Source organism: Amblyomma mixtum, chromosome 5 (assembly GCF_055824585.1).
Source record: "Amblyomma mixtum isolate Tamu chromosome 5, ASM5582458v1, whole genome shotgun sequence".
Lineage (NCBI taxonomy): Eukaryota > Metazoa > Arthropoda > Arachnida > Ixodida > Ixodidae > Amblyomma > Amblyomma mixtum.
The window spans coordinates 51,050,268-51,151,478 of NC_143016.1; the positions used below are offsets into that span (position 1 = coordinate 51,050,268).

General features: G+C 45.9%; 1 protein-coding gene across 1 annotated transcript; it reads left to right on the forward strand.

Moving 5' to 3' along the window:
* The first annotated feature begins 27,775 nt into the window (after positions 1 to 27,775).
* Positions 27,776 to 99,363, forward strand: LOC149342110 (uncharacterized). Its single transcript, XM_089546751.1, has 4 exons — positions 27,776 to 27,803; positions 94,640 to 94,821; positions 97,006 to 97,521; positions 97,936 to 99,363. Exons 1-4 carry the CDS (start codon positions 27,776 to 27,778, stop codon positions 98,635 to 98,637), a joined length of 1,428 nt encoding a protein of 475 aa, XP_089402877.1. The 3' UTR covers positions 98,638 to 99,363.
* Positions 99,364 to 101,211: the final 1,848 nt, after the last annotated feature.

Here is a 101,211-nt window from a genome sequence, read left to right on the forward strand (position 1 = left end):
TTTTTGCCAGTAGGTTTCCAATATTGGCCCAATTAACCGGGCTGCTTGGGATACTTTGTACTTCATTTTGGGCAGCCCGTTGGACGTTCCTTCCTGCATATGTAATGTCCCTTTTCCTATTTCAAGCGCCATAGAGCTCACCAGCCCTTCAGAGGCCTTCCATAACGTCCGCAATTAGCGGAGCAAGTCGAACGCATGAAACAGGAAGACGACAGCATAGAGCAAACCGCACGAGAGCCTACCAAGTAGAACACGCAGCGCGAGAGGCTGCGATGGCGGCCGAGCGGTCTGAGGCATCAGGAAATGGGATGGATGGAAAACTTTATTATGCAAGCGGGTTTGGACCGTGCAAGGTCTCAGAGCCACCGCACAGCCGTCACATTACGGCTTCTCTGGTTCAGTGCTGGTGGGATTCCTGTTCATGCTAGGTTGAACTGTTTTCCTGCTAAATACCATTCGCATAGAAAGTTTCAAAATATTTCAGATGAGTTCGGCCCCACGTTCGCCGTCAGGTTCGCCCTCATGTTCGGCTTCAAGTTCGCACCTTAATTCATTTGTACCCTGCTTGGTCGGTTTCACAGCACGATACCGCTCGTTAGAAACGCTTTAGTGCATGGCCTGCATGCTTTGCGCTCGTGCCTCGAGTTTGCCTGGGCGCAGGGTGCGATAAGAGATGAAGGCCGCCATGTATATGCGATACAGCAAACTTTGATTTAACGCCTTGCCGCTACCGTCATTTAATGGTTGTGAATGGCAACTCGGGAAGGCAAATCTAAGTTTTACTACAGGCGTTGTTCCATGCTGCGGTGGTAGAGGATGACATAGCTGAGTGTCAGGCCGTTGTGCACGTGGCACTGTTGTGCATATTCACTTTGATTTACCGAGGTGCATCCAGCTCCACAGAGTGAGTCGAAGCAGCGCGGACTCCCCGTTATTCTTTCCGACAAACATCGTTCTAATATGGGTTCCTGTCGCATGCAGTACAGCAGCGACGTATTGCAGATATTCGCCTCTGCTTAAAGCCCGTGAGTCCTCAGATTTTCAAACGAAGGAAGACCATTTCTCCACCGCTGAAAACAATGCCAGGAATCTGAGTTCCCAGAAATTACTGCATCACTTATATTGATAACTAGTGCCTGCAGGTCTAGATTAGTTCACATATCGCAAACAATAAAAGAAAACAATTCCAATACTACCTTAGACATTTTGAATTCAGGCAAGCTTAGCTCGCTTAAGTTTAGACCGAAGGGACAGGGCGCAGCGCCGATTTCAGGACGTCCAATGCTCTGCGTTTTCTCGCCGGCCTATTAGCAGCGGTTTATCACCACAACCGGATTTGGTAGTTCTCAAAGGGCGAAACGGAAAGTTGTCCTCATCCGCCACAAGCTTGTAGTTCTGGAATTTTATTGGCATTCTCACTGCATGTTGTGGTAGCTGAGTAAAAGACAGAAAAATCAGTTCTATCCTCAAAGGATGCGAGATTGGCCGGTCGAAGGTGTTTCTGGCCTCCTGTTCTCCAATTAGAAAGTAGCAGCTGGGAGGAAGAGGGGAGAGTGGCTAACCTATTCGCATTCCGGAAGGTGTTCCCTTGTAAGTTGGTGAAAATGACGGTTGGTAGACCTTCGTACATGATCATTTCTACCCTTACCCATTTTACTAATTTAGACAAAGGTAGATTTGAGAAGGAATGAGCTCAAAGGGCGACTACGTGCCTTCTCGTTCTGTCTTAATATGCACCCAAAATAATCTGGGCCTCCACTTTATGCCGAAACACGGCGCCTGGCAAAGCGTTAATTACAGACTACACTACCCCTGTACTGAGAAGGGTCAACATCATCATTGCCCATTCTCCCTTCCTACCCGTTCCGCCACAACACGAACCCTTCTTCGTGCGAAAGAAGCCCAATAAAGTTCGCGTTCGCAGCGCGCTCGCCCGGGTGCTCGCTTCGTTTCGCGGCAGGCTTTTACACCGCTTCGCCTCTGCGACCAACTGCGCACGTCACGTTTCCCCGCAGCTTCATTAGGCCTTCTGGTGGAGTGAATGATTTGTTCTCCGAAGCACGTGCGAAAAGGCCATTAAAGATAGAGGTTTCGGTCGCCCGAAACGCCGGGCGCCTTCGTTGCACAAGTCATGCAATGTCTGCACCCGTGCAAACAAGTTAGTCGTACGTGAGCGGTTTCGAAACATGCTCTGACGAATAGGCTCCAGAAGCCCGCACCGCGTGTTGACTCGAGGCTGCCGAGAAATCCGCAGTTCTCATATGCATTGCAGGAGCTCCTCCTCGGCGCCTGGCGTGAAAATTTTAAATTTCGGTAGTCGCCTGCCATTGACCTGACTGCGCCGGGTAGAAGAGACATTTGTTAGAGATTCCAGAGTAGTTATAAAGTAAGTGGTCGGGGCAAAACTTCGGCGAATGCCACCGTTTTCCAGAATGCATGCTGAGGAGTATTGGATCGGCATTTGTCGCGGCATCCTAGACGTGAACTGCAAGAAAAAAAAATTGTTGAGACGTCCAGTTCGAGACCTGGATGTTGGTTCGTTTCACGTCCTTGTTCTCAAGCAAAAAATCCTGTTCAGTGCGGTTTCAGCTGTAAAATTTGCTGAATGAACAAAGAAAACGAAGTAAAGAAGTACTACTAAAAGCTGCTTGGTTTTAGGGGGAAAATGATGGACATCCTTTAGACACCGCCGTTGTTACACGTATCACGTATATGCAATAAGCATTGGTCAGGGCATTGATTAACGCAGTGGCGTTGGCGATGCAGGCCAGTCTTACGCATTAAGGCGTCGGTGAATACTATTTAAAAGGAAATTTTAAAAGCAGGATAAAAGCAAAGTATGTGCGGAAGCAGAAAGCAAATGATAAAAACATATATATCCTGCTAATTAGTCCCCTGTTAATAAGAATCTAAAGCCAATACCTGAAATACAGAAAAAGTTCATATTTCTCACCTTCCCTACCCCAACTTCTTTACTGGCCACACTTGTCCCCATCTGTTCTCAAGACGAATGGCGTAAATTCTCTTTCTAGACGTTACCAGGTTTGAACAGAAAAGAGGTGACAAGGGTCCAAATGGCGACAGCGAGTGACGATCAAACTGTGCACATGATCGCTGCCTAAACGTACTGGAGGATAAATATTCGGAATCCACATACGCTCTAAATCGGAGAACATAACAATGGCTTTCATGATGGTTCGCAGTTCAGTACGATGGACCTTTGCTCTAACACATACAAATGTTTCCTCTTTCTTAAAACAGTAAGTTTAACTCATAAAAAACAGTGCAAAAAGAGTGCAAGCCATTCCATTCCAGACATGAGGTATGTTTGGTCTTGGCACAGTCAGAAATAATTACCTCATTTGAACTTGTAATGGACCTGCTACTGAAGTATTAATATGAAGCGCGTCTTCCTTTCCCACTTTTCTCAAACTTAACCACCTCGATCATCTCCTTTGTTATTTTTCTTCTCACTAAGACATGAATGTCCTCATGCCTCCCGTTGTATTTAGTTTACTTCGGAATTCTTGTTATCATCTCGAAAGTGTTCGTTAGCGCTCGCGGGCGGTAAGTAAAGTGCACGCCCTGTAAAATACACCGGCCATAAGCATGTGCCGGTTTTCCATATGCTGCGGAGAGTTCAATGAGAACTAGAGGCAATTTTCTTTCGCAAGCTGCTTATTTACTTTAAGCCTCACCACCGGCCGCACGCGCATATGGACACTAATACCTTATTTAACGCATAAATATTGTTTTCCATTAACGCCGGACATGACAAAACGCTCACAGGCCTCTCTTTCATCCGCAGCTCTCTTTCTTCCACCTTCAACTCGCCTTCATGCGTAGGCACTTGGGCTCGAGGCGTTTTAGAAAAAGCTCGCGAGAGCAGCTCTTACTCAGCTCTAGAAATTTTCGACTGCTCTCTTTCACTTTCTTTTTTTTTTGCACTTAACCTTGGCATGCGCCGATAAAGGCCGCACAGCCTCCGGCGAACTCATATCTGTTTCTGCCTGCTTGCTTGCTGCCTTCAGCGAAACTTTAGTTCTTGCCTGCGTATGTTTATATGTGTGCATTTCTCGGCTTCTGTTCCAAAAAGGATTTCTTCAGTTTTGTGGGTTTGAACAAAAGAGGCTAACAACAAAAAGGTAAAGAAGGACATGCGGATATTGCGCAAATATTCAAGAGGTGAGCGGCTATAGAAGACCGAGTTAAGCCCAAGGATCGATCATTGCATTCCCTCTCCCTCTGCCCCTGAAGCTCCTTCCTTTCCACTTTCCGCCAACCCTTTCTCCCTCCTCTAACTCGCGTGCTTCCTTTATACCTCGCGTTTCGGCAGTTTCTCTGCTTTGAAACTCGCAGCGCTCTTAGCTTTGCGAAAAGCCGAGCGTCCGTCCATGCCAAACCATTATCCATTATGCCCTGGACTGCTTCAGAAGAAGTAATGACCAAAAAAGAACGAAAGCCCATTAAACGGATGTGAAATGGGGGACAAAGGGACGGACCTTGTTTATGGTCGCGACACTGTTCCGTGTCCGGTAATGAAGAGTTATGAGACGTATGAGATAGCCTGAGCGTGCTAAAGAGATTGTCTTCTTTGCGCATCGCACTGCTTAGCCATGCGAGAAAAAGTGCGTGCAAAGCCCTATGCAAAGAATAGCTGTAGCAGAAAAGAAACAGCCAATGAATGCTCAGTAGCGAGCAAGGCAGCTGGAAGGCTGCTCATTCGGGTCACACGACAGGCGCTCGCATTTGTCAGAAGATTCAGATGAATGTTAGATGAAGCCTATAGCTAGATGAATGCGCCCGAAAACTTGCACGCATGCTTGACAGCTCCCTTTTGTCGGAACGCACCTCCTTCGAGGTGTACTCTTTTTTTTTTTGAAGCCCAGCTGCTGAGCGCCCGGGTCGAGTGATGGTGTTGAGAGCCGTTGTTAATGCAGGGTAGTTATTGCTGGTTACGGTGGAAGCAAGAGGCTATGGCACGCTTCGGTCGACGTGTATGGTGTGAATGGCCAGCCACCCAACGAATGACAACGGGCGTGCGGTGCGTGAGCTCTCTCCTGTCGAGCTCAGCGTTGCGGCTCGAACTGCAGCTGCTTTAACAAAAGTAGACTCGGCCTGTTCTTTCTGCACAATGAGCGGTGCAGGCAGAAGAAGGGCTTCGTCTGCCGCGGCTGCTAAACGTGAAGGCAGAATATAGGCTAAGCACCGTCGACGCCGGGATCCGTTCGTCCTGTCTCTCCCTCTTCTGCTTCTTCCCATGGCTGTAACGACTACCCGAAGCACATGCATAGAACTCATTTTCTAGAACCAGGCCTTGATCAAACACCTAAAACGCATCTGTTCCCGCCTCTCAGAACACGAGGCTTCTTTCCTCACTGTCGAGGGCTGGGCAAGAACTGCTAGTTGTACAGTGGGTAAGCCTGGAAAATAAACAAAAGACGTCTACAGCTGTGTGTCTAGACGTGTGTCTCTAGAGCTTAGATGTCTCTCTCAACTCTCTTACTTTAGTTTAGCGGGCAATGAAAACATTACAAAAGCTTAACTTCTCATTAATGTTTACTGGAATGTTTAATAGTTCACTGAGCTTTTTCGTTCAGGGAAACTTCACAGAGGAAGAAACTCGCCAAAGAAATATTAAAGTCAAGTAATCTGTGTGTTCTGTTGGATGCGCATAAACGTCTAAGGCTGTCATGCGGGAGTCCGGTAATCTTGAATAACATGTTAGCACGTAGCCATCTCAATATTTACGGTACTGTTGACCAAGTGTAAGAGCAACACTGTAGAAATGGTACTTGAGCAAACCTAGGCCTGGATTTGTGCAGAAGGGTCTAAAAATTATTGCTGGGTGCTCATCAGTGACAGCCGATCCGTTATCATGTTATAGTATTGTCATTTCAGTGCCTGGACTGCGACGTTTATGGCCAGTATTTAAAATAGGAAGAGGCACAGAACCATCTGTACGCTTAAACGCAAGAAACAAACTTGCACGCTTGAATAACGCCACAGGACTGCAGCGGAGACTTGCACAGCATTCCTTAGGCTTAATTCCACAGCAAAAGCGCAATTAGCCTGACCATCTGAGAGTGTGGACATACACAGCCTGCTATTCCCGGCGTCAATTCTTCTTCACGGTGAGATAAAATGCATAAATTACTTCATTTTATTGTGATGCACTCTATGCCAGTTCACAGCTGTTACCACGGTAGACTATACAAAAACGTAATTCGCTGTTACCTCGGCTCAAGACAGGACTCTGTTAGCAACTCGTGCTAATCATAGTGTTGTGGCGGAAATTATAGCTAATTAATTATGTTGATTTGTTTTGCGCAGCCAGAATATCTTCATACAGGGTGAAATAATCAGGTCCGAAAAATATAATGTTTTCGTAAAAAAGAAACACATCATATTCATCAGCCTGACTTCACCCACTGAGGGACAAAAGCCCCTCCCAAATCTCTTCAATTAAACCCGGTCTTGTGCCAGCCGCGGCCACCTTTTACCCGCAACCTTCTTAATTTCACCCAGTGAGCTTAATTTCTGCCGTCCCCTGCTACGCTTGGCTGCTCTTGCTGTCCAGTCCGTTACCCTTAACGAGAATCGGTTACCTCGTTTTCGCATTACATGCCCTGCCCAAGCCCATTTCTGCCTCTCGATTTCGACTAAGCTGTCCTTAAAGGGATGCTGAAAGGTTTCCCAGAAAAATTGAGTCAAGAGATGCACTCTACAGTTTTCTACCCTCGGAATTCGAATTTCTCGTCGAAATTACGCAAAAGAAAGCGCAAACCTATTTTATTTTGGCGAAAAGTGCAGCCTCGGGCGAGCTCGCGCGTCTCGTTGCCGCCTGTGATTGGTTGTGCGCCTCGTGACGTAAACACTGGCGTTGGCTCGGTGAGCCCGGCTCGGTCGCTGCCGATGTAGTACATGAAGCGCGGCGCGCGGTGGTTCGGGGCTGTTGGTTTGATGCTTATATCACGATGGAACACATCGAAAATTACCAGGAGGATCTTGGCGTCATCCCTTACATGTTCGAGCCGACTGAAAAGAGCAAACCTCTCCAAAAAAGAAACGACGCTGGCGCAAGCCGTGATTTTGACTCGAACTAAAGCGAAGTGTCAGCATCTCCACGTGTTGGAAATCACTTTGATGTGTATACTTTTCTTGCCAAACTACATTCAGAGATACAATGGATGAATTTTGAGGCGAGAAAATGCAGTATAGCACTGCTCCACGTAATTTTCCTGATACAATGTAAGCGGGATGCGATCGTCGGCATTTTTGTCTTGCCGCTTCTCGGTTCTGCCGCAAATCTGCTTGTAATCCACACAGATCATTGGCATGCGCAAGAAGTTATCAGGCTCTTTTTGCACGCAAATTTTATGCTTGCACCACTTCACGGTCAATGAATGCCGGCTCGGTTCATAACACACGCGTAAAACAAGTTCGCAGCGCTTTCCGACAGAACTCGTCTAGGTGACAAACGTGCGTCTTCCGTTCTGCGGGCCAAGATGGCAGCTAGCAGTAAATTAAAATCCCTGTTTAGGCGAGTTGGTTCATGCTACAAGTCCTTGTAAGAATATTTTCATCCGTTTGCGGCAGCCCCTATCGTGTTTGTTTTCAGATCTAGCGGCAAGTGATTTTTTCACTAACTAGACGGACTCGTGCTGCAACCGAGCAGGACGAATCGTAAGGCTGGCTGCAGCACACTTGGCGCACAATTATATAATATTATTATTAATGCATGAAGCCATGCGGCAGTCGGCAATTTTTTACGACTACATGCGTTATTAGAAATGTATTTCTGGCAGTTGAGTGATGTCATATAAACACTGTACTTCCAAAATAGGTGTTCCTGTGTCCGCTGCATTCCAGTGGAGGATGAAAAAGACTGCTGGTGCTGCCAAGAAATAATGAAATTATCAGAAAACAGACAGACGGTATTGCGCCGGGTTTCAGTCGAGCTGACTGTTGACAGGCCCAATGAACGCATTGTCGACAGGCTCTGGTGATAGTCTTCATCACGAAAGTGGTCAGAGCATAGCGGTCTTGTCTTTAACGGCATGAAACCCCTTCGCTTCACAGCAGCGACTCACTTCTCTGAGAACTTATTTTGCCGGACATAATGAAAGACCACATAGTCGCGGCCGCTGGAGTTCGAGCAGCCGAAGGCTGCGCAGAACGCCGGCATGATGGGTCCACCGCTTCATTCAGTGCTGCACACGTTTCTGTACCTCACCACAAACATAAAAACGCACAAATACAGGAACACACGGCAGCTTGAGGCGGCGTATGATGGCACGCACGCAGAAACAAGCACGGTCGCGGAGGCTGCGAAGCGACGGACACCGGTGTTTACGTCACCACTCCGCGGTTTCCGGTTTCGGCTCGCATCGTCAGGGTCATCAGCAGCGCTCGGCGGACGGCGGGGGGCGGAGCTACCGCGCAATTTTAAACGGCGATTACGTCGCTCCTAAGCTATGAATCTATAAAAAAAATTCACCTGCATGATTTATAAGGTTTCCACTTCCACACGTGAGTATTTTAATGAATTCGAAAAACTCTTCAGCTTCCCTTTAACCCACGTTTGTTCTCTGACCAACTGTGCCTTCTTCCTGATCCTTAATGTTAAACTTATCATTTTCCTTTTCATGGCTCTCTGGGGTGTTCTCAATTTAAACTGAACCCTTTTCGTTAGCCTTCACGTTTCTGCTCCGTAGGCGAGTAGCTGCAAGTTACAGCTTTTATATGCTTTTCTCTTGAAGGGTACCGGTAAATTGCCATTCATGATCGGACAAAACCTGCCAAATGTGCTGCACTCGAATATTATTTGTCAAGTTACTTCTCTCTAGTGATGCGGATGCGCGGTCGCTACCTAACCTAAGTAGATGTATTCCCTTATCACTTCTAGCAGCTCTTTACCAATCTTGAACTACCAATCTTAAAACGTTATTCCCTTCCCAGACTGTTGAACACTACTTTTCGTTTTTTTCATATTAAGTTTTTAGGCCCACCGTTCTAATCTGGCTGTCTATGTAATTGATCATGCTTTGCAATTCTTCCCCTAAGTGATTGATGAAGGCACTGTCAACTGCCAATCGCATATTGATAAGGTATCCTCAATTAACTGTTCCGAGCCCAAGCATCTCAATACCTCCTGTAAAACGGCGGTGAATAGCATTTGCGAGGTCATATCTCCTTACCAATGCTAATCACTGCCACAGAGTTTCTCAAACTTATATGCTCCAGCGTTACATGGAGATCCAGTTTTGCGCCCAACAGACTAGTTCTTCCTATACTGCTGAGTGTTTATTGCTTATGCTGCGATTTTTTCTGCGCTTAAATTCCCACACCACACGATGTCAGTGCACGTAAAATATCCCAACAGAACCGAACACCTTAGCTACTGCGTCAAAGCCATGGGGAAAACTCTGACGCTTGAAGAAAAAAATTTACAATTATAGAGCACGCTTCCTCTCAACACAAGCAACGAATCCGAACCCAGCTTTTCGTCAAGGCTTGATCTGTATCAAGCGGCGTGGCTCAAAAACAGTGCGGCACACGGCTAATTTGTTCTTCGATTTTACCGTCTTATCTTGATCCTAGCAAAATCACATTTGATGCCTGATATTTCTTTCCCTTGCTTATGTCCATGGAAGTTCTTCGGGGATTTTCCCGACATATATCCTTTACAGCAGTTTTCTTTGTAAGATACACGAAAGGAGGAGGAGGTGGAAAGCGTTATTTGAGGAAGGGAAAGGATATGGGGAGGGGACGAGCAGGTTGGTCGGTTCCCTTAGTCCAGGGCGCCGCTGGCTTTGGCTGCCTAGCGGACCTATGAGGACGACCCGTTATTGGTCGTCCAAAGCCTCGTTGGACAGCGCCACCTCCCACTGCTTGTATATGTGTCCTGTGTGTGGCTGTACACCTCCATGACATGTGGAAAAGGGGTGGGAGGAACCATGCCATGAGCACTTACAGCTATAGTTAGTTGGGTGTATGCTGCTCCCAGCGTAAATAGTGGGGTAAGGAGACGCTGATCTAGGGCTTCTGCCGTAATGAGGTTTTCGTGTGGCAGGATATTTACGCCTTTTTAGCCTAGCATGTTCAAGTCGATCCCCGTAGGTGTGGAGTAAGGGGACGGAGTAGAAGTGGGGCATTGATTAAAAATATTCCATCCTATACTCCCACAGAAAAATGTTGCGCGAGATCGGAAGGGCACCACTCATGCCGTAGGGGGACGCACTGATATCAAAATCAAGAAAAGAAAAGGTCGATGACTCTGGACGGGGGAGAAGACGCGCAACGTAGGTATATTCGTGTTTGCCGAAATCTACAAGGCTCCACTGAACAACGGCACACGGCAGAAGGAGCGCGATAGAATTCCTGTCGGCAAACACGACTGCGAAAGCGGCATTCTCTTCTGCATTGCTTTGCCTCCACAGAAGATCGGTCCGGCTGAATCGCCTCGGCGGTGGCACAGCGTCGCAGAGAACCACGCCGGCATAAGCCCCGACGATGTTTCCCAAGCTGCGCCCGACCTTGGCTGTGTTGCGAAAATAAAACCGTCCCGCGCGACCGGCGACTGTGACGTCGATCTGAAGCTGCTGCAGCGCCGTCCATCGGCGCGAGAAGCCCATACTCGGTGACAGGACGGTCAATATTTACACGGCCCGGCGGGCGATCTGTTTACTTTTAATCCCCACCATGTCTCGGCTCGTGCTTGTTGGAGCGAGCCGCGCGCATGTGTGTGGCACGGACCAGGCGAACAGAAATCGAAACACAGTCGCGTGACTGAATCCCACGCCTTGCCTCCTCTCAGGCAACGCTTTGAATCATCGCTCGTTTCCGAGCCTTTGTTTTCCTTCCATATGCATACGTAAGGTGAAGGAACAAAGAAGGTCGGGCTCTTATACAGAGAAGGCAAGCCTACGGGAGCCGCCTTTTGTTTTGTCGTGAAAACATGACGGAAGGCTTGACTACTTGTACTGATCAGAAACCAACGGCTGCGGAGCAGGTGAGCCAATTGAAAATCAATCTCGAATTTTTCTTCGAAGTCCCATAGGAATTCTATGGTTCAAAGACACTTCAGACAAGCAAAAAAAAAAACAAAAAAAACTCTAGTAACGCTGCAGCATCAAACGATGAACTGGTCAAAGTCCACCTGTAGCATTATGATGAAAGGGTATCTCACTGGAAAACCGAGGGACATAAATGAGATACAAAATTTACTTACTTTTAAACACAACGTCGCTGTTAAGATTACAATGCGTAGATCTGTGTGAGACCAGATTTTCAATCATCGGGCTGAACCTCAAGGAAAACAAGGTTATTGCGACATTCGTACCTCTATGATGCACATTTGTTGTCTGATATAAAGCGGGCATCAGCCTCTGCTAACAGTGACGCGGAATCTGATCGGTTTTGCTCGAAAAATACAACCATAATATAATTTGTTCTCCGCCGTCTGTTTGGAAACCGAATTGAATTACGTTTAAAGCAACACTCCGGCAGATAGCCGACGGCCCATCACGGCTTATTGGAGGAGTCCATGGCTGGCTTTTGGCTCGACTATACTTCATAGAGTAGTGAGCATGCTGAATTTAGCTCAGCCGTGGACTCTTCGTCAGAGCCAAATACAGCGAAACAAGCTTTTACTGCCCGGAGGCACTCCAGAAGAAGCTGCATCAGTACCATACACAGAAATAAATTTCAATCGTCTAGACTCCCTGCGTCGTACTATGTCACGTCTGGCGGGAACCCCTCGGTTCCCACTCCGCACCCCACGGAACCTCATCTGGGTTATAATAGACTTTGAAACAACAGTGAACAGTGATATGCTGCCGTTTGGTCTTTTCGAGCAGCTAGAAAAATGCTGGCGGCCGTTCATGTTGTTGCGAACGTCATCTCAGTGCTGCGGCGTCTAGTGACATCCACTTTTTGTTTATCGCCTCCCGCTGTAAACAGTTGAAAGGAGTGATGGTGCCCGCTTAGGAGGGCCCCACCAAGTAATGTTACAGCCGCCTTTTTCTTCTTGATCTTGTTGTCATTAGAATCCCAATATCATACCTGTGCTGTCGCCGCGTAAAGGAAAATTTTCTGGACAAGATAGAGAGCGTAGCTGTTGCAACGTGTTGAATTAAAATCTCCACTGCCCTGCCACGAATCTGCGCGATGAACCTCCATGTTCCGAAATGCCGTCACCTCGAGCAAAATATTGCCTCTTTTGACGTGAAACCATTGCGCGTTAGTTTTGTAAGGAACAACGACCATTATTCTTGTTCATAATCCGCCTTATACAGCTCACCAAAGAAGGCTGCGTGGCTTGCGGGATGGCGGAAAAAGAGAATATATGTACACCCTACTGCGAGTGTTGCAGCCATGAAAGCAGACTTCTTTTGACGAAATGAATCTGCAGAGTGTTGTGTGCTAATTATGGGAGCAAAATATGAAGAAAATTGAGAATTCGAAAAGTCACTTCTCTCGGCAGAATGTTTTACGTGTGCAACTAATAACCACAGCGCTGATCGGCATCTTCAGTGTGGATCCCGAATCCCGAATTTATTATGCCAGAATCGAGCTTATCGGGCTGGAAGGTTTCAGGCGTGCTGCAGTATTGTCAGTGGTAGCGAGTAATAGCCGTCTGAACGTAAGCAAGTGTTACGGGAAACGTTAACGCTGAATAACGACTCAGTGCTGTTTGGTATTGCGCCAAGGCCCGTGCATTAAGCACTTAAATGTCAGTGACTTCGCAATTTTTTGTTCGTGATGCTAAGCAACCACAAAGCTGTGAATTTCCTTTCGTTTCTGGGCTATTCCGAAGAAATTCAGGTAAATATACGGGCTTCTTACTGCACTGTAGTAAACTGTTACGGGGAAATAACCAATGGGTCACGGTGTCACAGTCAAAACGAAGATGATTGCTACTTGTCTAATGGCAGCATTGAGCACGCTTTCATCCTCCTCGTCCCTATACACGTTCGACACTTCGCACATGTCAGAAACGGGCATTTCTTTTGGACGAGTAAAATACTTGTAATACAGATTTACACTGTAATTGCTGCAACAGAATACTGCTTGGATAGGAACGTTAGAGTTCTCTGTTGAACAGGCAGCACTAAAAAGAAATATATCGAATTCAGTTCTGCAGCAAGGAGCCTTGAATTCTGCCTCTAATCGAAAACTATAGCGAAAGATAGGCGGCATCACTGAACACTCATTTCGTATGTGCGTGTGCTGTTTTGGTAGCTGAGCACTCGCGACGTTGTCGCCGAGCTGCCATGAAAACTAAGGCTGCATGCTGACTTGGCATTTTAGCGCATATTTTGCACTGTGTATTTTTTCACTGACAGAAGTTACAGCGACGGATATGTACTGACCTCATCAGCGAGCTGTATATTCTGGAATACAGAGTTGGAGCAACAGTAATGGATTAGCCAGCACAGAGCCTTTAACCACGATACTGTTTATGAACATATGCGGGCAAACAACATGTAGTATATGCATTGCAATATCTCTTATTATTGTATTTATAATTAGCTACCAGCCGTCCTACTCTACAGGCGGCATTTCTGTGCGCTGAGAGGCGGTCTTTCAGTAAGCGCACTTTGAACTGCAGACAGAGAAAGAAAACAGGAGACATCGTTTATAAAAAGGCCTAGTTGAGATCCTGCTGCTAACAGTCGTCGTAGAGCATGAGTGTACACTATTGACGGGTAAGCGTGCATTCGAAGCAGAACATTGAACGAAGGCCAACTCTGATGATGAAAATACTGAATGCACATCACGCCCAGGCAGCACACTGGTACTCCGGTCAATGACTTCTGCTCCGTGTACATTCGCTCTAGGTGCAGCGATTCGGTATGATGAAATGCCTTAGAGCGAACACGTCTATAGCTGTGAGAGGCCCAATAGGTTGCGCAAATGTGAACTGATCTATGAGTCTATTGCTGCATCCAAACACCTGTGGTTAACGGTAGGCCTCTTTGTAGAAAATTTGTTTTTTTATTTGCGGAATGGGCCTCTAGCGCAATGAGCGGGGTCGACCAACACCGACGTTGGCACGAACCCGTCATCTCAAGTGGTTGTCGCAGGCGGAGGTAGTTGAGGTACTCTCAGATGACATGCCCCTTGTCACTGACCAGCCTTGAGTTGAGCCAAATCACTTGCTCGAGTGCGCTGTGACTGGATCTTCCTTTCTTTGGAACTGGCGTGGGCAGACACGCTCTCCGCTTTCGAAGCGCAGTTGTGTAATAGCATAGACCATCCTGAGGTGTCTGTCGTAGGTACTTCAGAAGAGCGGCAGAAAATTGGTTGGCTGTATTCGATTACGAACTCGAGCTCACAGGTTCCATTCCGACCACATTTTCACGACGGCAGGGTGAGAAAACTCATCTACACGAAGGTTTCAGCTTACGTTGCAGAATTCCACTTGCTCGGCATCGTTTCCAAGCTCTTCACGATGGAAGGCCTCAGAAACTGCAGGGTTGCTTTGCTGTGTAAAGGGATATTAATTAACGCACTAAAATGTCTTGGTCCTTTTGTTGTCCGTTGCTTGGGTATTGAGCAGAGTCACACTGGCGTGGGCTCCTGGCCACGCTGAGATTTCAGACAGTGAGTGCTTTTGCGTGCATCACCTCACGGGCGCAATTTAACGCTGGACGCCTCAGATGCTCTATCTTTATCCGCTAATGTGGGATGAAACTATCGGTTATAAACACATTATAAATATTGACACCCAAATGTCAGGGAACCTTTTTTTTAGCGTCAATGTACCTTGCAAATCCCTCACCACCTGAAGGCTAAGCGTTTTTCGCTTCATCAACCTAAATACGCTTCTTATCCCTGTTCGTTTTTTCTCGACTGTCTCCCACCTTTTTGTGCTTGTCTAAATTGCTCCGAACCCTATTCTCACCCCATTGCCCTGACAAGGCGCGAGTGGCTAGCGTCGGACAAGCTGACAGACCACCCGTCTTGGGTAACTAGCTACTGATATCCTCGACGCGCAGTGCAGTGCGAATACTTTTTTTCTCACTCTCTAGCTGGGCGTTAAACAAAAATGCCAGCAATTTGCTTCTTCGCTCAGGAGTTTGATGCTCGGCCGAAAGCTAAATGTATAATAAACGTCTGTAAAGGAGTGCTGGCAAAACAAAAATGTACTGGCGCAATGACGAAGCAGATCAGTTTCGTTCTTCATCTCATGTTTTTGGTCTCGTTCGAAACGCAGAATACGGCGCCTGCCTTTCGCAAGTGCGAAGAAAGTGCTAATTGTAATGAGTGCAGGCGAAATCAAACTACATCTGTTCAATAGCAGTACACTCACTTGATTTATGAACGACGACTGCACTGATGTCAAGGAAGTATTCCGGAGGAGATTTCAGAGCATTGCAAAGGTCTACTATAGATATATGAAACGTGGGGTTCAGAGATGACAACTGTTACGACCAATATTCATATCACTGCATGGATGTTTCAGCTAGGTTACAATACTTGGAGTGGTCGTATTATTAATTGCCTTTGCGAAGCCGCTTCCCACATCATATCCTGTGTGCCGCTTTTAAAAGATAGTATTTTTCATTCTATTTTGTCATTATTTGTTTAAAGCAAAGCTGTTTTCCCAAGTTTACGTTTGCTTCTCAGAACACAGCTTTCCGTCCTTCCAGCACCCGAGGTAAAATCTACCTTCTCTGCTTATGGAGCACCTCCGCAAGGGATACCGCCGGATGGTTCCCCTGAAGAGAAAAACCTGCCATTCACTTTTCATTTAGAACTTTCCTCCTAGTTTCAATGGCGAGAGTAGTAATCAGCGTGATACGGAAGAAAGGTACAGCGTTCGCTGTCTTCTAGAGACTGTACTCTGTGGTTGCAAAATGGGAACTGACCTTCTGTGTTCTCTCTTTACTACCTGCATACATTTCTTTTCTTTGTGAAGCGTCGACCCGCCTGCGGAATTGTAGGCATTGATCACATGTCAACGTTTGTATGTGGAGGGGGGGGGGGGGGGATCCATCAGACGCTGTTACGCATCTAGCTCCCCCTCCTCTTCCTATAGATATGTTGTAAGAAATACTCCAATGCAGTTGCATAAATCATTCGCTTCCATGAGCATACAACGCCTTGCTGTTGTAAGCGAAAGTGCCTGTGTATTTCGAAATGTCCCTGGAACTTATCGCAACTGCGTCGAAGCTGCTGTACAGTCTAGAGAGGTTGTACTGAAAACCGTGACTGGGCTGCAGGTGATAAAATAAAACGCACCTTCACCCTGCACCGAAACGAAATTGGATCCGTCGGGAATGAAGTGAGACGCATCAGCGAAGAGGAAAGGCTATCTGCGCGCTATTGTGAGAAACTTGAGTTCGACTGGAGAAACTGTATGCAGCCAGATTCAGTAGTGTGTTTGGTAAGTACGTGTATAGCCACTCGTGAATTATTCCGGACACTGTGAAACAGAACTATGACCTTTATTTCTTGTTCAGGTGTTTGTTCTCACCTGCGGCTGTGGCTGGTCTTTGAACGTTCTTAGCAGAATTCACGCCGTTAAGGCAGATGCCTCAATCAGTACCACCGCCATGAGACAAGCAAAACTTATCAAGTAAAAATGAACTGATGCGTAGCTCGAATGACCTGCTAAGTGTCGTGGTTTGACAGAAATATTGTCACAGGCCAGACGGAGAACAGTCGTAGACGTAGAGGGGGACCGCAGAACGGCCGAGGGTTTTAATCGCCCAGAACAGAGCCAGCTCGAGCGCGCCTCACGCGAACGCGACCACTTCGTCCTCGTCAGGGCTTAGCGCGCAGGTAGCTCGAGCCAGGTCCGTGGCATTAGTCCCCCGAAAAAGAAGAGCATCGTCCCGATGCGAGGGTATGTACAAAGCAGAAAACGAACAGGAAAAGCAGGAAGACAATGTTAAAAAAAAAACGAACAAAAAGAAATAAATTAAAACGCAGAACCCGAACACAGTTTAAAGTGGAGCGTCATCGCTCTCACGCGAGAAGTATGGCTTAAGTCGCATTACATGCACAATGTCAGTCCGTGGTTGCCGACGACCGGTAGACACAGTTCCACGTGGAACAACCTCATAATCCACGTTTCCAACACGACGGAGCACCTCATAAGGTCCGAAATATCGGTGCAGCAGTTTTTCGGACAATCCCTTTTGGCGGACAGGGGTCCACACCCACACACGGTCACCGATGTTGTAGGTAACCTCCCTGTGGCGCCGGTTGTAACGTCTGGAGTCCGTGTCTTGTTGAGCTGTGATGTGCAAACGAGCAAGCTGGCGAGCTTGCTCGGCTTGTTCGACAAAGGAGCCCGCATCTGGTGTCAAGTCATCATCCACGCACGGGAGCATGGCGTCCAGCATCATCCGCACTTCTCTGCCGTAGACTAGACGCGGAATGGTGTAAAGCGGGTTGTTTCTTGAGTCGCAGTGTTGTACGCGAATGTGATGTACGGGAGTATTTGGTCCCAGGTTCTGTGCTCCACATCCACGTACATGGAAATCATGTCGGCCAGTGTTTTATTCAGGCGTTCTGTGAGCCCATTTGTTTGGGGATGGTATGCTGTCGTTGTTCGATGGCTGGTGTGACTCAGCTCAAAGATGTCGTGGACAAGCTGAGCTGTGAATGCCTTCCCTCGGTCTGTGATGACGACGGACGGAGCGCCGTGTCGAAGCACTATTGCACGCATAAAGAAGTGCGCAACTTCGAACGCTGTGCCTTGAGGGAGAGCCTGCGTTTCGGCGTAACGCGTCAGGTAATCGGTTGCAACAGCTATCCATCTGTTTCCTCCCGACGACAAGGGAAATGGTCCGAGGAGGTCCATGCCGACTTGTTCAAAGGGTGTGTTAGGAGGCATGATAGGCTGCAACATGCCAGGCGGTTTCAGAGGCGGCGTCTTCCTACGCTGGCACTCACGGCAGGTCCGAATGTATCGCTTCACACCTGAGGCAAGGTTGGGCCAATAGTAGTTCTGCCGCACTCTGGCAAGTGTTCGCGTGAATCCAAGGTGCCCAGAGGTCGGCTCGTCGTGGCAGGCGAGGAGGATCTCGTGACGGAGGGCGGCTGGTATAACCAGAAGGTAACTCTTACCACTGGAGGCGGAGTTTTTCTTATACAGCACTCCGCCTCGAAGACATAGGGATGGCAGCCTGCGAGCCAGGTGGGAAGGTATCGAGGGATGGTGACCTTCTAGATGTCCTATGAGCAGCTTCAACTCGTCGTCCGCACGTTGTTGTGCGATGATGTCGGACGACGTGACTGCACCAAGGAATGCATCGTCTTCTGCGTTACCTTCGGAAGGTTGCACGGGTGAACGCGACAAGCTGTCAGCGTCGGTGTGCTTGCGACCAGACTTGTAGATGATGGTGAAGTCAAATTCCTGTAAGCGTAATGCCCAACGTGCTAGGCGGCCACATGGGTCCTTCAAGTTTGTCAACCAGCACAATGAGTGGTGGTCAGTAATAACCTGGAACTGCCTGCCATACAGATAGGGGCGGAACTTTGTGATGGCCCATACTACGGCCAAACATTCCTTCTCAGTTGTAGAGTAGTTACACTCTGCACGGGAAAGTGCACGGCTAACATAAGCGATCACTTTTTCGACACCGTTCGGACGCTGGACGAGAACCGCTCCAAGACCGACGTTGCTGGCGTCCGTGTGAATTTCAGTGGCGGCATCATCGTCAAAATGGGCTAGTACTGGTGGTGATTGTAGCCGACGTCGTAGATCGTCAAAAGCAGTTTGCTGCTCGGCACCCCACAAAAATGGCTCCTCATCTCGTGTCAAGCGCGTCAGAGGACTGGCCAGCTTAGCAAAGTTTTTTATGAAACGTCGGTAGTACGAACAAAGGCCTAGGAATCGTCGGACGGCTTTTTTATCAGTGGGAACCGGGAAGTCCGCGACGGCAGAAATTTTGTCAGGGTCTGGCCGGATGCCCTCGGAGCTGACGACATGCCCGAGAAACTTCAATTCAGTAAATCCAAAATGGCATTTTTGCGGCTTTAGAGAAAGATGAGCTGATCGGACGGCTTCTAACACCACTCTGAGCCGCTGCAAATGTTCCGAAAACGTTGTTGAAAAAATGATTACATTATCCAGGTATACTAGACATGTTTGCCATTTAAGGCCGGTGAGCACGGTATCCATCATTCGCTGGAACGTTGCTGGAGCACAGCAGAGTCCGAAGGGGAGCACACGAAATTCATAGAGGCCGTCCGGGGTGACAAAGGCGGTTTTCTCCCGGTCTCTCTCATCAACTTCTATTTGCCAATATCCGCTGCGCAGATCTACCGAAGAAAAGTATTTTGCTTGGCGCAGTCTGTCGAGGGAATCATCTATACGAGGTAGCGGATAGACATCTTTTTTTGTTACGCTGTTAAGTTTTCTGTAATCCACACAGAAGCGCAGCGTGCCATCCTTCTTTTTTACGAGAACGACAGGAGACGACCAGGGACTATTCGATGGCTGGATTATGCCGTCATTGAGCATCTCCTTCACTTGCGTTTGGATGGCCTCTCGCTCTCGGGGAGATACGCGATAAGGCTGTTGATGTATTGGGCGCGCGCCATCGTGCGTTACTATCCGATGCTTAGTGATGGGCGTCTGACGTACCTTAGACGACGAGGTAAAGCAGTCCTTAAACTGCAGCAACAATTCCTGCAATTGCTGCCTTTCTGCGGGCGGGAGGCCCTCGTTTATGTGAACGGCGCGTACTGCCTCTTCGTCAACTTCACCAGGCGTGTCTTCTAGGCATGCGAAACACTCAGCCACCTCTTGGACAGGGTCGACGTGGGCGATGGCTGTGCCACCAAATAAATGGCGGTGTTCATTACTGAAATTGGTCACGAGGACTTCAGTGCGACCGTCAGATAGAAAGGCGAGCCCTCTTGCTACGCAAACACCCATGGTGAGCAAAAGAGAGACATTTGGCTCAACAACACGTTGTCCGCAATGTGGCGCGTCGCAAGTGACCCTAGCCAGAATACTCGCCCGTGGAGGCACCGTTAAGGCATCGTCGGATATACGCAGTGCGGCTCTGCAATTCTCGGGGGCGGGTTTGGTGGCGGCGAGTTCAGTTGAAAATGTAACCAATCGATTTCGAAGGTCTATAGTCGCACCATTTTCTCGAAGAAAGTCGAGACCGAGAATGACGTCTCGTGAGCATTCAGGCAGAATGAGGAACGTTGCCACGAACGTGCATCCGCGCACCGTAATTCTGGCCGTACACATTCCGAGCGGCGTAACCACGTGGCAACCAGCCTACGTATCTGTGACCCTGCCCACGGCATCATAACTTTCTTCAGCATCTTAGCCATCCTACCGCTCATTATCGAGTAGTCCGCACCCGTATCCACTAGTGCGCTAACCTCCTTAGAGTCAATCAGCACGGGTATGTCAAGGGAGACCTTGGTCTTACCAGACCCAGTCGTCGGCGCCGTCTTCGTCGTTGTCGTCGTCGTCGTCATCGGTATCGTAGTCGTCAATTCGGGAAGGGTCAGTCGGCGCGTCGGTGGAAGCTTTTCGGCAATACGGCGTTCGGCGGCCTCGCCTCCAAAGGTCGCCTGTTCTAGTTTTCCCGGTGCGGGCTCGAGGACCCACGCTGTGCACCAGGTCCATAACCGGACTGATGAGGCGACGAATGGCGAGGTGAAGGCGATCGGGACGTTCGGCGCGGAGGAGGTGGTGAACCACGCCGGCGGGTGACGTATTCGTCAAACTCCTGAGGCTGTTCGGCATGCCGCGGACGGGGACTACCTGCAGACAAGCCTCGGAATCCCAGAGGCCGATATGGACACCGCCGGAAGATGTGACCGGCCTCGCCACAATGGTAACACAGGGGACGTCGGTCTGGCGCACGCCAAATATCGGTCTTTCTCGGCGCCTGTCCTCGAGCTTGCCAGTAGGGAACCGGCTGCTCGGCGTGTACTGCGACTACCGAAGGGGCATACGGTGGCGCGCAGGGAACCGGCGCAGGACGGCGCAGCACGTCCGCATACGTCGCTGGCGGCCAAGCAGCTGGCTGTGGTGGCGGCTCTACTGGAGCGACGGGTGGTCTGAGCGCCTGCTGAACTTCCTCCCGAATGGCGCTAGTCAGAGAGTCCACAGGAAAAATCCCCTGAAGTTTCTGCAGCTCCTCACGGACCACAGAACGCACGATGTCCCGAAGGGAGCTTGTATTGGCCCCCGAAGCAGCATCCAGGGGGTGTAGAGCCGAGATAGGGTTTAGCTGCCGGTCGTAGAAATTGTACCGTTGCTGGAGCGCCCTCTCCATGAGCACAGCCTCGGAGAGGAACTCGGCGACTGTTCTGGGCGGGCTTCGCACAAGACCGCAGAACAATTGCTCTTTCACGCCTCTCATCAGGTGTCTGAGCTTTTTCTCTTCCGTCATGGTCGGGTCCGCTCGGTTGCAGAGGCGCGTCACTTCCTCCACGTACATCGCTACGTTCTCATTTGGTAGCTGAATGCGAGCGGTCAATTCACGCTCGGCCCGTTCACGGCGATCGCTGCTGGTGTAAGTCTCCAACAGCTGGCGACGAAAGTCCTGCCACGTCGTTAGACTCGTCTCGCGGTTTTCGTACCAGATCCGAGCGGCGTCTTCTAAGCTGAAGTAGACGTTCCGGATCTTAGCACTGTCGTCCCAGCCGTTGAAACGCGCAACGCGCTCGAACTGATCAAGCCAGTCTTGGGCGTCCTCTGAGTATCCGCCGTGAAAGGGCTTCGGGATCCGGGGATTTTGCAGGCTCACAAAAGAAGCAGGTATGAAGGGGGCGCTGTCTGACCTTGCTGCCGTGGTCGTAGCCATGGGTGCGCTCTCTTGAGGCCGGAGTCCGAATTCTGGAGACAAGCCGCGGAGCCTGCGGCTGACACGATGGACGGGGGTTCGCACAAGAGGCACCGTGCTTGTGCTTCGGCTCTCCGAGGAAGGATGGAGCATCAGCCGAGAATACCCAGCACCTCCACCAGATGTCACAGGCCAGACGGAGAACAGTCGTAGACGTAGAGGGGGACCGCAGAACGGCCGAGGGTTTTAATCGCCCAGAACAGAGCCAGCTCGAGCGCGCCTCACGCGAACGCGACCACTTCGTCCTCGTCAGGGCTTAGCGCGCAGGTAGCTCGAGCCAGGTCCGTGGGAATATATCGCATTTTAAAGAAACGCTTTGAAAAAAAAAGCGCGTCTCTACAGAAACAGATTCCAGGTACCATAAACTGCTAAGTTAAAAAGAAAAAATAAAGATTACGGTTTTGAAATTATGGATCCTACCCTAGCTATTACATAGAATGGCGTTTACTTAGGGCAACTTTGCTAGGCTTGAAAACCGTAACCTCATTGCGCCTACTCTTTTTTTTTTGCAGGTCTCCGTATTAATTTTGCTCTCTTCACACGCCACGTTTTCGCTGGAAACACGACACCATGCTTAACTTACGTAAAGATCACCTAAAACCACCTCTTCCATACAAAAGAAAAGCCTTGTTTCCAAGAACGCTTGAAAACTTCGTAGAGACTCGTAGAAAGAAAAACAAATGCCTTACCCAAACTGGGGGAGAGAATAAAAAGACAAAACGTCTGAGCAAACTCCCGTCTTGGCTTTTGCGTTCGCAGCAGCTGCCGAGAGCAATGTACATACGCCGCAGCTTGCTCCTCAGAGACCCATGGTTCGAGGAGAATGACACGGAAGTTTTGATCGATACCCCGATGCCTTGTCATTTCTTGGAAGAGGCTTGCGACACGTGTAAGGCTTAGCGTCAGGGATTATCACCGCAATAACCGCGGCACGATCCAGTCGATGGGAGAACTGCTGTCAGCTAAGCATAGTTGCACATCATGGGATAGAAAAAAAGTTAGTCCTCAGACTACCTTCTCCTCTTCGCCTTTGATCATTAGTTTCCTTCTTATTATCGGTCGCCACGTTTCTACAGGAACTCATTTTTGCTCCATTCTGCTATGCCTGACATAGTTTTTTGCACTGGAACCCGAACACAAGAGTTGATGATAGTCTGCCAGTCTGGCTTGCAACAAAGTAGGTTGAATTAGTCAGTGGACTAAAAAATGAATGAATCAATGAATCAAACATTCAATGAGGAGAATACTTTTAAAACGGTAGCATTACCAGCCCCATAATGAGAAAATCTCGCGACGTGCATTAGTTCGTGTGCTCGCAGATGGCGCAGAAAATTCCGGCGATGGCAAGAAATATAGTTCGAAATCATCAAGCGGCCGTATGACGCACACAAAAGGTTGAGCACCGACATTTCAGAAAATCTTATACATGTCGTTCGTCTTTGTATGTCCCGCGTGGCAGATCTCATTGGGGCACCAGATTTACCGACAACATTTGTACCAAAATTCTGATGCAACCGTTTGTCGTACAGCGTTCCGGGTGTTGTCATCCGATTCCTCATTCCGTATAGCTTATAGGTAACACTAAATGACAGAGGGTAGCATTCAATATGGATTCGAACCAACTACATATGCACCTTCAATTGTATGCCATCCCAGACTACCTCTTATCTTACAGCCCGGGTCAGGTGTCCACCGAGATGCGAGACAGTTGCTACGCCATTTGTTTTTCTCAAAAACCGATTATCAAATAATAGTTGGGATCCAACCGTTAATTCTACAGCGTTCCGAGTGGTGTTGTACGCACGTGTGTGTTTTTGCGGAGGGTGAGGGCGCTCAATGCGCCTAGGGATAGGAATGCTTTCGCATTTCGTACACGTAAGCGGTCTTAAAGGTCTCTCCTGAATTTTTGAAAGGCACAAGGAAAAGTATCTGTTAAATGTCACTTGATGACAGGAGCCCTTTCCGTTCAATCATCTGAGAAAAACTTCTAACTTCAATTCTGGTTTTGTTTATTTGGTAACCAAACCAAACTGGTTTGGAGACCAAACCAAACCATCAATTCTGTCAACTCAAATCAGAAAGGACTTTCATGTGATAGCCAACTTGCGCTATTTCTTCACCGCTTGAGTACTAATGTCGACCTTAACATACCTGTTGACGCTCTCTTTATTGACTTCGAGAAGGCTTTTAACAAAGCTCCTCACAAACGCCTACTACTTAACTTTCACAACTAAATCTTAACCCGCTCGTCTTCAACTGGATACGGGATTTCCTCACTAATCGTCATCAGTTTCTTTGCAAACAACAACAAATAATCTTCACTCTCTAACATACTCTCTGGTGTCCGCAAGGCACAGTTCTTGGCCCTCTCATTTTCTTAATTTATATCAACGACTTACCTAATGATATTTCTTCAAATATCCGCTTATTCGGGAACGATTGTGTGATTTGCCGTTCTATTAATAGCGCTGGAGATAATAATGTTCTTCAATGTGATCTACAAAGTTTGGAGAAGCAGTGTCATAGATGGCTCATGGTTTTAAACGCCAACAAAACTGCGCATGTTTCCTTCGACAGACGATCAAATTACCCTGCTCCAAGTTATCTTCTTCGTGGTTCCAGTGTCTTATCGCACAATTTCATTAAGTATCTTGGGGTTGACATCTCGGTACCCTTAAGCGGTCTACCGACATAACGCATATAATTAACGATGTTGACAAAACTCTTATGTACCTTCGTCGTAATTTACGTCTAGCATTACCAGCAGTTAAATTACTAACCTATGAAACATTAATTCGGCTCAAGTTAGAGTACGCATCTGTCATCTCGGACCCCGCTCAGCTTAACCTAACCGAGTCTATTGAACTTGCTTAAAAACGGGCCGTTGGTTTCATCAACTCGAACTACTCATATTCCATCATCGTTACTTCCCTCAAAAATATTGCATGCCAACCTCACCTCCAGCAACGCCGTATTTGCAAGGCTATGTTTGTATCTTTAAATGTATCATAACTTACCTTATAACCGTCTTATTCAGGCTGCTCATCGTTCTTCAGCCCGCACAAGAAACCAAAAAGCCGTTTACCCACCTCCTACTCGCACCATGACCAATCTTCACCCCTTCTTCATCCAAACAGCGCATAACTGGAATAGTCTTACCACAAGTGCCATCCTTCAAACAAATCCGGACCATTTCAAGAAAGCCATCGAGGCGATGTTTTATTAACACCAGGTTGTTGGTCTACTCTTCATGAAAAGCCCTCAACCAAAGGCCCTTGAGGTACCTTAAATAAATGAAATAAAGTAAGCTTATTGCACTGGAAAAGCGTTTGAAAGGGAACCGACGTAAATAGAAATCTTTCTGATCAAATATATTTTATCAGGCGAAAGGCTGAACGATTCACTCTTTATATCTATCACTGAGTTTTTTATACATTCGTAACTCATTCGCAAATGTCTTTCAATGTCAAAAAGTTAATATACTGCTAGCGCAGTTGTAGTTAGGGTACAATTAAGTTTGTTAGGCTAAGAATGAAAACGCACGAAGCATACCAAACAGAATGTCGGTAGGATGATGGAAAGAAGAAAAAGTTCTAATGTCTGAGCTCCAGTTTTTTTTTTTTTTTGTCAGATTATGTCAAAGAGATGATGTACAATGCAGTCGCAATACTATTAGATAAAATTGCAGCAAGTGACATTAACCTAATGGAAAATAAGGGTAACGAAAAACATCGGACGGGAAACATTGCCGGGAATTTATCGCTGCAGCTACTGAACGCATGATTCGCTGAGTCATCATAAACATGTCCTCTATAGGGCACTTAGCACGCGCTTGTGACGGCACACCACTGATCTGCACAGGTAAATACAATATCATTAGCCCGATGCCGTCCATAGTAGAGGCAACCGTGCTGCTCAAATGCCTGCTTGTTTCGCACATTCCTGATCGTGATGCAGTGGAGATGATCGCGTGTTGTAACGCTGTCAATTACTGGTGTATTATCGTGGGCAGGGCTGCTGGCGTTCTCTGAGCCCCTACTTTCTTGATCAGGCATCAGTAAGTAAAAAGTGATAATCTTAAGGTTGCATGTCGTTTAGCAATGTCGATAAACTGAACTAGCCTCACACCAGGACTGTGTTAAAGACCGCGATTGTAACAGCAAGAAAAAGATCAACAGCTGAGGAAAGTATATAACACGTGCTGGTTTTTTAATTGAGAAAATCACGACTACATTTATTTTGCCTGTTCTCCATCGTGCCCGAGAGACACTCATTTGAAGGTGCGCCGACGTCACTGTTCTCGTAAGCTGCGTATATAAAAAATGATCCCTGCTTCTGTCAGCATCAGCGTTTAATATAAGTACAGAGTGCGGTACTTTAACGGAAAAAATGAAGCACCAATCTTCAATACAGACACCTCCTCATCCCCGTTCACTTTATATCATTGGCTCATTGATGCGCACATTCGTTTATTAACCCTCGGAGACATCCGCGTATAGTGCCACACTCTTCATTCCTGGACACACCAAGAAAAATCAAAATGAGAATGCACCCGCGCTGTAGTACGTAGTCTGCTAACCACCAGCCACGCCTAGCCCGCGGGTCACATCATTTTCAAACTATGTCCTGTCGCCGTGCTGCTTTTGTAAGGGTTAACCATGTTACGCTATTGCAATTTCTTCCCCTACCCTAGAAACAGGCCTCTAATAAAGGGCAGCCGTCAACCAGACGAAAATAATACAAAATTACTTTTTTTTTTCTGTTAAGGGACGGATTCGACGCTTGAGAAAACTCCACTGTGACGGTAACCGCGTTGAATGCCTAGTTGTCGTTCAGGAATTTTGGCTCATTTATAGTGGCGGCACTCTTGTTTCATTAATATAAACGGGAAGATAAAAGCGGAGATAAGCAGCGGGGGGGGGGGGCTTGAGGAGAAAACGCGATGTCTGGATGGTTTATATGTTGCGCAACGGTTCTCCGACCATAAAAGCCCGTTCGCAGACTCCTCGTATCAAGACCTCTGTAAATCTGGGCGTGCCACAATGTCGGCACTGTCTCAATAGCCGTCAGCTGTCGTTCCATCAACGTTTATCGCCCTGGGTTGTATGGGGAAGCAGCCAAATAGAAGGCCTGGGAAAAACTCGACGGGAAGTTTTTGGCGCTACGAGCAACTTAGCGCACGTCGTCGTTTATTTTGGATATTGATGCTATAGCAGGGTTTGCAAGAAGTTCACTGGCAGGTGCAGTCTTGTCTATGTAAACGTCGCCTTGCATTTAAAATAAAGCGGGCAGGCGCCGTCATTTTTGTCTTTTATAAAAAACTATTTTTCGCCCTTTCTCCGTGCGCTACCGATCAGAGATGACAGCTTCACATGTTGATGTCCACTGTGTGCCATTATAAAATGTCGCAAACCAAATCTTGCTTCCTACGGCTTGTCTTGGCTGAGAAGCAATAATGCTGTCAAGCATGAACTCTCCCTTTGTTGAGGCGCATAAAATATTCAGCCAGCAAAGTTGTTCCTCTTATTCTTCTTTGTTCGTCCTTCATATGTGTGCGCGCGTATCTGATAAAGTTTTCTAAGTGGTGTCAATGCTAAAGTGAGCTAGTCTATGTCCCACGTCTATAAAGATGACGTGGAAAAGGTCACGGTCGAGACACGACGTGGTCAAAAGATGACGTGTTGACATTTCCAACTATTTTTTTTTTCTCTCTTTCAGAACCGTGGTAGATCCGAAACTAGGTGACATTGTTTCGCTCGCTTGCATGCCATTGAATAGAAGTGCCAGAAAAGCCTTGCTACGAGCAGCCGTCCTGAAGACATGCGGTTGCGTCTTTATTCCCAAAGTCTGTGCCTTATTAATCGGTTATAGGTTGGTGGATTTATTTTTATTGGCTCCTGAAGCAAGTGTTCGATGGCACTAAAAAGGAGTTAGACATGCTAGTGGCAATCTTGCCTTCAACAGGTATGTGTGAATTTTTCCAGAACAGAGCGGAGGTCTCCACTGGGCACAATAACCCTCTTCGATATGATACACTCTCAATAAAATTTTCTCGACAAAAATGAATATTGACATGTACATCCCTTACCCCCTCCCTGGTTTTTCCTTTAAGGGGTCGACAAGTGAATTTAGAGCACCCAGTTCTTTACGGCTCCTCGCCAAACTTAATATATACAGTACAGGATTCCATAAACGATTTTGTTCGGAGCGCTGTCAATATAAAAGTACCGGTTGCGCTGCAGAAGAATTTTGCAGAGTATATTTTGGTCAAGTGGATGCGCCCGTTTTTACGTGCAGCAATGTTAGTGGCGATTGTAATACGGTGATTTTGAGATTGCAAGATGGTGATTGTACACTGGCAAAGGCGATGCATTGAAACTTTATTTAATATCACACCCGCAAGACACTAAATTTAGAGTTTTAGTAGAGAGTAGCATCCACCTCAGTTTCCACACTTAAAGATCGGTTTTCATGAGCTGTCGCTTCTTTTTTCTATTTTGTATGTTAGGCGCACATAAGTCACGAGAAATTTTGCGAATTATTGGGGGTTTTATTTGGGCAGAATCAGTTATCGTAATGAGTGTCTTGAGGTTCATTTTGCATAATAATCGTCATATAGTTCTTGTACAAAGAAAGAAATCTCCCTCTTGGCCTCCTCCCCTTCTTCCATCGAAAAAAACCGACGAATAAAGTTCTCTACACAACCGAAACGTGGTCCCCTCGTCACCACGAGCTTCATAAACTTCAATTACGATTTTATTCCTGGTAATCCTTTGCAGCGTTCGTTTATAAAATAAATACTCGTGACCTTCATTTATAAGTTTCGACTTTCAATCACTTTCCATCCCGTGCCATCTTCGTACAATTAGGAATGAAAGCAGGAGAGAGGCAACAGGAGTATATATTGCTACAGACACTCATCTCGCAAACGAATGTGAATAATGTAACTGGGAAGAAAGTCCAAAACCAGAAAGAAATCGACTCCGCAAGAAACCGAAAGAAAAGCTAAGTAAGGCCCGGTATAAAGAATTAGGCGGTGGATGTTCTATCATGCCCAAAGGCACTCATATGCTACTGCGGAGGCAATTATTTTTAAGCCGGGCAGCCTCTTTAAGTGAGCCTTAAAAAATTAATTGGTGTCATCCTATATATCTCTGAGCACACCCTTAACTTTCTAGCTCAGGGCTCAATGAAAGAGGGACCGGCTTGATGGGTGCATCTGCAGCCATCACCATAGTTTTTACTGCTGCTGAAACCCAGCATTTTTAGATGACGTGTCTGTGTGCGTCAGTACGCATCACGCACCTTGGCTGTCGCGTGGGCAAAATAGCCCTGGTAACTCGTAGCTGATATCTCATGTCGATCGGTGGAGCACTTTCCCTTCTTGCTGTGTGCCTTCACATTTAATTTGTTTCTGTTGAGCAGGTTGCAAGAAGTCCCAGACACCGCGAACTGTTCCTCCTCGGCTGTTTTAAAAAATAAGGTGCTGTGAATAATAATGACGGTAATAATATTATTATTAATACTTTACTGCCAGGTAAATATACATCGTTAAAAGCAGCCCACTTAAGCATTTTCATTTGTGAGCGTGTGGCACAGCACGCACAGCATTTGTGTGGCGGCACAGCATCTTTACAACAGTGCAGTGCCGTCGACAAATTATGCACTGAAATGGAAGTACACAGAATTAACAAGAAAACCATGGTTTTACCCGCCGCAGTGGTTCAGGGTACTCTACCAATTGGAATATTATACTAATAAGACAACGTCTATGTTGCGGCTACAAATGATGCATTGTAACTGCAGTAACAAAAAAAATTGTTAATTGATAACTGTTAATTAGCATATTTGGAATTATTCTCTCAGTTTATATGTTTTCCTGACCGGTCAGTCTTAATAAAAAAAACACATTTAGTGTACTGCTCATAATTAACGTTTTCATCATCACCATCAGCCTGACTACGCCCACTGCAGGGCAAAGGCCTCTCCAATGTCTCTCCAATTAACTCTGTACTTCGCCAGTTGCGGCCACCGTACACCCACAAATTTCTTAATCTCATCCACCCACCTAACTTTCTGCCTCCCCTTGCTACGCTTGAACGTTTTGTATGTCCTTAATTGCTAATTTCGAAGATCCTGTATACTGAGCATCGTTGCAATCGACGCAATGCCAGTCTAGGGGAAAAGAAGAAAAAAGAAAAAACAGATCGAATTTCTGCCGTGGATAGCGATGTTACGACACTCGCCAAAACGGTTACACATGACCCTGGACACAGCGAGACGACGCGTTATACTTATTTCGCTTTAACAATGTCACGTTGTTCAGAATATCGCGTTGCTCAGCCATGCGCGGTCCAGTGGCCGGAACATATGGGGCGTTTATTTCGGTCGACCATTCAAGCCGTAATGTGGCCGCGTATCGCGCAACGCCAGCGCGCCGCCCTTCGGCGGGCAGCGATGACACGTGGGTAAATGTTAAACGGCTCGGATCGGCGGCACGTTTAAATGGCAGATATCTCACTTCCAATTTTTTTTTTCTTATTTTGCAGTGCGCGCAACTTTTTCCAGCGTAGACGGATTCGATGACATCGTGCACTGGCATTTATGGGCCGTTTTAATGCTCTGACGGCGCGAATATTTTCCACGGAGGTTTCAGCATCTCCGAGCTCGAGGGAGAGTGCACGGCGGTTTTCTGCAGTGTGTTCGCAAAGTTCCCTTCCTCGCCATCTCCTCGTCTGTGCGCAGAGCTGCGTTGGCTCATCATTCCCAGAAGTGCTATATGCAAATTTAGTGTCACCCTTCTGCACTGCCTTCACGAAACTTTTTTCTTTTCTGCTTCATTAAATTTTTGCTTTTCTTTGCATTTCAGGCACATAACGGTATATGTTGCGTCGGCCGCGAGCATGATAAGACCCGCCGTTACGAAGGGCGCCCGATGAGCCACGGACGGTTACGACGTCATCTCTGCCTAAATGCGTTATTTTCCTGCGCTTAAGCCAAAGTTAACGAGCACAAATTTTTCACGTTTTTCTTCACTGCACAGCAACAAAAAAAAAAAGCAGCCTCTGTTAACGACTGCTGTTGGCTGCGCCCTGCAGCTAGCATGGTGGAGAGAACTGCTGACGTCGCGTATTCTGGCTGGATTACCGACTGTGTGCTGCTACGCTTCAAGGCAGATGCGCGAAGGTCTGGTGCGCAAAAGCTATGACCATTGGGCATGCAGCAGTAATTCTCATCAGCGCCACCAGCCCCTCCCCCGCCCGTCCTGGAATCTTGTTAAGAAGGTACTGCTCATTTCGAAAGATATAGCGAAAAAAGAAAAAGAACTCGGAAATGAAACTCTCACTGAAATGCCATGCCCAAAGAGAGGATGCTAGTGAGTTTGTCCGAGGCCCAATTAACGATGCGTAATAGCATGGGTATGTCACAAGAACGGTCTGTCTCGCTGCGCTAGCATGAGCGATATGTGCACGCGTTTGCAATTCTGTGCCACTGCTCTCGGTCCAGGCGTATGAACACGGTATGCTTATCCGCCAAAGAAAAGCAGTGGTGTTTGCTGACTGGAAAATTAGTTTGCTGAATCCGCAAATTGTCAGGTTCGTTCCTTGTTAACGTTCAGAGATAATGACAATCTGGTTAGTACAAATGGTGTCCCTTACTGCTCTGCTCACTTGTACCAGCGCACAGAGAAGAGAAGTAGTGCTATTCCCTTTGCTTTTTACTGTTTAACCATTGCGGTAATAATGCACGCCTACCATGCAAATGCATATAGAAATCTGATTATTTGTGCGGTTATAATAACTTTCAGGAGTGTAAACTTCTGTGATGACGACAGCTGCATCATCAACGCTACACCCCAGTTAACGCATTGTACCAAATAAAAAAAAAATTCCTAAGTCTTCAGCGTCGCGAAAACATCTGAGATGCCACCGCACTGCCCCAGACCCCAGGTTTTTAGTTGCGCCAGGACCCTCAGGCTGGAAGCGGCTTTCCCGCACTCGTTCTCCAAGCCTTCTTTAATTTGTGGCACCTCAACACCAGTTGAATTATTGTGCGGCTGCGACGCAACTTGCTTTCCAGAACCGAGCCCATTAGTGAGCTCCCGGATACTCCTGTGATTTAAGGCTGCATTTGATTGCTAGATCTCAATACGCCCAGCTGCTGCGTGTTTCTGGCCTTTGTGCACTATATTCTTCAAGGCATACCTATTTTACGAATGCACCGCTTTTAGGTCCCGTACACAGCAAATTAAAGCGATCATCATGCGGAAACTGCGGCGAACCTGATGCCGAACTTGAGGTTAACTTGAGGTGGAACACCATCGAAATATTCCCTCTGAACGGTATCGAAGAGATTAAAAGGTTAATTTTAATACGCCCCCTTAGCAGGATTCGAACCAGCGCAGGTACGGCGAATTGAAATGGGCCGCGAAGACAAAGCTCGAATCTGGTCTGGAACCTATTGTGAGCGACTGCAGCTGACGGCGGTGGAACTAAAGTTCTATTGTGAACTCAGTTGACAGTTATAATGAAATACATTATTCCTGCCTATATCTGTGGCGCACAACCTAAACATACAGTACTAGTTGCAGCTTTTTAAGAACAATTTTTTCACGTACAGTTCCTTGGAGATAATTAAAAACGCTTTCCTTCATAACAAAATGTTTTAGAGCGCACCTCTTAAGCCCCCGTTATTGATGATGATGATGATGTCCTCAGGCTTAATGGCACATACCCACGGCGGGGGAATGGCCAGGGTGCATAGCGAGCCCCCGTTAGTGAGCTCCGCGTCGTAGTTGTCGTCCTCGTCGTCGTCGGCGGCGGCTGCGTCGGCGTAGTCAGCGCAACACGCCACCTCACAACCGTGCCAAGTGGCGCGTCCAAGCGAAACGCCACCTGCCAGGGCGAGAGCGGAGGAATAGACAAACAGAAGGTGGCCAACGGTGGCATGTGACGTGTGAAGAGCTGCGCTCAAATTTCGCATTATCAGGTATCCTAACCGTTTGTTCATTTTTTTTTTCGCTACTGTCATCTCATAGCAGCGACAATTGACCTTGGCTGCGACGGTTATGCCACTAGCTGTCGGCCTTGGCGGCCTGTGTAGGTCTCGTCACTTTCGTGAATACGGTGTGTGTGGCTGTTAGCTTTCCAGTATAGTAGTAGCGGTAAAAAACTTGATTTATCTTCAAAATGGCGCGCTTAAGATGGCGGCGGCTGATCCGACCAGGGCCAGTTGATTCTCCGGTGCGGAGGACTCCAGCCAGGCACGCCCGGAGGTAGGGGGACTGTCAGGGCAAAAGAGGTGGTAGCAATACATGGCGACGAATGAAAGGAAAAGGCTAGTGTTCCCGGTTAGCATGAAAGAAGGTACAGTTGGGAGAAGACAGATCTGGTTCGACTGGGTAGAGGTAGAGACACTGCCGAATGGTGAAGACATTTGTGCGCACTTCAAGTAGGACGTGGGATTCGATAGCAGAGAGGAAGGAATGCGGCACCGGAATACAGGTGCGATCAGCCCGAAGTTCACCTGCCAGTAGTAGCGCCTCAAGTCATTTTTATATATTCGCTTCGTCACTCATCGGTGGGCTTACCCAGCGGATTGCCGGAGCACGGTTGTGGAGATCGCAGGACGCCTGGTGAACTAGATTATTACCAGCAGTTCCTGATTGATTAGGCATCCGCCAGAAAGTGTTCATGGAGGTGCGTACCGTTAAAAGGGCATCGCTGAGATAATCACGGAGGTCGAGGTGAGGATGGCGCGATTTGGGCCGAGAGCCTGCAAAAATGGAGTAGTTCTGTCTAACTTGTGTGAAGGTCTCTATGGCTTTGATGATAAGGGTGATCTCGACGGAGATGGTGTTCTAAGGGTTGGAAAAAAGCCCACGTGTCTCGCTTATTGGAATGGTCAGATACGGAGATAGATATCGAGCTACCTCAGAAAGGTAGCTATGCTGTGAGCGCAAAACGGCTCTCCATGGGCAGCAACAGAGTTCACTTTAGCGCTTCCAAACAATCAGTTGCCGCTAAATGCCGCAAATTAATTGCTTAGGAAATTATCGTTCCATGAGAAACCTCATTTCTCGGTCTTTTATTCACAACAATCACAATTGTAAGCTCTGAGTAAATAAATATGCCCATGAATCTATGAAGACGATTGAAGGCAATAATTACTCCTCAGATGTGCACAGCGTCTCGACTGAAAACTGGACACAGTAAACCGTAATCACATAGATGCTGTTCCTGAGAGTCGTCTAACAGCCTGGAAAACGTACTTGGCGCACTATCGGAAAATGCTCTAAAATACTGTAAGGGTGCCGTCGTACTGTCGTACTGTAAGCGTCTAATCGTACTGTAGCTACTTCCTTTTAGAAAACAAAAGTCACTAGGCCTTGGAATAAGCTGGATGACCTTATTGTGGATCATTTGTACGCAATGTTGCTCAACTTTCAGCACAAACGTTTGCTTGTATGTCTTTAACTGTCCTTTATTAGACTGAAAAGTATTTCAACCAGGGCACTTTTGACTTCTTACTCCTAAGGGTATCAAACTGAAGGATATTAACATCATTTCCGTCAGTCAGTGCGCCAGTATCCACATCAAGTGCGCGGACGTTTTGATAGATGTTGTAACTTCGGTCTTACACGCTTTTGGCGGGAGCACACTATATACATTGTTGGAATAATCTAGAAGCAGGCGTACAGTGATGTCTTGATTCACCCGAAAAAAAAAACGAGGAGCCTTGCTTGCACATGAAAAAATACTTACCTCGCTTTACTCTGAATTCTAGTTGACACGATTATTCATCCTGTGCTCACTTCGTAAATTTGACTATAATCTTCTGTGGTAGATTTTTTTTTTTCAGCCTTCGTAAACGCGCTGACTCTAGGCCACAACGCCAAAGCTTCGAAACTTTGTGGAGCCCGCACATGTCAGTGTGCACGAACAGCGATGCAAATAATTGCCTGGAGCACTCTCTGTTTCTCTGCCCATAAAATGATAGCAGAATACTATACTACCTGAATTCGCTTGTTTAATTTACTCCAATTCATGTGATGCGCGGAGACATTTCCAAGGTGTCATATTCGTTATCATATCCGTTCCTAAAAGAAATAGCAACCTCAATAACTTGCCATGCTTGGGCCAAGCTTTCGCTATGGGGAATAGATCCTGTTTAACTTTTCGATGAATCATTTATAACGGCAGCAGCTTGCCGGAACCAGACTGCCTGCGTGTAGGGGGGAACCTCAACAGGGAAAGAAGCTAACCAACTCGACGAAATGCGATTTCTGATCACATAATAAAGACAAAGTTACTATGATTTTTCAATATTGCGCTCCCACAGACACTGAGAGAAGACATCGCCAAGATACGACACAGACGAAACTGCTCGGATTATTTTAATTTCCTTTTTCGCACCATGGTAAACAGGACAGTCAATCTGGCAGGCACGGTTGCCAGCTTTCACAAAGAAGAGTTCCGAGAAAGTAAATCCGGGCTTCAGCAAACATCCCGAAATGACGCAGCTGCTTTAAAGTGTGCGCCTTCCCGTATCGCTCACTGTGCTTTCATTTCAAAGCTTTCGGAATAAGCTCCTTCACTCTGAAGGCGTCTTGATGAAAAACGCCCCACAACGCACGACTTTTTCTAGATGTGCGGTTTCTTTTTTGCATCTGTCTGCGCATATTTAAGCGCATAGACGTTTTAAGTTCCTCCTGCTGAATGAAGGATCCCTAGAAGTATTATACTCTGTACACATGCGGTTTCGCAGGTCGAGTTTCGTAGAAAACGAGAAATTGGAGCCAATTTCTGTTTTGGGGATTGAATGTGGTGACCTTGGTGCTTTTGGCGCTTTGAGCTGCCCTGACTACGACTGAAAAATCTTATCGACTGAACAGAAAACAGAAAAAAAGAGACATAATATTAAACATTTAAACGTTAAACACTAAACTTCAATGGAGCCCATTGACCGGCAGTTCATTTCATTTAATTTCATTTATTTTACCCTCAAATCTTTCGCATTACAGAGGGGGTACGGCAGTAAAAAAAAAAAAAAACAAACTTACATCCATCAAAACGAGGGCTATACATAAGAAAAATATTTAAAAACGCTAAAGACAAAGGACGAGAACATCGAGAACAAAAGTACAGAAGTAAAAAAAATAAAAGTATTCGAAAAAGAAAACCTGAAATACAGTCTGTATATGGGTAAACAACATATCACAATTGGTCTGATTCTAACAGTGTGAGTAATACGCTTTTAAAACGCGCAGTGTCGTTAACACAAGTGGTAGCGGGAGAAAGATTATTCCAGTCACGACGTGTTTTAGGGAGGAAGGAATTAGAGCAGGTCGCTGTGCGGCGGTGTGGAACAAGTACTTTTTGATTGTGGTCTATGCGAGGCGAGATGAAAGATGGTGCCTTTACACAGATGGCCTTCAGCAAAGGATTGTGGTAGTAAATTTTATGGAAAAGGCAAATACTTGAAAGCTTACGGCGAGTGGATAGTAAGGGGAGTAAGATTAGATTTCATTTCATAACTGGATGGTAAAACTGAGCATTCAAGCAGACGAAAAAGTACCGATATTACATTCAGGAAATGATTTTGAGCGTGCAACTTACCGCTTCTGTCTGGCGGCGAGAAACACCTTGCGGCTAAGCAGAAAAGAAACACATAGAAAAAGAGCGTGCCAAAGCTGTCCGGTGGATTCACTGCAACTTCATTTATGACAGGCGCTGTTGCTAAAGGAATTCAGTAAAAAAATCGTGTGATCCACCTACTCCTTTTTGGCAGCAGTTGAACTGCTGGCGAACACTGCTGACGCAAGCAACTAACGAATCGTGGAATTTCAATACACAACTCTGGGCACTGCCAGCGCTGTGAATGAAGTCAGCGGCTTCTCGCAATGTGCAGCATGGCGGCTGCTTTTCCATATAAAGTTCTGGCCTCGAACAGTTCACTTTTATCGTGTGCGAAAGCTAAGAAAGAGTTTAAAGTTCCTTCATTTTGCGAAACTTTGCCGCAGCCTTCAAAAATGAAGTTAAACAGTTAAAGCGGAAGAAAATCCGGCTACATTAGATTCCCAAGATTATGATTCCCAGAGCTACAGCTTGAGAGGCGTCCGCATTAAATTTCATGAACTCGACCTTCCGCGGGCGCACAAATCAGGTTAGGCTTCGTTCACTGCCAGATATTTAGGCTAAGTACTGAGCGTGATCAACAGTCTCTTTTTATAGGAATGCAGCTGTGAATGCTAGCCATCGGTACGAATGTGTAAGTAGCCTCATATGCAACTTTACTTAAAATTTCAATTTAATTTCTTTGTCTCAGTGCGGTTTCTTTCAAAGGCAGTGTAATTAAATTAGATTTCTTAGTGAAATAGAGGGTAGAATGAAGTATGGGGATTCCTTTTTCGATTAGGCTACTAGGTTAGCAGGCGCGTCACCATTTGCGTTGGTCAAGACAAAGGCGAAGATGTCGACAGACTACTCACTGTGCCGCTCGAAAAACAAGGCACTCATACTCTTATTGAACAAAAGCAATTAGCACTGCGGCAACCTCGAACAGTTTGTAGGCAGAATGCAAGGATTACGCGTTTTCTCAACGGTGGAAGGGAAGGATTCACCGAATAGCATGCACATGCTAGATCCAGCAAGTTAGTTTCGGCAGCCGTTGAACTGCTGACGAACGCTACTGGCTCGAGCAGACTAGCGAATTGTGGAATTTCAATATAGCACCTCTGGGCACTACCGCCGCTGTGAACGGTGTCAAAGGCTGCTCGCGTCACGGAGCATGGCGGCTCCTTTGCCGTATAAAACCCCGGCTTCGAACTGTTCGCCTTTGTCGGGTGCGAAAGCTAAGAAAGATTTTAAAGTTACTTCATTTTGCAAAACTTTACCGCACCCGTGTTAGTTGAAAAATTCAGTTATCTAGTAAAAGCGGAAAAATATCTGGCTACATTTGGTTCGCAACATTGTGATTCCCATGGGTAACTTCCAGTTCCAGTTGCGAAAAAAAAAGAAGACGTCATCGACAGCAGTCTTTCACTGTCTGTAATATGCCTGCCTTGTGTACGGACCGAAAGGAAACAAGCTAAACAGAGCTTCATATTTCACACATAGGGGGGAGCGAATCACGTCTATCAGTTTCCTGTTGTTCATTTGCCGGGAGAACAGGATGCGGTTTTCTTTCTTGGCATGATCCGTGTTCGTACTCTGCATCGCCTAGCCTTTCTGTGCTCTGTTACGCACGTTATTCGCGCCCTTCATGAAACTAAAGGCGTCACTCCTTCGCTCTTTCTGAGTATTTAGAATTTGAGAAGACTTGCACATTTGATCTGCCATTACAAAACGCAACACTTAAAAGGGTAGCACAAAGGTGTTCAACGCGTTCTCTCTGAGAGATCCGCTGCAAATGCCTCGTAAGGATCTTAACGCAAGAAAATCTGGCATCCTGTTAATAACTGCAGCCGAGCTTGACGTACGAAAAATGAAAATAGAGAATGATTTCAATACATTTAGTGTGCGTGCTCTCTTTTACATTAACTGTCCTTTGACTAGAGCGCCGTGAAAGTTCCCCTCATTTTTTCCTATTACTTAGGAGCTGACATAACAGGCGTCAAAACATTACGCTGTTAATCGCGTCTACATCCTTAGCTAATTCGTACTTGAAGATAAGCCGCTTATTCGGCCGCATATAGGGATTCTGCAAGGCATACGTTGACACACACTGATTATAAATTCCAGCTTCGACTTGTAGAAAAGGATTTTAGTGCGCTCATAAAAAAAACTCGCAGGTCTTGAATTTAGGCACGCGACGCGTCAATTACTTCCGCGTTAACTTGATGGCATGCAGTGCCCAGAGGTAAGGCTCCTGAATGCCTCTCAAGAGAGCGCAGTCCTCAGCGATTAGCGCATCTGCAGTATAGTCGGTTATACGTATCACTTGCATTCAACCAAGGCTCCCAGGCGTATACATCACAGCAGACGCTAAGCCTAGGAAGCTGAAAAAATAAAGACGCATTTAACAAAGACGAGGTGCGAAGCACTTGAGTCATTAAATTCTAGCCTCGCACCACATCCTTCAAAGCCGCGACTGAAGCGTGCCACATTGACGGCGGGTAGGGAGGGCTTCCCTGTTCGCTTCGCTCGGCTGCTTCCTTTTAAGCCTCCCGCAGCACCCACCAGTAATGAGAACGCCGAAAGCGCGCGTGCGCGCGAGCCGGAGTCCGACGAGAAGGGAGGTAATGAATTTCCCAGAACGCGAGCTCAGGCATATACAGAGACGGCGGTTGAAGCCATCCCCTTAAAGCGCCAACATTTTAGGCACAAGTATACCCTCCCGCTCCCTATCAAGTTCCGTATGTACACGGAAAGAGCGCCGCTGTACCAGTGCATACGTAGTCGCCGATAATAAGCATGCATATATATATATATATATATATATATATATATATATATATATATATATATATATATATATATATGGGCTCAGTTTAATTGGACGGCCGCGCTACGCCACTGCACTGCTCGGCATGAACGTGCGAATAGTATATTCACCACCACTTTATGTACAAAAGCATGCATCCGTATGCACCGCTTCATCGCTTCTGTCTCTCTCTCCCCCCTGCTTTCGTGCCTTCACACACAGTGTACACAGGCAAGTTGCAGACATCGATTGAGATTGACGATGTGTGCTACACGAGCCTTCCAACCGGGAGCGCCGTTTATGTACTCTTACATGATTTGAAGAGCTTTGCACACGTGCTCATGCTTTCCCGCTCGAGCGCTCTTCCACGAAACTTTCTGCGATATGTCACACCGGAAAAGTGCTCGACTTAAAGGGGAGCGGCGCTGGTTGTGAATCGAGTTTGGGCACTACGGTACTTCGAGATGCAGTGTAATAATGTTACTAGCGGATAATAGTGGAATTGAGAAGTCGCGCTTGAAAGTGTTCACATCGAAACGCATTTTAGCGTATGTTTGGCGCAGTTTAGGGCGTATACACTGTGCCGCTTACGAGTGGCATCTATCAGACATTATAGCAGCCGTGAGAGGGAACTTTTAGGGGAGCGAACGCAATAAGTTTGCACTACAGGACGCCGCCAAACGTCAGAACTGATAGTGCCGCTGCATTTCGAAAAAGTTGTAAAGGTTATCCAGATTATCGTTATTGTTCTATGAAGCGTGAAATTAAAATGTCTCAATTTATGCTTTATCATTTCGAATGGAATCATATCCAGCTTGCTGTGTGCTTCGTTGGAAAAGAAGTCTCCAGAAACTCAAAAAAAGAGTTGCAGCCGTGTTGGGTGCTGAAGAACATTCTCAAGAACTTGAAGGCTCAAAAAGATTGTTTCCATTTTTCTTGCTCGGGGAATTGATCTTAGGAAAGTAAAATAAACAGATTAAACAGCTACATTCTTCACGGTGTCTAGAAATCCTCCGGTATTACGTTGTAGACAGAAACTTGACGGGCGTGTTCTACACTGACACAGGTGCCTGTTTTCTCAGACGGATAAAGGCTCGCTCAACGCTATATAACAGACCTGGAATTCTCGAAATCAATTCTTGCCTTCAAGAAACGCGAAAAGAAGTGGTGAAATCTATGCCGTCGAGGAATACTGAGCACAGAAATCGCAGCCTGTTTCCTAACAAAAGTCTTCCCACTGGAATTTCCTAGCGAATAGTCTTGGAATTTGTTCTTATATAAAAGCAGAGGATACACCGTGTTTGCATTGAAAAGTTACGTATACATTTAGGAGATGATTGCAGCATTCTTCCCTAGAAAATGCTTTTTTTTCTTTTGATATCATTCGCCGCTAAGAGAAGCAATAATGAACAGTAAAATCAGGCAGCCTTAATTTAAAGTTCCAGCAGCTGAGGGAAACACTGAGCCTAACTAAATCGGTAGACTTTTTCCATGATAGCAATAAATGTAATTTTCGCCGAGAACTGAGCTTGGTTAAGCCAGAAAAAATTAGGGGGCACTTTGACTGTCTAAAGTGCGTAGAGGCGAAAGCGTTTTCGCACCACTTTCACTGCTTGTGTGGCACTGGTGGCGTCACATGTAATTGAGTACTAATTACTAAGAGATGACAAATCACTAATTAATGTTTAATTATTGATTAATATCTGAACACTAATTAACCGCTAATTAATGGCGCTTAAGCTTCGCCTTTAGGAGTGGAACGTGACAGCGTGTTGTAGCGTTGCCAGGGAGTCCATGGAACGCCACCACCCGTTCGGCGCGATGCCTTGCCGTTTGAACGCAACGGTTTTTGAGGAAAGGAAATGGCGCAGTAAATCTCTGTCATCTCGGTGGACACCTGACCCGCACCGTAGAGGAATGGAGGAAGTGGGAGTGAAAGAAGAAAGACGAAGATGGCCCGTAATGAAGAAAATGAAAATTATATTTGAGGAAAGAAAATTACGCAGTAACTTTCTCGCATATCTCGGTGGACACCCGTCAAAATTCAGGGGGGGGGGGGGGGGGGTGCACTTTTTTTACCTAAAGTTCGGTCACTGATATGTGGTTAAGATGTTAAGCTTCGCCTCTAAGAGTGGAACGCGAGAGCGTCTTGCAACGCTGCCAGGGAGTCCATAGAACGCCATCGCCCATTCGGTTCTACGCCTCGCTCGTCGGTAAATTGGTTTTTGAGGAAAGGAAATGTATTTCTCTCTCATATCTCGGTGGACACCTAAGCCTCGCCGGAAGGGAAGGGAGGAGGATGGCAGTGAGCGAAGACACCGTATTCACTAGACGTGCCTTTGATCACTCCAAACCATCGAGTTGGCATGGCGGAGTGGATAGCATGCTCGTCTCGCACTCCGTAGACCGGGGTTCGATTCCCGAGCTCGACCAATTTCTTACTAGGTTTTATTTATTTATATGGCCTGTCTAGAAAAGTTAATTAGGCTAATTGGGTAATTAAGCAATTAACTAAGCACAGTCCCATTTACTTGGAGCATCACTATATCATCCCTTCAATTGGTTGCATGGTTACTATAGCCAAAGTACAATTGGCCCCGTAAGAAATTGGCGCACTGTGACGTCACGACCGTTTCGACCAACTGAAAAGCGTGACATTTCTGTCGACAAGTGCTGCTTACAACGATGAGACATTAAAGCCTTTCGCCTTAAAATTACGCAAACGTGAAAGGATCTAGGGACAGTTTAGGAGAATTCAACTCTGCCGAGTCGCGCGAATACTTCACCGGACAGGATTGGTGCATCGCTTGGTTACGCAACGCTATTTGAACGAGCAGGCACGGCTAAAATATAAAACAATGCAGCAAGTGCTTCTGAGCTCCAACAATGTAAAGCTTCGCTCACATTGCGTCTTGCCCACCCGGACTGCGTGAAGTCGTCGCACACAGAAACTTGAGAAGAGCTACCTGTCAGAGGCACACCACTCGTATGCGGTTTCTTCGTTCAACTGGTAAAAAGATTTGCTTTCGCTCGATCCGCTGAATCGGTAGCTTGCTCGGGGCTGCACACGTCCCCAGATTGAGAAAGCGTCTCCGTTTTTACTAAACCTATTATAAACTTTAAAGCTGAGGGTTACGCTGCCGAAAAATTGCCTTCGCAGCGAGCAAAGAAAAAGAAATTGGGCAAGATTTCGGAAATTGCAGAGGAGCCCGGTTACGTGCGAAGAAAAGGGCTATATGGTGAGTTCAGGTAATTTTTACAAATGTGGGTGGGAGGTGGTCTGCATGTGGAAGAAAGAGGAGGAACGTGGTGGGAATAGAGGGGCCGGCTAGGCAGTGGCGTGTTTTTAAAACGCCTGAAAGTCCCGTTCTCATGAGATCCAGGGCACCTCATTCGGGCGAGACTGGGCTAGGTACCTTTATAAGGTGCATCCGCAGGTCCACTGTGATTGCCTTGCCACAAACTCTCGGCTTCGTGCAATGCCGATTTTGGGGCCCCGCCGTCTGCCGCCTGGGGTTACAGCCATGGCATCGTGCTAACCCCCGCGTCTAGCCAATTTAGAAACCTCTCCCGCTCTGCACAGGTTTCGGATCACTGACATGTGATCAGTATTCCATGGCCAGTGTTTTGCCACAGTGACAGCCAACATGGTGTTTCTTAGAGCGCTAGCACTGAAACCTTTTTACCTTTTTATTAGTCTTCTCAGAAAATATAACAACATAAATTAAAGAGAGAGGGAGCCAAGACCAGCAACGCTTTGCCACGCTTAACGCCAATCCAAGATAAATGAAAAGGATCTAAATGTTCAAAATAAAAAAGCAACTTAAAGCCAAGAGCAGACTAGCAAAAAACAAAATGAAAGCAAAAACAAGAAAAAACCAAAGGCACAGACCAGTCAAAATAAGCTAGAGGCAGACAGTCAAAGCACAAAGCGCAGGCCACGACGAAAAAAAAAACATGAGAAAACCAAAGTCACAGCACCGTCAAGGTCTCAGTAAAGATCACAGACATTCAAAGCACAGAGTGCAGGCTACGAAAAAGATCACGGAACTAAAAAAAATCTCAACAAAACAAGACAAAACCCAAGTCACAACACAGTCGAGGCCACAGTCACAGTAACACAGTCAAAGCATAGTATGCAGGCCACGACGAGAGGCATCCATGGCCAACCAAGGAGCATGGTGCCCTGCTCCAAGCAGAGCTTGTGTAAAAGAAATGGGAGGAAAGAAAGAAATTGGCGTGCATAATTAGGAATTCTGTTGCTTATGAGGTGAACCATTTGAAGCAGAAGAGCACATGCAGCATGGTATCTCAGTAGAGAGGAGCAAGTATATGGTCTAATGTCTGATGGGCAAAGATATTTTAAACGGGAAACAAAAGGCGCAGTACGAGAACTATCCCGGAAGTAGTGACGGATGTCTTCACATAACATTCCACAAGAACAAGTTGAAGGAGAGAGGTATAATTTTTTTAAACTAGAAAGGATATCTACCCTGCCCTGTGAGTAAAGTAATAGCAGGATTCCTGGTAGGCAAATAGGGGCCATATTGAGAGTATCAGGGATCCAATTGAATAATTCGGTGGCACCTTTATACTCGCTCCAAAAATTGTTCCATAAAAGAAGTGAAGAACGATGTAAATGGGAACGCACGCAATGGTGTGAAAGGCTAGAAGTGTGTCAACTGCCATATTTCCCGGCACTACCAGCAGCTTGGTTGACAAACTCGTCACTGAAAATCTTGAAGTAACCCCGGATATGAAATGAAAGAAATGAAGCAATAGAAGACAAACGATGCAGATATTTCTTACTGAAAATAATTGTCGCGTTAAACGACGTAACTGAAGACAGGGCAGAAAGAAGAGCTATAGAATCAATGAAAAAAAGAACAGGCGTAGAGGGAGAGTTATTTATAGCATAAACAACAGCAGAATGAAAGGCTACAAGCTGACTGGCATAGCCACTAGAGAGTAGTTCAAAACAGGGAGACGGTGAACGTACAAAATATTTTGTGTTCAGCTAAGAACAGCAGCAGAAGCACTAGCTGAGCGATGAGTGAAAGACCCATCAGTGAAGATACGCAGTGCACGTTGACAAGACGGGAAGAAGGCTTCCTGAGAACAAAGTGGAACAAAATAAAATTTTAATTTCAATAAGAGATGGCAGCTGATGGGATTTCATAAAGGTTGAATTTTAGATGGGTTATAAAACCTAATACCGTATACTACAGATTGCCGGAATGTGAAAAGCATGAACTCTGGACATAACTTGCCTAGATGAATAGTCAAAGGAACAACGTTTGCAAGAGCATGAAGAGCAGCGGTTTGCATAGTATTGTAGGCACCAGTAACAGCAAGAAAAGGAATTCGTTGAAACAATAAGTCGGTAGACTTCGTAGTCGGAAAAGGGGGCAAAGAAACCACCAAGCTGGGACGTTTTAGCTGATGTTGTGAAGAATGACATGATGATAAACTTGGTGCATATGAGAAGGAGAAACACGGAAATGGAAATAGAACCAATTGATGAGCTTGCTGGTAGATGCAGGAATTTTCGTTTCCAAATGATTAACATGGCGGCTAACCTTAGGTGAGAGTTACAAACACCTCCTACAAATTTAATACTCGGTTCACACTTGAGGCTGTAAGTCTCTATTTGAATAGTTGTCTTACGTATGTTTAACGCCGGGACTCCAATAAAAAATAAAACGAAAGAACATTTTTCTGGGTTTAATTGAACGCGATGCGTGGTAGGCCAGTTCTGGATTAAAGTTAAAACATCTGAACCCAATGTTGGCAACTCGCGTCTAGCATTGCCAGGCACAAGTATAATGGTGTCATCTGCAAATGCCAGAACGCGGATTGGTGAGAGGACAGGAAAATTTAAAAGACTGTAAAGTAAAATGTTCCAAATCAGTAGTGAAAGTGGCATACCTTGCGGACTGCCGAGAGAAGAAAGCACAGAAAGAGTGCATGAAGGAGACTCATAGGTCAAATAACGGTTACACACGAAAGAAGCCAAGAAAAGAAAATATAGATTTCGGAACTCATCGATTTCGCCGATGTTTATCTCAAGCCTGCTTGACGTAGGTGCCCAGCTTACTACGTAGGTCACTTTATCTTGTGACGTCATCAAAACCTGCCCACCGGATTGCGCGCAAACTGCCCACCATGGCAGGTGGCAGTGTCTGAAACAACCACTTGCTGAGGTAGCGGCGCATTGCTTAACCGCTGCACCACTACGCCACGATTGGTATCAGGACTCACAGCAATACGTGAACGCGCACTACAGAATGACAAATTTCGTATATATGGGCCTTTACCCGTTAACACTACCGACTAACATCTCCTCCAGTTTTGTGTTCGATCTCTGCAGCAAAGAAGCTGCTGTACAGACAAAAGGGTTATGAGAAAACATTTCATCCTCAAGTTCGCTAGCTCTAAGGCCCCCAGTCACCGATTTAGCCGATCTTTTTCTGAAGCCTGTTTGACCATTAAAACCAAACCTCAAACCGGAATCGGTACTGTAGTTAAAAACGAAATGCTGGCTGGCCTAATTCGCATTTGGCCTAAACAAGCAAAATCGCCCGTCATTTTGTTTGCACGAACGGCTTAAAAAATTGGTTTCTCGGTCACAAGTGGCCGGTCATCCTTGTTTCCCTTTGTCACTCCACACCGGCATTTTCGACAATCTTTACGCTGTCGCAATGTGGCCTCTGTGGTTCGCTGACAACGCCATTGCGATATAATTGTCCGCATTACGTAAGGCGATTAAACTGGGAAGGAAATAGGGAGCTTAAATGGCGTGACACTCTCGAAGAGTCATATTTCCATGGAGAACAAAGCCTGTTAAAGCTCCCTAGGGGCTTCCACCACTCCTGCGTATTAATGTTTTCTTTATGACTTGTTCTAAGAGAGGCCCTGATCGCATTTATTTGCGAATTAATATCCCGCACCTCTTAAGTTCTTTCGTTGAGCATGGTCTGCCTTGCATTAGGGTATGCGTGCGTGCGTTTGTTTGTGCGCGTGCGCGCATATGTCTGTATGCGTGCGTTCTTCAACTGTTGATATGCTTGGGGTCAGTGCTGATGAAGCAGTTAGTGCCGAGGCAAGTTAGTGAGACCGAGCGCAAGAGAGCCAGCAAGTCAGCTGAAAGCAAGCAGACTTGAGGGTAAACTGGAGTGGGACCACATAGCTCGCGCTTATAATCAGTTGTTTACGAGCGAGCGAGTACGCTTTTCCGGTGCCTTTTTTTCCCTCTTAGGCACTTCCGTTTCCACCATACCAAGCACGCCGTTCAGGAAGAAAATCGAATCCGCAGGGGATGAAAATATGGCCGGGCAAAGACCATCTTCCAGTGCGCCTTTGAAGTCAGTTCGACGGAGCCACCGTAAGCACACGCCTCGGGGAAAGAATAGCAAGAGGGCCCGGCGGCAGATGACAGGCAGGGCAACACAAACGTATACGACCTTCGGCACACACGAAGTCCGGCCGGATAGAAACGACGCCGGACGCGCCGTCGCCGCTACCGTCCGCCCCAAAGGGCTGCCGACGTAAGCCGTTTTGTTTCTAATGTTCGCAGTCGCTTCCAGTCGGCTCATTGCCGTGGGACCGGGGCCCCCAACGAAACGAGCAGTGACGTTTCAAAAGGCCGCCGGGCCCAAGGAACGCTGACTGGTGGACGAGAGGCACGCACAGACGGAGGAGTGATGCAGTGCGACCCTGGCCCTGGCTGCGGCAGCTGTTGGACAGGAGCAAGCAGCCGTCCAGCCGGCACTAACGAACGCCCGACGCCGGGGAGGGGACGCCTGTCGATCGCGTCAGCGCCAGTGGGTGGTGGCACGGTTTTGCTCGACGATGATGCCGTTGTTGTTGTTGTTGTTGTCACTCCTTCTGCTACTGCTGCCGACAGCGAGTTGGCTGTCACTGTTCATGCACACTGCTTTAAGCACCGCGAAAGGCGAAGAGTGGGGAAGTTAGTCAAGGTGATGGTCTATACGCGGTTAGCGCGGAGTCGGCAGCTACTTCTCCACCACGTTGTGCAAATCTTGTGTTTGGTCATGGTCAAGGTACCGTAGGAGGAGGTTTTCACGGGTGTTGCTATTCGACTAAGCGCACAGACGTGTTCCAGCGAACCTGAACAAATATCCCAAGCTCACAAAGTGGATGACGCAGGGGCGAAATATAGACTGAAGACTAATGGAAGGCACCAGGAAAAGTATTCGAAAATGAGGCCCGCTTTTGCAATATGTGGAGTATGCAGAAAGAACCCCAACAGTATATGCGCAGCTAAATCTCTAAAATGGTAAATTTAAAAAAAAACGAAAGCCTTCGCCCAGAATCAAGACTGCGAAAAGGCAAGCTGTGAGCATAGTCCGGAGGATTAAAGTGCACCTCTAAGCTCCGGCTGTCGGCCTGCAGTGTTAGACACGTATTTCGCTTATCACTTATCCCTCTAACACACAATTAAATGAGAATTAAAAAGTCTTATTGAGAAAAAAAAAGCCATGAAACTAATGCATGCCCAGGAGAAAGATTTCAATGTTTTTACATGCCTTAGCACAATCTTAATACGGCAAATCAGTACATCTCAAATTCGTAACACTAGAAACTACATCAGTTTTTTTTTTTCAAAGGGCTTTTTGTTCGAAATGTCAGCTCAGAGGGCGTTTATCTTGATGAAGGCAGAGTTATGAGTAGCAGTTCTCACATACACAAGCATGGGCGTGCAATTTATAGAAACAGAAATTCGTTTGGCCATTATAAAAGACTTTGAGTGCTCTGCTGCCCTTTTTAAAATTACGTATGTACAGATAGCTTCACGACAAACTTGATGAAAAACCCGTCAAGCACTAATGAATGAGCCTACAAGACAAAGAAAATTCTTCATCCAGTGGGTGCTAAGGCAACAGCGCCAATCTAGCCTTGCACCCCAATTTCTCGCACAGCCGAAGTTACTGACGTCACGTGCGTGAGCCTTACATGCTTTCTCGAACGGACATTAAGTGCCATACTGTGTAGACTTCGTAGGAAAAAAGAAATCAATGACACTTTCAGCAGAACTTTGCTCTTCTGGGGTCTGCTCATACAATTGAAGATCTTCAAGAGGAAAGTTCAGAAGTCATTTTTGCAGCGCAAATTTTCGCCTCTGTATTTAAGCATCTTTTTGCAGAATTAGTAGCGATTATCCGTTGAAGTCTACGAACGTGCCGGTTTAACCACAAGCAGGTGCCTCACAAGGAAGCCTTCCATCTCTATTACAGGTATATCTGCATAGTGTGTACATAAAGGTGGATTAATTACAGCTCAGAGAGAGACGGGCCTTTGTCCTGCAGTAAACGTAATTGGGCTAAACATGATGATAATTACTTCTATAAGAGACGTCCTCAAGAATAAACGGTGTCGCACTCGCTATCGCTGCTGCCATGAACGAAGTGTGTTGAAGACGAAAAGTCTACGCGGACTCGACAGCAATGGAAATTGTTGCCCATGCAATACCCATGCGTGTTCTACGTGTTGTCTATGGCAACCCGATGGCATATTCTCATGCAGCGAATGCACGGGAATGAGCTACTGGGTGCGACTGTGTGTGGGCACGTATCTAAAAAAAGAAAGTTTAATTGTGGGAGAGGAGAGGTTCACGTGCGATGCAGTTACCGCTGTTACTTCTTCACGCTGGGGATTAACGAAAAGTCTGAGAATCTTTTTCTGTGTGCACAAAATAGCTGCTTCCTGATGGCATGGCGGCTCCAAAATTGGCCTTGATACTTTACAAACACTTGAATGCACAGCATGCATTTGTTCTTCGAGAAACTGCGGCACTGCTAGTGCAAACGGCTACAAAAAATAGTCAGTCTGAATCTGGTATACTCAAGAAGAGCCAGCGGCTGCATTCACGAAGGCTCTTTCAAGTGAACGATCAGCTGGCGAAATGACGCCGACTAGCCTTGACTGTCAGGTTGGTGGACCCCGAAATACGATTCCCAATGGGCAAAGTGTCAGCCCTATTTGCTGACATTACACAATGAACTTCTTTTTAGTCCTATCAAAAGTTGTCCAATCTTTTCTTGCGTCACCGTTTACAAAATTGTTTCATGATTGGGAGCCGCTGTTAACATTAGACGGCCACTGACACGGACGGGACCACGAGCGGGTGTTATCACCTGACCCATAACTGCACAATTACGGCCACTTACTTGGGGCACGCAAACAGCAGAGGATGTTACACTTCTCAGCTACGCCACATGTTTTGTCATAGATTTTAAGTAGCGCACCAATCATTCATAATTTCCTAACATTATTTACTTCCCTGTTCTGTTTGGAAAATGCTGTTAGCCTATACGTTTTGCAAAGAAGTAGGGCGAAGTCTAATCGTGCTGCTAATGATCATATTCACTCGTGGGATCTCAAACCACCTGCACTTCGCGTTTCGTCGCAGGTAATTTTAGACACGAAAGTCATTCAGGAGCTGAATATGAAAAAGTGCTCGAATTTAAAAATGGTTTTGCTATTGGCGGCTCTTTAGAACCATCTTTACGATTGAGTCGTTATGCGTATCAAGTCATTCGTTAGCTTGAGCCAATTCTACCTTCAAAGAGCCCGGTGCGATGTAGCGGGCTATATACAAAATTTTGGACCACCTTACCCTAATAAAGAACAGATTTCAGCAGAATGGCAGCCCTCTAGGGAGAACAAAAGTAAAAGACCGCACTTACGTAACAGCGGTACGAAATTGATGATTTTCAGTTAATTACATGGCTCGGTAAAAGGGGAAAAATGCTATGTCGTATAAAGAACAAAATTTGGAGCAAGAAGGAGACTGAGAGAGTGGAACGCTGTTATTCAGTGGAAGAAAGCGCGAAGGAAAAAGAACGACCAGGAAAGAAGCTCACAGCGCCGTTTTTCTGGTGCTTTTCAAATCAGATATGCTATAAATCAGAGCAATTATATCATGCACATGGTCAACTGCAGGCACGGCCAACAGATACGCAACCTATTTATTTGTTCTGCGATTTGTTAAGCCTTCAGCGTTTCGAGTGAATTCAGAAATGTGACCTTGAGGGAGAACCACATGTGGCAGACTGAATGATCAGACTTGTCAAAACTTTTTTTTTGTATATGCTTGACAAACCGGTTTATGAAATTTGGTCGGCGAGCAAATATACGGCAGTAGAGGCAGGGGAAAAAAGAACGTAGAAACAGGTCTCTCGCGCGCTTTTGCGAGAGTTGAACCCTACTTCCAAACTTCGCGTTTGCAAATTATTCCTACTAATTTTTTGTTTATTCCCAAATGGGCAGCTATCATCTTAATATAGCTGCCGAACAGTGTTCGGCACCGTCGCCTGAGTGGGTTGCCCTCTCGTTTCGTATTCATTCGCCAGTGCTGCAAGGCTATTCAGTATTCCAGGATTTCTAAGGCGGTGACTTCCACACGAGACGTGAACACCGTATACAGTTTTATTTACTTACTTTTTGTGCCTGCACTTTCGCAACAGTGGCGCAATCCTTCTACGACCGGCGGCGACTGCGTTAGAAACCGCATATATACCACCCACTCCTGTCTCTTGCCTAACTGACACTCGGACTGAGTGACAGGTCTGCCGCAGTCACACTTCCTGAACAAAACGACGTGGCCCAGAGACGAGACGAAGTCCGTATCAGCACCGCGCATCAACAACCCTTCCAGCCCTTCGAGCTGTTCGCCACCCTCTCTGCACCAACCGCCTCCGCTCTGAGATCGTCTCCGCATCGGCTCCCGCTCACGCACCAGCGGAGCCGACTCCTGATGCGGCCATGATTATGGAAATTTTCAGCAGCCGAGGCACGTCAGCGTTCCGCGCGCATCTAGCTTGCGCCCATAGACTGCGGCAGATCCTTTTGCGGAGAAAGCCGGCATTTGGAATGAATTCTCGGAACGGCTCTCTTTCCGCGGCATCTCCTGTAGCGATATTCAATAAGCAGTCCGCACGGGCCCGCGCTTTCACTAAAATCCCTTCTATGGCTTCTAAGCACGAGTGCCACAATACTGAAGCCTTTGTGGAACCCATTGATCGTTCATTGAGTTTATATTATCGACCTCAGCGTGGCTAGAAATCTTGGCGCGCTTGAGCTCCAAATAAAGCTCGGGTTCATATACGAGGCAAGCTAAATGGGATTATGGGGAGCTTAAAAGTTAAAAAAAACTCGGGGTGAAATAGGGCTATTTTGTTATCGTACTTTTCACGAGGCAATTCTTGCCGACTTTGCGAAGCGTCCGCAAACGGGGCACTCACGAAGTCACAATGACCCGATGCTTCACGCGAATAAGCCACTGCCCAGCGCCCGTGACCGTTGCAATAGATGTGGTGAAAATACCATGAAAGCCGTGAGGATGAATTCGGCGCACGCCTGCGCAAGCAACGACGGCTATGTTGGCCCACGTCTGGCGGCAACTAAGTGATCTAAATCAACCACCGATATGCGAAATACGCTCTGGGATCGCGTGAACATGCCGAAGAGGACGCGATAAGAGGCCGAGCGAGCGCAGGCAGAAGACGGACGCGGGCAGGGCACAGCAGCGCTCTTTATGAACGCATTACATATTAGCGGATCCAAAACCTTTTTCTGCTGCTATCTACCTATGGTTGTACCAAGTGTCTTTTAGACGTCCTGAGTGGCCGTGTATGCGCTTTTCTGAGGGGGCGTTTCGAAAGGGCTTTTAGTGCGCCGTATGGCAGTTGTCATCTCCCCAAGCCGAGAACATTCATCTAGACAAGCATGGTGAAAGCTATCACAATGGACATAGGATTCCGAGCACTGTATTGCGGGGCCCGGTAGAAGCGCGTGATATCTGGCATGGAATAACCTATTCCCCTACAATGTTGCACTGAGAACGAACCCATCCAAGGTAAATATGTCTAGTTGGATGGGAATGATCTGCACGAAGCATGATGTAGGTGAAGCACGAGAATGTATTACGTAGAAAGGCGCGACAAGCACCTTGAATATCTGTGGCGAGGTGGAGGCTGCTCAGGACGAGTAGAGGAAGGCTCGCCGTTTCTGCAGGGGGGACAAGCTCGGCGGCGTCTTGTGCGTCTTGTGCGCAGAGGATTGTGCGTCCAGACACGATAGCTGCGCGGTAGGATAGCCAACTGGGACAAGCTAAATGCTAAGAACAATGCATTCGGGGGGAGTGAAGGGAGGGGAAGGCTTGAAGTCGAAAAACTATCGTAGGTATATCCCACGGAGCATTGCTTGGCCGAATCAGACAGAGCATGCCAGGATGTGGGCGGAGGCAGGAAAATCTAGTCTCTGCTTTTCTGTACCTCTCCGACGCAGTGAGGAGAAGCTTTGAGATCGTTGCGGCTTTAATCGGCTATTACGTCATCATTTTAAACGCTAGATCAAAAATAACCGGCATCTTTTTCCTTCAGATTTCATACATGTGAATCCTTCCATCTGGTCAAATGCCCCAGAAAACGAAAACTGTTCAGCTTCTTTTTAACAAATGCATCTAGTAAACAAACTCTTTGTAGCAACCTCTCGCCCTTGCTGTTTTTAGGGAAGAAGATTTCTTTTTATCTTCACTGAAATAACTTCTTGGTTAAAAAAGAAGTCGGTTACTTGGTGCTCGTTGGCTCTAGTGACTCAAGCAGCAAGATGTAACTTTGGCCTGTAACTAATAGCGTGTGGGACAACAGCGTTTGTCAGGGGAAACAACCTTTGCACGCTGAATGAGAAAGCCTTCATGCGGGGAATATCATGCCTTCAAATACCGTATTGTGCGTTTTTATCGTAAAGATTTTCAAAATTTTTCTTACCTCAACCGCTGGCTCGTTTGCGGTGAAACTGCACACAGAGCTTGCGTATTATGGTAACTTTTGTATCGTAGCAAGTTTTACAACGGTACTTACTTGGTTGAGCCGTGCATGATGCAAAAGCGCAATCGTCTGCGTCGAGATCGGCGTACCGAAGCCCAAAACACCGAATTTTTGCTGAAGGGCGGCAGTAGCGCCATCTGTCTTCTGCAGTGGAAAGCGTCACAAGGCGCCAAGGCGACAGTTGCAAGAACTGAAGCGCTTCGAATATTTTCGGCCAACTGAGCGGAAAAAAATGCCAGAAACAACCTTTTTAACGAGGCTGTGCCGTTAAAAGAATATTGTTTGACGTCTTTTTTTCGTCCAATGACTTTATCCAATTATATCGTCTGCTTTCGTGGCTCGTCGGAGGACGACGTCGCGAAGTCCTGAGCTGCGTTTTTCTTGTTTAATTTCATTATGGCAGACAGGTGGCGCCACTGCTGCCCTTCAGCAAAAACTCGGTGTTTTGGGTTTCGGTACGCCGATCTCGACGCAGACGATTGCGCTTTTGCATCATGCACGGCTCAACTAAGTAAGTACCGTTGTAAAACTTGCTACGATACAAAAGTTACCATAATACGCAAGCTCTGTGTGCAGTTTCACCGCAAACGAGCCAGCGGTTGAGGTAAGAAAAATTTTGAAAGTCTTTACGATAAAGACGCACAATACGGTATTTAAAAGTATTTACACAAAAACTTGAACGATCAAAAGGTATAGAAGTTACAAACAACATAAGCTGCAGTTTTTGCCAAGAAAAACCCTAAAAAAGCGCCCTAGCATTCCCTGCATTTCATTGAAGAGCACGTCTCCTGATGTGTTGCCGCAACGCGTTACCAACCGGACCGTAAACTTGTCTCAAATGCCGCTTTTTAAAACGCAGGCAGGGAAAGTGGGGCATGTGATTAAAGTCGTCCATGCCCTGAAAACCATACCCCGCCCACCTACGCAACCTGACCTTCTCCCTTTCGTGCCATCTAGGTGCAAGCGTAGGAGAAACCTGGGAGGTTTAAGCCAAAAGTAAAATCCCCTCGCAAAGTAAAGACAAGTATTTTGGATGGAATTCAGTGCACTTTCTAGGTTTATTTTTGTTTGTCATCGCGATGCAGTTTTCTTCCCTGCATAGTCTCAGTGTGGCACTGCGTTTGTGTGCGGTTGTTATTCACAGAAGAATCGTGCAATACGGAAAGGTTTTACTGGCTGCACTCTATACACAGAGAGGGAATTTCAAATAGCGACTCTTCAATCGTGACAGGAAACTTTATTAAGAAGCTTTCTACACTCTCCACTAGCGATCTGGCTGGCTTAAGCCATCTTTGCCCACTATTTGGAAAAATGCGCTTTCATCGTTGCTGATCTATTTCAGTTGTTATCTTTGTATTATTTACTGGTCTCTTATGATGACATGAAGGGCTCGATGGAGAGGAGAATGTTGCAGGGAATAGCAGAGAGCTAGGTTAGTAGATGAGGAAAAAAATTGACGAGTGTAAATTCAGTAAAATGCAGTCGAGTATAATTGGGAGGTGCCTAGGTTATGAAGCTGAAGTGGCTGAAACTGTTACAGATGAGTACAGTGTTACAGATGAGTGCAGTTTCATTTGCCGACATGCAATGTTGTAAGGTTTCGGGAAATGAGGCATCTTCATTAGTTGTTCCAAGATCGCGCAAAAAAGTGTTTTTAGGAATTCAATGTGCTCACAAGAATTGCCTTAATGGGGAGCAGAAGAGGAAGAAACTTTTATTCAGTATGAAATGCAAGTGCGTCCGTTCCTGGGTGCAGCTTTCAGTTCCGGGCCCCATTTGCCGCCGCGATCCTGTAATACTTCTTGATCAGCCGTCGCTGTTATTACGGTTTGCTGCTGCCCTGAGCAGCTTCGCAATAAAAAGCGCAGTTGGAGATAAGAGGTTGATTCAGTATATTGCGGCACTGCCAATTTGATAACAAGCTTGGTTTGGCCCCGCAGGAGGGTCAATGGGAAGGACATGTGGTCGGGAAGAAGATGCATTGAATTTAGAGGCACGGATAAGAGTTTGCAGTTCCCACCAGAGCATCGTTTCATCCCTGTTTATGTGCCGATATGGTGGTGGTAGTAGTTGTCTCTCATGTTGGCAGTGGTTGAAAATAACTGGTTGTGTACGTCACTGGTTCCGGCGGTGCTAGACATATCCGTGGCGTAATTCGATTCCAGTTTGATGGCACCTAGTGGCTAGTGCGCAAAGATGTACATATCGTGGTCTACGGATGAGCATGTCACGGAATGAACGGTTGTGCTATGTTATATAAAAATACAGAGTTTGCACAGTTCACACTTAAGTTTCAGCACCTCCAAACGTTGCTGAAACAAGGTTGGGGTATCAGTTTTGCGCTCATAGTTCTTCAATATGTACTTGAAATATCTGCTGGGTTTCGAAGTATTCGCAGCTCGTATGCAATTTACTCTGGTCCTTATCATGTATAACTTGAAGCAGAGCAGAACACTTTATACTGTACCGTCATAACGTAGCAGCGCAAATCCAAACTTCATATTCTAAGTCAAATCTCTTGAGCGCCTCTATAATGTTTTTACCCTTTTATTCTTCTAAATGGCTCTTGTTTTATTAAGACGCGCAATCCCCATGACACACCGTGGATGCTAGGCATTCTCTACCGACAGCACAGGTAGTTCTTTCAGATCATATAGAAGAATAGTTGGATATCTTAACCAAGAGTACTTGAATGGACTAAAATGACAACTTAAATATTCTTTTAAGTAGTAGTCACGACAACCGACTATCTGCCGGTTCAACCATGTTTCACGTGACAGCCGCGATGGTAGAGCACGCTCAATATTCGCCACTATGAACGTGAGTGGCGCTTGTGAACACTCTCAATGTTAGCTCAAACGCTAGATAAATGCCCCAAATGTTGAAAATTTGACTGCCACCGTCATAGTTCAGTTGGCAGAGCACCACAGGATTGAACAGCGCACAGTGAACGAGGGCATAAAGAAGGAAATGACTAGACACACACGCCAGCATGCCCAAACCTCCACGTTAGTGGTACAGCACCGCACTCGACGCACAGAGGTGGTGGGACCAGATCCCACTGGTGGCATGTCGTTATATTTTATTTTCTAATTAAATTATCTTCCCGCCATAAAATATTTACACTAAAAATTTGCATTGACCAATACCACAAATGAAAAGACAGAAACATTTCCCTGTTCTTCCCTTTGTTTCGATAACTGAAGGCCTCCTTGACACCTTTACTGTGGATACAGCAGGAAAAGTTCTTGGTGGCACTGTTTGAAATATGTTTATAATGTTGTTTTTACTTATTGTAAAAACATTGTAACATAAACCAGAAAACTATATTAAAACTATGCTAGTTTTGGATTTTAAAATAACTTTTACAATATAATATTAAAAATATTTGCAAAATTTTTATATTATATTAGCATAATTATTACCTTAAACGTTGAACCAATGTCATTGATAAGGATATAGCATGTTATTAAGATTGCATAAAACATTTCTGCGATTTACATACATTTTCGTAAGCTTATTCTAGCGTTGGGTGCTACTCCGGGCCCCTTCAGTCATCCTCCAGAAACACTGCAACACGCCCAGTGAGGGTTTTCATATGATGGGAAAGGTGCGGCTCTTCGACGCTTGCGCGATGGGTCGAGGACTGCGTGCGTTTGCAGCGGCGCGTCTTACATCCCCCAGCTCACAGAAGCGTCACGCTGCCGAAAGAATTTGAAAATCCCCAGGGTTAAGCTTTTTGAAGCTCAACAAAAGGGAGTTTCAGGGATCATTGAGCACGAATTGCTCAGCCGTTTATGACGACATACCACTGCGCCTTTGTCGTCGGCCAGCAGCAATATTTGCTGTTTACAACACCTCTACGGCATTGCAAAATTCCTTTGAGGAGCGTGGTAACTATCTTTATATTGCTTTTATGCGCACATTTGAAATATTTATCGATCGTGTTGAAATATTCCCGTCAGCTATAATCGTAAGCGTTAGAACGCAATACTGGTGTTCTTAGGCTTAAACACACGTCCTCACGCCAAAGACTCGTCTCCTCCGTTGTTGCTTCACTAGCGTTGCTTCTCTCTAAACATGTTTACGCAACACTTTAGTCCAAGAGGGCGCGACTCGCAGTTTTCTGTATTATTACTATTTTGTTGCTCCTTATGAGCCCTTTGTTCGCGCGACGATTTTCCACCGTTCATTTCTTTCCTTACAGGTATCTACTCTTTCCCCTGATTTCTATTCTACAGCTATTTTTCGCCATAAGACAGCTTACATCGTGTGGTTTTTGTGACGGTTATGTAACAGACTCGGAACATCTCTTTTTCGGACTGTTCCTCATACATAGATAAGTGACTTTTCGCTGCTTTCGTGCTTGCCAGTGAGGGGTCCAAGGAGGAGCTGGTTCCATGATCCAGGGCCCTGGATCCAGAACACGCCTGTTGAAGGCATCCTAAGGATAAAGTCTCAGACGCACCCATAAATATCTTAAAAGGTCATATATTTTATCACGACGCACTTTAATTTCTCTGTTTTGAGCAGTATTGAATTCTGTACCGTTCGGACAGTGTGCCAGTCTCGACACAATGAGTGCATCGTCAGCTGCTGCCCACGTGCAGCGTTGCACTGTTCGGAACTTGGAGGGTCTGCTACATTTGTATTTGTCCCGGATTGCACATAAAGGGCAAAAACCTATGTGGACGCACCCTGAGTGGTAGAATAGGACGGACTTGCGTGAGCTAGCCTTCAGGGAAAAAGGGGGGGATTGAACTATGTCACGAACATAAAAAATAAACGGAATCATGCCTCTCGCACAAGTTTTTAAACATTTTTAAAATTGCTCATCACAGTACTGCAAAACGTCTCACACGCATGCAGCCTAGATGACCTCGAACGTTGGCGATCCGCTCGAGTGCTGACTGCGTGGAATTTAAGCCAGTCGAATCGATGAAAGCAAAACGCCCAACTCAATTGTTGGCTCTTCGATTCACTGCAATTCGTTTTCGTCCAAGTTACTCAGGTTTTAAAACTGCATTGTGTGCATTTGTTGTTACTGCGAAGACCGTACCTGTTAACGCCTAAAACACCTTGTTCTGATTGCCTTTGAGCCTACAGAAGCAAGCGCAGATCAAGGAGAGTGGGTGTTTCGTTTTTCACTCACATCGTGTTTTTTGGGTTTTGCGGGGCTCAGCAGTGACAGCCGAGCAGAGAGGAAGTTCTGGCCGTTGTGAGATTTTCGCTCAAACAATTGCATGGAGCCCATTGTAGGCACTCAGTTGACTGGGAACCGTTGCAGAAACCGGTTCGAATGCGACTTCTGGACTTCGCGAACTCGTCACTGCTGCCTCACGGAGCACTTTGCAGCGCAGCACAAATGACTGCTTAGACAGTGATAGCTGTAGTATCTCTGATGAACGTCATTTAATTATGCCGACTGCCGAGAACAATGCAGCGCATCAAAGAGAGAAGGGCTGTGTGGCGCCGAACGATGCATCACCGATCAACGAGGGACATCAAATTTGATCGGTTAAATCTGTTTCCAAGCAGCCCTAAACTCGCGTTTACAGCATGTTTTGAGCATTTTTTTTTTGCCTTGATGGTCTTGAAATTGTACTTTGTGAATAGAACTTTCATCGTTATGAATATTGGTTGGCACAAATTTGTTGTTTACAGTCAATTCAATCATGCTGAAAACATTTCATCGCATACGCTTCAGACTGTACTCTAAAAGATGAGGCGACCACAGAACTGGCGCGTACTCAAGAAGAGGCCTGGCCACAGATTTATAAGCTGTTAGTTTGCATTCTTTATTCGCAACTTTTAAAGTTCATAAGTAGCCTATTTTCTGCTACGAATTCGCGCGTATTGTGTCAACAGGCTTGCCATTTTTGTTAGAGGAAAATACTGCGCCAAGGTATCGATTTCGGGGATGCTTTCTAATGTATGTTCCGCATGACCGTACTTAATTGTAACAAATGTTTTTTTTTTTACTTGTGAAGGTGATTGTGATCGTTTTCTTGGAATTAACTTCCATTTACGAATTTCTACTCCCATCACAAAAAGAACAAAACGCATCGTTTTGCAATGCCTCATCATTAACACTAAAACGCTCGAATACAGAACGCAGTCGTCTGCGTACAAATGAGTCTAAACAGGAGTGTTAGAAACAACTTGCGTGGCGTCATTTATGTTGTGAATAAAAGGGATCCCAGAACAAAACCCGGCGGAACACCCGAAAAAATGTGAACCGATGATGTCAATTCTTGATTGTAACTAACAAACTGAGTCCTAAGGTGCAAGTAATGCATGATCCATCCGAGTAATTTATCACCATATAAGCCTGTAAGAAAAGTGCGAAGTTTGGAGAGAAGTGTTCTGTGGTATGCCTTGCCAAACGCTTTGGAATAGTCAATAAACGTAGCGTCGACCCGTCCACGATTGTTAAGTGATAAGCCAATATTGTCAGTAAATTCAATTAACTTTGTAACAGCTCTTTTGGGGAGCAAGTGAAGGACCTTTACTCGTTGCATTCAGAAAGCTTTGCTGGCTCAAGAAATGTCTGTGCAGAATGGATGGTTTGACCAGAAAGGAAGGCAGAAATGTAGTGCCTTTCAGGACTTATATCTAATCTGCAGTAAGTACATAGCAATCTTCTGCATGTGCGTGTGTAAAAAATGCCAAAAAAGAATTCATTTCTCGTTACTGGGGCTATATAGAAACGCACTTTTCGCAGGGTGTATTGATAAATGCACAATGTAAAGTTAATTGAGTGCTCTTGTCAAAACATTGGCAAGCACCCTGAGGCTTTCCCCTCCCTTGTTCACTTTGTGTGAGGCTCTCGTTAAGTTATATAAGCACTTTAAGAAACTAGTATTGTTATTAATCATATCTTTTGTACGGCTCGTTTGTTTATGTGTGCTGGGATTGTAGCGTTTTATGTTCTTTGAGTCTTACTCTGTTGTCCGACTGCGGTTTCAATATTTCAAAAAGCCGTAGATGAAATGGACACCAGTGTCGCTCAGTTTCATTGATCAAAGCAGCATTATCAGGATGCGGATGTAATATGTCTGAGAAAAAGCTTAATGTGAAAGAAAAGCGGGTGGGACAAATTTCAGGCAAGCCCTCATGATATTTTTTTTTTACCTACCTTCCTGGGCATGGTATTACTGTATTATACTTTTGACAGAACACCCTACGAAGAATTGACGCAGATGACAGGCCTATGCACTGGTCAATTATATTAAGCCTAGGATTCTTCATCTGCATAAAAAACACATGCATGCTTCATTTTAAGAAAAATGAAAGCTGCATGTGTGCCTGTCCCAGCAGGGGATCACATTTACTTTCAAATTGGTGGTTTTTATGGCCACATGCAGTTCTCGCAAAAATAGCAGCGGGCTCATTATCATGACGTTATCATCTTCGCTGTTCAAGTTCTGTGCTCCAAACTATATAGCAGTCTGATTTTGCTCCAGGTGGCAAAATTCTTCAATGTGTATGAACTAATCCATTTCAGAGTCCCCTGCATATGTGCAAACAACCTTGCTAAATGACATCCATTTGCTTCCGAACCTCCACGAAAACTAGTCCATCTTAACATTCCAGATAGCAAAGCTTTTATTTTATTTTCACTCTCTTTAAACCTAGTCAGATTGCCCTTTTCTAAAAAAAGTTAAGCTCTGTGTCTGTACTCACAAGCTGGGCCCTGTATTTATGTACAGATATACATATTCTTTTTCAAATGCATTTCAGTTCTTTAAACATGTGAAGGACACATATGTTTAGGACAGGATATTCAAGGATGGCCTTCAATATCCTATTACATATTCAGACAACGAGTAGGTTTTTGGGCGCATTAGTACGATTGTGGAATTTTTATTAAGATTAATATATAACTCTGCGCTCGTTCCTAACTCTCCTCAACAAATTCCGCTTCACAAGTCAAGGAGAAGATTGGGAAAAAAGAATGAACGCCAGGCATGCATCTCTTGCCCCGGTGCTTAACTCTGCAAGCATAGCTCAAATTCTTGTTTGAAATTCGAGCGTAGCATGAAACCAAACCTGCCGTAGATAATCCTGGAACGATACGGAATACTTCCTCAAACTTGTTCCCCAGCACATTTTAAGTGTTTGCGACGTACAAATGGACCAAGTCTGGACTGCCTGAACATCACGTGCATTGATTTTCTTTGTAGCATTTTTAAAACATTCTTGAAATTCACATCGCTTATATATTCACTCTACAGAAAATCACTCCTGCTTTGTTACAGCTCAGCTAATTATCTTGCGTTTACAGTGGTTACAAGTGTGTAATAGTGTTTTGATACAAATGATGCCTTTTTGCAAGGAGGATACGATGGCCATAAATTGTCAAGATAAGCTTTGAACGTCGCATGATGGTCATTGAATAAAGGTACGAATCGGAACTTGTGTCAAATTTCTGTTTAATGTACTGCCTACGCCGCGCCTCTCTGAAGGCTGCAAGTTAGCACACTCGAGAACGGACATAGTATGTAGTCATGAAAACCTCTTATAGGAACTGCCATATGTTAATATTTTTGTGCATTGCTAAGCAACACAGGAGTAATGCCTGCTGCCACACTGATGAGTAAACCGCCGCGTGGGCGTTCATTTAAATATACCAATGAACTTCCTTCCTTGTCTCTATGGAACGGTGGCAACCCTTCCTTACTGCACTTGCTAGAAATTGGAAAAAACTGATGAGGAACAAGGGCCACCTCCACCTGAAATTTTTTTATCATGGATATAGCGCCATCTGTGGAATAGATTAACAACTTCAATAAACAGCGATTTCAGCTGCCCACCCCGACATTATTAGTTTAACAATTGTAAGACTAAAAAGATTGCACTCAGGCTAATTGCAAGCTTTCGGTGATGCCATAAAAGCCGTACTTTTGAATATATCATCTTATACGTTTCCAATAACCTGCGGCAGGCCGATAGAGCCGCAAAATGTAGTTCTCACTGAGCTCAAGAGATGGCAGCTGCCTGCCGTCGTTGTAGTCGTGTGAGCGAGGCCGGAAAACGAGTTTCGATGAGGGGCCGGTACTCTCTGGCGGCCTGGAGCCGACAGCTTTAGAATACGATTTTAGTGGCGCACGTCGATGCCAGTGCGTAGTGAATAAAGCAGTGTTGTAGAGGGCTTTAAACGATAGTTCGCTGAATTATTAAAGTTGCATTCGAACCGGCTTCGAACAAAATATCCCCGCGTCAGAACACGTTTTCGTGGGCTGAAGTTCAGGACGGCTGCCAAACGCACATCTTTCCGCAAGAAAATCAAGCGAGCGCGCCCATGTGGATTCACGTGCATGTTCTAAAACTCAGTAGCGTATGACACAATGGATGACTGTCCTTTTTTGCTTTCTCATTTAACCGCCGAGGGAGGGCTGGTACGAATATTTCAAATTCAATCTCCCACACGTACTTGCCTCAACCTGAAACATGGCAGCGAGATAAAAAAAAATCGCATGATTGGACCACTTTCCGAGGCTCGGTCAGGTGTTCCTACACCTTTGGCTTCGCCCCCCCCCCCCCAGAAGTATTGTAAGAAATCATTAAATAAATAGATAAATAAAGCGCAATTCCGCATATTCTTAGTCCTTATGCGATGGCAGTCCTTACTTGCACATTCCTGTTTGAATGCTATCTTATAATCTGCAGCAACCGTAAGTGAATAATAAAATTCATATTGGCCCGGCAGCAGTAGTTTTAAGATTTAAGTTCTAGCCGCAGTATTTCAACATCAATATTTTGTGCTCCGTAGTCGGTGGACGTGAGCTCGAATAACCTAGTGTACCTGTCGTGGCGCATGACCGGCTTAGGGTGACTATAGCCCGAGAGTGATAAGGAAATTTATTATGGCCCTGCACCTACAAAATCATGAAATTGGAAAAAGTACCACTACTTTACAACCATTGTGCTGAAATTTCGCCTTCTTTAGAGTTCATTACGAGCCCTTAAAATCTGTACTGAGGCGAGAAAGTGAAAATCAAGGCATTGGTAACGACTGTTCCTTACACGTACGAATAATCAGCACGGCGCATAGTTATAGAGCAATTATTTAGCAATAAATACACACCGGTTTCGTACCTAGCAGCCATAGTGAGATCAACTTTTTTTTTCCAGTAAAACTATGTGCATCGACGCGATATAAACCCAAGAGCGCCCAAACGACCCTGGCAGTGATGCATTTTGCAGTTGTTTTCAGTACATTCGCAAACATACATAAGGCATGCATGTAATACTGAGCTCCGGCACAAGTCTAGCCTTTATGGACATCACTTTTAATTGTGGGCAAATGCGAAGTATTGTAAAAAACTGCCGTCAATATTTTTATAGAGATGGCGTAACCTGATGCGTAGCGAGAACGTCCTTGTAAATTTTTTTGTAATCTTGCGAAAAGCGAAACAATTGCGTTTATCAAACGATTGCCGTCAAAAAATGCGCTGGTGCAAAATTTTTGTGTATAAGATATCAGTAGGAAATTGTTCTGTGAAGACCTAATAAAGCAAATTTTTGTAATCGTGCTTGAACAGGCGTGAAAGTCAAGAAATGCATGAAGAAAATTTGGGCATATTTATTTAATCCGAGAAGCTACACACTTCTGGTCATCCAATAAACACTGGCTCGGTCTCTAAATCTAAGTGTGCCATGGAACCACCGAAATAAAAACAAAAGAATACGAAACTATTAACACATATTATTATAATATGCGAAAATCTCATTCAACATTCACACAACGCCGAGAAAAGAAACGTCTAGAGAATTCACGCCGATATAAAGGTCAAGTTTGCACTAGGCAGTCAAATAAAAATATAAGCGAACACTATTCCAAACATGTATAACAACGGGATCCGCAGTATGTATAGCAGTGACATTTCTGGTGAGTAGTCGCATCGCTATCCGGTGTAGTTCCATGTTGACTGTATTCGGTCATTCCATCAATGGCACCATAAGTGGAGAAGCGTAGCGCCGTCTTCACGCCGGTCGATTGTGTCCAGGCAATGACACTGGTTTCTTGTGACGGCGACCGTCAACGCCAATAGTCATATTCTGAATCAACAGGCCTGGAGTCATGTGTAATTCTGGCCCGAATCCTATGAAAAGCAACAGTAACAAATGTAACAGTAACATCTAATCGAACTCTTTAAAGAGTAGCGCACCCAACTGGTTACACAAAAAGAAGGCAGAAAAACTGCCAGACGTGTTTCGTCTATCTAGTCAAATCCGCCACCTTCGTTTGTACGTAAACAGCCTACAGCGTTTCTCCTTGCATAAGATTAGCCAACTAAGCTCTATTTCGTAACTGCAAAACGAAAGAGAAGATAGAGGAAGAGTGGACCCGACAGGACATGACTTAGTATGAACTTGCTAGTACAGAACGTGGTACCAACTCGCCTAATGCTAATTTAGCTAAACTAACCCGTGTTTTGCCCTGTTTGGTGAGAAAACGCTTAACTCCGTATTTGTAGCGAGGTGTATTAATTGTTCAACTAGACAAGCTACGAATTTGAATTTTTTCAGCGTGGCGACCGTGAATAGCTAGGGACAATGTCGCAATAAATGAAATAACTAAATCTTGTTGTTATGCCTTAAAGAGTGAGTAAAGTAGGAGGTTAGGTATCGTCCTTCACACCGCCATTTCTGACTCCATCGAATACGGAATTTATTCGGAATCAACTCATTTCCACAAAGGGTCTCAAGATAGCACAGTAGATCCAAACCTAGCTGCCACCAGCACGGTCCTGAACGAAGTTCCTTGTTTTCCGTTATGCCTGCAAGCCTCGCAAAGGCTCTTAAAGTCAGTCCAACTCGGACAAAAACGACCTGGTCAATCTTATAGACCGCCGAATGCATAATGGAAATGTACATAATTTATTTACTTCCAATCTCACCCTCCGCCCCGTGCGGTGATCTCCTAGTACGAAAAAGTGTAAGCGGGATCATGAATGGGAATAGCATGACGAAGTGCCGTCTTGTCTTCCTAGGCGTACACTCAAAGCCCGCATGGGGGGCAAATTATTTGGTGTATGAGCATCTCAGTATGGAGTTGAACTGCGAGTGCGCACTAATGGCTCAGTGAGAACACCTAGGTAATCATGCGCTGTTCTAGCACTACATACGCTTCGATCCATAACCGAAAGGTGTATTGGGCAGGTCGATTTCACAGAACGGTGTTGTCTATAGTGGCAGAGCATGTGGGTGTTGTGGAGGCCATTAGACGGGACTCTGTGAGTGAACACTGAAGTGCAGTAATTCTGACTCAAAAACACATCTGGAGCGTCTCCAACACCTGACTCCTTTGGAGAAATTCAGTCAGCAGTCACTTATGTGTTTAAAAAAACAAAATCGGAGACAATTCAGGGTTAACTTTCAGTGGCTTTTCTTTCTCACCGGAGTCGCTGGCCAAATGGCAGTAGATCCTCTCGCGCAATAAGCTCTGTCGCTCGTATCACCAGTGAGAGCTCCGAAGTATGATACCTTTGTAAAACAGCTGGCGACCCCACACTTTGCTTCGCTTCAGCCCGGCCAGCACTTTTTTGTGATGCACGGGGTCTCTCACTTGAGAAAGCCACTCTACTCTTCAGTCTTCGCACCGAGGGTGCCTATAAGCCTACATTGCTCTAAAAAAAAATTCATTTGTGCTCCATTTCCTATGTTCTCGCACTTGCCTTAGTGGATGACGTGCAAAATACATCGTTTCCTAAATGTTCTTCTCATCAGTTTGAATATTTCTTAGCAACCTGAGAAGACATGTGTAAATGGAGAGCGTCATGCACTAACGTGGTGTTCCCTGAAGGTCCCCGAAATAAGAGAAGCACGGTAGCAAGGCTGCACTAGAAGTTCTTAGAGGAAGCTAGCCTCCTCTGGCTTCGGGAGCAACTATCTTGGTTTGCTATGCGACGGAGGCGGAGCAGTCGCTCACATCATCAATGCAAGACTAACCCCACCTACTCCTTCACACGACCGCCGCCACTTTCAGCTACCAGGGTTATAAAGGAAAGTGCGTGTATGGCTGCTTTTTTATATAGAAATAAGGTTGAATTTCCTCTCACTGTAACTGCTTGTTGTTGTAATTATTCTAACGTATTAGATGGTATTTTATTTTTTTGTTATAGATTTAGGCCGTTCGTTTTATGACCGCTGTAATTTCGGTTTGCGAAAATCACATAAATACTATCATAGAAGAAGCAAACCAAGAGGATGTGGAGCAGTAGTATGACGAACAGAATGATTCTGCAGGTCAGTATGTGTGTGGCACAAATACCCTAGTCTGTCGGCTAAGGTGTTTCGCAGAGACAGTAGACAGTCTCAAAGTAAAACCCGCCTCATGGGGGCCCGAAAGTAACAGCGTTTCGAAGCCGAGCTGAACTAGCGTTGATAACTGTTGGTTACGGGTTAAGGACTAATTTGCGACTAAAAAATATACATCTTCCAGAAACTTTCTCAATACTCTTTTAATGGAACAGCTACAAAGTGGCCGTAGTACTCCAAATCAATCCTCTTTTTCTAATAAATACATTTTTCCGTAGCTGGCTTCGGCCACGTCTGAATTGCGTTCGTGTCTGAAAGCGCCACAAGGCTCAAATATAAAGAAAGTATTAATCTTACATCGAATTCTTTTTCATATATAAATGTTTTGTGAAATGGTTTCCACCTTTTAATAACATATAGAATCAATCTCAAAAAGAGGCTTTCTCAGTGCTTCAATTTCATTTCGAGGTTAGTGATTCTGGCGTCAAATTTTAAGGGCGACTGCGCTTGGTGCGCCAGTTGGGTTTGGTGTTCTTTGAAATTGGACCCAAAGATAAAAAATCAGCAGTGACTTAGCTCAGCTAGGCCGGGACATACGTTGCGAAAGCTGTTTCGTCTACTGACATTTCGGTAGCGACACGCCGTCATTGTCGTTCAGCAGCTTGGCGGCGTCTCTTCGAGAGACGTTCCTTTAGTTCTTCGGGCGTCTCAGCTGCCTGCTTATCCTTCCTCGCCTCCTTTTCACCAAGCGCGGAAGCTGTGCGCTGTCCGCCACCTGCGCCATCTTCTGGGTCAGCTCTGTACATTGCGAGAGGAGTTTTCAGTCGGTGCCGAATGATGGCGTTTTTATACAAGCCAAGCACGGAGAAAATTTACGGGAAATGGAGGAGTTTTTGGTACTCGCTTGATTGCGACATCTGTAATCAACATACTCATAATTATTCATGCAGGCATTAATACATACCGAAGATATGTTTTTAAGAACTGTGCTTTCATTAGACGCGCTTTTATTCAATGTCGTGGCAGTGTGGCAGCGTCCTGTGTCGCACGCCGGTGGCCTGGATTCGATTTGCACCTAGACCCCAATTTTCTTTTCTTATTATTGACAGCCGCCGCGGTGGCTCAGTGGCTATGGTGCTCGGCTGCTGGCCCGAAAGACGTGGGTTCGATCCCGGCCGCGGCGGTTGAATTTCTTTGGAGGAGAAATTCGAGGCCCGTGTACTGTGCGATGTCAGTGCACGTTAAAGAACCCCAGGTGGTCGAAATTTCCGGAGCCCTCCACTACGGCGTCTCTCATAGCCTCAGTCGCTTTGGGACGTTAAACCCCATAAACCAAACCAAACCTTATTATTGACAGTCCAAATGGTGCCATGGATGCCATGGTAACGGCGCATTCGCAGTAGTGGCCTGTGCCGGGCACTGCGAAATGCCCTTCTGCTAGCCTAGTGTAGCTTTCTCTACAAAATGCACAAAATTCATATCACACTATGCTATTAAGTTTTTTCGCTGAACTGACACAGAGTCAACCAATGTGAAGCGCTCAAGGTGTAATCTCCTATGGGCGGCTCTAATGTTTCTGTGGAATTATACTACCTACGGAAGTGTCTATAGGGACAGTAAAAGCTCCCTTTGTTCCTAAGCGTTCCCAATACGAAACCCGAACTGCTTATGGCACTCGAGGCTTGGCACATATCGTCAAAAGCTACCCAAAATTTTCGGAGATGAAATTTTCTGAGGTGGTTCGCAGGGTTTAGCGAAAATGAGGTAGCGATTACAGCGATGACAGCAGTTATGTGCACGTTGTGAATAAACATTACAAGAATGTATTGTGAGCAACAAGCAGTGGTATTAATTGGAAATTTGAAAATTCATGCATAGATCTGAGGACCGACGTGGTGCATGTGTTCTGCATCTTCTCCTTGTACTCGCAATACTGAAAGACTGAAAAAATAAATCTGAGTTGCTTAGAAAGTCTAAGAGTGAGTTAGGCTCGGATTTGGCGAAGGACGTGTTTTGCGTGTTATAAGAAGTTGCATGCTTCACGCATCCATTGGTGGATGAGAGCAGTGCAACATTTCTTTTTGTACTAACAAAGCACCTTATTTAGTAATTCTCCTCTCGCGGGTCTGGCTGGAAAAATTCTGCATAAAAGCCCTAGTTATATTGTTCAGTAATCGTTGTGACGTACATTTTTAGAACTCATCACTCGTTTATTTGTTGTAGTATGCTCTGGCGCATAGGCCTGTTTGCGTAGGATTGTGTAAAAAATTCTAGAAGAGGTTGCTACCCCGCTGTAACCTGAACAACGCCAAGAACGTTTGTCGCATAACATGTACCAGCCGCTTTTAGGTTTGCTTTATTTAGCCACTATCGGGTGCCCTCTAAAGGTACCAGGTCAGTATCCTCTCCTATAATATCCATTCGAGTTTCCCAAGAAATGCCGCAAAGTGTTCTGGGCAGACATCCGTGATTTTAACCGTAAGTTCTGCTTTATGCACCAAATTTTTGTATTAAGGAGAAATATTGACTACCTATTCTGGAATTGTTTACCCCCTCTACTATACGCTCTTTGTTACAAACCGTGACACCCAAAGCCAGAGCTGTCGCATGCGATTCTCAGGGTTGTTGAGTATCACGGATGACACCGATTTCGCGTAGGGCACCAAGCATCACCAGCTCAATTCTGTGACTAATCACCATTGCCGAAAGTAAGAATGTCAATAACAAACGCTTAAGTTGCGATACCATTCCTGCCCCCTACAAAAGAGTATCAAACGAAAGTCAATGCGCGTGGACTGAGCAAATAACAGATTGCTACTGCAGCGCCAACAATAATCCGCTGCAGAAAAAAAAAAAACTCCGGATTCACGCAGTTTTCGTTCGACCATCCCATTCTGCCAGCAAATGTGCCAAGGCAGTTTGTCAGCGAAAGAAAAGAACTCGGACACTCCCGTGCGCCATTGACCCCGTTTCGCAATGCATGCCACCGCAAACACTCTCGCGCTTCACGCGACTGCAAGCGAGCCCGGCAGTTCGCGGACAAGTAGATCTCAGCCGCCGTCATTTCGCGGCTGCCAAGCGGCCGCCGTATCATTGCCGGCAAATGACCACGGCGGGAATCCTTGCACCTTGGCCTCTATACACCCTTGAAGACCACGCCAGGCCAACAAAGCCAGCGGGTGCCGAAAGCCAGTCACGTTGCGTGGCGGGGGATCTGCGTTGTGGGAATTAGACTGAAGGGGTGTGGAGAACCGCATTCGATCGCCGCGGTGTTCCAGGGGCCGGGCGGCGGGCATACGAAAAAAGAATACGAAGAAGGATCACACTGACAGTGCTCGCTGCACTACCGGAAGCGGAGACACGAGGTGGGAGGGAGTGGCTTTCGAGTCAAAGGCCCGCATAAGCTTAGAGTGATCACCTCCGCCGTCTTCTGTAACGGCGCTCCACCGCCTACCCCGCTCCGTTTCTCTTTTATTGCCCCGCTTTCTACTCTTTATGGCGAGGCGGGTATCTTTGGGGAGCCATTGGCGTTCGGCGAAATGAGACCATTGTTTCTAGTCGTTGGTTTCGCGTTTGAGTCTTGTTAGGAGCTTGCTCGGTGCCCACTCTGAGCGAACGATTTCTAACGACCTCCATTTGAGTACGTCTATTGTCTGCTTTAGCAGGAGGCTCGCAGAGTTTTGACTAACGAGGGGTGCATTTGTCTCTACAAAAGAGTCGGGACTTCAGCGTCTTTGCTTATAGGTCGTACGGAACTGGCAGAAATAAACCATCGAGACATACATGGGGAAGAAAGGAGTGTACTTGGCAAAGAGGCAATGAGAACCAACACAAACAAAAATAGAAAGCCCCAAGAGGTAAGTTTTCTTCGAAGAAAAGACATTGGTACTTGAATCCGGCTCATTGTTCAACTCGAGTAAATCTCCCTTTATATACGCATTTCAGGATGCCGTCATAATGCTTTGCATGCATCAAGGGCAGGAGCCTTGACTCATTCTGAGGGCTTGAGCTCTCTAAGAGGCCTGCAAAAACTCTTGAGGCTGCTGCGCAAAGACTGTTCCCGGGAACACACTACGTTTCACTTAATCAACAGGCACAGCTCACAATTTTGTAAGATTTTGTCGCTTTGCGGGCACCGGTACCTGAAACACCTTACCGGCATTGCTGCGTAGAGTTAGGGCTCGTTCGTTGCAAAAGCTATAGTGGGCAGGGCTTGTGACGGTAGAAAACCTTGAATTTTCGTTTCGAAGGGTAATTCTCTCGTTAGCGCAGAAGCATTACTCCGTCAGGCATTCTTTTAGCACCAAAAGAGACACGAACCATAGGCCCAAATTTCCGAGGGCCTCGCACTTAGGAAAAATATTCGTGACTGCCTCACCCAAAGGACGGCTTCAAGAAAGGACCGGTCGATTTAAAGCTCGCCCCTCCTTACCCCACCTATTTATCCTCGAAACGTACGTAAACCAAAATTTTCAGAAGTAAAACAATATTGACCACATTTTTTAAAGAGAATAAACTCTTAAGTGATCCTCGGATGATCGTTCGAACGCGTTAGCAGCCAAACGTCCTTCATATCCAAGGCTGACTCACTAACGTTTTTTTTTTATATATCTGAGGTTCATATGCTTACTTTTGTTATATCGAGGTGTTATCCTTGGGTTCGTTGTATCCGAGGTAAACACACTAAACTCATTACATCCGAAGTTCAGAAAGGAAACTTTGCTGTATCTGAGGTGGCATACTTAGGCGCAGTATATCAGAGGTTAAAACTACAGTTCGTTATTTCGGAAAGTGGCATACTAATCTTAACTACATCCAAGTTTGAAGCACGAAAGTTTATTTTATTCCACCTGGCATACGGCCACCTTAGTATACCATGTCAAGGTGTATTACTACTATTGCTACCTACACACCTGGTTGTGGGCAACCTGCTTACCACTGGCTACTGACAGACGGCGACCGCCATTTTCGCTTGCACAGGCCCTTACAATGCTAACGATTAATAAGAAGTTCGAGGCGTGGATTTAAAGGGTCGTGCGGTTTGACAGTTCCCCACTAATCCAAAAAATTTCGGAACGAAAACAGCGTTAGCTGTAAATTCCTCGTTTCCCAAATCGCGAAGTCGTCCTTCGTCCATAGAGTGACGGAATGATAAGAGCAAAAGGAAGTCAAAAGTCCGCGGTGGGTAGGGCAAGCAAAAAATATGGTAGGGTTCTAACATATTTAAATTGAGTAGGACGTGCTGAAGCATTTAGGCGACACCGCCTCAAAGGCAGGCGCATGTAAGATCTGATCATCAGCCGCTAGCGGCAGCTGCGCGCGGGGACGGGGGGTGAACGCCGGTTCCGCGTATTGATGGAGCAACTGCTGGTACTCCGTGAAACGTCCAAGGTGGAGCTTTACGCATACGCAGGGGTTTTTCAGCTTTGCTAGTTTAGTAGTGCTTTCACACAAAAATACTCAAGTAGAAGGATATAATATTCTACAACAGGGAAAACAACGTAGGCTCATAGATTCAGCACTGCCTGCCGCCGATGCTCTTGCTGAAATTCACGCTAAAGGAAATAACTGTCCTGCGAGTTTCTTTTTTTTTTTTTGACGGAAACGTTCAGCAATAGGATCCCCCATCAACCGTCCCATGTTACGCGTCTGTCATATCATCAGTCGTGATACCTCCGCGCAAAAAAACAAAATTACTTACCAGTCAAGGCCGTTTTAGTAGGCTTACAACTAAGAATTCGCACTCTTCATCGCTTGCTCCACGTGCAGCTGCCACTTCAGTTCCCGCAAACATTTTGAGATACTACTGGCTCCTTTACACTAGACAACGCCTTATTCTCCCCCACAATAGGTTCTCATCGAAGTATTTGAAATGTAGACAATAGAGAATCACTTAATGGAAGCATCTCGCACGCTAAAAATGCTCAAGATTCGTTCGTGTATGTCAAGTCGTGTTAGGCCACCGTTACGACTAGAGAAGTTACAGCCCGTGACGTTTCTAAGATGCGTTGTAGTGGTTTAAGAAATCGATAGCATTAAGTCGTTAAAGCGTTCTTAGCTTTCGCTTGTGTTTCAACAGCTTTTCAGGCAGAGTATGTAGGGAATCTCATTACTTTTTTTATCATTTCCTTACTCGGATGTGAAGATTCACAACCTTGGCTGCTGCTAGTGCCACTTTTCTTTTAAATGTCTTCAAGGTTTCACGCGTCAGCTGCTGTCCATTCGTGCCTAACCTTAATCGAACCGCCCCAAAACGTGCGGGAGCGCGTGGCTATATTGAAAAATTATCAGGCGACGGTAATCTTTTTACGCCTCAACGAGGGCGTTAATATGCTTTTCAGAGTGTTTAAGGCGTTGAAGTTTCACAAAAAAAATAGCTCCCGCACTTTTGTCCATTTTCCGGGCAGAGAAGGTGCAGCGATAAGTGCAACTCACCCCTGCGTTTCCTTGCACTCTAAATTCATTCGTCCTCAAGCTCACCTGGTTCATATGTCAAGAGGTGGCATGCTTTCAAGAGGCCATTCAATAGCCAGCATGTGCAGACATTGTTAAATGTTTAGAGCTCAGAGGCGGGGGGGGGGGGGGGGGGGATTGCTTTAAACACACGGTGTGGCTCGTAATGCATGCCGAGCGTTCCGATTCTCTTTAAGGTAATAATTAAAGTACTCTCCTCTCACATTGCTGGCACTTCCACGAATGCCCCAAAGTTCCACTGTACGGCTTAAAAGCAACCTCCTGGGAGATCTAAACTTTTAAGAAAGGTTGTACTACGCTGAAGCCGTAGGCAAATGCGAGAAAGAGGGGGCGGGGGAGGGATGGTTACAAATAGTTACTGTACTGACATCACAGCACCGCACAAAGTGGTTCAGTGCTGACTGCACAGAAGGTGCGGACACCGAGACTTTCCCTTTTTCCGGGACTTTCGCCTTTACTCGAAGCGAAGTGAGATCGACGACTGCATCGCACCGCATTATATAGCCCCACTGTAATAAAGATAAAGTGTGGCAAGTGCGCTGCACGCACTCGCGCGCACGGGAGTAGAGAAGACGACGAAGTAGGAGAATACAGATCGGCTCTACCGTATGCTACGTGTACTGTTTAATTGCTAATTATCATTACTTACGATACAACACCCATCAGCGGGCACATTCCCCAATCCTTCTGCGCTTTAATAGCTAGGTGCACAGGCCTGAGGTCATGGCGGGGGTGCAGCTCGAAAATATGAGGACCAAGACAAAAGAGCATCAGTCGTCGACTGGACGGACGATCGGTGTCACCAGAAAACCGGGCCGACTTCACATCGTGAGCAAAAGACTTTCAAATGAATTTTATTTCAGTGACATGGATGTCAGATAGCCAGAATTTAAAACTTTGAGTCTAATTTGAAGATTTGGCGGCTCTATTAGAGTGCGCTGTGTGTCTTTGTAATGTGTGCTCTGTTTCGTTTGAGGAAAAGTTTCTGGCCTCCCTCATACGTACTCTTGTCAGTGCACGCACGTGGTTGCAGTTCCACTTTTGCTCTCTTCATGAGAGTTTTTTCTGTTTTAAGTTGTTTCGTGGCGTGAATTGAATATCTCGGCTCCAGCCGACTCCGGCGTCCTCGTTCTCTATATCTGTTCAACAGCACTCACCTGGAACGCGTGACAACACCGGGAAGAAGAAAACGAATATAAAAAATAAATACTCACACCCAGAACAGGCGCGGACCTTATGTAGACAAGACGTGCAGGATAGGTCTGTTGTTTCCGCGTGATTGCTTAGTACTGACACACAGAAACAAGTACATACAAATTTGTTTACTTGCAACACTTGTGCATAGATGACAGCTGAACATGGCACAGCATTCATGCATTTAAGAATCGAGGTAATCCTGGCGTAGAACGGATTTCTTTTTTTTTTGCGACGTAACTACGATGCCGACACCTTTTGCAAACCGGTGGGTCCTTGAGCGCACCTGGATTCGAACCTCAGTTTTTCTCCATATATGAGGCCCATACTATACCACTAGACATCGTTGCGATTTAACATGCACAAAGTTTGATGTAGTGTCTGACGCTGTTTTGATAAAGCAGCTAGCTGGGATGAAGTCCGAGTAGCCATTAGGCATTTGTCATGTTGTGTCCCCTGTCGCAGCTTAGCTATACTCAGTGTACTCGGTAGTTTTGCCCCGCTCTGCTCTTTGGGGGCAATGATACACGCCGAAGTAGCCAACGGTATTCTTCCTCAATGAATAAAACCTAGCACATGTTGCCACAGCGCAGCATCTTAGAAACTTCCAAATGATTTTTAAAATTAATCATATACATATCAGTCTCGAGAAGGCTGGATGTATAGCAACAACCGGCCAAGAGGCCTGCGTACCCCATCTGCATTCGTTAACCTCTCGGCCTTTTCGAGGACTGCCATACCCCTCAGTGGCGTATGCGAGACCTTAACAATAAAATTGTCACAGATCGCCGATGGCGAACGGAAGAACGAAGTGACAGCGACACCGCTAGTGCACGGGTTTCCTCGCTCAATGCGAAGGGGGCACTGACAGCGGAAAGTAATTGTTTTATTCCTGATCCCATGGGAAGTGGTTCGTGGCCGCGAACATAAGGCATGCACCCGTGAGTGAGCCCGTCTTCGGTGCAGTGACACGACACGCTCGGCGCGACATCCGGGTCATCTCGTGGCAGGGAAAACCTCGAGTGCCTTATTTATAAACATGAGGGGGGTGGTAGTGGGCCGGTTCATGGCGTCTGTTTCGCTTTGGTGTCTGCAGGGAGCAGGCGCAATTGAAAAGCGGCTTCACTTTTTGCCTTTGCTTCTTGTAAATGACAAATGGGTGTCGTCGGGGTCGAAGCGGACCTGGGTGCGTCGCAAGACTGGCTCCTCTGGAGGTCGGTTGCCCAGTCTTCGAAGAGAAAATTGCTCATAGACAGCACACCGATCCCGACGCTCTTGCGCCCGTCCTTCGCGCAAAGTTGTCAAGAATTAGGCTAAAAGTAGCGACTTTTCAGTTCCTACCACGGCCGGATAGGAAGCAGTAAAAACCATTAGCAAAGAGCTATGCTGAGCAAAACACATCTTACGTGCGCTTAATCCATCGAGGTGGATTCGTTGTGTATTTTTACATCTCCAATTACGCCGGCTGTTCATGCGGGGTACCGGGTATGTTGCGCCAGCAACATCTTTAAACCGACCTCTTTTGAGAAGTACGGTTGAAAAGTTACCTAGCTTCTACACGCTTTTAACCTGTGAACAGCAGGGACTTGTTGCCTCCTGGGGTATCGTGCCACATCCCAGACATCAGCATCGAGTACACAGCGGTCACTGGTAGGGGGCGGTAACATCGCGAGGACACAATTTTCCTGTCAGCGACTCATGGGAAGAACCACAGTGCACAGTTGTGAACAGTGCAGTCCATAAACTCTGTAGGCTAATCTCCAGCTGCGTCCTGACAGCGCGGATCGTTACGTTTTGTTAGCTGCAGCGTCGTTAAAATCGTCGCACCTACTCCACCATGTCTAGCCTCAAGGAAAAGCCAATGTACATATATTTTAAGTGCGGGGCATTGCATCCGCCACCGCTACTTCCGTATGTGGTGTACCAGCGGCAGCTCTAAGTGGGTGACGGAAACATCGCTGCTACGAGAATATGCGCAGTCAACGCGCCAGCGGCGCGCCTGTCCGCTCTCGTTTCCGTCTTTCCTGAGCTGATGTGAAGAAAAGGAAAAAGCAAATGTTCGTGATGGCGCTTAATCTTGTCCTTGTTATACCAACTTGACGACGTGGGGTGCCTACCCACTGAGTCAACTTTGGCGGCCCTGAATAATTACGCGTACGGAGGATTCTCGCGAATAGCGATTTTGCACATGCGCTCTACGAGGACCAGTCCGAATAGAGAGTAGGCAGTGTGAGAGAGGAAGTGAGGAAGAATGTCTTTATTTTACGGCAAGCCCGGCTTTCGGCTAAGTTGCACTCGTCGAACAGGCCGGGTGTATCCAGGAAGTGTGTCAAAGCCATGAAGACGCCTCAGGGGCCGATGGATGCTAGCGCTCGGCACGATGACTCAGTATAGCAGGCCACACTTTTTTTCACAGCCGCACACTTGTCCGCGCTTATCTGCATTGCTTATGTCACCCGTATGTCACTGTGCATCTTGAACGACGAAGATAGTTGACGTCGCAAGTGTCCGAAAAACCGACGCACCCCGCAGAAAGTGGAAATAGACGGCGCACCTCAAACACGGGGCGAATTTAAATATTCGGTAATTGAATGGTGCAACTAATGGTGCGCTTTTCCATTCGCAGTGTTTACTGTTTACAGTTTATGTATAGTTAGCTTCGCTTGCAGTACAAGGTGTAATTTTGTTCATTCCCTGCAACGAACATTTTCAGTTTCAGCCTTTCGCGTGCAAAATGGTGGCACTTCATTTAGTATCATTTTTTTTAACGTGTACGAGTCCCTTGTTACGTTTGAATGAAGGAATTAAGGGCAAAGCCAGCAGTGTCTCTTACTACTCATGATTGCGCGTCCTCTGGCGACCGATTTTTTTCTGCTAATCATCCGTCATGTATAACTTCCCGCGAAAAATCCGTCCAGACTTGAGTTCGTTTTTGCGGCTCCAGTTTACTCACAATCCGCATGCGAATAAAGCCCTCGAACACTTGCTTTCCTCCCGTGCTTTGATGATTGCGCTATTCGCCCGTGAAGCTTTGTACCATTTTTTTTTACCACGTGGCGGATATATAACCGATACCTTTCAAGTCAGCTTTGAAAAGTTGTGTACATATGACCTTATGCTCTCCGTCTACAACCTGGAAGCTACGCTGTTCCTGCTCTCAGCCCTGTCATTGTCTCAATCAAGGCATTACTGCAGCAGCAGCAGCAGGCTTCTCCCTGCCACTTCTTGTTTATTGAAAGGTGGTAATTAATGATTCAATAAATACTTCCTTGACTATTTTTTCTTGAAGCAACCATGGCGTGCACCATACTCTGGGTTGATATATTGGTTATTAATCCATATTTGCTACATGAGAGCCACGCGTATGACTTACGCAGTGTTTGAATAGTGGGCTTCGGGTTTCTCGATTTGCACTGCAATGCGCTGTTCACATTAATACGCAGTGTGCACAATTTAACACCACGCATGTACGGGCGCACATTATGCAGTGATTATACCCTGCTTGAAGCGGTTTGCATCCGAGGCACGATTTGGAAATTATTCAGCTAGCGGCTGTGCAAAATAATGAAGCTGGCTCTGGTTCATATTTCGTCAGGGATATTTTTTTTTGTCGGCAGATATCTTCCAGCAACGTGCCCAGAATCATCGCAACGGCTTGCAACACAAATAGCAAAACCAAGACACCTCTTTCTCTTCAGTGCGGTTGCAATGCGCTAAGATATGCCGTTCAGCGTCTCTTTTTCGACTTTTTCTATTCTAGACACTCCCTACGAAAGCCTTATTATGCTGAAGAGGGAGTCACAGTGCCCGAATAAAAAAAATATCAAGTCCTTCTACGATCAAGTGTCGCAGTTCTGGTTCCCGAGACCTATTGTAATATATGAGCTTGCGCTCAACTAGTTTTTCATTTTAGAAGGCCTCCTGTAATGCCAGGCTTACCATAAGAATCACTTGAGGCTTTTCAGCCCTTTCCAACGCTGTAACCTCGACAGTGGGCTTCATTTTAGACGTAGTGATCTCAGCCTACTTTCTCCTATATTTACGCGTTGTATAGACGCACTCAGAGTTTGTGCCGTACGCAAGGATCAGGGTGCTTGCTTTTGGAATCCAAACTTTCACATTCTAATTGTGCTGTTTGTCGCAACAAATTCAAGTGCATTCTTAAATTAAAAGCATGAAGTTTAAAATGTCATAAGCTTCCGCCGTTATGACAGTCAGTTTCGATATACAGCCGAATTTTATCTCGCACAACTGCGGCTCAGTCACATGAAATATTTTAGAGCCTTTACAGAGCTAACTTCATCATAAATGCCGGAGACCGCTGAATAAAAGAAAAAAATCCTCGCGCTACGACTACTATTTCGGCCATTACGACAGTTTTCTGCCCAGAGTACTGCCATAATTCTATTTTTCACAGGGCGACTTATCATCTCTCTATTTCAGCACGGTAATAACATACTACAGAAGTTCTATGCCAGTTGCACTTTAAGGAATCAGGGCTTCCAGAAAGTAGTTCTTGCTTTCGAAAGGCATAAGTGAGTGAATTTTGAAGCATGTCCAGACTGAAAAACCATGAATTCGATTACAAAAATATCGCCACCAGTTTCCTCCAAAACAAGAGAGAGAGAAAGAGATAAAGAGGAAGAGTGAAGTGGTGTGGCACACAGCTTCTGCTTGTTTCTGTTTCATATCTGGTAAAGCTTACGGCCCTCGTTAATTGTAGTGCGTTAGTGCAAGTATGGATTAAATTCGCGCGCAATGTTTTTGTAGTAAGCAGGCTAGCGCGAATTCCGCGAGAATTTTGAAGCGTTAAACTTGACAACATACCAGGGAATGCTTTCCGCCGCAGTCTGAATGAAAAGCAACAAGCCTCGCAAATGACCTTGTGGCCTCGCGGCATAAACACACGCGGTTGCCGCGTGCCGCCAGGAGTCCAACTTCACGTGGCTCCGAAGGAAAGCCAAGCCAGACAGTCGCTCCGTCTACTATTTATTCGTCCATTCTTCTTTCTTTTTCATGCTTGCCCACTTAGTGTTTTCAAGTTCATTCCGCATTCAAGGGGCGTCCAGTACCGGACCTCGAGCCGGGTATGATCCGATGCCTTGGTACCTCGACAAGGTGGCGCGAAATTCAGCGCTTGAAATTGTAGCGGCCGTTGTATAATCGACAGGAATACAGAGATAATTGCGAAGTGTGTGTGCAAAGGATACGGCGGTGAAAGAAATGATCGAAAAGGTCATGCGACACCTTAAATCACAAGAATGCCCAGAAATAAAAAAGGAGATTGGAGGAGAAAGAGGGAGAGACGGTGGGAAGTTATGCCCATCTAAATGACGCTTTCTAGTTTACATTTTGGCGGCGCCATGAATTGTGCCGCACGTGAGCGAAACGTTATCCTTTGCAGGCCAACTAGAAAAGAGAGGCGATGGTTCTTGGCTCTCTTTTGGAAACGACATTTCTTTTTTTTTCAGTTTGCTAGAATTCTTCAAGTGTACGAGGAAAAAGTAGATAACGGGCCTAGCTCCTAAGAGGAAAAGTTCGATATGACTGGAAAAGTCTTGAAGCTTACGAAATTAGAAACTATGTGAAATATTTTACATTGTTGCATAGAACTAAAGACATAGGGACATCCATTTTCTTTACACGTTGGCAATGCAATAGAATTAGTAGCTGTTGAAGACTTTGCCCGAAGTGATTGGTAGGGCGTATGAGATTCAGACTGCCCTTATGGAGCTCTTCCCGCACACGATCTGCCATGGCTGGCAGGCGGCAGCTTCAAACAGTCCAACCGGGACTCATGACGTCACTTCCCTCCAGCCAATGGGCATCCTCTGCTCTGGTGACACCATGTTCTTCCTTCCAATAGGATTTCTCCGCTCTCATGATGTGAAAGTGCTCGCAGACAAGCAGGATTTTTCTGGATGACGCCAGACGGTCGCCGCCAGATTGTTACTCCGGTGAGGCTTCTATGCTATCGCATAATAGAAACATGCATCTGGTAGCAACGCATAAATACACAAAGGGAAGAACAGTGATCCACAGGTAAAGGGACGCTATCGTCGCAGGTCTCCCGAGGTGAAGGAGTTTATCGTTTATTTCCACACAGTCTGCTTCGTATGCCTGTGAGCCATTTTTGAGTACATCGTTTTAAACTAGCCCCACAGAAAATGTTTGAAGTGATAAACACAGAGTAATTATTTGTTTTTTTTCGACCCATCTTCGCTAGTTTCTTGATTCACTTAACCAATGCCGCTCCAACCCCGGCTCTTTGCAATCCCAGAGAGCCTAATTCAATGGAACGTTAATTGCACTTCAAAATTTTAAAACGTTGGCGCTGCTCATTCATCTATACAATAAAGCCAAAGTATTTTAATGCATTTTTCAAAATAAGTTTTGATACAGTTGTCATCTCATTATTTATTTGAGACGAAACTAAAGTCTGCGAGCAAAAAAAAAAAAAATAAGGCCAACAGTAGAGTGTAAAGAACACACATGCACTCAATAACATGCCAGCAGGCGCAACATGAGAGGTATTCGTGAACGCAAAGCCCCATCCACCCTTATGCTCCTCCTCGGATGTTAAGCCACGAGGCAGTTCATTAGAGCTTCCAGGCCAAGGTTACAGGATGTCGCGCGACTCACGCGACGACTGGTTTGCCGCTGCCTTCACTCGCGAACGATATACGAGCTGGACTTGAATAGGAAATCTCTCCCTTCACCTTGGAGCTGCGAGGGAGGGCTGGGAAGGTCGATGCACGGTGAAAAGCCTTCGGAAGAGAGGGCTCCAATGACGCGTTGCTTGCCTAAGCAGGGTTTACTGAACGCAGTGGCGGACGTGTGTTCCGGGCAGTTTGTGCTTCGCGGTGTTGAGTTACCCTCTGCTGCATGAGCTCGTGGTTGCACAAATGTGTACCCAGACGTTGGGTCATCACCAAAAAAGCGCCTAGTTTTTCCGCACATAACATGCGTGCTCTTCTGGTACCAATCCGTGGCAGTAAAGGGATTACCACTGACGTTGTGTCTGAAAGTCAAGGCTACTAATTGATGAGTTGCTTCTATTATTTCGGTAAAGAATTAAAAGATAAAGAGACCAGATGAAGTTTTATCGCTGTTACTCTTGAAATCAAGATAGTTTCATAACAGCACCCTTGATCACGGTCACACGCGTTAGGGGTTTAAGTTTTACACACAGTTCGGTGACCTGAACTCCACTACGTAGTGCGCCAGCGAATGGGTGGAAGTGATGCGATTGTAGAAAAAGCAGCTGTTGTACGATAAAAGCCATCCCACTAGGACGAAAAACGTTACTTGGGCTTTGTCTAATGCGGAGCACAGATTCCACGTCGGAAATTTGGCAGTGACAAATGTTTGCTACGCATCTCGCAATCATCAGCAGCAGCCTGACCAGGGCCGCTGCAGGGCAAAGGCCTCTCCCACAGTTCTCCAATTAACCCTATCCTAGTGCAGCTGCGGCCACCTTATCCCGTAAACATCTTAATTTGGCCGCAGTAGAAAAAATAGGTCAACTGTACAGAAGTGATGCTGGTAAGAATGGCGATGAACTCCAGGGCAGAACAGATTTCAAGTCCAAAATTGCGCTGCGTGCGCTTCCTCACTTACGTACGATGAGAAAACATCAGACGCATACAACTGTTCAAACAAAGCGGTATAGAGACATCAAATGGGAACTCCGGGTAGCATGACGTGTTTTTGATGAGGAAAATTCTTCAGCCTCAATAGAATTATTTTTCTGTGGCTCAACGCTCTGGAGCTCATTTGAAATGGCTGCAGGAGGCATCATAATGTACTGCAACCAGTCTATTCTTCTGTGACTCAAAGGTTCACCTGTTAGCTGTAACGAAGATACAACTGCTTGAGAGTCGGCAAAGCAACGCTTGCTAAAGTTCATCAGTTTGTGACTAAGCATAAGCGGAATGATATCTAAATTTTAGAGCAAAAAAACACAATTATAAAAATTAGGCTGCTTATATTTTCTCTTCCAACTGTTTTTAAAGCTGTAAGAAGATTCCATTCTGATAGATAACGAAAACACGAATGCTATAAATGGTTCCTCGCGTCTAAAAATTAGCTTTCAACTGCCATCCACTCCAAACCACGGCAGAAAAGCTATAATAAAAATTCTTTAATAAAGACATAGAAATCAGCTTACGGTCTTGTCCAAGTGCTCCGCGCTTTCTGAGAGACGGCTCGGACGCTAGACTGGCTGCTCGCATACAGATTTAAATAACGTGGTACTGGAACTAGTCAGCGTTGATGCAAAACGAACGCGATATTTGAAACTATTTTTACCGCCTTGGCCGCAAGAACTATGCACCAACGGGGCAAGCTTCAACATTGCCAAGATGTAAATGCCGCCTCATGAATCAGACTGTCTGAACAGGATTATCGGAACGGAAAGGATTCCTGGCAACTAAAAACGGACGGCTTTATTTATTTCTCATTTCCATGAACCGACGCCGCCGCACATAGGTGGAGAAGGGGGCTGCTACCTGGCTAGACATATCAAAGAGGCCGCAAGTATAAGGCGACGAGTGCCCTCTCCGTGGGGCGCAATCTTCCACATTTAGTGCCGCCCGGTGCTTCCTTGAGGGCCAGCGTTATGAAATTGAAACGCGGGCGGGCGGTTTGCATGCACATCGGATCTCGCAAACGCGTCTTCGCAGCCTGCGATGCCTTCTTCCTGCTGTAAGCACCTCGCTGCTGCCGCCGTCTTGTCTACACGCGGAACCTCAGAACGCCGGATGAGCGATCAGGGTGCCGTGACGTCTTTCTGGATGCTATGCGAAGCTGACAGCATTATATGCATTTTTCGTCGGAGTTATGCGTATGTTTTATTTTTTTATGTAAAATCATGCGGAGAAACGTTTCTTTCCTTAGGACGTCCTGTTAGCAGCGCAGCAGGTAAAGAAATGGCACGCAGAGTGGTGTATATATAGATCTCTGCAGTTAAGGTAGTGAAGGCGCGCAGTGCACGTGTCATAAGATTTCGTGTAAGGTAACGAAAAACCTTCATCTCGGCCGTGGTGCCATTTTGGTTTCTTTTTTCGTCTTAGAAACTAAACAACACAAATTACACCCTGTGGCGTTTGAATTGGGTTTTACATAGAACTGATATTCAGCACACCTTTTCAACTTTATCTCTCTTAATGTACTATGATTTCTAAGCCTGCTTATTCTTTGAAAGTGAGAAAAGTGCGGGCTTTTAGTTCACATGATTAAACTCCTATATTCTGCTAAGTAAGACATAGTGACTGAAGGATTTTCTGGCTCTGCGATTTGTTCTAAACATTCCTATTTCTTATTAATAGTTCTTACATCAGAGGTGTCATACAGTGACCAAACAACTTCCCTACTCGCCAGTTTCTTTTGTCGCACGTAGCACCCACTAAATTCAAGAAGCGTATTGAAAAAGATAAAAAAAAATCTTGCGCGGCTCTCTGACGACTGGAGCTTCTCTGAAGCACTGCCCTAATCCCGTCAGTAAATTAATACCTTTATTGCAGGGGATATCCCAAGTGAAATAAGCTGAGACAACAGCAAAGAAGACAAGAAACCTGTACCCATTCCTGCAATTAAGCTGATGAAGCAAACTTTGCTGTTGTCCAGATGATCTAGTAGTCTGTAAATCAATATTGCGGTGGTCTAATTAACCAATGAGATTAATGATTCAAATTTTATTTCACTACAGACGCACAAATAGCATGCTTTTAGAAGTTTTCAACAGTGAAAATGAACCGCAAATTCAGTGATTTTCGTAAAATCAACAACACTGAAGAACTGCTTTCTGCGCTCCTAAGGTAGCGTATGATATCAGAAACATCCACAGCAGGCGTGCACGTATAGAATTTTTGTCGCCAAGATGGTCTCACTTACTGGCCGGAGATATGGTATGTCGAAGTTGGCATAGCTGCAGTTGCTACCAAAGTTCGCTAGCAACCGTAGTCTTATCCTTCGCCAAGGTTTCACTCGCTCTGCGTTGAGCACGTAGGAAACGTACCGTTTAAGGCATCATATTCGTAAAAATTATGCATGTGTGATTTGCTTACGACTCTCTGTAACAAGTTTGTTAGAATTTTTCCGTTGTGATACAATAATTAAATATTAAGTGCAAATTAATGGTTTATAAAAAAGAATCTTCCTTTAAATGTACTACATTACGGGTCCATATTCATCGCCGCAGCGTGAAGATTTTTTTTCTGGGCAAGGCTATTAATTTCAGCGGCAACTGTTCTAAATTTATAATCTGTAACTCTACGAGCATACATCAAAAGTTAACTGGTTTGTTCATAGAAGGTTGCGGCCAAGTACTACACCAGGGTGGCCAAATCCTGCTCTGGTGAGGGAGTGCTTTGCCGGTTCTGGTCGCCGAGATCTGGCCACACCCCAGGCCTGGTTTGCAATTCCATCGACACTCGGAGTATTTTTTTTTCAACTCGGTGGAGATTTGTGCGCACTGGGATTCGAATTCCAGTCCTTTTGCATGGGAGGTGCATGCTCTACCTCTACGCCATCACTGCAAGGCCTCGGAAGTAGGACAGGGTTAATCGGAGAGTCATGGGAGAAGCCTTTGCCCTACAGTGGGCGTAGTCAGGCTGATGATGATGACATCAAATGTAAGCGAACAGCACTTAAAAAAAAAACATCATTGGTAAGTATTCGAAATGTCAATGTGGTAGCTTGTTGCACTCCGAAGGAAGTTATGAATTTTTTTAAACATTCCTTTCAAATGAATTTTCCTCTGAGGGCTTAGTTGTGAATGTGTGCGATTTACAATTGCAATATCGAGCCGTTACCCGCCCGTAGCCTATGCGGTGCGCACAGCAAAGGTGCTCAGGCCATTCTCAAGCGTGCGGGATATTCGACAGTTTCTGCTGTGTTCTGAAACTTCGCGCATCTCATCCAAAATTTTGTTAGGCTGGCTATAGTATGGGACTAAATAAGAAGTGCAATTGGTCTCAATAATTACTCAATTGCAACCATCTATCTAGCTCAGTAGTCTTTCTTTACTAGCGCAACACTACGCCTTAGTGGGTTAAACTATATTCCGTCCGACTTCGCAAACGCATGGAATCGTTTGCTGTTCAACCAACTACGGACGACCATTGCCGGAACTTTTTAGTGCAGCTTTCTTTGACCTGGCATGAGCATCTATTGACATATTTGTTGCCTCATTTAGTGAAGCCTGTGTCCCGTAAAGCCTGCGGTTTTATCCTACGTAAAAATATAATAAAAACTTGTTTCTTACAAAAAGAAGGTTTAAGAAAATGCATGCTTCTCTGTAGCTTCACTGATTCTGTTCAGTAGACGCCAGACGTAATGACTTCCCGATTAGCAGTATTCTCCACGCTCCAGCCTTCGTCTCACATAGAAGGGAACACATGTTACAATATCAAAGAATGAGAAAGGTGCGAGTGGACTTGGGACCTGCGGCACCCGGTCGCGGTATTAAAGCTTTTGGCGATGTAATGAAGCAATCATTGCAACTTTCGAACTTACACTAGCCATTGATATGTAGACAGCGCTCAGCCGTGAGACATTGCCCAGATGGGAGCGGGAGTACTGATCGCGCCCTGTACGCGAGGAAGATTGCAATATGGGAACAGTTTCGCATTACGATCCACCCAAGCTCTACAGCTTTCACAGAAATTTCGAGTTTAGTGTTATTGGTCTTAAAGAAAAGGCATGCAGCTTGATGCATATATCAGCCAATGGGCAAACACAGCGCATGTCGTGCAGTGGAGTGCAGTGCAAGTTTTCTTTCTTTAGCATCATCGCGCACTGTTAAAGCGGCGTTATTAACCTTCAACACTTAACTTGTAAGTTCCGTAGCCTCTCCATGGCCAAAATAAAAAAAATATCATTTAGGCCCTTCCAACTCTATAAATATTCAGCGCCTGGTGCTTAAGGTTGGTTCATCTTGTGAGTTTTTAGCCCTGGCCGTTCCAGCCGCTTTAATTTCGGCCTTGTGACTGCGCATGCTTAGTACGTTGCTCCGCACTGTTTATCTAAACAAATTAAAAAAACGCGACTTCTCATATAAGACAGTAAATTAAAGCTGCCTAAGGATGCCGTGAAATGCAGCCAAACTAATCCATTTATATCCGCTGCCACCCTGTCGCAAGCCAAGAAATCTTACGTTACTTTACCGCTATCCAGCGGTCAAGGCGTGCAACCTCTTTTTTCACATCTAGGCAAGCGACTTCCAGCGTCGGCGATCCTGAAGATTATAGAAATTCAAGAAAACGGAGACTGTTTGCGCGCTCTTCAAAGTGCAAGAAAAAATGCTCTTTCAGATTAAAAAATTTGGCTGTCTGTAGTGTTTGCTACACCTAGATTCCTCCACCGATTGAATGCATACGTGCTGTTTAATATTTTGCTGTAGCAGTCACGTTGGGAGGACCTGGTTGCTGCGAAGAGCCTATTCTTTCCATGTTTTTTTTTTTCCTGGAGGATTATTTAAAGTATATCTTGCTACAGCAATCGCTGGCGCAGAGGTGGTTGGTGCAACGTGCCTATTCTTTAAGGCCCAAATTTTACAACGCTCCTCAGCTTATGCGCTTCCCCATCTCAAGTGAGGGGCCATCCATGGTTCCTTAACTCAAAGTCACATTGAAGGGAGCCATTTAATTTTAGAAGCGTCCTCAGCCGCTTCTTGAGCAAGGAGGGCATCGGAACGACGCGCTTCTGGTGTAGGCATAATGCGTGTAGTACTAGAAACAAGTTTGTTTAAGTAGAAAATACCTAGCGCACATAAACAATTTCGTATCTTTCTGAAACCTGCCCGTATGTGTGCTGGTTTTGCATTTTAAGCACATTATTTCAAAGCTCTAGACGTCTTGGCAAGGAAACGTAGTTTCTCTGGCAACGTCAAAAGCCGTTACTGTACAGCGCCAGCATTCATTGTTCATACATCACTGTCGGAGCAAGTACTCGTGCAGATCACTACAGGCAAACTCAGCCGCACGGAAAACAAATCAGGTGAAGCCGTCAAACCTACAGGCTGCGAGTTCTAAGTGTGCCAAGCCTCCGTTTTAAACTCGATGCTGCAGCAGCCGCCGAAGTCGCCAGCGCAAAGCGTGCGGATTTGCAGTGAACCATGCGTTCAGGTCAAGAACCGAGGCAAGATACCATGAACGTAGAATTCTGCTTGCCTCAAGAAGAGGACGCTCCACGGGAGGTCGCACTAAGGGCTCCTCAATAATGACCATTTAAATATTGACCGCACGACGGCGTGCCGCTCTTAAGGCATCCTGACTGAGGAAAGGAGCGTTCTAAAATTTGGCCATAAATCTCTTTTTCTGCCAACTATTTCTATCCACTACTTTCTTTTTATTTACTAACCTCAACCTAACTAATACATGAGCAAATAGCCTTTAAATAAAGTGAAAATGAAAATTGATTTTGGGGGAAAAAATTGCGCAGTGACTGTCTACAATCTCGGCGGATGCCTCAAGCACGCTGGGAGAGAAGGGAGTAAGGCCGGAAGGAAAGAAGAGTTAACAAGGTGTCGTGCTGGAGGGCTCCAGAGTAATTTCGACCGCCTGGGGAACTTTACTGCGAACTTACATCGCACAGCATAAGGGTGTCTTTTGCACTTCTCATCCATCGAAACGCGGCCCCATCAGCCGGGTTCGAACCCGGGTACACGGGCGTGTATAGCCCGCTCGCCCAGGTTACCTAGACCCGGTCCGAGGCTGCCTCAAGAGAGCTGCCATACTAAGAGGCCCTCCTACAGAGGACATCATTTTCTTTTCATCAACATAAATTATTCTCTCTGTGTTCCTCCGAGATCGCTAATCACTGCTCCAGCACAGCGGCCGCGCCCTTCGCATAAGCTTCTGCAACTTGCCAGTTTAAATAGAGGGGGTATTTGTTGCTGCAGCAATTGCTTCGGTGTACGTGGTTGCTGTGATGCTCTTATTCTTTCAATCTTTTCTTTCGTAGTGATTTCTTTCCACTCTCTTCCTTCTGCACGTGGCCGGAATAGCGGCCCAGTTGGACATGCTCATTTTCTCGTCGTGTGTATGGACGGACGGAGAAAAATCTGGAGGCATGGAGACATGAAAATGAAGCCGTTAACCACTCTTCTTCATTTAAACATTTCATGTCTTTTCTCCACATTGAAATAGTCAATCTCAAGCAATAACGATGTAAGCATCAAATACATAGCAGAAAAGGTGAAGCGCATTGAAGGACAGTACATAGATGATAATAGTCGTTTTCGATGCCTCTAACCTCTGTCATCAGCCACTTTCCTTTCTTAGCTTTTGATTGCGAGTGATAGTACACTCAGCTTGCTCTCGTCGCCGCATTATTCACTAAATGAATCCGGCTCACTGGTTTGTCTGAACCTTCACCTTGAGGGTGACCAATGACAAACCATAAATAAATAAAAAAAAATAAATAATGCCGTGACTGGGATTCGAATCCGCGGGGCGCGAACACATCAACTTCGCTGGCCCCTGCACGAGAGCATAAGGCTATCGCCCAGTGATTCAAAACTATCGGAAAATTGACTATCGATAGTATCGATATCTTTTTGAAACTATCGATAGCGTAAAAAATCTATCGATAGTGCTACTATCGATAGACTATCGATAGTATTATCGATGGTCTACTATCGATAGTAATACTATTGATTCTACTATCGATAGTACTACTAGCGATAGTACCGCTATCAATAGCAAAACTATCGATAGTGAAACTGTCGATGGTAAGACTATTGATGGTAACAATATTGGTATTATGCATTTGTTGGCCAGCGATATAACCATAACACTTTCGATACCTGATTGGTTTTACGGTCTCATGATGCTTAACGTCCCAAAGTGAGGCAAGCTATGAGGGGTGCCGTAGTATAGGTTTCCGGGTAAATTTCGACCAGCTGTGGTTCTTTAACGTGCACTGGGACAGTTCGAAGAAATACCCGGAACTGCATCCGACGTAAGAACAAACAACACAAGTTGTGCTGGCTTACACGACACTATCGTGCACTGCAGACGTCGTCTTGCTGGCATAACCACTGCAGAAATGCTTTTCGCACACATGCTTCGCAACTAGGACATTCGCACGCTAACATTTTATCCAGCAACTTTACGTAGGGAACGTCTGCAGAGCTCGGTGACGCGTATTCCGCGAAAACCGGCGACTGCTGTCAGTTACTCATACCATCACCTCCATACCACACGTTCGGCAAAGCAAGTTTAGGATGCAGTGGGTACGCGTGGTTGATTTTACAGAATCTATAGTACCATATATAACAAGTAGTATCGATACGCCTATCGATAGTACTATCAATAGAACTGTCGATAGTACTATCAAACGAACTATCGATAGTTCGATAGTGACTCAACTATCGATAGTATCGATAGTACTATCGATAGTTTTGCATCACTACTATCGCCTCACTTTTCGCTTTATTGCATGGAAATGAAACCTGCTTAGCTACCATATGCTTTACATATACGCATGCTATTCCGTGATGCAGACACACATGCTCATATCTTCGTACACTGTGCTGCTGGAATGCAGTGTGAGGCTATCGCCACAGCCACTCGTGCCTCGTGTTAAACTGCAACACACCCTCGCGCTGTGCATTCCATGTCTTCTTCATCCACTATTACTGCTACCAAATTTGAGCTAAGTGGTTATAGTGACAGATGCACACTGCATCCGTTAGCGTGGACAACGTCGTGGAGAAACGCGGCACTGGACCCTAGGCCATCGTCGTAAATTCGGTAAATTGGCCCTGACGATGAAAAAGTTGGCGACGCTCAAACCTGGCTCCCTGGGTCAATGGACACCTAAATCACGCTTTCAGGTGCGTCGCGGTGGTGTCAACGTGCAAAAAACTGCTCTTTCGCAAAGAATATTTCATGCTCCGCCAGACATATTTGTTTTTCACCTGCGTGCATAAACATCCTCGGCGCAGAATGGAGAGACGAAAGGTGATAAAAACGACGATGTCCAAAGCACAGCGCGCTCGAAAGAGGCAGAGAAAACTTTTATTATGAGAAAATGTTTGAGGGAAGCGCCCAAAGGATGCAGCCTTTAGTCCACGGCTCTATTTCCCATAGCTATCTGGGTGGTCCGGGTGTTCAGGCCACGCTGGTCGTCCACACCTGTGTGAGACAAAGCGACTTCCCACTGGGAGAGGAGGAGTGGAGTATGGAGGGTACTAAGGGAGGACTGCGGCATTTTGATGTGGAATGTTTGAAATCAAGTCAAATGCAGAAAGCACAATTTGCGGGGTAGCGCGTGGGATAAAATTAATGCCTAAGCACAAGATGGGCAAGTTTTATTTTGGATTGGGAGCCAGAAGGCCACCTCCTCTCGTCATACTTTTTTGTGAGGTGGTGTGTTCTGCGGAAGAGTCGCAAATGTTGGGGTATGAGCGAACAGATTAGTCATATGGGACGTCCGTCTCATGTGGGTTCCTCTGGTGTCTGGAGCATAAGTTCTCAGCCGGTCACATGAACGAGCTCATTGCAATGGAGAGGCGCATGTCCAGGTGTCGAGAAGGAGCGGGTTTTCGGGATTTGGTGTGTGCGCTGTAGAATACTATGCGGAATAGGGGATATGCGTCTCTGTACCTAGTTACAACAGGCAGTTTGACAGTCAGTGACGGTAATTATTGATAGATCTGGTCGCCTCGTTCGTATTGCCAGCGCTAAAGCGCATTCTTCCGCCTGTGTGCTGTTTAAACTGCGTAGTGTGGCTGTGGCGGCTGCGTCCCTCTCCAAGTCAGTCACCACCTCCGTCGCCATCATTACCTTTGGGTGGCCACTGGCGTCCGTGTTTTATCCTACAAGGTGGCACTCTTGGCACCTGGCGACGACGAAGAAGTGTGTATTCGAGCCAGTGTTCTGCGTGCTCAGATGCCGTACCGCAGCCAGAATTCATTAGCCTCTGTAGAGGTCACTGACGACTGTCTCTGGAATGCCAAATGTGGCGAACATAGAATGCAACTCTTGCACGACAGCGGCTGTAGTTAACGTCTGCACGTGGCGAACTTCAATCCATTTCGTGTCAAAAACCGGGCCTGCAAACTCAAGATGCAGAACTGACCATGGAGGGAGTTCGTAGTCTATCCTATGTAGGTGCATTTCGTTTCACTTTGATAAAATTGTGGCATGCATGGCTCGTGCTACAAGACCTTCGAACCTTTGACCTGCCTCTCGGCGCTTCCATTTGCATCGCCGATGTTACCTCCGGCCTGCTGTGAGACTCCAGTGTTCCTTGGCGTGGCGTCAGCCGACACATTGAATAATGTGTACCGATGTCGTTTCGTTTTCTCCGAATATACGTGCGACTCACTTGGTAGACATCCTGACGCTCCTTCTTGAGTGCTTTGCGTTTTGAGGTGCATGCCCTTTCAAATGCGCCCTTTCTTGTGGCAGTAGTTGCAGATCGCACTCTTCAATGATACGTAGAAGCGATGTGCTTACCGGAACAGGGGAAACATAATAGTGTTTGACGCAGATTACCAAAGTCTTTTTTTTTTACTCTCGCGCCGGGCAAAGGTTTTCTACTGCGGTATATCATTGAGAAGAAAAGTTTCAGAACTTTTAAGATAGATTCACCTTCACGTACAGCTATAGACACGGTCGTTGTGTGCCTTAATTTGTGAAGAATGGGAGCTAATACTCATTGATACTTGATGACTTGAAGAAGATTTGTACACGCAGAGGATTACAGCTTTCTCTCAGTCTGTTCTGTACCTGCCAGTCATTTCCTTGTTTCAGGCGAATTCCGCATCCTTCATGTTTTCAATAGGATAATTTTTATGCCATGTAACGGACAGAGTGAAGTATATTTCTCAGAACAGTCCGCTGGGTACCGTCGTCTTCCACTTTATGCAGACAGAAATTGGCACCAGTAATAACATCGTTTTTTTTTTCACTATTTCAGTCATTGCTCGCATCTTTGAAACAAAATCCCTAGGGTGTTTACTTAAGTTCCGGCATATTAATATTGCTATTTTCATCAATTAAGATACTTTGCACAAAATGTTGCATATTTGTTTAAGAACTTCACCATTAGTATAATAAGCTGGAAAACTGACAAGATCTTTTTGTCAGGACTGAATCTTCTATGTAGGCGAAAAAAAAAACTGCGTTCGAAAGAAAGAAAAGAAATGGCGGAGAAAAGGTTTAATGCAGCCTTCCACTGCAGATGTCTGCAAAGCAGCCTGTAACACTCTCAACATGTCTTTGTCTAAATTTTTTCGCAGTGTACAATGTTTTTCATCAAGATAATATTGAAATTAGAAATTATCAGATCTAAATAGTGTACGACATTAAAACCTTTCTTTTGAAGAGGCAGTACACAGTGCTGGCGTGCACAAAGCCTTCTTTGGTAATGAACGAGGCGTGGCATGTATTTGGACGGCGGCTATAGCTTGTCATGAGAATCCGAGGTGTAAGTACTCGGGATTCACAAAACTTACTTTCTTAAGTGAACTTCTGCTTGTGTTTGGGCAGATTTGATAAATGTCTAGCACGTAAAATTAGTTCACAGTTAGTCGGTGACAGTGCGTTAGAGAGTCCTCCTAAACAAACTACTGATCCCGTTATAAAAAACTACAGTTTCTCACGACGTCATCACTCTGCGATAGAACCTGAGTAAAAAATTAAGGAGACAGCTGAAAGTTAATCATTTGAATACTGCCGAGACGCTTGGGCACAGCAAAGGTTCGGAGGTGTGTCACACTTCAGTAAGAGAACTTCGTTGGAGTCCACATAACGGTTCTTTCTGGCAGTCTTTCCAGCACTGGAGACTGCCCCACCTCTTCTAGAGTACCATGCAATGGAGTTAAGAAAACTCCAAGAAAAGAAAGCTCAAAGAACAAAAAGTGAAAGATAAGTAAAAAATAAGGAGACAATTCAAAGTTAATCATTTGAATACTGCTGAGACTCAAGCGCGCACACAAGGTTCGGAGGTGTGTCACCCAACGGTAAGAGAACTTCGTTGGAGTCCACATAACGGGTCTTTCTGGCAGCCTTTCCCCCACTGTCTACTGTCCCATCTCTGCTAGTGTACCATGCAAAGAAGTTGTCTCGCAACGCAAGCAAAACTGAAAACATGCAAGGAGGAAAAGCCGTGACCCGAGCAAGTGAAGCAGACAGAGAAAGCGGCCAGCAATATCGGACGGGCAGCGCAGCAGGAGCGGCCGCGTTACGAACCCGGTGCAGGACCACCGCGTTGCACAGCGCAACCAAGGCACTGCAACATCACCTCGCTTCAGTCACCGACCGAGAGGGTGTGCGCGGGGGCAAGACCGCCGCCGCAGCCATCTGAAATTCAAATACTGGTCTTCCGGAAGATCGCCGGGTAGCGTTTCCACCGGAGCCGGGCGTCAATCAGTGTGAGCTCCACAACTGTGGCTGAGGTGACTTCTTTTGCCGACTTTACATAATTTCGAAGCCGGCCGGGCCAATCGGCCTGTGAACAAGGGCTTGGCCTCATTGCCGTCGAGAAATCTGCAACAAATGAACACAGCATAGAAGTCATTGTCCTTTTCGTATAGAAAAGTAGTTCACAGACAATACAGTAAGAACCAGGATGGCCGCTGTTCAAACCAAAAGGAATGATTTCGGGAAATTAGCTAGAGAGCACAGTCGGGTGAACAAGCTACTCAATAATAAAAAACAAACAAAGAAAAGAAGAGGTGAAACTCAGCGGTTTCGAAACACAGCAAGTCAAACGGGAAGCATTGGATAAATGCGACGTTACAGTGAATGCGGACTTATCTGATGCTGTCTGTAGGAGAAACCGTCAATTTTTTTTCCAGAGGCCCATTTCAAACTTGTTCAGAATTATTCAGGCGTATCGCTTTGCCACTCAATTTTATTAGGAATAATGTAAGAATGCAAGAAAAACCGTAATAAAAATGCTCTAGATTGTAGGTTTTCTTTCTGGACAGCCTGCATTACTGCTAAATATTCTTTTTTTTTTGTTCATGTGCGAATTAAAACCTCGCGCTTTGTTGCATGCTGCGTTTAAGAGCAGGGAACGCCAAGTGCAATATGCGTATTCCGATTTGAAGACAAGGCCAGCAAAGAAAGTGCTCGTAAAAGTCCAATGCTACTAACCTGTAGATGTCTACATCGTCCTTTCTTAACTGTTCCGTAAGATGCACTGGTCCAAAGAAAAAAAAGAAAGAAATTGGAGACCCAAGTATGTTCTGAGCTGCAAACTGCTTTAAAAGCTTTCTGCGATTATGAGGTATCCTTGTCGACTGTTACTGCAATAAAAAGAAAAGTTGCCTGATTAAGTAGAACTCATTTTAGCTCTTAATTATCGTTCTCCTGTTGATCTTTTTATTTTTTTAGAGGCTCCTTGCAGCGGCTGCAACCCCTTCTTCGCGCCAGCCAAATAAAGTTTCTTTCTGACGTCACCGATAGGCAGGAAAACGGAAACGCGTTATCAAAAGGCCACAGTCGGCTCCCACCGTTATTTCCAGGAACGAAAATATAGGTTATTACCTCGAGGTCAACCGCGCCTCCCTACTCATCCTAAACGCTGCACTGATGTAGTTTCACCGTTAACGATACCGAACTCTTGCAGAGGAGGCGCCCGTCAAGGCGCACAACGGAAGGAGGCAAGGCAACCGGGGATCCGAACAGCAGAGCGCGTTTGCTCAGCGCGCCGTGGCCGATCAGTGCGAAAGGCTGATGTTCCCGCTGGGCGTGGCGGTGGAAGTGGATCAGGCGTCCCTGCCGCTCGAGGCTTCCACGCCTTCCGCCGCAGTGAGGGGCAAGAGGGAAGCTCCCCGCGGTGTGTGGCTGCTGCCGAGTGAAGAACAGCGGGCAGTCCGCCGCCATTGTCCTCAATCCTGACATCTACGCGGTTCACAGAAAAGAGGGAGAACGCCGCCCTTATATAAATGCACCGAGCACGCGCGGCAATATGGACACGTCGCAAGCGCTTCCCGGATGGGTTACACGGCGGAGATAATGCTCACATGGGTGAGTAGTGGTGCAGCGCACATAGGGAGATGTGCACAGGATCATGTCCACATAGCGGCCGGTACGAAGCGGATTAAGTATATATGTGCAGATGTAAGCGACAAATCGTTGCTATTAGCTTATGGATTGTATAAAAGGCACATTTTAGCGCTGCGGATCCATAGTTTGACATGTTCATGCGCTAGTGGCTGCTCATTAGACCATTTTATGGTTCCAGCAATTTCTAGTTTATTAATACTGAAAGGAATACGACGGCTATATTTTAAGCAGGACACAGCAAATATGGACAAACACAGCCTTACTGTGGGTAGCGAGTTGTGAGCACTCGTCCACGGTGGTTCCTAGAAATTTAAATTCAAATATTTTTATTTCTGCCCCGTGAAGACTCAGACAGCGCAGGTGCAGAAAAAGCTATCAGATAGAGCTTGACAAAGCAGCAGCTCCCTTTTGCTTAGCGGTGATTTGACAGCAAGGCTTTCAAAACAAAGGCACTTGTGCAGTGCAGTAACAGGCACATAATAACACAAAGACGCAAGTTTTATCCGTGGAAAGGTACACGAGAAGAAAAAGAATGATATATTTTTCTCACAGAATATTTGCATTTAGTAAACACAGGCACCGGTAGCAAAAAAAGGGAAAACGGAGAAGTACATTTTGCATACATCACACGCAAATATTTGTATGAAGATCTGAAAAAATCAGTCATTATATACGTATGTATTTTAGAGGGAAGCAAACTATTGTATATTCGCTACCTGAGTTTCTTCGAGGTGTGAGCGCTGTCTAGGTCTCTGCATGCTTTGTCATGTAACTTTCATTCATTCATACATTCATTTTTGACACAATGATACATGCATATATACATTCGATTTTTCCATCCTGTCTGGAGGGCCGAGGCAAAAGGCGTATGATTCTCGGGTATGTAGCTCAGCAAGGTTAAGTATACAATTTATATTTCTAAGTGCTTCAAGTATAAACCGCGCACTCAAGCGCCATTATGCCAGTGTTATATTTTTATCACTTCACTTTCTAGAAAAAACATCTGCACTTGGTGAACTCCAGGAGATATTGTTAACGTAACGCAGGAACCTTTTCTCAAAAACATAGACACGCTGAAGGCAGTTGACCGTGACTGAGACCCACACCAAGTCGCAATAGTTTAACAAGAAGCAAAAAAGACGTAATTAAAAAGGAGCAATTTTATTCATCTCTCAAAAACATGTCTGAACCGACTTACAATCCCTGTTATTTGAGGCACTACCGCTGCGCTTTGATCCACGTGGTGTTTCCAAGACATATTACAAGAAAAAACTACCTCTATGGAATTAAACGTTCAACGTCTAAATGCCGTGAATTTAGTTTCTCGAGGGAGGAGGGAAATAGTTTGTTTGTGGTTTGGAAGTAAGACGAGCTTCTATAATAAAAGGAATAGGGCCTCCTTCCCGTGTAAGGAAAGAAGCATTAAGTTCTACAGCTCTCTTGAATAGTGCGCACGCGTCGCCCTTCAAATAAAACTACGAAGCTAATGGCTACGACGGAGTGGAAATAAATCCATAAATTGATGAATGGATACATTGTGATGATTGAATGAAAATGTTGCCAACAATGTCGAGTTCTTGTGTGCAGCAAAAAAAAAACACTTCAGCTATCGCTTTTTTGTCTCCCTCGACGAGTTTCCTTCCGGTTATATTGTCGCGGTACGGTGAATAGTAGACAGCACTGCTTCTTGTAACGTGGAAGTAAGTCCTAAAATTACGCCTCCAATCACCATTTACCACGCTGTTCTTGCTGCTACCACATATCTAGACGATGAAATAATTTTGTTCGTATGAGAATGACTTTATCTTATAAACTGGTGGGCTTTCAAGAGGTCGCACGTTGAAAATTTTTTTCTTTTCCTCCCGCCAAAACAGTTTAGCAAAAGTGAACTCATGCGGTAATACTCCGTCTTACCTTGCCTTGCAGATCCTGCTGGGCATTTGCGCCGCTCCGATTGTACTGGCCGGATACCCAGAAGATTCGGGTTTTGCCCTTCCTAGAATATACGCGACGGTCGTGCCAAGAGGCCTCCCATCAAGGCCACAGGGTTTTCCAGCAGTGGCACACAGAACAATCACCCTACCACCACCAAACTTCGCAGCTGGAACATTCCATGGAGTTCCTCCGGTGCTCGAGAGGTATCCACTGCCGTTATATCCACTAGCGCCGCCGGAAAGTGAACGACGTCCAGCCGGAGTGTTTCCTGCCTCTGTGGCCCGTGCACCGCTCTTCCAGCTACCACATCTTCAGGCGCGCCCGTTTCATGGCGTCGCTGGCCCCTTACCAGCCGTTGTTGTTAGACCAGCGTCTCCAGCGCCTGCCGTGGGTGGCTCTATTGTGGGTGGAAGACCGGCAGTGCGTACTTTTGTGCCACGCATTCCTATCGTCTCCAAAGTTGGAACACCTGCTGTGATACCCGCTGCTTCTCCTGAGCCTGTTTATGTGAGTATACTAAATTACTTCATCGAGAAACGCAAAAGATCCAACGCTTGCATGAATCAAATATTTCAGCTATAAACAACGGGCCTTATTCTGAACTAGTCTAGTTAATGTACTCTAGGCTTAAAGCTACGGACGCTGTCAGGTACTATTGCTGCCCTCTACTAATTTGCCCGCATTTCCTTTGACATCGATTGTATTTATGTAATGGAATCTCAACACTTACCTAAGCCTGACCATCGATTGACGCTACCGTTGTGTGCAGGAGAAAAAGCGCGCACATTTTACCCCTACTGATTTATAATCAGCACCAGTTTATGCTGCACTAATTCTTATTCTCAAATTTTTCAAGCGCAAAGAGCAATTCACCTTTTTAGCGCTCTCTTTATTTATTACTTCTCTCTTGCGCCATCGCAGCCACCGCACCCGTACAACTTCGGCTACGAGAGCGTGGACGAGTTTGGCAATACCCAGTTCCGGCATGAAACCAGCGACGCGCAAAACACGAAACGCGGATCCTACGGCTACACCGACGTTTATGGCATCTCACGCCGTGTGGACTACGTGGCCGACGCGAACGGCTTCAGGGCGAGAATCCGCACCAACGAGCCCGGCACGGCAACGTCGGCGCCCGCCGGCGCAGTGTACGACGCTAAACCAGTGGCGGTTAACCCTGCTGTCACCAAGGCCCAACGGGGTGGCGTGATTGTCAAAGCAGGAGTTCATGGTAAAGCACCGGCCGTGGCAGGAGGAGCGGCGACTTATGTTCCTTCACTCGGACAACATCCAGCCGCGGCAGCTCCAGCAGTTGCCTTCCTTGGAGGACTGGGCGGTGGACACCGGGCTGTGCTTGCACAACCTCCGGTAGTGTTGGGAGAAGCGTTGACGCCTGTATCTGGACCACCAGCTGGTGTAGTTCACGGCGCAGGACCCGTTGATATCAGCCAACCTCCTGTTGTCGGTGGAGGTCACGATCCAGAAGTCGTGGCCACCAAAGTCTTAACTGCTCCTGGAGTTGCTGATGTCAGTGGGCCCCATGCCACTATTGGAGTAATTGCCTTGCAGCCCCACCACCATCACCAAGCCGTGGGTCTTGACTACAAAGCCAAGAGTCGCTGAAAAGTATTCGGTTCGCTGATGAGGTAGTGTCTTTGCATGTACGCCTTACAAGCAATATTAGAAAACAAGGTTATAGCGCCAACCGCTTCCATGCAGTCGGGCCTACGTGTGGGTTGTCCATTTGTGTTTGTGGGAATAGCACATCGGAGACGAATGTAATCGTTGTCTTTTTTCTGTGTGTACATTTCAGAGTGTCACTCCATAACACAGAACGAAAAAAAAAATCAGAATTTATTTTTGTTTTGAGTCAATTTAGTGCTGTCAGTGTGACAGCGTTGTTTTGTGATCGTTTGAAGGTATATATACAAAGCCTTTTCTGGCCAATTTTAGTCTATCACACTTCATAACGTAATTATATCGTCATATCATAATCTGAAAACATTTTGATGTTTTGGCGCATAACATTCTTTATCATTCTAAAGTGGCACGGTAAGCACAATTAGTATTCTCTTTATGTGTTACCAATTAGATGTCCTTTTTTAGGATAGCAACACTACGTTCTCATAAGTATTACAGAAGTGCGATACTGCATATAACCCGATTTTTCTGCCGAAACTGTGTATGTTCTGCCTGGTAATTGTTACCGGCCCCCTGTAATAAAAGCGAGAGCTGTTTATTTTTACCCACTGTGCATTACCCAAGACCAATTTTTTCATACCAGGGGTCAGTAATCTTCGGTGAATGGCAGCAATAAAGTATAAAGCTCTTGAACATTGTTTGCACAAACTGTCTTCTCGATCTTCGTTTTCAAAGACATAGCCCGCCGAGCCACGAACACTCGCGCACAATTATCCAGCTAAATTTTCAAGCTACGCGGTCTACATCATGCCCAGACAACGTTTATTTTGTTACCTCTAGACAGCTAATATAGCCAGCACTGACAAATGTTTTGAAAGCGCCCAGTGGTCGAAATTCAGGTAGGAAGTACATATAGCATAAAAACTCTTCTACCGCACATGTAAATCTATGTGTTTTTAAAAGAAGGTCAGGAAGCGTACGCTTCTTTGACGCTGGTTAATAATGCAAGCAATGAATTTTTTTGTGTGCCAGCTTGCAAGGAACCTAACGGGGTGAGTTGTCCCTGCCGCAGTTTCTTTAATGTTTCACATAAAGCTTCCTCACGTTGCATAATTCTCAAGAACAGAAAGGCTTAAGAGAGCCGGAAAACTTATCCGCTGCGCTTACCTGCACCTGTGGGTCTGGAGCATTTACCAGATAAATTCAGTACCGAATTCTCATTTTGACCTTTAGTCGCCTCGGCTATGAACGACAATTTTAACGATTTTTCTAAGTGTCGAGGACTAGGCAACAGTTAATTTGATCAATACATTTATTCTTCAAAGCGCAAACATAGATTGATGCAGCCTATATATATTACACTAAATTTATTTTAGACGTGTGAATTCAGCACTTGAAACAAAAAATTGTACCACTGGACGCGGGAAGAAGAATGCAACCCATCTCTGCCGATCAACAATTTGCAGCGTATGGAGTGCTGGGCTGCATGAAATTCTCAAACGCCAGTGTACTGCTAATTAAGCCAAGAGTTCCTTTACTGGGTGATGAGTGCGGTGTACCCAAATTTTCCTTTTGGGTGCAGTCACAACCAGGCGACCCGAGCACCACGTGCCGGCATATGCCCGCTCTACAGGGTGCTTCGACTGCTTTGGAGTGGAGTATACGCGCACGTTCCCTTGAGAGCACTCGCTGCGGACAAAAATTAATCTAGTCCAAATTTTAGGACTTCAATCTATCTACAAAATTTTTGAATAAAGGAGTAGCCATTGCAGCCATTAAATATTTTCCTGCTTATTTGGTTGAAATGGCTGCAGCTGTGTTTAAAGATTCAGCTTTTCTTTCAGCACTGTTAACGTGGTGTACAGTAAAATGGCAACACTAGTGTGGGATGACAAATACGGACGAGGCTCGGGTAGTCGAAGGTTGTCATGCTGCTTATTTTTCAATTCTTCAACAATGATCTCGCATCCACTTGGCCTTCTCATCAAGTGCATGTGCACTGTTATTGCCTAATAACAATGCTTAATTTTTAATATTGTCATCTTGGGCGCAACAGTATTCGGTAATTGTGACAGGGTTTCAGAAAGATAAGAGAAAAGATGAAGCCTTTATTTTTTAGCACCTTTCATGACAGTGTCGCCGAGTGCTCCACTCACAACGACATAATGTTGCTCTTGGGCTGTACCCATCTTGCTGTGATAATAATGGCAAAACATCGAAACTGCCAGATAATATCGAGTCCGCGGGCACTGCCCTGTAACCGTGGCGAGCCTGGATCCGTGCAATGTACAGAACCATTGAACACGACTGCAGAAGCCAAGGCGGTCGAATTGGGTCGCAGGTAGGACGTAAACTAGAATATTCCCGCCCATATGTGAGCGCTTATGAAGCACCGATAAAAGAAAAGTACATTGCTTCAGTCCTCTTTCGAGTCCAGTCCTTTCGTTCCTATAGCGTCTAATGCTCGACCGAGTGGAGAGATTAACAAAACCGGAGTAGTCTTACCAGTGCCGTCGCTCATAACGTATGCGCAACGGGTATCGCTTTTACATCCGC

Coding starts and splice junctions, on each gene's coding strand:
- LOC149342110 (XM_089546751.1), top strand. CDS start 27,776: ATGCTAGTGGCAATCTTGCCTTCAACAG. Junction 27,804..94,639: donor GGCAATCTTGCCTTCAACAG/GTATGTGTGAAT, acceptor GAACTCTTGCAG/AGGAGGCGCCCGTCAAGGCG. Junction 94,822..97,005: donor CTTCCACGCCTTCCGCCGCA/GTGAGGGGCAAG, acceptor CTTGCCTTGCAG/ATCCTGCTGGGCATTTGCGC.